Below are 144,179 nucleotides of genomic sequence, written 5' to 3' on the forward strand. Positions count from 1 at the left end.
CATGAAAAAGTGCTCTACATCACTAATCATCAGAGAGATGCAGATCAAAACAACCACGAGATACCACCTCACACCACAGAGACTAGCACACATCCAAAAGAACAAAAGCAACCGCTTTTGGAGAGGATGTGGGGAGAAAGGGACCCTTCTACACTGCTGGTGGGAATGCCGACTGGTTCAGCCCTTCTGGAAAACAATATGGACGATTCTCAAAAAATTAGATATTGAGCTCCCATTTGACCCAGCAATACCACTGCTGGGAATATATCCCAGAGAGGCAAAAAAGTATAATCAAAACGACATCTGCACATGTATGTTCATCGCAGCACTGTTTACAATAGCCAGAATCTGGAAAAAACCCGAATGCCCTAGAACGGATGACTGGTTGAGGAAACCTTGGTACATATACACAATGGAATACTATGCAGCTGTTAGAAAAAAGGAGGTCATGAATTTTGCATATAAGTGGATCGGCATGGAAAGTATCATGCTAAGTGAAATGAGTCAGAAAGAGAAAGACAGACATAGAAAGATTGCACTCATCTGTGGAATATAGAATAACAGAGTAGGAGATTAACACCCAAGAATAGAAGAATAGTAGAAATAAGTACCAGGAGGTTGACTTCATGGCTTGGAGGCTGGCCTCACATCCTGGGGAAAGGGCAACTCAGAGAAGGGATCACCAACTATAATGTAGTCGAAGGCCATGTGGGGGAAGGGAGTTTCGGGCTGAATGAGGGCTAGAGACTGAGCACAGTGGCCACTCAACACCTTTATTGCAAACCACAACAGCTAATTAGAGAGGGAGAGAACAGAAGGGAGTGCCCTGCCACAGTGGCAGGGTGGGGTGGGCGGAGATGGGATTGGGGAGGGTGGGAGGGATGCTGGGTTTACTGGTGGTGGAGAATGGGCACTGGTGAAGGGATGGGTTCCCGAACTTTGTATGAGGGAAGCATAAGCACAAAAGTGTATAAATCTGTAACTGTACCCTCATGGTGATTCACTAATTAAAAATAAATAAATTTAAAAAAAAGAAAGAAAGAAAAAGAAAATGTTACTTTCTTTATTGTTCTTAGTACTGCAATACCAAAGTACTCCACTGAGAACGGAAAGAGTCCATTTCCTGGGATTAACACTGCCTGAAATCTCTCCTCAAAATATCTTCCTCCTCCGCATAAAGAGAAAGAACTTCAGCACTCTCTTTTGGCTATGTTTCACTCAGCCATGAGCTAGGGAAAATTTTCTCTCACATAGCCTACAACAGAATCAACTGTTATCAATATGAGGAAACACAGGATTCCAACTTAACTTTAGGGATTGTATTTTCTGTTAGAGGAAGTGAAACATTATTGTATTAACTTGTTTATTTAGCACAAATTAACTCCTATTGTGCACATAGAAACTGGTCCACAAACAGACAGAAATGAGTCTCATCATAAATACTAGACTTCTATAGGTTAGGAAAGCTGTGTAGAGAAGACTCCTAACAGTTTTGCCATACTAGGAGCTCAGAAAATTCTGAAATTTTTCTGTAAAGAGAAGAAACTAGTTAGTGATGGCTCTGGGATAAAACAGGAAAGAGGGATTAATTTTATTCACCAAACTCTAAACCATCACAACCCCTAAACCAGATGAGTCCTCATCACTCATCTGCTTCAATAACTTCCTAACTCATTTCACAACGTCATTCAAGTGAGGATTTTTTATTTTAATTTTCAATGGAGATTTATTTGGAAAACAAATCCTCTGCTGAGATCAGAGATATAATTCAGTGGCAGTGCACATTTTCATTGCTAACTATTCACAATAGCTCGAATCTGGAAACAACCCAAGTGCCCAAGAACAGAGGACTAGATGAAGAAACCTTGGCGTCTACACACAATGGAATACTACATGACTAAGGAAAAATGAACTCATGCAATTTGCTGCTACATGAATGGATCTGAAGAATATCGTGCTGAGTGAAGCTAATCAGAAGGAAAGAGACAGACACAGAATGGCCACTCTCATATGCATGATATAAGGGAACAGTAGGGGAATAACAAAAGTCCAAAGGCAACAGAAACAGAACAGAAGCATCCATGGGGGATGGAGATGGGGAAGGGGTGGTGTACTAGGACAATGGTGGAGGGAAGTGGAGGACACTTTAGTGAGATGCTAGAATATGTTATACACAAAGCCCTACTATTAACAGTTTTGTAAACCACCGTGCCTAAAATAAAATTTAAAAAAATTGTAATTAAGTTGTTTTTATTTTAAAAGGTCTTTAAAATTTATTTTTAAGGATTTAATTGTTTAAAGTTTGTGAACCATTATTCTAAAAGTTGGTAAATCTTTATTGTAATATTAACTGTTGCAATTTTGTGTCAACTGAAGTTGTGAACCTTTATTCTAAAAGTGGGCAGTAATTGAGTGTCTGCCCAGCAGGGGGAGGCCTCTCACCTGTTTACAGAGACTACCGACCACATTGTGACTCCCGGACTGACAGAGGAAAATGTTAATAAGAGACTTTTTAAAAGTCTGGTATAAAATCGTACAAACAGCACAGCAGTTATGCTCCCGAGGATCTTTGTAAAATTATTTTCTGTCTGACTGCCCCATTGCAAAAGGAAATATGGCAAACACAGGACCAGACACCCCACCCTAAAAAGCTAGTGAGATACAGAGGGTTTCCACATTTAGAAATGGTGAAAATCAATTACATTATTTTGCTATAAAAGCACGTTGTGAATAAAATTTTGAATATCAATACCGTGATTTGGTCCCAGTTTTCTGAAGCTACCTAACCTACAAAACACTATAATAACCACTGGGAAAGGGGCCTGTGCAAATACATCTTTCCACCCTGATTATGTGACTACTTTGGCATTGCCTTCTAATCAGCATAAGATAAGTAGTACTATTTGCTTTTCTTATCCTTTTCTCTACAGAATTCGAGTTTTATTTCAATTTTCTATGTCTTTCCTTTCTGATGAGGACTAAAAATGAGCCCAAGGAAAAAAATACAACCAAATTAGAAGGAAGAATATTGCTCCCTAAAAATAGGACAGAGCTTATCTAAACCACTGCTTTATACAGACATGCTTGTGACATAATGGACTTCCTGTGCCAGCACTTGTTTTAAAAACGTGCTTGATGGGGCCTGAGCATCAGGCAGGTTGAGTACAGTGAGTAAGTTGCTTGCCTTGCATGCTACAGAGCGGGGTTCAACCCCAGGCACCCCATATGGTCCCTGAGCCTACCAGGAGTGGAGAGCCAAGAGTAAGCCCCAAGCAACACCAGGTGTGACCCCCTCCCCCTCTCCAAAACAGTGCTTGAGAACAAACCAATGGACTCTGAAATATAAAAACTATAAAAATTAAGTCGTAATACCAGCAAACACCTAGGTAATACTTTCTAGTCTCTGTTCTGAAAATGTCTCCCATAATGCTCATTTGCTTCTCGGCATCTCACTGGGACTTAGATTTTCATCCCTGTACTACAGTGGGGGAAATCAAGGCACAGAGTTCTTAGTCACTCTACAGCAACCAGTAGGGTCATGATTTGAACTCAAATATCTGATCTGATTATAAATCTCTAAGCCAGGTCACCTCTATAAACAATACAAAAATTTAAAAAGAGTTTTACTTGCTTTTAATGATATTTTTTAGTTGCTTTTAATAATGTTTTTTAAAATAACAGTCAGAATTACTACTAAGGCTAAGGCACTTGTTTTGCATGTGTCTTACTCCCGTTTGACCTTGGTACTACATATGGTACCCTGAGCACTACCAGAAGTAATCTCAAGTACAGAGCCAGGAGTAAGACTTAGCACCACTGGGTGCTTATTTTATGAAAATAAAATAAAATTTTTATTTTAACAAACAATGAAAAGTTTAGTATGCTAGGACTTGCAGAGGCCTTAAAGTGATTCTCATTCCAGACCTTCCAAATCCGAAAGCATCATTAGAGATCTTGAGAAGAAAGCAGCAGGGAAAGCCACAGAGGAGAACTCAGGACAGTCTGTGAGCCCCCTCCTAGCTTTGTGTTAAAATAACTTCCTGGCTCATTGTCCTAGATAGACTAAGAACTTTCTGCAAAGGTTCTCAGTGTTTCAGGGTTTGTAGATCCTCCCAGCTCTGTCGCAATGACTCAGCTCTGCCACTGTACTGCACACGAACAAATAAACTGTGTTCCAATAAAACCTTGTTTACGAGGCCGGAGACAGCACGGCTGGTAAGATGCTTGCCTTGCTCACAACCAATCAGGGTTTGATCCCAGCATATATATAAGATTCCGAGTCCAGCCAGTGTCTGATCCCTGAGCTCAGAGCTAGGAGAGAGCCCTGAGCATATTCAGGTATGACCCCAAAATAAAATAAAAAACTTTAGAAAGAAAGAAGAAAAAAAAAAACTTTGCCTAAGAACCCTTAAATTTGAATTTCATGTATCTTTCATGTGTTCCGAAAGGCATTCTTTCGATTTGTTTCAACCATTCAAAGTTACAGAAACTACTCCCAGATAACGGGCTATAGAAAAACAAATAATAGGATTTAGCCCTGCCCCAACTGGAGAGCTGGAAGAATGCCATTGGAGAAACCTGCGCGCCACCTAGAGGCCAGATAACACAGTGTCACTTCTATCACAGAAAACTTTGGTCAACTCGTGCTTCCAAATCTAGGAACACAACAGTATTATCTAGGGTACTTGTTACAAGTTTTCACCATCCATCTTCGAAATGCGTGATTTAGCTAAATATTGAGGCCAGGAATATATTGTTTTCAAAGCAATTTATTGTTCTTGACAAAAGATTTTCTGAAGGGATTGGCTTTCTTGGGGAGTACAAGTGAGATGTGCTTAAAAGTAACTGTTTTCCATTCTGTGGATAGTCTTTGGATTCTGGTCACTGTATCTCTTGCGGTGCAGAAGCTTTTTAGTTTAATGTAGTCCCATTTGTTTATCTCTGTTTTTACTAGATTGCTTAGTTCCGTGTCACCTTTGAAGATACCTTTATCTTCAATATCGTGGAGGGTTTCGCCGACCTTGTCTTCAATGTACCTTATGGTTTGTGGTCTAATGTTGAGGTCTTTAATCCATTTTGATCTGACTTTTGTGCATGGTGTCAGGTCAAGGTCTAAACCCATTTTTTTGCATGTGGTTGTCCAGTTGTGCCAGCACCATTTGTTAAAGAGGCTTTCCTTGCTCCACTTCACATCTCTTGCTCCCTTATCAAAGATTAGATGATCATACATTTGGGGTTGTGTGTAGGGATATTCCACCCTGTTCCATTGGTCTACGGCTCTGCCTTTGTTCCAGTACCATGCTGTTTTAATTGTTACTGCTTTGTAGTAAAGATTGAGGTTGGGGAGGGTGATGCCTCCCATCATCTTTTTCCCAAGAATTGTTTTAGCTATCCTTGGACGTTTGTTATTCCATATGAATTTTAGGATATTTACACAATACCCATCAGATAAGGGGTTGATATCAATGGTATATAAAGCACTGGTTGAACTCTACAAGAAGAAAACATCCAACCCCATCAAAAAATGGGGCGAAGAAATGAACAGAAACTTTACCAAGGAAGAAATACGAATGGCCAAAAGGCACATGAAAAAGTGCTCTGCATCACTAATCATCAGAGAGATGCAGATCAAAACAACCATGAGATACCACCTCACACCACAGAGACTGGCACACATCGAAAAGAACAAAAGCAACCGCTGTTGGAGAGGATGTGGGGAGAAAGGGACCCTTCTACACTGCTGGTGGGAATGCCGGCTAGTTCAGCCCTTTTGGAAAACAGTATGGACGATTCTAGAAATCGTCTGAATGATTTTAGAAAACTAGAGGTTGAGCTCCCATTTGACCCAGCAATACCACTGCTGGGAATATATCCCAGAGAGGCAAAAAATTACAATCGAAGCAACATCTGCACATGTATGTTCATCGCAGCACTGTTTACAATAGCCAGAATCTGGAAAAAACCCGAATGCCCCAAAACGGATGACTGGTTGAGGAAACTTTGGTACATCTATACAATGGAATACTATGCAGCTGTTAGAAAAAAGGAAGTCAAGAATTTTGTAGTTAAGTGGATGGGCATGAAAAGTTTCATGCTGAGTGAAATGAGTCAGAAAGAGAGAGACAGACATAGAAAGACTGCACTCATCTATGGTATATAGAATTTCAGAGTGGGAGACTAATACCCAAGAACCGTAGAAATAAGTACCAGGAGGTTGACCCCATGGCTTCGCGGCTGGCCTCACGTTCCGGGGAAAGGGCAACTCAGAGAAGCGATCACCAACTACATTGTAGTTGAAGGCCATGTGGGGGAAGGGAGTTGCGGGCTGAATGAGGGCTAGAGACTGAGCACAGCGGCCACTCAACACCTTTATTGCAAACCACAACAGCTAATTAGAGAGAGAGAACAGAAGGGAATGCCCTGCCACAGTGGCAGGGTGGAGTGGGGGGGAGATGGGAGTGGGGAGGGTGGGAGGGACGCCGGGTTTACGGGTGGTGGAGAATGGGCATTGGTGAAGGGATGGGTTCCCGAACTTTGTATGAGGGAAGTATAAGCACAAAAGTGTATAAATCTGTAACTGTACCCTCACGGTGATTCTCTAATTAAAAATAAATAAATTATAAAAAAAAATAAAATCATTAGAAAATAAAAAAAAAAAAGTAACTGTTTTCTGGGGCTGGAGCAATAGCACAGCAGGTAGAGCATTTGCCTTGCACACAGCCAACTCGGGGTCAGTTCCCAGCATCCCATATGGTCCCCCTAGCACCGCCAGGAGAAATTCCTGAGTGCAGAGCCAGGAGTAACCCCTGTGCATAGCCAGGTGTGACCCAAAAGCAAACAAACAAACAAAAAAGAGTAACTGTTTTCTCTATTATCTTAATGCATAGAATTTTTTTAATTAGCTTTATAAGGTAACTACCATGTGAAATGATGCTGACTCATCTTTCAGTCATTGTATCATATATCCTAGGGAGTACATGAAGTTTCCCTCGTCTGGAAAAATGTGGGAATTCAACAATATAGAAAAACTTTCAGAGGGAAACTCACTCCTTGGTATTCTGTGTATTAGTGAAATAGAGATGATTTGAAGAGAAAAAGATTAAGGATATTTATCCACCAGGTTTGAAAACTGATTATAAAATCATGTTAATGGTGTTGAAAAATTAGCTGCATGCAAAATAGTAAATTCATATCTCTATATCACACCACGCACAAAGTTCAATTCAAAATGGATTAAATACTTTAATATTAGAGGTGAATCCATAAATAGCATTGAGCAAAACATAAAAAGAATTCTTTACGATATTGGATCTAGAAGCATCTTGAATGACTAAATGCCACTGACCATATCAAGAAAAGCAAAGCTAAACAAATGGGAGTACATCAAATTAAGATGCTTCTACAGTACAAAAGAAGCAATGACTAGAATACAAAATCTATGCACTGGAAAAAATATTTGTTCATCTCACACCTGACATAGGATCAATATTCAAGATACATAGAGCACTTGAAAAATTTAATAACACAAAGACATTTGAAAATAGTGAGAAGAACTGAATAGACACTTTCTCAAAGAGACATACAGATAGCCAGTAGGTATATGGAAAAGTGCTCTTCATCACCTATCATCAGGGAAATGCAAATCAAAACAAGATATTACTTCACAGCAGTGAGGCTGGCACACATTAAAAAGAGTAGAAATTACCAATGCTGGGGGCAGTTGTGGGGCATAAGGAACCCTAATCCGCTGCTCTGAGAATGCCATCTGGTTCATCTTCTATAGAAAACAGTATGGAGACATTTCAAAACTTAAGAATTGAGTCCATATAACTCAACAATTACAATTCTTGACATCAACTTCAAGGTCCCAAAATATTCTTTCAGGAACCCATTTGTACTCTTATGCTTATTGCAGCACTATTTGCAATAGCCAAGATATGGAAACAACTCAAGTGCCCAAGAATAGATAAGTGGCTAAGGAAACTGTTCTATACAAAGGATTACTACTCAGTTGTAAGGAAAGATGAAAACATGCAATTTGCTACTATCTGGATGGAACTGAGGGATTTTATGCTGAGTGAAGCAAGCCAGAGGAGATGCACAAATACAGAAATGTTCTCTCACATATGTGGAATATAACAAAGCACAGTAAAGGAATAACAAATGGCCAATGACATCAAACTCTGAGAACTAGTCCCCAGAACTAAGTTTACCAAAGACGGGTGGTGGGTGGGAGAGGACCTTGACCTACTGATGAAGAAACATTGACATCCTTGTGGTGGGTGTGATGCAAGAACATTGTATGCCAGAAACTGTATTGTAAATCCTTAAAGTTTTAGAATTTGTTTAAGCTCATGGTAGTGGTATAGGCTAGATTAATAGATGAATGGAGTGAAATAAGAATATTATATATGCCTCCAAAGTTCCTTAGATGGCCCTGCAAAGTCGAGGGAGAAGGATGAACTAGTCAACAAAGAATCCTAAGACAACTGGTTATCCCTAAAGCAAAAAAGTGAAGTTAGATTCCTCACTCACATTAGCACTGTAGCACTGTCGTCCCATTGTTCATTGATTTGCTCGAGCAGGCTCAAGTAACTTCTCCATTGTGAGACTTGTTGTTACTATTTTTGGCATATCGAATATACCATGGGTAGCTTGCCAGACTCTGCCACCGTGCAGGCGGGATACTCTTGGTAGCTTGCCAGGCTCTCTGAGAGAGACGGAGGAATCAAACCCAGGTCAGCCACGTGCAAGGCAAATGCCATACTCACTGTGCTATTGCTCTAGTCCTCACTCACATTAGTAAGGAAAATCAATTCTAGGAAAATAATACCTGCAGAACAAAGTATTCTAACTTGAAGGAGAAAATAGAAATGAATAATCCATTTCAGTCTCGATGAAGAAAAGGCTTTCTTAAATAAGATACATGTATGAAGCGCAAACCATAAGGGAAAAAGTAAATAAATTTGATAAATCTGATTTTGCTAAAATAGAAACGTATGTTCAACAAGAGACACCATGAACAAAATTAAAATTTGAGTCACGCACTGGGAGGTTTATAAAGCATGTAGCCCACCAAGGGTCGCATCCAGAATTTGTATATCAGCAAGAGCAAAACAATCCTGTAGGGGGAAAATGAGAAAATAATAAAAATGGGAAATTCACAGAAAAGACATTCAACACCACTAGCAATCGGGAAAGTGCCATTTAAAATAACAAATTACCACTGCATATATGAGAGTGATAAATGCTATATAGCTAATATTATCATGTGTTGACAAGGATGAGAAGGTGAAAATTTTGCACAGATGCTGAGAGTATAAATGGTGTGATAATTTTAGAGAATTTTTTAGTAAAAGCTGTTAAAGTTCAAGATACAAAATCCTATTACAGTTAAATCAACTTCTAGGAAAAATTTCTCATACATGTCTCACAAGAAAACATGATTAATTTTTTGTAGAAACATTGTTGTGGTCAAAATAAGAAGAGTTGGGGTGGAAAACATAAGGGAATATGAACAGAATAGATAATAGAATTCTGATCTATTAGAACAGACTTTTACATAGTGTTAAAAGTGAAAATTAGAGTGGTATGTATATGTATAGAGAAATATCTAAAGTCTTTTAGTGAGAAAAGAAAAAGTATTGAAAGACACATTTTTGTTTTTTGTATGGCTATATGTTCAGGAATCACTCCTGGTAGTGCTGGGGATAGAACCCAGGTCAGCTACTTTCAAGGCAATTCCTGACTCACCGTACTGTTTAATATTCTGGCCCTATACAGTTCTCGGAGAACAATGACAGGTACTATCTATAGATTTGTTTGTTTATAACAGAGTTTAAATCATTGTATCACTATATCACTGTCGCCCATTTGTGTTTCCATTCATCCCTGTCACCTTCAGGGTCAGGGTAATGAGGCCCATTTTTGTTATTTTTTTTGGCATATCAAATGCGCCATAGGTAGCTTGCCAGGTTCTGCCTTGTGAGATTCTGCATTGCTCTCTTCCAGGAACTTTGTTTTTATAGTCTCTGGATCTTGGCCATTGATGAGATTACATGGCTCTGGGGGCAGTTTGTGGGTGTGACTGCTAAGCTACTGGAAAACTGGGGATCTGGGTGGAGGAGGCACAGTCCCTATCCAAGCAGGCTTGGAGATCTCAGCCAAGGGTCCCATATACCTGAGTTTCTCTGTCGGTTCCTTCATGGCTGAGGCTTGTATGAGCATGCGGAGAGTGACCTTGGCTGTAGCTAAGTTCTGGGAGTTTTTGGCTGCCGGGGCTCTGCTTGGGATGGGGAGGGAAACTCAACCCACACCCCTCTGAGGTGCCCTGGTGAAGACAGGTGCAGGGACAGGAGATTTTTGCCAAGAGTAAATAAGGTAAATAAAAAAAATAGTTTAAGAATGCTGATTTAGGATGATGATTGATTCTCTGGCAAGGGAAGGGACATGACAAATGAAGGGACCCCAAAGGGCTCTATCTGTATCTTTTAGAGATCTGATTTCGAGTTAGGTGTTATTTTTTTCTGTACTTCAATGTTCTTTTCTGTCTGAGGAAAATGTGCTATAATAAAAACACATTCAGGGGCTGGAGCGATAGCACAGCAGGTAGGGCATTTGCCTTGCACGCGGCTGACCTGGGTTCTATTCCCAGAATCCCATATGGTCCCCCAGGCACCACAGGGAGTAATTCCTGAGTGTAGATCCAGGAATAACCCCTGTGCATCACCAGGTGTGACCCAAAAAGCAAAAAAAAAAAATCGCATTCAGAGGAATAGAGTTAGAGGTGGGTCCACAAATCTTCAATCTAATATCAGCTTGGATTGTTGAGGAAAACGATTCAGACAGACTGTCAGATTAATTAACAGATTCAAAGGGAAAGGTCTGCCATGCAGACATGTAGGAAGTGAGTGGGAAATAAAAGAATCAGCATACACATGGGTTTGCCCCTTACCTGCTACCAGCATAATTATTATCAAGCACATTAATAATCACACTGCCGGGCCTGGGGCAATAGTACAGCAGGTAGCGTGTTTGCCTTGCTCAATGCTGATTCAGCTCAATTTCCAGCATCCCGTATGGTCCTCTGAGCACTGCCAAGAATGATTCCTGAGTGCAAAGCCAGGAGTAACCCCTGAGCATTGCCCAGTGTGACTGAAAAAGCAAAGCAAAAAAAAAAAAAAAAAAAAACCCAAACATTAAACTTCCCTCTTTCACTTTTGAAAGTGTTCCAGGTTAGGGCCAGAGAGAGTAGAAGGCTTGTCCTGGCAACCCATGTGCTCCTGGCATAGCCCGCCAGGCATGATCCCTGAGTGCAGAGCCAAGGACAAGCCCAGCGTATTATTAATAACACAGATGGATGTGACTCCCTGCCCCTTCCCCCCAAAAAAACTCCACAAAAGTGTCCCAGTTTGGAAGAGAGGACCGCACTAATAGTACAGTGCTTCAGCTGCCCCATCTCAGGCACCAGAGAGTGGGGCTGCTAAGGGCAGAAAGGCCCACTGGAGAAGGTGAGATAGAGGTGAAAAAATTCAAATGACCAGGAATAGTTCAATTCCAACAAATCTTTTGCCTGGAAACTGAAGATGCCAGTATATATCTGCCTTTCTTTGAAAATCATGTCCATTCCAAACGTACGTCTACAAGCTTTGAGTCCAACAAAACTCATTGGTATGTGCAAAAACCACACATCAAGAGTTTGCCAAACTGGAGAGGTCTGTATTCCAACACAAGATGATTTTTTGATAAAGGATTTTATATTGTAAATTTTAAACTTTTATTTCATTTATTTTATTTTTTTAACTTTTTTACTGAATCACTGTGAGATAGACCATTACAAAGCTGCTCGAGATTGGATTTCAGTCATACAGTATAACACCCATCCCTCCATAAGTGTACATTTCCCAGTACCAGTGTCCCCAGGTTCCCGTCCATCACCCCCCACCCTCCACCCCCTGCCTGCCTCTATGGCAGGAACATTTCTTCTTTCTCTCTCAGTCTCTGTCTCTCACTCTCTCTCTCCTTTTGGTCATTGTGGTTTGTAATATGGATACTGAGAGATTATCAAGAATATCCTTTACCTACTTTAACCCTCAGATCTTGTCCAGCGTGATCATTCCCAGCTATTATTATCATAGCGGTATCTTCTCTATTTCTCTATCTTACCTACCTTCAGCCCTACACACATTTGAGGTTAGTTCCAACCATTGACCAGTCCTCCTAAGCCCTGTTTTCCCTGGCCATGGATATTATTCTTCTACTATAGATATTTCTATATAGCACAAATGGAGTTCAAGGTCACAAAGTTCTGCTTTATTTACTTGGTTCTGTGGGGCTTCACTCATGTGTGAGGTTCGGCCTAAGTGTGACCTTGAACTCCAAGATCAATGAGACTCGGAAACAGAGATTCTCTGTCTGCCTACCCCAATCTCTGACCCCAGGGATCATATCCATATGACCCACCCTCCTGGAACCAGATAAATACCTCATTGGCCTAGCTCCACTACCTCCACTATCCACCCTCCACCACGCTCCAGGCTGCTTTTCCAACACTCGGTGTCCTTGTCAACACGAACTTGGCCATGAGCACTGATTCATTCAAATGCCTAACAACCCCAATCAATTATGCTTGAATAGATGTGGCTCACTGCTGGCAGTTTCTATCTTCATCATCTATGCACAAACATCCAATTATGATGAAGAAGAAATTGAGTAGTTCTACATGGAGCTAGAGAAGTTCTATAAAGAAGACCACAACTTTTACAATATCATTGTAGGTGATTTTAATGCCAAGATAAAACCAAGAAGGTCGCCTGAAGAACTCCACATCAGGACCAATGGCCTAGAATGGAACGAACAGGATGAGAGACTGAGTTCATCATGTCAACCAAGACCATCCATGGTAACTCACAGTTCCAGAAAGCCAAATCTAAACGTTGGACATGGGAGTCTCCCGGTGGACAGTTCTACAACAAAATTGATGACATCCTATTCAACTGAAGGTTTTGCCTGACCGATGCCGCTGTTGTCCCAAAATTCCAAACAGGACTGGACTACCATCTACTTCATGCAAAATTCTACTTCACAGAGCAGGGAAAAAGGACTGCAAAGTTTAAGTTTAAGAAGAGAACTCCCTGGGGCTGGAGCAATAGCACAGCAGGTAGGGTGTTTGCCTTGCACATGGCCAACCAGAGTTTGATTCCCAGCATCCCATATGGTCCCCTGAGCACTGCAAGGAGTGATTCCTGAGTGCAGAGCCAGGAGTAACCCCTGTGCATTGCTAAGTGTGACACAAAAAGCAAAAAAAAAAAAAAGAAAAGAAAAGAACTCCCAGAATGACCACCAACTGGGAGCCTGGGAGCTCTTTGGCACTATTGCAGCAATGTGGGAAAATGCCGACGTTGATGACATCGATGAGGAATATGATAGACTGGTTCAGCACCTCCATGACTATGTGAGGAATGCTGAGAGTGGGAAAGCCACAAACAGACGCCTGTCTTCGGAAACTCTCGAGCTCCTTTGCCAACATGGTTGAGCACGAGCCTCAGGCAATCACAAGCTAATGTCTGAGCTCACAAAGCTGTGCAGAGAAGTGATAAAGGAAGACCTCAAAAAGGGAAGTGCAGCAGTGTTGGCCAATGCGGCAAAAACCAGGAAAAGTATTCAAAATCTCACCTGTCCTTCACCAACTACAAGACCAAGATGACTGACCTCCAATGTCCTGATGGATCTATCACATCTTCCATAAGGGCAATGGAGAGGATTATTCATGACTTCTACTTGGATCTCTTCGATAACCATGTCCACCTGTCCACATACCAAATTCCACAGGGTGGATATGTCATTTCCAATGTTCTCCCTTCTGAAATCCAACATGCCATTTTGTCGGTAAAGACGCATACAGCACCTGGTCCAGACAAGGTCAGACCCTAACGTCTGAAGAATCTGCAGCCAGTTCTCGTCAATACACTGGCTCAGCTCTTCACACTCTACCTGTCCGAATGCAAGGTTCCATCACAGTGGAAAACCAGCAAGACCGTTCTGTTGTACATGAAGGGAGACATCCACGACATTGGCAACTATTGCCCAATCTTCCTGTTTTCCGTAATCTACAAGTTGTTCACTCGAGTCATCCTGAATAGAATAGGCAGAACACTAGATGAAGGACAACCACTCGAGCAAGCCGAAAATGATTCAGCACGATTGGCCATATCCACATTGTAACCAAGCTCATTGAAGTTTTGCAAGAGTTCAATATGCCTCTCTGTCTAACGCTCATTAATTTAAAGAAGGCCTTTGATTCTGTTGAGACTGAAGTGGTCATTGAAGCCCTACCGAAACAGAGATTTCAAACTCAACACATCAGGATCCTCCACGAGCTGTATTAGAGATTCACCACCAAGATCTCACCATTCTACAAGGAAGTAATCATCAGTGTAAAAGATGGGTTCAGCAGGGTGATACCATTTCACAGAAACTCTTCAGTGCCACCCTCGAGAAAGTCATGTGATGACTGGAATGGGAAGGAATGGGAGTGAAGATAGATGGTCGGCAACTACACCACCTCCACTTCGCTGATGACATCATTCTAATAACACCAAACATTAGCCATGTGGCACAAATACTGGCTGACTTCAATCGTGAGTGTAGAAAGGTCAGACTGAAGCTGAATCTCACCAAGACAATGCTCATGACAACGAAGTAGTCCCTGACATTCCATTTGCTCTCAACAGAATGAACATCTCCAAATGCATCAGCTATGTGTATGCCTGGGGTGAGAACTCAACATGACACATGATTTGGTGCCAGAACTGCGCAAGAGGAAGAGAGCAGTGTGGAACGCCTTCAAGAGCATTGAAGGAGTGGTTTAGAGGACTAAGAACCTCTGGCTCCGGACACATCTTTTCAACTCCACCATTCTTCCTGCACTAACATATGCCTCAGAGACTTGGGCCCTATGAAAACAGGACGAGAACGCTATTCTGGTATCCCACAGAGGAATTGAAAGAGCTATGCTTGGAACATCACATTTCTCTCAAGTGAGAGAAGGGATCCAGAGTTCTGACCTCTGTCAACGACCAAGAATCAGGGATGCTGTCTCGTTTGCCAAGGCAAAAATCAGATGGGCCAGACATGTAATGCGATTTAGAGACAACGACTGGACTAGAGCTTTTACCGAGTGAATTCCACGAGACATCAAAAGATTGCATGGCCGCCCACCTACGAGATGGTCAGACTTCTTAGTTGTAGGATAACATTGGGTTTGTCCTTTCAGCCTTGCCGCAGGGAACTTAGCTTACCTTAAAGCAATGTCCTTTCTGTATGGACACAGGAAGACAGTTAATATTATGCTTTGTAACTTGGGAGCTGATTGACTCCAATATATTTACTCCTGGACATCTGCTTTCTTGACTCAGTTGCCCTTAGTTTCTAGCATGCCAAAATCAGAGTCCCGACGAGGGAAGGAATGGACCCAGGGCAAGCTGTGAGCTATCCTGGCATTGAAATGGGCCAGGCCAAAGCACCACAATACTCAACTGTAAGTTGAGAGCATAGTCATAGACAAATGCTGTCATGATCCAAAAGTAACAAAAAGACTAGGACCCTGCTGGGGTTAGGAAGACTAACCTAACCTGTCATCTAGAAAATATAGCAAGATGTCCTCAGAAAGAACCAAACTTTAAGTTTGTATCTCTTTCTGTGCTCATACAGAATGACATTGCTAGAAATATTTCAAGTAGATTTACTACAACTATTTAAGCGGATTACTAGCTGAGGAAAGAAGAAAGTGACACACCCTTGTTTGGATCCCACCCTTGAGTGGATCTCCTAGTAATCTGGAGAAATAGCATGAAGGGACTTTCCCTCAACCTTCCAGGGGACTGTCAGGGGTAAAGGTAGAGGATTTGAGCTAGAATCAGTTGGCCCTTAGGCCTCTCCACTAAAGGGGGTGTGGTCACGTGCTTATCTTCAGAGTCTACTGTGGTGAGTGATTATTGAAGGGGGCAGTTTGGTCACTGCCTCAGGCCTTCCTGTGGAGATTGGAGCAGAAGTCACCCACCAGCCTTACTTACCTTTAATTTTTGCTAAGTGTTTCACAACTCAGTGCTCTGTCAAGAAAGTCACTTATTCTCTGACTCCTAAGGCCTGATCTCATCCATCTGCGGTCATCTTTCAGGCCTCCCTCCTCAGGAGCCCCAGAGAGGTTTCTCTAGTGTGGTCTGAGGACCACCCAACAGGGGAAAGGCCTGGGTGTGTGTGGGGGGTGGCGGGGAGGGCTGCAGGCTGCTTCACTGGGAATGTCCTAGTTTATCAACTCTCCCCAGGCTCAAAGGCACATTCCAGTTTCAAAATCACTGCGGGAATGTCCGACTCCTTATTTGGTTGTTTCTTACTTCCTCTGTGACCTCTCGTCACTCACTTACCAAAACCCTTGAGAATGAAAGATGTACCAGGAAAAGGAGATTTGTCTGTTTGATTTACGAATGTAGCCCCAAATTCCTGCTCGGCCTGTGCAGCTGCTTCATGGCTCTCAGTCCACTGGAGACTTGCTTTGCTATAGACACGGGGCTGAGAGCTGGGGAATAAACAGCATAGCAAACCTGGGGGTAGGGGCTTCTCTCTCAATTCAGAGGGAAGGAATGAAGGGAAATATTAGCATTGACTGGCACTGGCTAAGCAAGCCATAAAAACCAAGTATGAAGAGCGTTAGGAGACTGCGGTGAGTATAAGCCAGAGTTGGATATAATCTAAATCTGGTTGAGGATAAGGCAGAGTTGGATATAATCTAATTCTGAAGAGGGGGGCGGGGAGGCCTGCCTTAACCATTTAGCGCTGATTTCCACCCACCCCACTCTAGGGCACACAGTGGGGGGGGGTCATAGAGTTTATCTGACCCGGGGAGACTCAGAGTACAGGGCCAGGGAGAACAGATGGGGAACCACCCAGAGGAGTGAAATAGGCTTAGAGAGCAGTGGAAGTATTCTGCGCCCTCTTTGGAATGTGGCAGGGAGAAAAGCCCTAGGGTACATTTACATTTCAAAGTGAGAGAGTGAGAGGGAGATGGCAAACTCTCCCAGTATTTGTGGCATCTGAGGCCTCAACCAGATTCACAAACAGGAAAGGCCAGAAAGCAAGAAAGGAGGTGGGTCAGCCAGCAGAGAGGGGCTGAGTGTGAGAAGTTTACATTCCCACGGTACAGCCAGCAGCTGGGCTGGTGGAAGGAACCCAGACAGAGGGTGAAAGTTTTATGGGCAGAAATGTATGTGTATGCATGCGTGCGTGTGTGCGTGTGTGCGTGTGTGTCTGTGCAATCAGCTTTAGATGGGGTCCGGTCACCTCATGCTCAGTTTTCCCCTTTGTCTTCAAACTAAGTATCCAGACCTCCCCTTCCAACTTGGTACTCTTTCCCTGCTGGTGAATTCAGTTCTCTATATTTTGAATTAAAAAAAAAAAACTGAGGATCTTAAGAGGGAGCCTAGGGGTTCAGACCTGGTTTGAGCCCTGGCTATACATGGTCCTCCACGCATAGCCAGGTGCAACCCTGAGCACTGCTGGATGACCCAGATAACCCCCAGCACTGCAGGGCCAAAACAATGCAGCATCTTGGAGCCCTCACACTGGACCCTCAGCCTGATTGGTGGAGAGTCACTGGGAGGAGTTTGAAGCAATAGTCCTGAGTATTGCTCAGAATACTCACCTTCCCCACCAAATAAAGGAGGAAGGAAGGATAAGGGAAGCAGAGAGGAGAATGAAGGGAAAACTGAAATTTAAGGCTATTGTTTTCTTTTCTCTGATTGCCAGCTATTAAATTTATCTTCCCCCCTCCTTTTAGTTACAGAAAATTCAATGCTAGAGTTAATGCTCAAAAAACAATAAATTTTCCTGGCTGTTTAGTAAATTTGTTTCCTGTTTAATTTTTAAATTCTGTTTTAACAGCAATCTGCTATTGTTTTATTCTTCAATGCTATCTTGCGTTTTAAAGGTTTATGCAGATATGAATTATCAATAAATAAAATGTGTCCATTTTCTGCCTCCTGCCTTCCCACCCAACTCTGGCCCTGTATGCAGTCACATTCCTGGAAATCACTTCTTCCAAAGACTCCCCCCCACCATCTGCATAATAATCTTTCTACTGCAGGAACCAACAGGCTGCTGGGGAAATTGGCAATTCCTTTCAGTTTCTCCTTGATTTCCACTTGCTGACCTTGCTTCTGGCTTCCACCTCTGCCCTCACCCCTAAATTTCCCATCCATCTTGATTCCCTGGCTCGGATTCTCACTCCTGTCTCCCAGATCTTGGCTGTTCTCATTGAGTGGGCTCAGCAGATCACCGTTCTTTCTGGAATAGTTGTACTCAGAGAAATCTAACATTGCGTTAGAATGTTGGGATTTAGGCAATTCTTACATTCTGGCTCCAAACTCCAAGCAATGAAGTAAACTTAACCAAGGACTTCCTTTGTGTATTCCTGTCCTACCACTTGATAAATGTGTGCTCACTCATTCATAACTAAGGCTTTCAAGCCCAGCATTGCTCATCCTGTTGTTTGACAGTTGTGTCTTCCAAACCCTTTGAATCTCAAATTAGTGTCACTATGTTATTATGATTCATTGCTCTAACTCTCTTTTGAGATTATCATTGTTTCTCCCAAGCAGTTCTTCCATTAAGGAGGAAAGGTTAGCACTGCATGTGTGCAAGCATGCACATACACACAATTCTTCACACACACACACACACACACACACACACACATACACGAGCACACATGTGCGTGCATTGGACCCAATCTCCCGTTCTGTGGGTGTCTCAGCATTGTGTTCCAATTACATCCTCTAAAAAAAGGAAGAAAGGGAACCTAAGCTTTCCCGCTATTTTATTGTAACTGAGTAAGTACCTTATACTTGTGGGTTTTGGGGATCCTTTCCTTTCATGAAAAGACAGTTAAAAAAAAAAACTTTTTCAATTGTCTATATACTGCACTATCTGAATTTTCCAATCTCAAAAAAGAACTTCATGTTAGCCCAGTTTGACTAATACTTAACATGAAGAACACTCACAATTTCAACAAAATTTTGTTGAGGTCTGAGGAATTGGCCCAGAACAGACCTTAGGAATAAGTTTAGCTTTCTCAAGATTCTTTTTACAGGAGCCCACATTGCAGAATAACTTGTTTTTCTGCCCTTGAGCAAGGAACTCAGATACAGGCGCCCCAGGTTGCAAGTCAGGCCAGATAACCAGATGCCTCTTAGATGCCTCCTACAAACCCCTGCCACTAGACCCATGATTGCCCTAAAACCCAGGACATTCCTGAACATTGATGCAAATGCTGGTCTCTAAAACTATAGGCTATGGAGTGATGTTCTTCTAAATGGATTGGTTAGGAAAGTATGTACCATTACAAATCTACTGGCTATGAAATGCGCGGGCTCTGATGTAATGGCCAGTGAAGGCCTATAGAAGATCTCCTTTGAAGAAGCTCAGGGCCTTGCCTTGTACATGGGACCTGCGTGTCGCTGTGTGCGTGTGCATGACCCTGGCTAGCCAGCTTAATAAACTACCCACTTTCTAATTGCATTCCTGTGTGGTCCTTGTCAGCAGATGGATATCCAGAATTGTGCCCTAAAAGAGGAAGCTGTATTTTACAAGCTGAGAATATAAAGCAGTGAATTGCTATAAGGTCTCATATTTCAGTGAAATGAACACAGACAAAACATATGATTTTTGCATTTCATTAAATGATATAAAGAAAATTAAGAAGATAATTTTAGATAGAAAGACCAAGGATGAGCTCCTGTGGGTGTGTCATTTGAACAGAGATCTGAAAGAAACTCTCCCATGACCAAGGCAGATATCAAAATGAATCAAAGCCAATGATGCTTTTTCATGGAACCTTACTCTTATTATCTTAGCATTTCAGATGACCATTGCCTTTTGGATGGTGTTATCATACATGATGAACCTATTTCCCATCCTTTTTCAGAAGCATTCCTCTCTAAAGCAAGGAGTAGTATATAAAATAGAGAATAAATCTAGAGACCAGCTTCTACCCATCACTGTTAAGAACCTAATGATGTAGGATCAATTGTCTCCATACCTCTCATCATAAATACAAGATGAGTCCATCCCTTTGTGACATTGACCTTGTATGTTTGAGTTTATAATCCAATTCTGGAGTATTTTATGACCTTTTCACTGCAATGAGGTTCTGTAGCTATCGAGACTGATTAAATAGAACCACCAACATTGAATTGTGGATATTGTTAAGCTAGAGGCATATTTGAAGCATATTGTAAATAGCATGTTTTCCTGACAAAAAATCCATTTTCATAAATGAAAACAGTCTATACATATGACAGCGATTTTATTTTTATTCATTTATTATTGAGTACCTGCTGGGAAGAGACACAGAGTGTTAAACGTGGAAAAGGTACATAATGTCTTACTCAAGTCCTACACAAATGCCAACAGAGGATAAAGTACTAGGTATACACAATGATATGTATTCAGCTATAAGAAAATATAAAATTCTGGAGAAAATTCAAATCTTAATCCGTTTAAAATCATTTTAAGACCCATTACCCTACAAATCACTATTTCAGAGATAGTCAATGACTTAAGTTGCCAAACCAGTGACAATTTTCATTCCATTTGATTCCTAATTAACCCTGAGGGCCATTTTGATATGCTTTTGTTTGCTGGCTTGATTTTTACTGTTATTATGGTACGACTAATATCAATGTTTTCAGAATATAATGTTCCTGCACCACATACTAGCAGAGAATCAACATCCCTTCCACCACTGTCTCTTGATCCTCTTCTCACCCCATCCAAACCCACAAACTCAGTTCTACAAGGTCTGTGATATTGGTTATTGTTTATTCCCTTACTTTACATTACACATTTGGGAGATATAATCCAGGATTTGTACTTCTCTATTTGACTCACTTTGCTCAGCATGACACCTTACAGTTCTATCCAAATTATAGAGGACTGCAGTCTTTATCTTTATCTTTTCTCATAGCTGAGTAGATATCATTGTGTATATATACCATAATTTCTTGATTTACTCTTCTGTACTTATGCTGTTTCTGGACCTTGGCTGTTATGAATAGTACTGCAATGAACAAAAAAGTATACAAATATTTTCTAATTAATTTTTTTGTGCATCTTGGGGAGTATATCCCAACTAGTGGACTCTTAGACCTATTCTTAATTTTTTGAGGAAACTTCATATTGTTTTTCTATAGCGATCAAACCAGATGACATTCTCTCCAATGTAAATGAGGGTCTTTTTAAAATTTTTTATTTATTTATTTGTATTTATTTACTTTTTTACCACATTGCTTTTACTTGTTTATTCCAGTCTTTTTGATGTGTGCCATTCTCACACATCAAATGACATCAAATCACACATCAAATGAGGTGGTATTTCATTGTCATTTTGATTTGCATCTTCCTGATGATTAAGTGATCAAGATCAATCTTATATCTATTGGCCACCTACATGTCTTCTATGAAGAGGTGTCTGCTCAACTTCTCTCTTCATGTTTTGAATTTTTAATTGTTAATTTGTGAGTGCTTAATAAAAATGGAATAGTAGCCCTCTCTCAGATATATGAGCAAATATTTTCCTCCTGCTCAGCAGTATGTCTTTTAATGCTAGTTCATCATTTCTTTCACAATGGAAAAGCTTTTTGCCATTGACTAAAATGTTAGTTATGAGTTTGAATTTCTTTTCCCTTCTCCTCTCCTTCCTTCTCTTCGGTGTCTTTGTTCTCCCTTTCTATCATTTCCATCCCTTATCTGTTTACATTGTTTTCTGTCAAATCAAGTTCTTTCTGCTATTATATGTTAATATGATACCTTCCATATCTTTACTGGTTTGGTAACCTGAGAGAAATAAAAAACTTCTCTGTTCCAATAATCCCATCAGAATTCCTATAATTACACCTCATTGGGCTAATATGGGACATTCACCATCGTGTAACCAATCACATGACTGAAATGTGGGCATAGACTGATCATTGATTTAAGTGCTTAAAGCTCTGGATTAAGTTCAATAACATAAAGGCTACAGAAAAAAAATTAAAAGTATAAAGCATGCTGAATAGATAAAGGCAATAGTTTCAAATACAGCCCTAATCCTCCTTCCCCAAAATTAGTTTGCCCTACTGACTCACTTGTTTCTGTTAAATGAGAGAATGTATATAAAAACATTCTGTAGACTAAACAGTACTCTTTAAATGTTATTGCTATTTTAATGTCATATGTGTAAATAAATAAGCTCTTGGAGTTTTTTTTAAATTCATCTTCCTATTTCAAGTTCCTCATCAATATTTAAACTGCTGTATGATAACAATTCTTTTTTTTAACTTTTTATTAAATCACCATGTGGAAAGTTACAAAGTTCTCAGGTTTATATGTCAGTTATACAATATTCAAACACCCATCCCTTCACCAGTGCCCATATTCCACCACCAGAAACCCCAGTATACCCCCCGCCCCCACCCCTACCCCCTACTGTATAACTAATGAATTTCACTTCATTTTTTCTTTACCTTGATTACATTCCATAATTCAACACAAAACTCACTATAGTTGTTGGAGTTTCCAACCGAGAGAGACAGACCTACTACATTTGATAATTAGTTTTTCATTGCTGGAAATGAAGAGATATGTAGCCCCACTGCTACAAATACATAACTCTCTCTCTCTCTCTCTCTCTTCTTTTTTTTTCCTTTTTCCTTTTCCCTTTTTTTTTTTCTATTTTCCCCTCATCCCCCTTCCTGCACCTCATAGTATGGTGTATGCCACGCCGCGTCGGCCAGCGTGGGGCTTTTGCTTAGTTCACAGTCCAGAGAGGTGGCTGCTACATTAAAAACCTTCAATATTTCAACAAAAACTTACTGTTATTATTTGGAGTTTCCCCCCCAAGTCAGACCTGTTCAAATGGAACCGTTTCACATTGCTGACAATTATAAATGTTAAGTCGCGCGGACGCTGCCGCGTCCGCGCAGTTTTGGATTTTTGTATAAAGTCCAGGGAAAATTCTGCCAGAAATTACATAGCCCAGCTCACAGTCCCAGTGCATTGCTGTAAGAAGTCTCTGAATTCAAAGTCTTTAGGCGCAGAGGGTCCGATTCGCGCTCAGCGGCTCCGGATTTATCTGGGCCGGGCGTGCCGGTTACGCCCCCTTCCCATGAGTTCCTGGGAGCCCCAAAAGTAAAAACCAAATACCTGTGGGTTCGGAGTCACAGAAGATGGCGCCTGCCATGTGGGTGCCGCCAGGCCGCTGCTTTCCATGCAGGAAGACAGGGTGGGGAGGAAAAAAATCCACCCCCGGCAGCACAGAGTTGTAGCCCAGTTCGGTGTCCCAGTGCATTGCTATCGGATGCTGCGCTGGATGCCCGAATGATAACAATTCTTTAACCAAACCATTGTAAAAGTCTTAATCCTCTCTCACAAGACTCTACCATTCATAATACAGATTTACTTTTTTTTTTGAAGTACAAGATTGATCACATGACTTTCTAGTTCATAAACTTCTCTGTTGCTCAAGGACAGATGATCATTATTATTGATTTCTTTTATTATTATTGAATCCTCCAGAAGCTAAATCCAGATTACTATCAAGATCTACTCTCCACAACTTCTCTACATATATATTTAGCTTCCAAACAACTGGAACTGGCCTTTATTCTGCCTCTGAAACCTCCTCTGGCTGTTCTCAACTGCCAGGATGCATCACCCACTTCTTTCTCAGTGTCTTCATTGCTTTTCAGGTCAACTCTAGGACCTCTGTGGTGAGGAATAGCCTTTGGTGAACAGACCTGAAGCAGGGATGCTGCTAAGATTAAGAGAAGAGACAGAAATAAGAGAGAAAAAGCACGGGGGCCAAGGGGCAACAGCCTCAGAGACTGAGATCCCTGACTGTCCTCTGTGGACAATATTTATTGCTTAAAAGCTAGTAATCATCAGAAGAACAACAATGCTCTTTACTCAAATGCCTAATTATATTAATCTATCTGGGCTAGACTTTTACACTTTTGAGGGCCCTAGTATATTGGGACAAATATCTTCTTAATGCACTTTCTCAAGGGAAGATTCTTTGGAGAGAGGAAGAAGAAATAGAATAGTTTCAGAACCTACTCCTAGTGCCAGCAAGCTGGGATGAAAGGTCCAATAAAATATCCATTTTGTTTCCTATATCTATCTATTTCCCAATACCTCTGTGATAGTACAGAAAAAAACTGTTACACAGTCATTCAAAATGATTTTGAATACAGTCTGGATCAGATAGGCATTTTCTGCTAATCTCAGATAATAGATTTCTCATGAACAGCTTCCACTTACATACAAAAATAGCCTGTTTGCCCATAAAAGAGTAAGTACAAATAAGCAAGTAAGTGAGTAAACAGTAACGCTCCCCTCCATGTCTTGTTCATTGCTGCCATGTAATGCAACCAAAAAACTGGGGTCTGAGCATTATTGACCACTAGACCACACTGGTCAGACAGCCTTTCCTATGATAGAAGAGCTGTGTGATTTTCCACAACTGGCATAGCTGCTCTGCTTTAAGGAAAGATGGCTAGTGGATGTGACATTAGTTTGAAGTATTTATTTGACTTTCATTGGTATCATTGAATCTTCATCATCGCTAAGTCTGACATTTTCAGAGAAATGTAAATGTAAACAATCCCTTAACTATTTCTCCCAGCTGCCCATGTTTTCAGTATCTTCAAAGCTTTAGTGTGTTTTATCTTTCAGTCTTTGGTTTATATTTACAAAGCACTCACTATGTACAAAGCACCCATTCAACTCCTCTGGCAACCTGAGGTATAGGCGTTCTTCTCTTGGTGTCTTGAATGTAGCATATATTCAATAAATACTTGCTGGAATGATACCAGTGAAGAAGCCAGAATTCATGCTAAGAAATCTCAGGGTTTCAAGAAAATAGCATACTTTATAAATGATTCAATATTCAAATATGTGCACACTTTGATTCATTTGTTCATTTTCATCAAAGAAAGACAGTTTTCCCTTATTTGCAACTTAAGTAGCCTGGTAGAAAATAACTCAATAATAACAGAATTAGTGTTATTGCCTTGCACAGTAATAGCAATAACATCAAAGTGCCTGTGCATTTCAAAAGAGTTTTGGATGCTAAAACATTCAATCATTCATTCTATACACGTATAATGAGCCTACACTAAGTCTTGGCATTGTGCTAGGAATACTCAGTCTGACAAATTTATTGACCTCATAGAACTTAAAATTCAATGTAGGAGACAGATGAACAAAAAACTACTTGTCAAACACCCTTTAAGTACTGAGTACATAAGAGCAGTTGAACTCAATTAACAATTGACTGTCTCTCCATTTGTTCTGTTGAGGTTAATCAGTTAAGCTTTGTTTCATAGTTAACCAGAGAACAACATACTTACATTTTTTTCTCTTTTCAGTTGTACAAAGGGGAAGTGTTTAGCCTCATCTACTTCAAGGACGTTGTGTGCGGCATTGTCTACCTTTCTGTTGCTTGGAGAAGTCTTACCTCTGGTTCACATCTCCATGAAGAGAGTGGGCCCTACAGGCATTTTGGGGAAAGAGGGTCATTGTCTCCGCAAGAAAATTGTCTAAAAAATTTATAAAACCACTTGAATTTTTGGAGGATAAAATAGCGTTGCAAATCTAAATCTAAAGTAGCTTTGGTGCTTTAAACCTTTATTTGTCAGTAATTTTGGAGTGGAGAATTTAGTATAATATGAATCGATATTTCTGAGAAAGTCTCAGGATTCCATGCATTGACAACCCTCCTAAGGTCTTCAACACAAGCAGAAACATCCTTCAAATTTCTCTGATGACCTTCATTCTGCATTTAGCTTCAGTGATTTAAGGAGACACTTGCCAAACTTTGTTCTATGAGCCCTTTAGTTTAAGGATGGTAATTGGTGAACTGCAGAGTATTTGAGAACCACTGGTTAAAATATATTGTTCTGTTGAGTGAGTAAACTCTGAAATTAGGATAAATTTCAACTCTACAGGTCTGCATTAGTCACAAAAGACTTGTTTCCAAGGATACCGATGTGTGTAAATTACAGGAAACCTAATGAACAGATGGATTCTCCATCAAAGAGAGGAAAATTCACTAAGACTTTCGAGATAAGGTGGAGATAAATATTCTAATCGGAAGGGAAATTTCAGGATTTATATGAGTGACAAAAAAAAAAACCCAAAACACATGCCTTTAGTTTTAAGGGCTTTCTTCTTTCCTAAACTTCTGACATGGAGACATATTTAAACTTCAGCTAGATAATGGGCTAGCTAATGCATCTCCCAAGTCCCCTCTCTCCTTGACATTCAGCCACACTCCCCTTTGCAGTTCTTCAATTGAAACCAGCTGGATCTCTTTTTAGGGGCTTTCTCTGTAAGCACTCAGAAACCATCAATCTACAATCAACTCCTTATCCTACACTCTAAACTTCCTGGGGTAACAGAGTCACTTGCCTGCAGGGATTCTTTGCATATCGTGAAATTCCATGATGAGATCTATGATTCTTCTATAATCTAAGGGGGCATAGTTGATACATTTATTGGTTTTCTATTGCAACTGTAACAAATTACCGGCAATTTGTGACCTAAAACAACACAAACTTATCATCTGTGGTTATGGAGTCTGGCAGTTCAAAATTAGTAGTATGGTGTTGGATCCACCCTTGGCATTGCTTCCGAGACATCTGGACAGTGCCAGGGACCCAGTTGGTTAAATATTCAGGGAATTCTCCTTGAGGTGAGAGAGCTTCAGGGACACTGTTCTAGAGATGGCAAAGGGCAGTACCAAAGAGGGTGCTGTCTCCCTAGAATTTGTAAATTGTTAATCATTGCTCTTCTATTACGAGTAGTTCAGCTTGACTGTAGATCTATTTTTCTTCCTCGCTAGGAGATAACATTAACTGAGTTACCTGCCACCCTTTTGTGGCACATCAGCTCTGCAGGGACACTTGTCTATGCTTATGATAAACTTCTTTGTGCCACACTTCCCCTGCATTATTTCCCATTCTACCCCTGTCCGCCCACTCTCTAGGGGTTCCTCTTTCCCTATATTAACGCTGTTTAATGATCAATAAAAGTTGTTATTGTCTGGTGATCAGCCTGCAACCTGTTCTCCATCTAGCAGCAGGGAAATGATTATCAGCCTGAATGTACTAGGGGGTCCGGTCACGCTGAGAGGGTGACCAACAATATAGGACTAAATTCAAAGTTTGGGCAGGGCTGATTCCATCTGAGAAAAGGGAGATTTCTTTTGGCTTGTTCCTGCATTCAGAGGCTGCTCATGTTTGTAATTTCATACCATCACTGAAATGTCTTCTGTCATCACATATCGCATCTGACCCGAACTAGTACTCCCTCTAATAATGATCATTGTGATTAGATTGGGCCAAACAAGAGAACAGAGCATCTTTCATCCCACGGCCTTTAATATAACAACATTTGTAAAATCTCTTTTATATTGGAATATATTTATAGAGTCCAGGGATTTAGACATGGAAATGTTTGGAAAGTCATTATTCAGTTACCATGGTTAGGCAGGGAGGAGAGTTCTGAATTTATCTTATCCCCAGTTTATATTTCCAGAACATTACTCTACTATAGGCATCAAAATCATTTTTCCATAAGGGACAGATAGTAAAATCTAACAGGCTTTGTGGTCCAAGAGGCAAAGTCAAAGATATTATGTACATAACAATTTTTAAATAGGGCTATTTAAAAGTGTAAAAGCCATTCTTGGCTTGCAAGTAGCACATAAATATGTGGTAGGCTGAATTTGGCCCAGGGGTTACAGTTTAATAAATTCTTTTCTACAATCTCCTATAAAATCCTTATTTAGAGGCACATGCCATTTGGTTAAATCATCTCTATTCTATCTTGCTAGTCACTCATCAATATACTTTGAGAATGAATCATCCATTCAGAAGATCTATGAAGAAAGGAACAGTCTCTTGAGTCATGCATATGCAAAAGTCTAACTGCAGAGTGTCAGTAACATCATAAAGATAAAATATATTTATGTTCAAAAATCCCTTTTCGATCAAGTTTCCTGATTTGGAAATGCGTTATTCCCATCTAAGGAATTCACGTAAGAATGCTGAAATATTCATTTAATGGCAACATTTTTTTTCATTTCTAAGACATGACATAGCACGGTTTAAGTCATGAGATACTCTCCATGAAAAGACCAAAATCAATGGCTGAAATTATCATTTTTCAGGACTACAAGAGGAAAAAATTTTAATCACCTTATCTTTTTGACACTATTTAGCTGGTTGCACAATTATGAGTCTGAATGATTTTCAATTCTGAGTCCTGGCTGCAGTCCCAGGAAAACACTCTTCATATGCCTCAGAAACATCTTGTATTCTTCAAAGGGAAGCTGGATGTACAGATATTCTAAACTTTATTGTTGTCACCATTAGACCAATAGACCAGGTCTATGTCCACAGTTGAAAGAAAGGAAACAAAAGGTGTTAGGAAAGATGAAGTCATGAAATTTGCTTATAAGTGGATGGACATGGAGAGTATCATGCTAAGTGAAATGAGTTAAAAGGAGAGGGACAGACATAGAATGACTGCACTCATTTGTGGAATATAAAATAACATAATATGAGACTGACAACCAAGGACAGTAGACACAGGGCCAGGAATAGTTGGAAGCCTGCCTCCTGAGCTGAGGGAGAAGACATCAGGAATAGAGAAGGGATCACTAAGTCAATGATAGTTGGATGGATCGCTTGGGCTGGGAGATAATGCTGAAAGCAGAAAAAGGACCAAACGTGATAGCCAGTCAGTATCTATATTGCAAATCATAATGCCCCAAAGTAGAGAGATTATGGGGGAAACTGTCTTTCATAGAGGCAGAGGGAGTGTTGGAATGGAGGGTGGGGTGGGGATACTGGGGACATTGGTGGTGGAAAATGTGCACTGGTAGAGGGATTTTGATCACTGTATGACTAAAATTAAAACATGAAAGTTTTGTAACTGTATCTCACAGTGATTCAATAAAAATTTTTTTTTTAAAAATAAAGCTAGGTTAGGGAAAGATTTTCATATAAAAGTTCCCTCTCTCAGTGACTAAATGATGGTTTTTCCCAGTAGAAATGATACTGTTAAGTGCATTCGAGGGTGAAATATTGAGTCAAGAAAGACAAAAATGATCTTGAAACCTGGAATAATCGAAAGATAAGCCCCATGGCTACTTTGAGGGCACAAGGCATACTCTTCCAGTGGTTAAGCTTTAGAAGTTTCTCTTTATTTATTCAAGCTGGAGGGACTGGAAAATTGATCTTCAATGAGGTTCAGAAGAACCATTATGATTTCAAGGAGGAACTCCTGTGTTTTGTGAGCCTGTAAGAGTTTGGTTAGACTCTCGATACTGAATTGAACTTGGAAAACACACTGAGAGTCTAACACCTGAGTTAATATATTTTTTAAAAAATGAGAAATACTCTAAAACTTCTACAGACATGGAAACGATTACTGGTAGAGATAAAAATTAAGAAAGGCAGGGTCAGAGAAATAGATGAATGGGCTGTGTGCGTGCTTTGCATGCAGAGGCCTAGGTTCAATTCCCAGCACCACAGGCTTCCCTGGGTACCACAGGGAGCCACTAGCAACACAGAGATGGGAATAGTCTCTGAGAACTGTTAGGAATGGCCCAGGAGCTAGAATAATTAGTAAAGACATAAAACATACCTCTATCAACTCAATAAAACCATCTTTGTCATACAAAATTAAGATTTTAGAACTCTGAAATAGACCAAGCTCTAGTTTACATTCTCTGAGGCTTTATGCAGATGTGTATGCATGTGTGTGAAAATGCATCAGCACCCAACAGTCTTTATAGATCAGGATGGATGCAAGAAAAATGGTTAGCTTAAAATTTGAAATATTTGCTAATTGATTATAGAGAGCCTGAAAGTAGTCTCAAATATCTGACATTGGGAATACATAGCTTGTTTTGTCATGAATTGACAGAGAAATATCTATAAGAAAATGTATTATATAATGTTGTGGTGGTTGAGAATGATATCCAATGGTGTATTATGTATAAAATCACCTCACAATTAGTGGTATAGTAGGACAAGAGAGATAGCATAGCTGATAAGGTGCTTGCCTTGCACAAGTCTGACCCAGGTTTGATTCCCAGAACCACATATGGTCTTTTGAGCCCACAAGGAGTGAATCTTGAGCACAGCTTGGTGTAGCCCCCAAACCTGAAAACAAGCAGAAATAAATAAAAACAGACAAAACCCTCTGGTAGTATAAAAGAACCACCAATTTGTTAAGCACACAGATTCTATGTGTCCAAAGTTGATAGAACATGTATCAGAAATGATTACTTATGTCTATTCTAGTGTTTGCAGTTTTGGTTCATAAGTGTCATATAGCTGGAACAATTTCTTACATGCTTAAGGTTTGATGAGAATGACTGGTAGACTGAGTTTAGCATTGTAGAATGTTTGCCCTCCATCTACCAGATACCAATAGTATTTCCCCCAACCACTTTGACAATTTAAATGTCTTCCTGACACTGCCAATATTTCCTGTGGTTGAGGACAACTGTTTCCTGTGGTTGAATTCAAGTGGTCAATAGTTGTTGAAACTTAGCCAGGTCTGGAGAGAGACATTGCAAATCAACAGCATTAAGGAGCTCATTAAAATCTTTGTAATATATGAAATAAAAAATACCTCTGGATATGCAGAGTGAGATTAGTGGGACGTGGTTAGAAGATAGATTTGTAATGAAGAATATCAATATCCCACTTCGCCGCGCCCGCCACTCCAGTATGACCGAGGAGGACAAGGGAGCTGCTTTGGACACCAGCAGCCCACTGAACAACCTGCAGCAGCGTGGTGAATACTAAACAGGCGTGAACTTGGTGGCGCGGGACGAGGGGGAAAAAAATAGAAAAGTTATGTAACAAACAGCGGGACTTAATATCTTTACATTCTCAGCAATGGAGAACTATCAAATGATTCCTTGACAATAGGACTGTCTTTTTCTTTTTTGGGGGAAACCCCAGCAACAATAGCGAGTTATGTGTTGAAACATAGAATGTAACCAAGATAAAGCGTAAACAAAGTGAAACTTATCACAAGGGCGGGGACGGGGGGGGGCGGGAGGGGGCGGGAGGTATACTGGGGTGGTTGGTGATGGAATAGGGGCACTGGTGAAGGGAAGGGTGTTTGAGTATTGTATAATTGACATAATCCTGAGAACTATGTAACCCTCCACATGGTGATTCAATAAAATTAAAAAAAAAAGAATATCAATATCAACCAACAAAAATTAGTATAGTATAAATCCAAGACACAGGCCCCACCTGCTGCCAAGATGTGATCCAGGGGGCCTCTCCGCAGCTGCACGAGCGTGACTCCAGAAGCCAGCTAAATTTTCAGTATGGGCAGCTCCTCGCAGAATGTCTCCAGACTGAGAACTAAGCCGCGGCCCCATGCCCACCCAGGAGGGGAAAGGTATTTCTCTCTCTCACCTCTTCCTTGCCACGGGTGAAGGGCGTGGTGACCGCCATATTATGACGACCACAGATGGGGTTTACAAGCTTGCAATGATCCAATATCTGGAAGAAATCTCCCTGGACTTAGTTGCTAAAGTACAGAAATCCAAAACCATGAGGCCACGCGACCTCATATCTCTTCACAACAGGTCTGTCTCTAGTGGGGTACTCCTAACAATAATAGTGAGGTTTGTGTTGAAATATTGAATGTAACCAAAGTGAACAGTAAGTAAAGTGAAATTTATCAGTTACAAGGGGGGGAGGGGTGCTGGGGGGCAGGATGGGAGGTGTACTGTGTTTTTGGTTTTTTTTTGTGGTGGGAGATGGGCACTGGTGAAGGGATGGTTGTTTCAGCATTGTATAACTGAGACTTAAGCCTGAAAGCATTGTAATTTTCCACATGGTGATTCAATAAAATAAAATTCTTAAAAAAAATAAATAAATCCAAGACAATTGATGTGTAGGCTATTATATATGTGCCCAACCCCTTAACTCCACCCTCTTCTGATCCAGACCCTCCCCATTCACAGACTTGCCACAATGACTGCTAGTGAATGGGCACACTCTACAAATCAAACTAAGCAATCCTGCTCTGTGATGCTATGTTTTGAATCTCTGATGCTCTGTTTTGAATCTTTACAGTAAATTGTTTCTTTTCTCTTCTGTTTTCAACTGAATTACATAAATCTAGAAGTCTTAAGTGACTAATGGCCCACTCCCTGCCAATAATGAAGGTTAAGTTGCTATGAGTTAGATATTTTGTGACTTGATAATGATCACCTGCACCTTTCAGCACAGGAAAAGTTTCTTAAAGAAATTTGGTGGCAGCTATACTTCTAACATCTCTGATGGTTACCTGCCAGTGAGTGCTTCTTTGTGGACCCATAAAAGACTGGCCAGACTGAACATAAAGCATTCCTTCTGTGCTATCTTCTGAACTAGATAAGCCAGGAAACACACACACACACACACACAAACACACACGCTGGAGGTGGGGTTTTTGGATCAATAGAAAGCAGTCTAACACACTACATTGGTACACTTGCATTATAGTTGCAGCTGCTATAGAAAAAAATTGAGATGAACAACTGAAAGAAGCAGAGGATAACTGAAAAACCCAACGTTTTCGAAGGTCTCTGGACCTTGTCATCCCTGAAGCAGAATCCAACCTTTCCCTGGTTCTGTGAAACATTAAATATTCCATGAACTGGATAAATTTTATTTGTAAATGAAACTGTCCTAATACAGAAACCAGAACCAGGAGTGACTGACCCAAATGCGAAAAAGTTGAGTCAAAATAGGAAGCTATTGGAGGAAATTCCTCTATTTTCAACTAAAACATGAGCAGAGCAATTGGCTAAACTGTTATTTAGCATATTTGATTCTGTAGGTAAAACTATTATCACTCTAAACATGAAAAATGTAGGAAAGTGGAAGAAAGGTATCAGGATAATGGAGTGACAACTAGTAAATCAGTGCCCTGCTCTCCCCAAGCCCCTCTACCGTGGCAACTACTATAGTCTCTACCCAGTGAAGATCCTAGACCTCACAATAGCCAATGCAGGGTATGTCACAGGGGTGAAGGCAGATCCTCATGGCTAGTTTTCTAAGGGACAGACATCAAAATAGATAATGTTGGTCTAGATTCCAAAGGAATAGAAAATTCCTGCAACTGTTGCCAAGAGATGGAAACCATAAGGGTAAGAACCCAGATTTGGAGACCTCGATTGAACAAGATTTTAGTTATTAGCAAATGAGACCACCCACAATGTTTTACGAAGGCCAGTCACCACGGGCCCCTTATGAGCTAGATCTCCCCTTTGACCAAGAGACCTGTGATTGTTCTTAAGATATCTGCCAAGTCATAGAGTGACCAAAGCAGTATAGAACTCAGCAAAGGAAGTTTCTCAGGCTCTAGAACCTCCAAATAAGGAACCCACCAAATGGAAGAGAAGGAATGGACAGTTAAGAGTTCACACTGCTCCTTGCCCCTCACTTTGGAAGATGTTGCTTCCTTCTCTGTATCCTATTTCTAAATGTCTTGCTCCTCTTCTTGCTCCACTAATTTCTTCTCTCTTTATGGGGCATCATTTTACCCTAGCCTTAGGTGAGTCTCTATTACTTTATTTGCTTCACAGTAACTATCCCTCCACTATCACATACAGCCCACAGGGACCATTTCTCTATTCTCCTTTCCCAGTTTCTCCCAGTTCTCAGTTATTTGAAAGATCTGGCAAAAGAGTAAACCTGCCTGAAGGGTTGTCATATAAGTCAGCGTTTCTCAACCTTTTCACACCTGTCTGCACACTGGCCATGGGTCCACAGTTATATCCTAGGAAACTGAGGTGGTAGACCAGTGTTTTGCAATATTTCTATACCCATGGGCCTATGCCAGTCTACGAACTGGTGCTAAAAGACCACAGACTTAAGGTGTGTATAAACCGAGAAACAGATAGGAAACATAAATGAGCTTATGCCAACTTTATTTGTTTTTTAAAATTCCGCCCTAATTTGGGCTTTATTCTCTATCTCCCAGGACCCGTGTTTTCTTGGGAATCCAAATGTTTGTTTTATAACATAAAACATGTTTGCAGTTATGTTCACCCAGAGTCACAACAAAACCTTCTTCTCCCCCACAGAGAAGACACCCCACAGCTTTTGTTCTTGTGCATTCATGTTAATATATCTTTATAAACTATTTCAAATAAAACCCTTCATCCTTTGAGGTTATCAATGTTTTCTAGTTCACCGACACGTTTTCTACAATACAATAATTCATTTTCATAAATGAGGTGGAAACTACACTAAAAGACAGGATTTTAATCCCTGAGGTGCCAGTTAAAAAGGACCCAGTTGTCCACTGCAACACAAGCTTTGAAAAATCTGCTTTAAATAAGATTAGTCTGGGTCAAGCTATCTGGATTGGAAATCAGCTCCATTATTTTGGAGTCATTTAGGAAACTGACTTTACTGGGTGAAATTCACCCAGCTATTCTTAGCCCTGGGGCCGTGTAATCTTTTCCTTTTGTAAAGGAGTAACATAGCAACGACGTTTGCAGAAACTTCTGAGATCCTCAGAAATCGAGAGAATCCGCAGTCCCGTTTCTCTCTAGTCTCCATCCACGTTGTTGGAGAGGGGTTTTCAGCACCTGCTTTCCAAGACCTGGAAAGGTTGACGATCCACCTTGGTTCTTCTACTCCCCCCGGAATGTCATCCAAAAGGAGAAATGAGTCCTTGGAGCTAGAATGAGCAAGCCCTGCGTTACCTCTGTCGCGATGATAATCCCAGATTATAATCCCAGAACCGGGTTTACCTCTGGTGCCTCCCTTGCCCTAGTAGTAGCGGTTTAAACTCCTGGTCCCCGGCACCTCGGGCTGCCCGTTCATCCAGATCTCCCTGATGATGCGCTCCCGCTCCTCCAAGCGCTGCGCGCGCTCCAGCTCCTCGGCCGACGTGAAGACGTTCTTGTTCAGAGTCCGCTCGAAGCGGCGGTGTCTGCGCACCGAGATGTCCGACGCCGTGTCCGAGCTGCCGTCCTCGCTGTCGCTGCTGTCGCTGCTGCTCTCGCCGTCCTGCAGGAACTTCTTCCTGCGGCGCCGCCGGCAGTCCGTTTGGCAAGAGATTTTCATCACCAAGGCCGCTAGGGTGAGGACCAGCCCGATGCACACGCCGGACACGAAGTACAGGGCCACTCGCTCGGGGTTTTCTGGAGAAGGAGAAAGAAGGGAACATTCTGAGGGCTCGTCGCACGCGTGGTCTCGGGGCAAACAGGATGTCAGCCCTGGTCACATATAGCGCCTTCCCTTCCAGGTGGCAAATGGCATAGGGTCATCAAAACATAATTGTCAACTAACGGCAGATATGGGTAAAGGCCTGGGGGCACTCTTACTGCACCTGCAACTTTATATTTCAAAAAATGTTAGGGGCTGGAGAGATTATTATGTTTGCATAGCAGGTAAAGCGCTAGCCCTGCCTGCAGCCAACCTGGGTTGATCCCCAGCACCCTATTTGGCCCCCCAGTGCCCACTGGAGTGATCCTTGTACACAGAGGCGGGTGCAAACCCCCAAGGGCAACTGAGTGTAACCCAGAAACAAAATAAAAGTAATGTGAAATGAAAAGTGAAAGTAAAGATTATTATTATTTAGTACATACTATAAGTAAACGGGCCCCTGAAGAGATGTATTTGTCTAAAGCTTGGCACCTCTGACAAGCATTAACTTTGCTTCTGAACTTGGTCTTGGCAATTCCTTGAACTACTTTTTTTTTTCTTGTTGGGTCACACCCGGTGATGCACAGGGTTTACTCCTGGCTCATGCACTCAAGAATCACTCCTGGTGGTGCTCAGGAGACCATATGGGATGCTGGGAATCAAACCCAGGTCAGCTGTGTGCAAGGCAAATGCCCTACTGTGGTGAGCGGGCCTTCAGCATATAGCCTGCAGTCAAACATTTGCATAAACTGGTTGAGAAAGCCATTTTACAAGAACCAGAGGACTGGGATATTTTACAAGATCAGGATGGTTTGCCAACAGAAACAGAGAGATCAGCCTTCTGGATATCTACAGTTATCTCCCCTCCTTGCCCCGGGTATCATTAGTTACTTCTAGTTTTACCATAAGGCCATGACACAAGTAGATTGAAGACTAAGCATACATAAGCGCTGTGGAGTTACAATAAAGTATTTTTTGCTTTTGCTCACCTCTCTCTGTATGTGTGTGTGTGTGTGTGTGTGTGTGTGTGTGTGTTTGTCTCCCCTCTCCCTATCACTCTCGCACCCTCTCCTCATGAACCCCATTATCCAGTTCCGCAGGGTGGGACACCCTACCCGCTGTGCTGTCACTCCAGCCCCTTGAACTACTTTTTAATCACAGGCAATGGTGACTTCTAATATGATCCCTTTCTAATAAGTTATCAGGTAGGGGTCTGATATGACCTACACCTAATCACTTCATTCTAATAAAGGAATGTGGCCACAATGAGGATGATTTTAAGATTTCTTTACATAAAGCTGTCTTGTTTGTTTTGGGAGGTTAGGAAACAACTTTTTTTTTTGGCTTTTTTTTTGGGGGGGTCACATCCGGCAATGCACAGGGGTTACTCCTGGCTCTGCACTCAGGAATTACTCCTGGCAGTGCTCAGGGGACCATATGGGATGCTGGGAATCGAACCCGGGTCAGCCGCATGCAAGGCAAACGCCCTACCTGCTGTGCTATTGCTCCAGCCCCAGGAAACAACTTTAGAAAACTCTGATGGTGTTGATGTACCTATGATTAGCATTTGATGCACCTCCCCATTGTTAATGTACAAGGCCCCTATCACGGTCTTGATGTGGTTTCTACCCACCTCCCCCATTCACCCTCCACCCCTATCCCACAGCTCAGTATCTCAGTTCTACAATCAAAAGCCAAGGCTTTGTCATCATTGTAGGACTGAGTTTCCATGGACTCATGTTCTCTTTGGCTTTTCTTGTCCTCTCACTGATAAAGCCTCTAGTCCTGTTGTGAGTTGTGATAACAGCGAGACCAGAGGAACTAAGGGGAATCTAGCCAACAGTTTTTGGAGAAACAGGATTTGCCAGCCATCATGTGAGTGGGTTTGAATTGACTCATCCGCTGGGAAGTCTGGAGGTGACCACAGCCTTGATCTTGTGGCAAACATTGTGGGAGACCTTAAACTAAACCCAGAGAAATCAAACCCAGATCCAGACCCACAGAAACAAAAGATAATATATGTGGTTTTAAGTCATAAGTTCTGAGATAATTTATTATGCACTGATACTTCACTGACGTATTGACATGTTAAAAGCCAGTGCTGGCATTCTAGAATGGTCTCATTAGGTTAATCTATGAGACAGAAGCTGCAGCTTTTTCTTGGTGAGAGAAAACAATTATCCTGATAATGAGCAATACACATAGTGGCAGAGCAGTGCTCACTGTTTGAGGTGTATAACAGAATAAGAGCCTTTGGGCAAATAGTTTACTCTTTTGGGACATGTCTGGAAACAGAGAGACAAGCTGATGGGATTCAAGGTTGATTAAATCAGTCATTCAGAATCTATATTCACTTTTGTAGTATAATAAAAATGATTTAATGTTTTTACAGGATCATATATGATACTTATGTGCTTCTTGAAACTTAATATTTATTGCAGGTATTTCCACATGTGTGTATTTAAATTGCTTTTACTGCTGCATTGTATTGTGTAGAGTAAGCCTATTAAAATTTATTTAAGTTTTTTCTACTGATATCATGTAACTTGTTTCCACTTTTTCACAATTACAGTCAAAGTTAGACTCAACATCCTTGAATTCTTGTACACATCTCCTGAGACAGAACTAAATTTCTACAGATAAGTTACTAGGAATAGAAAAACAGCACAAAGATAGTAGACACGTTGTAGTTCTGTGCATTATAAAATATATCAATAAGAGACACTATCAGTCTAAACAAAACACAATGAATATGTTCACAATCCTTCTTCTCTTTGAAATCCCATCAAAACAGTGATGCCAATTACAGGTACAAAGAACAGAGAACAGAAAATAAAAGGGGGAAATGCAAATTGTTAATTGAGTAGTCAACAAATGCTGTTAAAATGCAGATATTCATTTGGATGAAGGAGAGTGAAAGTCAGATCCCAGTGACACACCACTCCTACTTTCTGCTCCTGCTTTTAAATGATTGATTGGACATCCTCCCACGAACAAACATGCCTCTGAGGGAGTTGTGGACTCAAACAACCTATGCCAAGAGACTGTTGGGAAAAGTCACCACCACACATTCATCTGATTAGTGTAATCAATGTACACTAACCTCTTCAGAGGATACAGAACCAGGAGCTAACCCTATCTCTTCTGCAGAGCTGGGGAACCCTGGAGAAGGCTGACTTAGACAAAAGGTCAGAGAAGATGGGACATCTGTAGAAGTCCAGCCCCTCAGAGGGGTCCAACCAGTGCACCATTTGACCAAAATATGAAATCAAAAACATAACAAAGTTTGGACACAGAGAGGGTAGAGGAACTTTCCCAGTGCTGAGCCTTCCAGACAGGATCTGGGAATGAATTTTCTACCTGTGCTTGAACTTCAGCACAAAATCCTTCCATGAGATTTGTGGGGGAACCTCAGCTTAAGATCTCTCCACTGGCCCACAGGTATTCCTAATGCATGGGTGCTAGGTGGCACTTCCCTCCACTCTGAAGCTAACTCTAGAGTTATGTGGAAATGTCTCTCTTGAGATAGCCCAAGTTCATAGCAACATTGCTCTGTTCATAGCAACATTCTTCACAATAACCAAGATGCAGGAATAAGCCAGCAGATGAATGCATAAAGAAAAATGGTTCAAATATTTTTTTCACTATTTGTAGACCACATAATGCCTGGAATATTGTTCAGACATAAGAAGGAAATCCTGCCATTTACAATAACATGAATAGGTCTTGAGGGCAATATTCTAACTGAAATGAGTCCCAGGAAAAAAATTTAAAAACTGCATGATCTCACTTATATACGAAATATAAAAACCTCAAATGCATAAAAAACAGATGCATAGACCAGTCATTGCCAGGACCTTGGGATTGAGAGAATAACATGTTGGTCAAAGGGTATTTTCAGTCATTAGGTGATTAAGTTCCATAGCTGTAATGAAACATGATGATTTCAACACTTGAAAGTTGATGCGAGAGCAGAGGTTTAATGTCTTGCCAAAATAATAAAAACAACAATAAAATAATAATTATGAGATAAAGAATATCTTAATAAATCTGATTGTAGAAGCATCTTATATTATATGTGGGCATCAAACCATCATATTAACTACTTTAAACGTATACATTGTTAAGGATCAATTATATTCCAATAAAGTTAGATAGAAGCACATCTATCAAATAATAACTAATATGTCTATCAAATAATAAAATGTGGCATATCCACAAATGACTATGAGGCCACAAGAAAAAAAATAATCCTGTCATTTTCAGCAACATAATGAACTTTGAGAGCATTCTTCTAATTGAGATGTCACAAAAGACAAACACTCTGATATCATTATGTATATGTAGCATCTGTAAATGTCCAACTAGTGAAAAAAGAGTGCAGTAGTCATCACTGGGGTAATGGGTAAGAGAAATTAGTTGAATTAGTCAAAATATTGATGTTAGCACTAAAGAAATGAATGCCTTCAGTGATGGGGCAATGGATCCTTTCCAAGTCAATTTCCAATTCTTAATTTTTTTGTTTTTTTTTTCTGGACTACACCTGGCAGTGTTGAGGGCTTACTCCATGCTCTGCACTCAGGATCATTCCTGGTAGGACACAGGAGACCTCCTATGGGGGGGCCAGGGACTAATCTGGGTTGGTTGCACACAAGGCAAGTACTATTTCTCCAGTCCTATCTAATTCATAATTTTTAACAAAACTTAGATGGAAAAATTAAACTATCAGCTGCCCATTCAAAATAATTCATTAAAAATAATTTTAGGGAGTGGGGCGATAGTTCTGGACTTATAACTGAAATCCTAGTTTGTTTTGGGCACAGAATATGGTCCCTCAAGCACTGACAGGAGTGATTCCTCAGCACAAAGTGAGAAGTAAGCCCTGAGCACTGTTGGATGTGATACCATAAACAAAAAAAAGTAATACCAATAAAAATAAAAAAATACTTTTGATAAAATTTAAATTTTGGCATAGAATGCAAATTTTACAATAATGAGACATAATTGAGTCAAATAACTTTATTATAATAAAGTTCCTAATGATAGTCATCTAAATGTATCTGTGAGTGAAATTTCCCAATACTTCTATCTATAAAAATAAAACCCAGGGGCCGGAGCGATAGCACAGTAGGTAGGGTGTTTGCCTTGCATCGGCTGACTCAGGTTTGATCCTCGGCATCCCATATGGTCCCCCAAGCACTGCTGGGAGTGACTCCTGAGTGCAGAGCCAGAAGTAACCCCTGAACATTGCCAGTGTGCCCTCAAAAGCAAAAGTAAATAAATAAAACCCAGGAAACTTAACTGAACTATGCCTAATTCTTGTAATAACTCTTATTTTATCTATAAAATCATAAACCAATGGAAGGGAAAGATTTACTTTGGAAAATAGAAGCATTTCCTATACATTTTAATTTTTTTTTTGTTTAAAAACTGTCCTTTTTATCTTAACCTCATAGAAACATCGCACACAAAATCCGTTTACCTCAAATGAGCAAATTCTTGGTCTTAGCCTTTTCCTCTATGTCTGCCTCGTTCCCTCTCTCTTTCAATCAACTTCTTTCTGCCTCAGTCCCCACACCCTACAGTCACCTATTCCCCAAACCTAGAATTAGCTTTGACTCACTCTTTTGCTCCCTCCCATGAATTAATTACTCAGTCAAGCCTCATATCTCTTGCATCTCCTCATTCTCATTTCATTTTCCCACACCTGAATAATCACTACAACTCCTTAGCTTGACAATCAGATTCCACTTCTGCAGTCTTTCAAATGCAGGTTTATTTGATGCCAAATCTCTGCTCTTATCAGGATAGAAAACCATCAGTCAGGCCTGATTTGAAGTCACTCCTCAATCTTATCTTTCACTACTTACCACCCTGTTTAACTGTGATAAAGGTCAAAGATATTACAAATGACTCACATAAAGAGATTTTCACAGATCCTGGCATCGAATAAATGACAACTTACTCTTGCTAATTTTATTTGTTATTTTCTTGGGAGTAGGGCTGGAGCAATAGCACAGCGGTTGGGCTTTCGCCTTTCACGTGTTCGACCCATGTTCGACTCCTCCGCCCCTCTCGGAGAGCCCGGCAAGCTACTGAGAGCATGGAGCCCGCACGGCAGAGCCTGGCAAGCTACCTGTGCGTATTGGATATGCCAAAAACAGTAACAATAAGTCTCTCAATGAGAGACGTTATTGGTGTCCGCTTGAACAAATCGATGAGCAATGGGATGACAGTGACAGATTTTCTTGGGAGGGTCACTCCCAGTGGTGCTCAGGGCATACTCCTGGCTCTATTCAGGGATCACTCCTGGCAATACTTGGGGGCCATATGTGGGTGCTGAAAATTGAACCAAGGCGATCCATGTCAATCACTTTAACCTCTACATTATCTCTCTGCCTCTCTATTTTTTTAAAAAAACTTGCTCTTTGCTTCTCTCTTCCTTTTTTCTCCCTTTCTTACTTCTGTCCATGTATCTGTTTGCCTCTCTCTATTCCTACTATCTTCCCTTCTGTTGAAGGCAGATAGGTAAGGAGATTCTGGTAATGTCCTTTTTGGGAAATACTAAAACTCAAGTGAGATTTCCTAGCTCTGAAGCAGCCTATAGCCATGAAGACCACCGCTCTCTCACATACAAGTTCTGAGCTCTTTGGAGGGGGCAAACCGAGGCACGGCCCAGATGCAGACATAAGGACCCACCTAGAGAAGGGCAGGACCCCTCAGAAAAGGAGAAGCTACAGAAGAATCCCAGAGATTATGAGAAGGCCATGGACAGAGCTAGGCTTTCTTTTGACAAGGTCCCAATTAACATTTATGCATACAAAACCGAAAAACCCATTTGGAAGAACTGGATAAAAGCGCCCTCTGAAAATTACTCAGGGATTCTGCTTCAAGGCCCGGCTTTCCCTTGAACCTGCATCTCGCTTGCTTGTTTTTCTTTGCTGCTTTATTCCACTCTGGAGAAGCGTGTGTTCTCTCCTGAGCACATATTCCTCTGTCTCTCACAGCCCCCACGTCTTTCTAAGTGAGCTCCATTCAATAAATCCTCCCTTGCTTCACTATTTCGCCTCCTTTGAGAACTCTTTTTGTGAGGCAAAGGCGGTAGACCCAAAACGCTTGCACTGAAGTTCGATCAGGCATTTCCCAGAGAGCTGGTGGCCAAGGTGGGTTGAGCAAAGAGATGGAAGCACTTTTTGTTTCGAGTCTACATCTTGCTCCCCACTTTCCTGAGCACCCGCAACATTTCCATTTCTCTTCCTGCCTCCCTTCCATGGGAGTTTGTCTTTCTAACTCCAGCCCCATCCCACCTATTTTATATCTGAACCTTAAAGATGGCTTCTGAATGAAATCTTAATAACTGCTGTTCTCCCTCTAACTTCAGTCAAGCCTGTCTCCTATCAAAATCAGAAAACAACCTTCTCTGCCTTAAGCCATCTCAGATATGGAGTCCCAGAATCCCAGTAAATGGAAGCAGAGAGAGGAAGGGAGTTTACTAAGTGTCACTGGATTTGAGCAGTGACTCAGGCTGATTTTCACACTGATATAATTTGGATAGTTTCTCTTCATCATGCATGGGCAAAAATCCAAACTGCAACTCCACTCTGTGTGTGTGTGTGTGTGTGTGTGTGTGTGTGTGTGTGTGTGTGTGTGTGTGTGTTCTCTGATCCAGGTCACTTCCTCTTGGCCAGTACTATCCACCCTGGTCTCGACAAGATCCAGACAGCTGTAAACTGCCCAGGAAGCAGAGTGGGGAGGGCTATTGTGGGCTGTTTTCCCTTAATAAATAAAAATAAATGTAATGCTGTATCTTGCTTCCTGCAGGGTCATTGTTCTCCTGGGCAGGAAGAGGCCCTCTCTGTAGGTTGTGAAGCTAATTTCATTCGCACCTTCAGAGGTCAGACTCTGTACAAGAAAACTGAAGCCTGGTCTTCCAAGAGTGACCTTGTTCTGCCTGACCTTCGGACCCCAGAGCCCATACTTCTTTGCCAGGAAAGAACATGATTTCAACATAAACTTGAAAGACCTTGTATAAAATCGAGGAGTATTTAGAACACTGTCTGCAAAAAAAATTTTTAAGTATAGCAGATTTTATTTGAATGTTTTGAGGAAGGAGAGACAGACAGACAGACAGACAGACAGACAGAGATTAGATATGATGAGGGCGACACATGTGCTCTGGAACTACATGTGCTGGGCAGCAACACGTGGGCACAGGTAGCGCGTGGGCATAGGTAGTCTCTGTGTGTCCACTCTGCACTCTTAAGACATCTTTAGGATACCTCTTTATGGATCCTGCCCCCAATCCCTTTCAGAAAAGTGGGACTGCCACTTCCGATGCCCTCAGAAATGTGGAAGAAGTCTTCCTCTCTTCTTACTAGGACACATTGTTTCTCGGGAGACAACGGTATTGTTCCTGTGCTCACCTGAACCCCCTATCGCACTCCCCTCTCACTTCCTGACAGGAGCACTGCAGAAGGAGGCTTCCTTGGCTCCCTGGGTACTTATTCTGCTCACTCTTCCACCCCTGCGCAAGAAAAGACCTGAAGTCCCAGAGCCCAGACTCCAGAGAGAGGAGGTAGAAGGCACATCCTCAAATCTGCTTTAATCATTGTTGACGTTGGTGCTATATTTAGGTGTTTTTCTGGCTCCCTGATTCTCAAAGGGAGGAAGTGTGTGATTCGTGCATCCAATGCAGGCAGTGAGTTATGTAGCTGGATTGTAATTAGTTAAGTAACTATTATGGGCCCCACGTGACAGTGGGAACTCTGACGGCAGAGTCCATAGGATTTACTTTGGATTGCCAGTCACCCAACAACACAATACCTTGGTGTTTATCTTATAGAGGCTTATTGAATTAAATCACACAGATACAATATCTCAAACATCAGTTAATTTATTCATATGGATAAACAGGCACATGACTGTGTACAGCATATATTCCTTCTCCTCTGGATATACTTTTTAAATTCAAGCGTACTAATTACATTACATTCTAGGATCACATCCTCTCTTCACTCCCTTTCAAATGGTTCCTCTTTGCCTTTTCCTCAACCCCCTTTTCCCCTTTTGCTCTGGTAATCACCATTCTTTTCAGAGGATCTGGGAGTTATTGTTACTACTTTTTGCCAGTTCATTTTCTTTGTTTATTTATATTACACATGAATGAAACCATCTAGAAATTACCTTTCATAGAAATATCCTGGCTTATTTCATGCAGTATTATCCTCTCAAGTTCCAGGTTTTCTCAAAAGAAATGCTGTCATCTTGGACTGGAGAGACTGTGCAATGGGTGAGGCACTTGCATGCAGCCAATTCGCTTGATCTTTGGCACTGCATAAATTCCCTAAACACTGCCAGGAGTGACCCCTGAAACTAGAGCCAGTAGTAAACCCTGAGCACTGTAGGGCAAGAACCCCGCCCCCCAAGGGCCTCCCCATTAAAAAAAAACTCTCATCTTTTAAAAATAACTAAAAATAACTAAGAGTATTCTGTTGCATCCAAGTTTGTCTTGAGTAGGGAGCACTTCCTGCCTTCCTCCCATTCTTGGCTTTAAATGCCACTCTCAAGTCACTCTGAGTCTGTCTTCACATCCTTTATGAGTTTCTTTGTATGAAGAATTTAGACGGGTTCTGCTTTATTTACCAATCCAGCCACCCTGTGTCTTGATTGGTGGATTTGAGTAATTTGTATTCAGGCTAATCATTGCTATATAAAAGTTACCTATTGTCATTCATTTTCTGTCAGTTTATAACTTGGGGGTGTTTCATTTTCCACAAATTTCCACCTGCTTTTTCCTGCAGTTTGTGTGAAGAGTCTCTCCATGTCTTGAATTTCCCTTATAGTTGCCTCTGCTCCTATTTCTCATCTGTGGTTACTAAGAGGTCAATCCATCTGTATCTATAGCTTTTCATGTGTGTGCTAATATCAACTCATCCCCTTTAGACTAAACAGATTTTGTCCTAGTCTTTCTCCCTTGTGATATTTTGTTGTCTCATTTTATTCATGTTTATGTTTCTCCTTCTCTGTTACCATTTATTATCATACTCAAGACTTTATACATATATATATATATATACATTTTTTTTCTTTCTCTATGTCTGTAAAAGATACCCTTTTCAATGTTTTTTACTGTGCAAGTCTGGTAATGTTAATTCTGTTAGTGTTTGTTTATCTGGGAAAGCTTTTATATCTCCATTACATCTGAATGATAATTTTGAAAGACAGAGTATACTTGGCTGGAGGTTTTTATCTTTTTAAGATTATGAATTTGTAATTCTACTCTTTCCTTGCTTGTAAAATTTCTGTTGTGAAAACTGATGATAGTCTGATTGGGGTGCCTTTGTATGTTACTGATTTTTTTCTAGTAATGTTTAATAATTTTTCCTTAGCATCAATGTTTGATGGTTTAACAATGATGTCTCTTGGTGTATGTTTTGCATTTAAAATATTGGTGTTTAATCAGCTTCCAAGATTTCTATGTTTAATTCTTTCCTTACATTTGAGAATTTCTCTGTTATTATTTCCGTGAATAAGCACTTTGTTCCTTCCCCCTCTTCACCTTCTGGTATATACATTATTCTTATGTTTCCTTTCGTAATAGAGTTTGATAGATCCCAAATGGCTTTTCCGTTTTTCCTAAATCTTATTTCTCTCTCCTCTTCTATTTGAATTATTGCTTGAATTTTATCTTCGTTTTTTTCCTTTCCAAGATTGGATCTATTTATTATGTTTTCCATAGAGGTTTCCATTTCATTTATTGTGTTTTTCATATACAGAATCTGTTAGGAATATTTTATAATAGCCTCCATCTTTGTTGATCTCTGCTCCTACATTTTATTTTGTATTTCAGTAATATTTTTCTCTGTGTTAATATGTGTGTGATATATCCTGTTGACTTTCTTCCAAGAAAGAAAAGGGCATTGGGGTTCTGGGGAGGGAGGTGAGTACAATGGTGACAGGTGTGAGCTGACATTATGGACATGGGGAACCATCGATGACAATATCGTCATTGATATCGACATTGATATCCTCATTGATATTTAAAACAAAGAATTGTAACCAATAACAAAAGTTTTTTAATTAATTATTTTAATAGCTATTCCTCATCTGTCAAACTCATGAACAAATGTCATTAAGATTGTTTTCTGGGACCAGCAATACTACGTTGGGTAGGGCGTTGCCTTGCACACAGCTGACCAGGGTTCCAGCCCTGGCATCCCATATGGTCCCTCTAGTACCCCCAGGAGCAATTTCTAAGCACAGAGCCAGAAGTAGCCCTGAGCATTGCTGGGTGTGACCCCCTAAGCAAAACTAAATAAACAAATTAAAAAATAAAATGTCACACTTTAAATATATATATATATATATATATCTATTTCCCCCCTAAGAATTTTCTTATTCACCCTAGCCCCAAATTTAACCCTTTGTTGTCCCCAGTAGAAGACACAGTGGGTAAAAGGTGTGTTTTACTTTGAAACATTGGTCATGAGTGAGCGGGAACCCTCATGTCTGGAGTTTTCTTCAGTTACTGACCCACGTGGCATGACCGGGCTGGATATAAAATCACTCAGCATCCCTTGTCCTCTCGTGACCTGTCTGTCTAAGATCCTGCCTCGAGAACAGGCTATAGGCATTGGCTGCAGTGTAGTGGGTTATTCCGGGAGAGACTGGCCTGAATTCTCAGCTGCAAGGGGAGGAGAGCCCTCAGGTATAAACCAGTTCATCAAGGTCTGAGCTCCAGGGCCCGTTTCTGCAGCCTGGGGCCTCGGTCGGGCAGCACGGAGGCTTATCAATGAGGCCTGATACAGGGGCAAAGACAGCTGACAGAAGAGGGGCTTCCCCCTTCATGCAATGTCTAGGAGAAATGCTAGGACCCTTGCCTATTCATGGTCCCTCGATTTGCACAGCTCTCCCCAAAGTCCAGGCTTGCCTGATAACTCACACGGCAGAGACACCCCCACTTCACCCCACCCCACCCTCCCACCCTCCTGGGGCCTACACAAAAGATGGGATTTTATAGCCCAAAGCTCTGGGGGCTGTGTGAGCACTGTTAGAGAGAGCTTGGTGAACCTTTCTCCCCTCAGTGTCCCCATGAATTTTGGGAGAATTGGGTGTACCTGAAGTCCATCGCCCTCTCCCTGCTTGGTCTGTGACTTGCCACGAACACGCTCACCTCCTCTGTCTAGCAGCAACAAGAGCTCCAACCCCCCTCTCTCTCCTAACTGCTGCCAACATCACAGCTTGACAGCCACCCACCTTCAAACATGCAGGTGCTTGCATGACCAGGAGCCTTCCAGGGATTCAACTCCAGTGAACTGTATGAGATTTACAGTTGGAGGCTGGAGAGACAGCACAGTGGATAGGGCGCCTGCCTTGTATGCAGCCAAACTAGGTTCAATCCCTGGTACCCCATATAGTCCCCCAAGCAGCTCTAGGAGTAATTCTTGAGTGCAGGGCAAGGAGTTACCCTTGAGCATTGTTGGATGTAGTCCAAAAAGAAAAATAAAATTTATAGTTGGGTTCAGAGAGCTATAAGTCTCCTTTCCTTTTCTTTTTTCTCCTTCCTTCCTTCCTTCCTTCCTTCCTTCCTTCCTTCCTTCCTTCCTTCCTTCCTTCCTTCCTTCCTTCCTTCCTTCCTTCCTTCCTTCCTTCCTCCCTCCCTCCCTCCCTCCCTCCTACCCTCCTTCCCTATGAATTGTATGAAAGTAGCATCTTCACCAAACGCTATTGGGTGGAGTGTGTGGGGCAATTCAACTGATAATCAGTTTTAATTGATCAGTACATGCTTATTTATTCCATTAATTTATTATGAATCTATAGTGATTTAAGGGCTGAGACATAAAGCTTCTCTCCCTCCCTGCACCACACCAGATTCCCTTATAAAGCAGAATAAAATAATAGTCAGAATCATAATAATTAGAACAACAGTATTTTTTCAGTCCTCAAATTTGTCATTATCAACTGAGTTATGGGGAGCTCGGATCCCTGACAACTGAGACTATGGCCTTTATGTCAGAGTCATAGGAAAAACAACTCAAATGCTGGTTCAGTACTGCACTGAGCACTGAGTACAGCACTATCGCTGCAAACATTCAGAGTACTGATTATATAAAAAATTAATGATTCGTCTAAACTTCTGCATTAAAAATTACTGTGAACAAAGTTAAAAGACAAATGTCAATTTTGGAAAAATATTTGTAATAAGTAACAGAGACAAAAATCTAATATTCAAAGAGGATCCAGAAAGAGCATTTTTTAAAAAAAGACCACGAGGAGCCAGAGAATAGTACAGTGGGTAGGGCAGCTGCTTTGCACACAACCAACCTGGGTTTGATCCCCGACACCCCATATGGTCCCCGATCCTTGCCAGGAGTGATTCAGCACAGAGCCAGGAGTAAGCCCTGAACACTGCTGGGTGCGGCCCCAAACAAAACAAAAACAGACCAGGAGACCCACCACTAACAGTGTTGTCAATCACTATGATAAAAATATTAAAATGAGAGGCTGGAGCAATAGCACAGTGGGTAAAGCGCTAGCCTTGCATGCAGCCAACCCGGGTTCGATTCCCAGCATCCCATATGGTCCCCTGAGCACCGCCAGGAGTAATTCCTGAGTGCAGAGCCAGGAGTAACCCCTATGCATTGCCGGCTGTGACACCCCCCCCAAATGAAAATAAAGACCAATAGCCACTACAGAAAGTTGATGGAAGATGAACAGCTCAAGGATGAATAAATGTGATGGCTCCATCACATGAAGAGATGATCAGCTAAAGCAGAGATGAACACAGTACGGCTCACAAGTCCAACAGGCTGCCTGCCACTTGCTTTGTGACAAGAACAGAGGCGAGCACATACACTTACATCTGTCTGTGTCTACTTTCATGTGATATCAGAGTCATCAGATAGATTACCCAACAGACTAGAGACAAAATTGAAAATATTTACTTCCTGACCTTTTCCCACAGAAGTTTGTTGAGCCATGATGTAAAGAAACAAAAAGTAAAGGATAGATTTTTCATCTGTCAAAAATCCAAATTTGAAAATTTTGTTGTAGAACCTTCTCACTCATAAAGAGGACATTGTTCAATCTCTGTAGATGGCAAGTTAATAATAATTTACATACATTTTCATCCAGCAATTCCATTTTTGGAGATTTTCCTTCTGCAAGGACATTTGAATACATATATATGCCAGTTAATCACAAGGCAACTCTACTGGGGTGGAGTGATAATATATTGGGTATAGTGTTTGACTCGCATGCAGCCAACCCAGGTTTGATTCCCACCACCCAATATAGTCCCCCAAGCCTGCCATGAGTGATCCCTGAGTGCAGATCCAGGAGTAAGCCCTGAGCAGTGCCAGGTGTGGCCCCAAACCAAAACCAAACCAAAAGAAAAAAAAGAAGAAGAAATGTAGTTAATCTATAAAACAGAGAAGTATGCAGAGAGGTATGCTTTTCACTACAAGAATGAGGAAAGGGGCCAGGGAGACAGGTCAGTGGGCTGGAGGGCATGGTTCGCACGCAGGAGCCCTGGCTTTGATCATTGGTACCAAATGGCCCCTACGTACCACCAGGCGTGACCCCCTAGCCCTGAGCCAGGCGTAGCCTCAGAGCACTGCAAGGGTGTGGCCCCAAACCAAAAGCAAAGCAAAACAAAAATGAGGAAGCTCTCTATATACTACACAACTGGGACGACGACGCAAAGGGCTGAAACACATGCACAGCACACAGGGGCCCCTGGTTGATCTACCCAGAATGGGGTGCAACCCACAAGCATCACAGGGTGTGGTTCAAAAACTTTTAAAAAACCAGAAGGGCAAGTACGAAGCAGAAATATGATATGCAGCCTGATGTGTCTGTATTTCCTCCTATCTCTGGGAGGCTTCAGGGAAGCCGAGTAATGAGTCACACATGGGGAGCAGGTGACATGGGCTTATTTGATCACTGAGCCATGTTTGCTCATTTACTAGTTTATTATCTACTTGATGTTAGGCTTTTTCTAGATGTTATGGATAAAAGAAACAAAAGTTCTGTTTCCCTGTACTCTAGTAGAGGAGCAAGTATTTAAGTAAATAGAATAGGCTACCAGATGACAAGGCATTAAGGAGGAGAATAATGGGGAAAATAGGAAAATGCAGGGGCTGGAGCAATAGCACATTGGGTAGGGCGTTTGCCTTGCACGCAGCCGACCCGGGTTCAATTCCCAGCATCCCATATGGTCCCCTGAGCACCACCAGGAGTGATTCCTGAGTGCCAAGCCAGTAGTAACCCCTGAGCATCGCCAGGTGTGACCCCCCAAAAAAAAGAAGATGCAAAGCATTGAGGATGTGTTGTAGAAGGAGGTAGATGGGTGAGCCAAGTAAATCTCACAGAAAAAGTAGTCTTTTTGTGACTATTATTGTTGTTTTAGAGTACTAGAGATCGAACCCAGGGCCTCACATATGCAAGGCATGTGCTCAGATGCAAGCCTGAGTTTTCGGCCACATAAGCAGTGCTCAGGGCTTTCTCCTGGCTCTGTGCTTAGGGCTCACTCCTAGTGGTGCTCAGAGGACCATATGAGGTGCCAGGATCAAACTGGGGTTTGCTGCCTGCACGGTGAGCACCTTACCCGCTGTACTATCCCTCCAACCCCACAGGAAGAAGAATCTTCCTAAGCCACAATCCAAAGGAAACAGAGTGCGAGACTGGAAATGATACTATCAATTTAACACATTCAATTAAAGAGAGCAGTTAGACTTGCTAATAATATTGTTAGTGTTTATTAATGAGGTTATAACTTATTATTGATGGGATTATTTTCCTCATGAGAAATAATATTGTGAGTCCAAGGAATTGCCTGCAAGCAACTAAAACAAGAATTGTTTATCTGCCCAACCCAAGTGCTGATAAAAAAGGAAATAAACATGTGGGAGAAAGTGTTTGGGTAGACAGGCACGACATGGAGCGTTCTGAAGACAGGTTAGGAGTAAGTCAGAACTGCAGGGAAGAATTCTTGGATAAGGGACAATTTTTCCATGAGATATAGTCACAAGCTTTCATGTTTGAGTTACAATCACACAATGATCAAATACCCATCCCTCCACCAGTGTACATTCCCCACCACCAATATCCAAGGTATACCCCCCCCTTTCCTACCATCCCACTGCCTCCATGGCAGACAATTTCTCCCCTACTCTCTCTCTACTTTTGGGCATTATGATTTGAAATACAGATATTGAGAGGCCATCATGTTTGGTCCTTTATCTACTTTCAGCACACATCTCCCATCCCGACCAATCCCTCTAACTATCATTGACTTAGTGATTCCTTCTCTATCCCAGCTGCCTCCTCTCCTCCACTCATGAGGCAGGCTTCCAACTATGGGGCAATCTTCCGGGCCCTTGTATCTACTTCCCTTGGTTATCAGTCTCATGTGATGTTATTTTATACTCCACAAATGAGTGCAGTCCTTCTACGTCTGTAAGAGACAATTTTTCAAAAAGAAAAAGGTGAGAAAAGACTTGGCCAGTGGTTTGGAACAGCTGGTGGGAAGGCTTGAGCAGGAAGGGCTCTAAATATGAGCTCTGAGAACTCAAGGCTGGCACTAAGGACTTTGGGGAAGGCACCCGAGGAATTGCAGATGAAGGTACCTTGAACCATGGGCGAGTCCCTTCCCCTGCTCCTTACTCGCCCCTGCTCCGGAGCCTGTTGTATCAATCCGAGCCCTAGTGACATCTTGGGTCAGTTAATTCTTTCTTCTGGGGAACTGTTTAGTGTGTGCCAGGATGCTTCTCCATCCCACTAGGCTCTAGTAGCAATCCTCCCCCTGACTTTGGTTGTGGTCACCAAACATTGTTTGAGATCCTTCTGTAAGAAAGTATCACCTCTGGTTATGAACTATTTATCTTGAGGCTTTAAAAGCCAAATTTTTCTCTCTTACTTCAGAGAGAGGTGGTCATGTGACACAGTCGTGGCCAACAAAATGAGAGATGTGCTAGACAGAACCTTCTTCTGTATCCTCCTTTTTGGGGATCTTGAATGAGGCCTAGAGCCAAGAGCAGCCACTTGGCAGCCATGAGATGACAAGTATAAGCAAGCAAAAATGACGGGGCTGGAGAGGCGAGTATAGCGAGTAGGATGCTTGCCTTGTGCACAGACAACCCTCTTCTGATCCCAGCATCCTGTACAGCTCCCTGAGACCAACAGGAGTGAATTTTGACTGCAGATGGGTGTAAGAAACCTCTGAGCACCGCTGAGTATGGCCAAGAAACAAAACAAAAGAAAAATACCCATTCAGTGGTAACAGACCCGAGGTTGGCCTACAAAGCTGAGTGTGCCCAGGAGGGGCATGGATACGGATTTTGAGACACTGGTGAAAGGACAGTCTGGTGGAGGGTGTGGTGTGGCTACACCGTATGCCTGAAACTCCATTATCACAGTGGCAAAATAAAAACTGAAAGTAATTGTAACTAGGAGGAGGAGGAGAAGAACATAAGAATCACTGGGTAATTGGACAACACATCTCTGAGACAATGGAGCAACGCTAGCTTCCATTTATTTCTAGGCTTCTGTGGATAACTTAGTACTTATGTGTTTAAGTGACCGAGTTGAGTTTTTCTTTTCTTCGCAATTGAAACAATCTCAACAGTTAAATCACATAAAAAGTGTTTGGGTTTTGTTCCAGAAATAATAAAAATCTTCTGATTCCAAGGAGTTTGTTTTTAATTGTACTGCCATGCCTATATTTTAAAATACCACTTTACTTCTTATAAAACATAGCCTGTGAAGCAGGACTAGATGCAAGTAGACTTGGAAACTGCCATTATAGTGGAGACAAAGGAAAAAAATAGGATTAAGCCAACTTAGGGATCATAGGAATAAACTGTAGTGGATAATTTTAGGTACACTAAGAGGTAAACTGTATTCTCAGTAATCAGAGGTTAGAGGACAGACCCTAAGCAAGCAGGTATAATCACAAAGAAGCATCAAAGGTTAAAAATCATATTTCTGGTGTAGGTCACATTTTAAATTGGTCGGAAAAAAAAGAAGCATATATAAAAACTAATAATATTTAGTTTCAGGCTAGGAGGAATTTGAAATGCTTAACATCTAAGACCTAATATTGAGGGCATTTAGATATGCAGTTTTGGAGGTCATAAAAAAGTAGGAGAGTATTAATTTTTTAAATATATATATAAAATCCAACTTTTTAAGTTTTATGAAGTTAACATTGCTTATTTCAAAAATATATATAAATAAGTTAACATTAATAAAGTATAGGATACTTTAAAATATAGCTAATTTAAATAAAATTAAAAATACACAGAAAGGGCTGGGGAAATACTTCAAAAAGCTGGAGCTAATGTATGACAAGCACAAGGCTCTTGAGTTCAATCCCTGGCACCACAAACTGCTGAGACCAACCCAAATACTTTTAGGGTTATTTGAGTGAGTCTATGTAATTTGTTTAAAGCCTGGGAAGAGGACTTCTGAGCACTGTTGGGAGTACTCACCTCAATCTTTAAAATAATTACATAGACACATTCAAATAGCCCTAAAATCTAGTTATAATAGTAGTAAAATGTAGTTATATATACGTATACATAGATTATGCTGTATAAGAGGGTAATGTGCTTTATTCACTTAATAGTAAATTTTAAATATCATTCTACTTCAATTAATATTTATCATCTTTCTAATTCCTTTGTTTTCTAAAGAGTTCTGAGATAAATCATTCTCACAGTAAAGAATAAAGTTGACCATATCCATAACAATATCCTAGGATAAAGTTCTACATGAAATTGCTAAGAGCTACAGGGTATGTCTTTTACAGACTTTTGATAAGTGTTTCCAAATCATTCTCGAGAGCATTTATAGTGATTTCTAATCCTACCAGCACTGTATTCATATACACATCTCTCCACAGTTTTTTCAAAACTAAACTTATAAACTTAAAACTCAAAGTTTGGAGACTTTTATAAAATTAAATTAACCTTATTATTGTTTTAATTTTGCATTCTTTAAATTGCCAGACATTGAGTTGCATATATTATAGGTAATCTTGTGAGAAAATTACTGACTTGACCTTTGCCAACTTTGGGCTAGGAGCCTTTACTGATGTATAAAGAGCTCTTAATATGTTTTACACCTTAACCCTTCATTAGTGCTACAATGTTTCTTTAGCTTGAATTTTCCATTTAATTTTAGGGTATATTTTGATAAGCATAGTTTAAATTATTAGAATAGTCAGAGAATAGAATTTGTCAGTGGAATTTGGGCCCTTAGAATGGCCACTGAAGTGGCTATTGTGAAGAATGAGAACACGATGTACTCAAAAGCAAACTAAGAGATTGAAGCACTATTTGAAAGCATCAGCTGATGTTGGAGAGCAGGAATTTCTAATAGATTCAATCTGCAAAGATGTTACAGCATTGGATTACTTGAGTGCAGGAGGAGAAAATAGGGTTAGTACAGAGTTAGGGTTTTGCCTGTTGATTACTGGGGGGGGCAAAGGAATAAGGGCGTTGTGTATATTATCAAGGGTGTTGCTGAACACTTGGACAAGAAAAGACAGCAAAGAATGTCCTGGGAGAAAATAGGACCCTGGAACCCCTATGGAGTTGAAGATGGATTTTCCAGCAGGGAGAAAGCGTAAGGTAGCTACAAGATTAGGGAACTGAATACAAATTTCTTCTACCATTTTTGCTTCTGATACACTTATTCTTTTAAAACAATGATGATTTATATCTATCATATTTACCTCCAATTTTTAATTTTCTTTATTCATTTCCTATATAGTAGGGCAGCTCACACTCAGTCAAGTTTCTCTCATTAATTTACTGACTCAAACACATTTTTTCTTTCTTTTCTTCTTTCTTTCTTTCTTTTTTTGTTTTTTTGTTTTGTTTTGTTTTTTGGGTCCCACCTGAAAATGCTCAGGGGTTACTCCTGGCTCTGCACTCAGAAATTACTCCTGGTGGTCCTCAGAGAACCACATGGGAATTATGGGAATCGAACCCAGGTTGGTCCTGTGCAAGGCAAACACCCTACCCCAAGCACTGTACTATTGCCCCAGCCCGTGACTCAAACACATTTTGTTTTAATCAATGTGCTTTGCATTTCTCTGTCTCTTTCTCTGTCTCTGTCTCTGTCTCTCTCGTTTTCTCTTTCTCTCTCTACCACCTACTAACATAACAAACAGAAGCATTGTTTTCCTTGTCTTCTTGTATTCAAGCAATATATAATTCCCAGAAAATAGTGTGAGAAGGAGCAAGGCTGGCAAGGAAAAGAAGAAACGGATGTGCACCTTGGGCCTTAAAAGAATCACAAGACCAGTGGGTAAACATCGGAGCATTCAATGAGTTACCATGGTCAGTGGTCACAACTCAGGGTCATGCTGGCCCAAATGGCCAATTGCCAAGTACCTCCTGTCCTGAACAGAACTCCAAAGTCCAGCACTCTGCTTTCTCTCACCAGAGATAGTTCTTAGAACAGTTAATTTGCAAGTGTCTGAAGTCTTGAGGACACCAGAAACTCCCTGCCATTCCCTACTCCAGATTGGGGTTCTCTCCACTTGAACAGAGTCAAGGGGCTCCTTCTTCAGTAAATTGAAAGCATGCTAGGAGAGTTTCAAACAGCTTCTTTCCAAACCCAGTGTCTCTCCTCCCCAGAACAGCCCTGAGAAGCAGCCGAGCTGAGATTCCTCTGAAGTGCAGTTTTCTGGGAGAAAAGGGTCCAAGCAAAAGACTCAGAAAGGTGGGGAGGGCAGGGCCAGGTCTTTGCTGATTTGAGACCAACGCAGACCACATGCTGCATCTTTCCAAACACACAGGAATCAGCCAGCTTAGGCGGCAGAGCCCTCTTCTCCAGAAGCCTGCTCACTGTTTTCCCAGATCCACTCACAAAGAGATATCCTGAGCTTCCTTTCTCTTCACTCTCCGCTCAGATTGGCAGCGGTAATTGAAAATGTCAGACTTTGCCTGTGAAATCCTCTCTACCTTCTCCAACCCTGCCTAGACATCTAAATAGATAAAACAATCTGGCCTGCAGTGCCGCATTCAGCCATACGAGGAAAAACAAAGCAGAACCAAAGCTGACTCTCAACCCAGTTAACAACTCATGTAAGCCACAGAACTTGAGTCTAGTCACTGGAAATAGAGTCCACTTCGTGTATTTTTAAAGGGCTTATCTTACATGAATGCATTCTGTTCTCAAGAAATGACCTGGAGAGCAGGTCAGCCATCTCCCTGAATGGGTACAACTTGAACCAAGGAAGGGGGAAAATACATACTCTCACAGCTTCTGTGTTCATGTCTTTCAGAAGGTTATCAAATATCTCACAGTGCACACCTCAAACACAAGCACACACAGACACACACAGACACACAGACACACAGACACACACACACACACACACACACACACACACACACACACACACACACAGAGTCTGGGTGGCATTGAAAACCACTACTCAGAAATAACCAGGCTGACGCTCCTCCAGGCCTGCCTCACATCAAAGTTAAACACATAATAACAGAAGCCAACAGTAGCCCCGGGCCACTTCATTCCCTCACTCTTGCCAAAACACGTAACTAAACATTTTCAGCTATTCGAATCCCTCTGAACCCCTCATGTGCCAAATTAGCAAATGTCAAGCTTAACTCTCCCCCCAGAAGACCTTTCATCTCCAACCCTGCAGGCCAGAGCGCCCCTCTGCTAGCACACAGTGTTTTGCTCCAGAGGGTCCTGGCCCGGCACTGGTTAAACAACTACCTGAGACAAACGAATAGGCAGCGAGGATGTTGCTGAGCAAAGCCATGTCCTCACACTCCCGGGTCCCCGCGGCGGCTCTGGGCAGCAGCTGGCGGGCAGCCTGGACGCGGCGCCCGGGGGAGGCCTCCTGGAGATGCTTCCACAGGACCCTCTTCTGTTTGGGGACACAAAACGAGTCATGAGTACATATTCTGCGTTCCTGGGGCCCTGGACTCAAGAATAGGGGCGGTGTCCTGACTGCCAGCCGTCCAGCCAGCAGCGCTGGGGCCGAGCTGGAATCCTGCGCTCTACAGCAAGTCACCTGGCTTTCCAGGCGACAGCAAGTTCTTATATTGCCCTTTTCTTAACCTCCCGCCTGTCTCGTTCCCCCTCTCCCAGCTTCCTCACCTTCCCTCAGACTTTGCACAGCGTTCTCCCGTCTGGCCGCAAAGACACAGCCAGGCATCTCTGTGGTCACCACTTCGGAGACCCCACGCCACAGCTGCTCTTCGCCGGCTCTGCTTTCCCTTGCACTGGCAGCGCCCTTGTACTCTGATCGCTTGGTTTCGTATCACACAGGTCACAAAATCCATGCCCTTGGCCATGGGTCAGACGGGACTCTTCCAGAACTGCCAGCAGAGTCCAAAGACCCACCAGCCCGTGAGAGCAGAGGCTGGTTCGATGTCTCTAGTGTGCACGCAGCTGACCCAGTTCAATCCCTGGCCCCACCTGTTGCCCTGAGCATCACCAGGTATGGCCCAGCAGTCCTGAATGCAATTCTGGGGTGGTCCATGCAATCCTGGACACTGAAGGACCAAAGCAATATTATATCCTTGGGTCTCTCATGAACTGCTAACCCGATTGGCTAAGAATAGCTATTAGGGGACATGAGCCTCCTGAGCACTGTGTAGGATATTCACACCCTCCAAAATTAAACTAAAATGAAAAAGAAGAGCTGGACCCTTCTTTATAGTAATGCATCAAAGACTAAGACCTAGATAAAACTATGAGGTTCTTAGAAGACAGCTAGGAGGAATACTTCATGACATTGCATTTGGTAATAATTTCTTGGTTATGGCACCAAAAGCATATGCATCAAAAATAAAACTAGGTAAAGTGGATCATAATGAAATGTGAAATTTCTGTGCATCAAAAGAAACAAACAAAATAGTGAAAAGGTCAACTGTGGAATGGAATAAAATAGTTGCAAATCATATCTCTAATAAGGAGCTAATAAACAGAATATGTAAAGAACCATAAGCCAAGCAGCAAACAATCTGATATAGAAGTTGGACAAAAGACTTGAAGATGCTCTTTTTGCTGCACCTACTGCAAGAATGAAGATCATCCTCAGCAACGAGACCCTTACCATTCCGAGAGCGTCGACATCTCCCTAAGGGCCGCATGGTCACAGTGAAGGGCCCCCGCGGCACCCTGTGGAGGGACCTTGCCACACGAACGTGGAGCTCAGCCTCCTCGGAAAGAAGAGGAGGCTCTGGGTTGGCGAATGGTGGGGAATCGAAAGGAACCGGCTACAGTCCGCACCATCAGCAGTCATGTGCAGAACATGATCGAGGGATCACACTGGGCTTTCACTACAAGAAGAGATCATGTATGCCCATTTCCCTATCAGTGTGGTTATTCAGGAGAATGGGTCACTTTTTGAAGATGTGAGAAACTGCACATCATGACTTACTTTGGGGAACTCTAAATCAAAACAACAATGGGTTATCACCGTATTCCAGTAAGTGTAAATTATTTATATCAAACAAGAAAACAGAAACTACCAGTCAGTACTGGGCAAGGCAAGAAACCCTGATTCATCATAGGTAAGAACATAAACATGGTTCAGTCTCTATGGAAAACAGAATAGAAACTTCTTAAAGATTTAAAATTAGAACTACCATATTACCCAGCAATTCCAATTCAAGGCATCTATCCAAAGGAAACAAAAATATTAACTTGAAAAACTATATGCACATCTATCTTTATACATATGCAGTTTGCTATAGCCAAATTCTGGAGGCAACCTAATGGCTCATGACAGATTAGTAGATTAAAGAGCAATGGCATTCCACCCTTTCTGGAAAACAATATGGACAGTCCTTCAAAAACTAGAAATTGAGCTTCCATATGACCCCGCAATACCACTTCTGGGAATATATCCCGAGGATGCAAAAGAGCACAGTAGAAATGACATCTGTACCTATATATTCATTGCAGCACTGTTCACAATAGCCAAAATATGAAAACAACCCGAGTGCCCTAAAACAGATGACTGGTTAAAGAAACTTTGGTACCTCTACACAATGGAATACATGCAACTGTTAGGAGAGATGAAGTCATGCAATTTGCTTATAAATGGATAAACATGGAGAGTATCATGCTAAGTGAAATGAGTCAGAAAGAGAGGGACAGACATAGAGGGACTGCACTCATTTGTGGAGTATAAAATAGCATCACATGAGGCTGACACCCAACGACCATAGATACAAGGGCTAGGGGGACTGCCCCATAGCTGGAAGACTGCTTCATGAGTGTAGGGGAGAAGGCAGATGGAATAGAGAAGGGATCACTAAGAAAATGATGGCTAGAGGAACCAGCTGGGATGGGAGATGCATACCGAAAGTAGATAATGGACCAAACATGATGACCTCTCAGTGTCTGTGTTACAAGCCATAATGCCCAAATGTAGAGAGAGAGTATGGGGAATATTTTTTTCCATGGAGGCAGGGGGAGAGTGGGAAAGGGGGGTTATACCCAGGATATTGGTGGTGGGGAATGTGCACTGGTGGAGGGATGGGTGTTTGATCATTGTGAGACTGTAACCCAAACATGAAAGCTTGTAACTATCTCATGGTAATTCAATAAAATTAAAAGAAAAAAAAGCAATGGCATACATGCACAATGGAATATTACTCAACTATAAGAAAAATAAAATCTTGCCCTTTTTCTAAAACAACAACATGGGTAGAATGGAAGATTATCACGCTAAGCAAAATAAGCCATAAGGAGAAATAAGAGCTGATCAAATACCAGCTGATCTTGCTGAATATGTGGTATATAAAGAAACTAAAGCAATAAAGAAATTAAGAACTTACAATATCCAATAAAAGCTAGTCCTTAGATTGTGAGAACAGAACCAAGTCTGTCAAAGGTGGGATAGAGCTCTGAAACAATACTGTGATACATTTATCAGCATCTTCATGGTAGACAGGTATAGGGAGTAATACTATACCCCTAAAACATATATTTAAATTCTTATAAACAAATGTTACTTCAGTAATAGTAACAGGAAGGAGGAAATTCTGACAAAAGCTACGACATGAAACTTGGGGACATTATACTAAATAAAATAAGACAATCATTTAAAACAGATATGGTATGATATCAATTACATACCCAGAGTAGACAAATCAATAGAGACTAGAAGTGCAATGATGGTTGTCAGAAGTTGAGACAGGGTAAGGGTTGGAATTATTGTTTATTAGGTACAGAGTAAAATGTTTCCATTTTACAAAATGAAAGTGTTGTAGAGATTGTTGGCAATGATTGTTGTACAATAATCCACAATGTTAATACACTTAATCACTGAACCAGTGACAGTCCGCCCCACAGTCACTTCTTCAAGCAGTACCAGGGCACCCCAGTCATACCATTATGACAAAAGCCTGAATCTAGTGAGAAGAGTCTATTCAGGACAGTCCCAGTGAGACAAGATCTTCAGAAGATCTCAATATAAATTCACAATATAAATCCATGTCAAATTCTACTTTCAAGCCCTTCTCCCTCAGCCATCCTTTGAAGACATGGTCAAGCTCCCAAGAGCCTGGACACTTTTTTCTGGTGGTTTGTCTGAGAGTAAACATGTTTTTGCATTTCCTACTGTGGTCAAATTGACCAGCCAGAGTCAATTTACATTACTGTAAATTAAACATTATTGCTGGTATATTTCTGAGGGTGTTTTAGGACAAGATTAGCATTTGAACTGATGAGTTCAAGAAAGTAGACTGCCTTCTCTTTCCTGCTATGCCTGGCTATCATCCAATAGACTCAGTTACTTGACTGACCAGAACACAGGATGAGGATGTAGGAATTTAACTCTGTTTTGAAGAGTTAAATGAGTTTAACTCATTTTGAAGTTTGGGTATCTCTCCTTAAGTGCTTTCAGACCAGAATTTAAAAATTGGCTGGCCTGGCTCCTAGCCTTGAGACGTGAGCTCAGCTACATCACCAGCTTTCCTGCTTCTCCATCGCAGATGGCAAATCTTGGGACTTCTCAGTCTCTATAATTATGTGAGATAATATCTCATAATAATTGCACATATGTATGTGTGTGTGGACTGGAATGATAGCACAGCAGGTAGGGCGTTTACCTTGCATGCAGCGGAACCGGGTTTGATTCCTCCATTCCTCTCGGAGAGCCCAGCATGCTACTGAGAGTATCCTGCCTGCAAGGCAGAGCCTGGCAAGCTATCCATGGCATATTCGATATGCCAAAAACAGTAACAACAAATCTCTCAGTGGAGACATTACTGGGGCCTACTCGAGCAAATCGATGAACAATGGGACGACAGTGCTACAGTGCTATGTATGTGTGTGTAAATAATAGTATGAGTATAAAACACACATTCAACCTCAAGTACAATTTTGTGTTCTGTTCCTCAAGAAATCCTGTCACTGGATAGACAGCTCCTAGAATAGTGATTGTTAATTTTTGACAGTTTCTCACCAGGGAACATTTAGCACAATATAGAGATAGCTTTGATTGTCATTCCTGCAGTAAGAGCTGATACTGAAATCAAGTAGGCAGCCCCTCAAATACATGCCAATCATCCTACCATACACAAGATATCCCTATACATACAATAAAGAGTTCTAACACTATATACATATATATATGTATATATATATATATATATATATATATATATTTGCTTTTGGGGTCACACCCAGCGATGCTCAGGGGTTACTCCTGGCTTTGTACTCAGGAGTTACTCCTGGAAGTGCTTGGGGGACTATATAGGATGCCAAGAATTGAACCCGGGTCGGCCGCATGCAAGGCAAACACCCTACCCACTGTACTATTGCTCAAGCCCCTAACACAACATATTGATGGAACGTGGTTGAGAAACCCCATTCTAAGGCATTCGGCATCACTTTGTTGACTAGCTAAAACTGTTGTCAGTACTGGTACCTCAGTTGCATCACCAGCACAGTCAGAAAGGTAACAGAAGGGCTTCCGGGAAGCTCCCAGTAGCCTTATTTGAGGTATCGTATGTCCAAGCCTGGCTCAAGGGCACAATGATTCTAGTAACCATAAATGAGATCCTGGAGAACAGCTGACATCAACTGGGAACACAACATCAACAATACCAATCTTTTCAGTCGTAACTAGAGAGCCAACTGGCATACGATTTATATCTGGTCCATTTTCTTCATGTAGTCCCCATCAAGAAAATCCCTGAGGCTAACTTGTCAAGAAGATCTGACACAAAATTACAGCAAGTGGATGCATATTTTCAAAGTCAGGACTTTCTCCCACTGCATTAACCCTATACCATTTGGGTGGGGATGGGGTGGAATGGGGGCTGGAAATCAAAACCTGTGAATCCAAATCACTTTACATTCTCTATAGCACCGTCACTGTCACCGCCATCCCATTGTTCATCTATCTGCTTGAGCGGGCACCAGTAACATCTCCATTGTGAGACTTGTTACTGTTTTTGGCATATCAAATACACCATGGGTATCTTGCCAGGCTATGTCATGTGGGTGGGATACTCTCAGTAGTTTGCCAGGCTCTCCAAGAGGGACAGAAGAATCGAACCTGGGTCAGCCACGTGCAAGGAAAACGCCCTACCCACTGTGCTATCGATAAAGGCTTCAAAGGAGCAGGGTTGTATAGAGTGCCTGTCTTGCATCTGTAAGGCTTTGGGTTGGATCCCTAGCAGCACAGGGCAGGGGTGAGGAGACAGTGTTATGATTTCAGCCATGAATAAAACCCAACTGGTGGAGCATATTCTTCAGAGACAAGACTCTGGGTTCAATCCAGGGCTCCCCACAAAAATAAAATGGATGGAAGTACAGTTATAATTTTTTTGAACACATGTAATTATGGGCATATGTGAATATACATATATGCATAAAATAGGTTAGGAAGAGCATACACCAAACCATTACCAGCATTTGGGAATCTTGTTATCTCAACAAGAAATGGCAAGATCCTCTCCTGGCAAGAATAAGGCTTAGAACTAGGAATCTAAGGTTTTATACCAATACCATGGCAGTCCCTACTAACAAAGGTAACAAACAGTGTTACAGCAAGACTTTAATAATGCTTAAGTCCTGGAGTCAAAGATAGGTTTATATTTATCCTGATTCTGCATAGGCACAGGTGAAATAGAGATCATATGTCATACCTCAGTAAGTTACTGAGAAGTCTGTGTACACAGATGAATCTACAGCACTGGTAGTGGCACCAAGTTACAGATGCTCAATCACCAGTAGCACATTGTAATATTTTTTTCCTTTTTTTTTTTTTGTTTTTTGGGTCACACACAGAGATGCACAGGGGTTACTCCTGGCTCTGCACTCAGGAATCACCCCTGGTGATGATTGGGGGACTATATGGGATGCTGGGAATTGAGCCCTGATCACTCTACCCACTGTGCTATTGCTCCATCCCCCACATTGTATTATTTTTTCTGTTACCTCAATAGTTGACATTCTGCCATTTCCATCGTCTTCAAATCAGATGGGCCAGACACATAATGCAATTTGGAGATGACTGCTGGACTAGAGCGGTTACTGACTGGATTCTACATAAAAATAACGCCTGGCTACCTACCAATGAGATGGTCAGACTTCTTCGTCAAAACCCTGAACAAATGGTCTGAGGCTCTTTGTGTTCCTGGAGCAAACAGATGCCATTGGGCTACACTAGCATACAACAGGAACAAATGGAGACGTTCACAACAGGGACGAATGGAGCAAACTGATGAGCAACAGGATGACAAGTAATATAAGTGATACTCTCGGGTTAGTTGTATATATTGACTGCTATAAATCTTATTTTTCAACCAGTTTCATTCTTTTGTTTTGGTTTTTGAGTTTTCTATTTTGTTTTGGGGCCACACCTGCTAAGGGATTACTCCTGGCTCTATACTCAGGAATCACTCCAGGCGGTGGTCTGGAACCATATGGGGTGTGAGGGATCAAACCCAGGTCAGCTGTTTGCAAGGCAGGAGTCCTACCCGCTGAACTAGCTCTCCACCTTCATTCTTTTGTTTTTTAGCTTTTTTGCTTTTTGGGTCACACCTGGCGATGCTCAGAGGTTACTACTGGTTCTTCACTCAGGAATTACTCCTGGAGGTACTCGGGGGACCATATGGGATTCTGGGAATCGAACCCAGGTCAGCTGCGTGCAAGGCAAATGCCCAACCTGCTGTGCTATCACTCTAGCCCCTCCACTTTCATTCTTGACCTGAAACTCCTAGACTTGGTTATGAAGAAATGGCAACCCAACTGGAAACAGACAGCTTGTTCACATCATTTTTATCTCAGAACTTTGCATCCCAAACATACACTGGTCTCCTCAGAAATATGAGAACCTATCTTTCAGATTGAATGGCTCATCACCTGCCTTGTATGCTATTTCACAGATGTCCATTTTAGAAGAAATTTCATTCCCAGTACAGTCAATCCAGAGTCTCTGTCACCTCGACTCTACCCATTAATACTGAGTGTTGTCATTGGATGTATAAAATGAAACGAGCCTAGTGATGGCACCTTTTATCTTTTATTTCAGCAATAGCAGCAGTGAGCAATTCAGGTAGCAAACCCCCTTACAGGTAAGTAACGATAGATAGTGTTCTGAGAGTGGTAAAAATACAAACTTCTCATTATTCCTCTAGTTAGTTACCTGGGGAGAAGCGAACTGTCAGGAGCAAAGGAGGTGAGAACAGTTCATCCCTGATGGTGTTGGTGTCAGGTAGCAGTGGTTCTGAAAGGCGTTTGACCCCAGTTGCTTCTCAGGCTCTGAAAGAAATAAAAAGTAGCACAAAATCCATCAAAAAACCATAACATACATGCTCAGGAACTGGTGCCAGGTATTAGACCTGCTGTCATCATAAAGGGCTAGCAGAGAAGCCATGGGGGTTTGGGCCAGTAAAAAGATTAAGTGTCCTCTTAGAGGACAAAGGCCGCGCCTGCAGTTTAATCTGAAATTTGAACCAGGCAGACAGAGAAACGAACCTTCCCAGGTCATAGCAGAAAGAGAAGCAAAGGGTAAAGGATCAAAGACTCATGCTTCCTCTTCCCTTTTGTGAGCCAAAACCCACAGAACCATGCAAGCGGGATGTGCCCACATAGCTCTCTAGAGTCAAGTTTGCACGCCTGGCCTCTTTGGAACAGGAAGGGAGGGAAGTTGGTTCCAGACAGCAACGCCCAGATGCACCATGAATGAAATTCCCTACGGCTCTAATCTCTAATCTGGAAATGCTGTTATGCTATTCCCACGGTCTGTGCCTTCTATCTAGAAATCATCAGTCCTATGTGCAAACTCAATAGAGAAGGCCCTAGAAGGCTCCCAAAAGGCCTTATCCTCATGGGGATCCATTAGGTTACAGCTTCATTTACAAGAGTGCAGGAAGAAGGAAGATGGAGCCACCAAGTTTAGGGTGCATCCAGCTGTTGTGCACATGTCACACGTTTATCTTAAGTCTTTGCTTCCTGCTAAGTCCTCCAGCACCCACTGAAGTCTTTGTACCTGTTTCCGTTTTCTCTGCTTCACAGATTGGTAGCTTCTTCCCACCTTCATTCACTAGTGAAGAGAGTAAGGGCAAGAGAGAAGCAAACTGGAGGGCAAGTTATTTCCTTGTGAGGAAAAGATCTTTGGGGACTCACCAGGTGAGAAGCAAGTCTGCGAGACATGTTTGCCTCTTCTCCACACTTCCCAAAACCACTCTCCAAGGGCTGACCCCAGTGTGGCCACATTTGCAAGACAAATCCTTGAATGGAAAAGCCGGTTCCATATCACAGAAGGGGCAGAGGATACACATGGCCCTGGGAGAAATGACTCAGCAGAGAGAAAGCCCAGGGCCTTCTGCAGCATTGAGAAACGAGTGGATAAGGCACGCGAGCCTGCCAGTTGCTTGGCTCCCCAGAGCCTTCCCCTCAAATCTATCGGCAAACTGCTTCCAGGATATATCCTGGTCCTGTCACCACCTGGAAAGTAAGGTGCTACCTCTAAAATCGGGGCTGTGAACTCCTGAAGGGCATCTGCCGTGTCTTCATTCCTCTCTGTTCCCAGAACCTCTCACTGTGAGAGCCCAGATGGGCTCATCACTTGTTTCTGGATATCCCACTTCAACCCTAACCTTCTATTTATTCCACTTCTATCACTCTTTGAAACACAGAAAAGATGTTCTCCATGGCCTCTGAGATAGGAGGCCTCTTGCACTGTCCAGCTCACCTTATTTATCTCTCTCATCCTATACTCTCCATAGGGTCTGATTATTCTAACTACACAGCACTGGTCTCTTACTAGAACTTTCTGTTGCCCTCCTAGCACTCCTAAGGTTTAACCCTAATACCACACCAAACCTCACCCACCTGCTTTCCTGAATACAGACTAAGTACGTTTAAAACAAAATAATTCCTTTTAGCATCACAGCAAACATTTGTTTTGCCCTCTAGGAGGGGTGCTTAGGGTTAGGAAATTTTATGTGGCCCTGGCATACATCTTGCTTTTTCATTTCTAAAAACTATGTACCATGTCTCTATTCCTTCTCCAGCTTTACCTCTCTTATGTGTCCATTTTTCCCAGGAAAATCATGGCCAACTAATGCAAAAATGTAACTCTCATCCATCTTTCCTTACCTTCCTTTCTCATCACTTGGTGAGTTTTTAATCTGTGGTTTTGATCATACCACTTCTTCCTACAGACTTCCTTCCACCAATGAGCTACCCCCTTCTTTCACCTTTCCTTTTGCGACTAGCATCCAGAATATACCAGTGAATAAATAGATAATCCATTTAGAATATAAACAAAGACCTGAAAAGATATTGTGCCAAATAATATATATTGATGACAAATAAGCACATGAAAAGATATTTAGAGTCATTAATCACTAATGAGGCACACACTAAGGTTGGTACAGGAGTTAAGGCACTTATTTGTAACCCACCACCACTGGTTTGAATCCCTAGAACCATATGTGGTCCCCGAAACATCAGATGGCAAGCTCTGGGAACTGCTGGACATGGCACCAAAAACAAATTTTAAAAAAAAGCAAGAAAACCCACACTGAGATGGGTCAGGGACATAGGAAAGGTGTAAAGGGCAATGCCTAGCATGTGACTCAGGTTCTATTTCCAATGTAGTATGGCCTGTAGAGAATATCTTGGTATAGCCCCAGAAACCTGTGGGCACCAGAGGGCCCAAAGAACACCACCTCCTCAGACTCTTGCATGAACCACCAGTCCTATTGGCCTAGGATCACCAGAATTGCCCTTCAGGTCCCCTGAGCACCACCTGGGAGTGCCTCCTCACGACCCAACCACAGCGAGATACTGCCACATCTATCAGAATAGGTATAATGAAAAATGATAACTGGACCAAAGGTCGACAGACATAGAGAATCTGGATCACCCACACATTGTGGTAAAAATGTAAAATGAAACAGCCATGGGGGGCTGGAGCGATAGCACAGTGGGTAGGGCGTTTGCCTTGCACGTGGCTGACCCGGGTTCGATTCCCAGCATCCCATATGGTCCCCTGAGCATCGCCAGGAGTGATTCCTGAGTGCAGAGCCAGGAGAAACCCCTGTGCAGAGCCAGGTATGACCCAAAAAGAAAAAAAAGCCATGGATGAAAAGAAATAAGCAGCTCAATTTTTAAAAAAAATCTAAGTATGCAACTACCTTACAGTCAAATAGTTGTACTACTGATAGGCAGTTATCCCAGAGTAATAAAAGTTTATGTTCATAAACAAGAAAAAATTATGTACAGAGAGTGCTGGAGAGAGAGCACAGAGATTATGATGCTGGTCTTGCACAGCGCTAGGCTGAATTTAGTCCCTGGCACCACATATGGCTCCTCAGCACCAACAGGAGTGATCTTTGAGCACAGAGCTAGATGTCAACCCTGAAAACTGCTGGGTCTGACCCCTAAAATATACATTTATCTTCACAGATACACAAAGCTACTTTATTGTTAATAGACCCAAACTGGAAACCACCCAAGTTTCTCTCAGTGAGTGAATGTTTAAACGAATGGTAGTTAATCTATACCGTGGAACACTGCTCAACAAGAAAAAGGGACAATGAACTCTGTTCATGCAACAAACTGGGAATCATCTGAAAATCATACTGAATGCTGATCCCAAAAGGTTGCCTATTTTATTTATTTATGCAACATTTTGTAAATGTCAACATTATAGAATGGGAAGCAAATGAGTGACCTTGAGGGGCTAGGGCTCAAGAAGGAGTGAGTGTAACTATAAAAGAACAACTGTGGGTCCTCACAATTACAGCAGCGTTCAATACCTTCGCTAAATCAAAGTTTATATCCTCATTGTGATTTTATATTACACATCTGCAGGTTGGCACCACTGGGAAAGCTGGTTAAATGGAACATGGGATTATTTGTTGCAACTGTATGTGAATCTAAAATTCTAACCCATCTTCTTCATTATAAGAAAATTTGTTGTTGACTCCTGGGATCATCTCAATTCACAATCTTTACATTAAAGTTGGAGAAGCAGTAAATCCTTCAGATGATCCAACTATGATATTCGGGGAAATTAAAAAATTCTTTCCTGAGAACATCCATTGAAGGGGCAGAGAACATTTAATGAGAGGAAATGCTGGAGAAGGTTACTATGAATTTTCCTTTTCCAGAATATAAAGGGGTTATACAGAAGGAAATGAACTTTGTGCAGGCTGGTCTAGAAGATTGGATACATGGCTCAGATTTGATCAGACCTGAGTTTGAAGCTCCACTAGTTTGTATATTAATACTGCTGGATGGGAGCAATAGTACAGAGGACAGGGTGCTTGCCTTGAAAGGAGTCAATCCAGGTTTGATTCCGAGCACCATCTATAGTCTCCTGAGCACTGCTGAGAATGATCTCTGAGAGTAGAGGCAAGAGAAAGCCCCGAGTACTGTTGGGTATGAACCTCCAAACAATAAAAACTGAAATAGTTATTTAACCTCTGTTCCCTCATCATTAAAAAAAAAAAGTCCAGCCCAGCAGGCTCAGTGGCTAAGGTGTGTGTTTTGGATGTGGGGGGACTGAGTTCAATAGTTACCATCACATAATCCTCTCAGTATTACCAGGAATGATGACCCTGGTGACCCTGAAAACTACCAATAATCTCTGAGCATCCATGATGGATTAAAACAAACCAAGAATAAAATTTGGTTTTTTAAAATAAAATTTTATTTGTATATGAATGCTATTCATATGTGAATAATAAACAAAATTTTTGGTTTATTACTCATATTCATATACAAACACTATTCGGGTCTCCCAAAGAGGAATCGAAAGAGCTATGCCTAGAGTATCACATTTCACTCAAGTGAGAGAAGGAATCTGGAGTTCCAACCTCCATCAACGGTCGAGGATCAGGGACGATGCCTTGTTTGCCAAGGCGTCGAAAATCAAATGGGCCAGACACATAATATGATTTGGAGATGACTGCTGGACTAGAGCCATTGCCAACTGGATTCCACAGGATGTCAAAAGAACACCTGGCCACTCACCTACGAGATGGTTGGACTTCTTCGTCAAGACCCTGAATGAACGGTTTGAGGCTCTTCGTGTTCCTGGAGCAAGCAGATGTCATTGGGCTACACTAGCACGCAACACGGTTGAATGGAAATGTTACTGGCACCCGCTCAAGCAAATCAATGAGCAACAGGATGACAAGTGATGACAAGTGATTTGTATACTAGTTAAACAATCAACAACTGAGCAGAAAAATAAATGACTTATTTAAGAATTTTCAGCAGAAGGAATTTAATGCAAAGGATTGATTGCAATATTAAAGTTACAAGTACAAGTTGTAGTTGATGGATAAGACAAAATTTTAAAGACTGCTTAATAGATAACAGAGTGAAAGGCTTGAAGATCTTCTCAAGTTGGTATGGCTTTACAATGATGAAACTGGGGCTGGAAAGACTGGAGTTAAGGCCCTTGCTTTGCACATAGCAAAGCCTGGGTTAGATCCCTGACACTTCCTATGGTCCCCCAAAAACAACCAGAAGTGACCCCTGAGCACAGCCAGGTGTGTCCCCAGAACCACAATAATGAAAACAAAAAGGATGAATTTGATTGGAGTGCCATACGGATGGGACTGAGGTTAGCCAGAGCAATAGTCAACTGAAGGGATGAAAAGAAGAAACCAATCTACTTAGGGGGCTGGGGTCACCTAAGAATCAACCATCACTAACGCTACCACTAACACTATCATCCCATTGATCCTCGATTTGCTTGAGTGGGCCCAATAACGTCTCCGTTTGTCCTAGCCCTGAGATTTTAGCAGCCTCTCTTTGCTCGTCCTTCCCAAAGGTGCCACATTAGAGGCTCTTTCAGGATAAGGAGAAAGAGACCCATCATTGTTACTGTATTTGGCATATGAATACACCAAGGGGAGCTTGCCAGGCTCTCCCATAGGGAAGAATCAACCATAAAGGACTCAAATATGAAAACCAGAACCCATGAAATATGGCTGTTACTGGAGCAGACACTTGATGAAGAGACAAGTGACATCTTCCTTTCTTCGTTACCCTTTCAGGACCTGGAAAAGAAGATTCTCCCTCTGACATCTGGGATGTGAGCCCCTGAATGCCATCAGCCATGCCTTCATTCCTCTATTCCCAGAACCTCTCAGTGAGAGCCCAATCTTTATCAATCAAGCCCCACAGGAAGCAAAGGCACCCTCAAGCCTGAGAAAAGCAGCCTATCACCTCCAGTTCTGCAGGTAAGAGCAGGGGCCATTCAGCAAACAAGCTCAGAAAGTATTTGTGAGGTTACAGAACACAGAAGATACTGGCACATAGTAGATAAATGGGAATTTTACCTCTTATGTGCCAATTTATATGGCTTGGACTTACGGCACCTTCTCATCACTTTATATCTGGGTATACAGAAATACAGGATGGGATATTCGCTTCCTACCACACCAATCTGCCCAAGAATGCTTTCCTGCCACTCTCAGCCCCAAGTGAACAACATTTTTGAGACTTGTGAAACATAGCTCTGTCCCAAAGTTTCATTGTAAAAAAACAAATGTTGGATTTCCACAGCTACTGGCTCTAGCCTACCCAGAGGAATGGCTGCAGTAAAACATTAATCTCCGAGAAAGCCACACTGGGGTGAGATTGCATAGTAATTCAAGCAGCATGTGCAGAATTTATTTAGTGTTGGCCAGGGATGTTTCTAATTATGCAAAAATCTTTAGAAGGAGAAGAAAGGGATTGACGATGTTGGACTAAATCAGTCCCAGAGTCTCTGGACATTACCTCTTCCCATTTTGAGTTGGTTTCTTCAGTCCCCAAATCATAAACACCCAGAAAGCTACCATGGAATGGGGAACTGCCACTACTAGAACCGAGAGGCAGCCACCCACAAAAGCAGCCAACGTGGAAAACATCAGGTCCAGGGCTTCGCAGACCTCCAGGGCTGAGGACCCGTCAGGGGCCCAGCGGAGTCCCACAGATGGGGGAGTAATCAGGGAGGGACAAAGGAAGCACGAAGAATCCAAAAGAATGTTGAAAGTCTAGGAAGAGGGATGCCAGATGCTCTCATTAAAGGTCAGTTTGGGATCTGAGAGCCAGTACAGTGGGCTGGGTCGGCTCTTGCCTTGCCTGCTGCTGACCTAGGTTCAATCTCCCGCACTGCGTTTGGTCCCCTGAGCCTGACCACAAGCCAGGCATGAGCCCTGGGCACTGCAGGGTAGAGCCCCCAAACAAAATTTTTTTATTTTTTCTTTTTGGGTCTCACCCAGCAATGCACAGGGGTTACTCCTGGCTTATGCACTCAGGAATTACTCCTGGCAGTGCTTGGGACAATCTGGGATGCTGGGAATCGAACCCAGGTCAGCCACATGCAAGGCAAATGCCGTACCCGCTGTGCTATCACTCCAGCCCCCTAAAACAAATTTTAAAAAGTCAGTTCAAGGTGGAGAGAATACTCTAGGCCTGCTAGACATCCGCCGTTCTCTGGGAGTCCCTGATGGGAAGACTTGTGGATACAAACTAGCACAGGAGAGGAGTAAGGGCCAGCGCCTGTTCCTGAGGTTGCAGACAGAACTGCTGAGTCAACCTCAGAAACAGCCTAGGAATGACTCAATGACCAGAAGCCGGAGCGTGGTGGAGCAGAGAGAAAGCGCAGGAAGTGATCCGTACGCCCAAGTTTCAGCCTGTTTCCTCCCTGGCTGCACCCGCTGGAGGATGCAGGTTGCTGTGTCAGGAGACCTTCCCTGAGTGCGAATATCAGAGAGGTGACAGGAGAGGGAGGATGGACCCGCCAAGGAAGGAGACCAGGTCCTGGGAGGCAGAGCCCGAGGGGAGTGTCAGGAAGCCAGGGTCTTGGGTGGGGGCTTCTGAGCTCCAAGGGACCCAGAGATCAGGAGGGCCCTGTTGTGTCATTTCTGCTCAAGTTTGATCGCCAGACATGTGAAGGCAGGACCTGTTCTAACTGGAAGGGTCAGGCAGGAAGTCGGACCATCCTGAGTTCATAGGGGGTGTCAGGACACAGAGGGTGGATTTGGAGGGGCTCACAGTATCCACCTGCATTTGCTAGCACTCTCTGCTTAGTGCATCTAACTATATTCTTCCCACCTAGGCACTTTCTCTTCCTAATTATGTTTTAAAATTCCGAGGCCCCTAATTCTCAGACTTAAACTTGGGGTACATCACCTGCGCTTCCTCTCCTTTGCCTTAAAATTTCTACTTGTGTCCCACTGTTTGTTTTTGGTTTGTTTGTTTGGGGGCCACACCCAGTGGTGCTCAGGTCTTTTGGCACTTTCTGCAGGGATCACTCCTGGTCACCTCAGGACCATACGGTGTCAGGGGATGTAACATATGCAAGGCAAGTGCCCAATCTGCTCTCCTACCTCCCTGGCTTTCCTCGTGACCCTTCTTACTTTCCATGCCCACTGCCACTTACCCAACTCCAGATTTCCTCCCTTTTCTTCTCTCCCTAACAAGCATTATACGCTAGGTGCCAAACTGAGCATTCAGAAACAGTGACCTCAAAATGCCACACCTCAGCTCTGAAATTGTCAATGAATTCACATCACTCACTGCAAACTCACTCAAACGCGAGTCTTTCAAGCCAGGTTCCTCGTGGGTTCCTCTCAGCCAGCCTTTCCAGTGTAGCCCAGTGTACCGGCCAATGCCCTCCCTCTCTCCTCCACACTGGACCCATTCTGACTTCTGTCCTACTGAATGCGCGTTTCCGAGTGGTTGCATTTCTGAGCTTCAGCCAGCCTTCAAGGTCCAGGCCTCATCAGCTCCAGCAAGAATCTTCTCTCGTTTCCAACACTCCAACTCTTACATAGGAAACTCTTCCCTCTTTTGGACTCCCATAGCCCTGAATGCCACTTTTAATTTTTTTTCCCCTTACATTCATTACTTGGAGACGTTATTGGTGCCCTCTCGAGCAAATTGATGAGCAACGGGATGACAGTGATACAGTGATATAGTGATACATTCGTTAAGAACTGGAGCGATACACACTGGGTAGGGCATTTGTCTTGCACGAGGCCGACCCGGGTTTGATTCCTCCATTCCTCTCGGAGAGCCTGGCAAGCTACCGAGAGTATCCCACCCACATGGCAGAACCTGGCAAGCTATCAGTGGCATATTCGATATGCCAAAAACAATAACAACAAGTCTCACAATGGAGATGTTACTGGTGCCCACTCAAGCAAATTGATGAACAGTGGGACAACAGTGGTACAGTGCAGTGCTACATTCGTTAAAGTATATGCTTTTTCCTGTTTGCATCAGGCTTTCAGCTCTTCGGGACAAGAGCCTTATACAGATTCTGCTTCCTGGAAGAAGCAGCAGGACATCCAAGAACATGGAGTTTGAGCAGCTTGTAAGAAAGGTAAAGGCATTTGAAGGAGTAAGTTCGGAAAAAAAGACTAGAGTTCTATTGTGACTCTGGAGTGAAAACCACAGGTGCCTTCGGACATCGGCTACAGTGTGAAAGTAGATGAGGAAACCCCGACTGAGAAGATCACAGGTGAAGAAAACAGTCAGTGGCTCAATCCTTGGGAGAACCAGCCAGGCTGCCGAGGCTCTGGCAGCAGACACTAACCTGCAACCTGGCCGGAAGCAGCCACACAGAATCATGACACACGTGTCGTGAGAGGAGGAGAAAGCCAGCATGGGGATCGGCCATGTCATCACGTGCTTGCTGATTCTCAGTGGCTCCCTGTGGCTTTCTCTTTAGAACTATGTGAGACATGTCAGATTCACGAACCCTTCATCCAGGTTTACAGAAGCAGTTGCCAACTTATTTGAACATTTCTTGGGTGAAGGCAGCAGCTCACCACTGTCAGGGGCTTCCAAGTGAGTGTGTCTGAGGCTTCTGATAGCAAGTGTTTGCGCAGAAGGAATCATGCAAACAGCAACCGGAAGCCTGCCTGGTCTTTTTAATCCGTTTCTACGGGAGCTTCCCAGTACCTAGCTGACTTTGAAGAGAATTACGTGGGATAAAAACCAGAACACGAGCACAGAGCCCTAAGAAATTGGAAAGAAGTGGCATTAAAAACCCAGGTTACAGGGAATCTGGCGGCCGAGGGCAAGCCCACTAGGTACTGGAAGAAAGGGACATGCTAGGGGTGACAGCCTGGCTTGGCAGAGATGGTGGCGCTCCCTGGGGCATCAGGCAGCTTCCCCTGAGACCCTCCCATTAACTCTCTTCCAGGAGGAGCAGGACCCACGTACCCTCAGGGCTGTTCTGTGTCAATTCAGTTCAGTTCAATGAGGACAAACATCTGAGAACCTGGGAGTGAAAAGCTCAGAGCTGACAAGACGTTTCTCTCAGGGATAGGGACAGCTGGAGCTTCTGTGAAGCCACAAGAGTTTCACGCCTCACTCCCAGACAAAAGGCGGTCCAGGGTTCGACAAAAGATCAGTTCCAATTAAATGTGTTAAACCCCCTTTTAACACTAAACATGCAAATGTGGGCTATGCCAAGTGTAAACAAAGGTTCTTTGACCCAACCTGGAATCTGTTTGAACACATGTAGATAGGTCACTAATTAGGAGCTGGATGGTTGCAAAAGTATCACTTAACAATCAGATCCCTGCAAGTCCTTTCATGCCGTGAAACTGTACAAGCGAGCAAGCATGCTAGCCCCTCCCTGGCTCGTGTGTGCCATCCTTAATTAAGTGCAGGCAAGACTAGGGAATAGCCAGTGCGTGCATGCTCTTATAAAGATAGGCGAGTAAACTAGACAAGAGTAAGTGGCCTTATACCACGGTACATTGTGGGTCAGTCTTATTGGTTGCTTCAGTGCTTGTTTGGATCTCTGAGTGTTTAGAGTAGAGGCTTTTAAAATTTCCAGCAAGACCAGTTGAGCAACACGCTGTGGCGCCTATAGCCAATGAGGGATCAGCAATAAAAATGACAACCAAAGCTTGGATTCTACATGCCAGGTGAAATCTCTTACTGTATGGAAGCCTTTAGGTGATGACTAATGAGAAACACACACTGAAGTTTCTGAAAATAATTTTAATTGTATAATTAATATAATGGCACTATGTAATTTGGGGAAATAGTTCTTGTCAAAGATAAATTGGGTGAATAAGCTGTTCATCTATTTCCTTCAATTAAATCCTCCTGATGAGTAAGTGAATCAACACTGAGACCAAATTTTCCTTTATTTCACTTTCAAATGTCTCAATTGTTTTCATCAGAATAACCTGAATTTGCAAGGTAGCCTGTTTAAAAGTGTTAGCATTTCCAATGTCTATCAATTGTAATTTTCTCAAGACTTTTACAAACTATAGACAATATAAAATCCAGAAATATATTAACATTAAAGTTTCAAACTTTCAAATTTGAAACCCTATGTTTCAAATTTTTATCCCCATCAAAGTTTTTGCTAGAATCTTCAAAATGGTCATTTATAACAAAATTGAGTTTCTTCTGTTTTACTCACTGATATTCCAATATTTTATTGGAAGATATGAAAAGTTAAAATTATTTGACATTATTTGTCATTTAACAGGAGAAACTCCATATATTATAGTGTAAATTTTTTATTTACTTATTTACTTATTCATTTTTGCTTTTTGGGTTCCACCCGGCAATGCTCCGGGGTTACTCCTGGCTCTGCACTCAGGAATTACTCCTGGCGGTGCTCGGGGGACCATATGGGCTGCTGGGAATCGAACCCAGGTCAGTCACTTGCAAGGCAAATGCCCTACCCGCTGTGCTATTGCTCCAGCCCCAAGAGTAAGTTTTTTAAAGAAACATCTTTCAGTTAGAAAAGAACAAAAGAACTAGACGAGTTGGAATGTTTCAAGCAGGACCCTAGGTAAGAGTGTGAAATTGAAACAAACACGTCTGTGGAGTCCATCAATAGTAGCGGAAACAGTACAACGCAGGAGCACTGAGAAGTGGGCGAGGGAGAAGCTTTGGACACAGGGACAGCTGAAGCCAGGGAGGAGGTTTTGTTTTTCCTCTTAAAACCGTATTCCACAGGCAACTCAGCACTCTGTGAGAAGCAGGGCAGAGCCAGGACACTGGGGCCACTGGGCAGCACAGCTGGGGAATTGGACCACGGAAAGAATTTCATGAGCAGTAAGGTCTGGACTGGTGGGGCAGGAAAAGTGGTGACCTGACATGTGACTTACAAGAAAGGAGCCAGGACCAAAGATGCAGCCTAGAGAACAGATGCAAAGCGCGAGGAGTCCCAAGGACGGGAGGGGAGGGAACTTGGCTCATCATTCGCTCATTTCATGCTTCATCATTTATTAATACGGGCATCATTCTGCGGTAGTAGCTGCTTCTTTTCCATGGTTCCAGTTGCCCCTGGCCATTTGTGATTTACAAATATGATTTATAATAAATAAGATGGTTTAAGAGAGAAAAGACCACATTCACTTAACTATGATTCAATACATCGATATGATTTTTCTAGTTTTGGGGTGGGGAGGCTCCCAAGCAGTGTTCAAGGGGCCTAGGGCCCTGCTGGGAGGATTCTTAGCAGCTGGGAGTGCAGCACAGTGCACAAGCCCGGATATCCCCAGGCCCCCAGGGTGCTCAGGACCCCCACAGCTGTCCCTGATGATGCTCAAGAGACAATGTGGTGCCAGGAATCAAACCCAGTTGGGCATGTGTGAGGCATGTGTGGGCCCTAACCACAGGACTATTGTTCCGCTGTTGCTCTATTTTATTATTATGGTTGATGACCTCCTATTATGACTAACTTATAAATTAAATTTTCTTCATACATGTGTATATATAGGGAAAACAGCGTATACAGGGTTCAGTATCATCCATAGTTCAGCTGAGCATCCACTAGTGGTCTTGGAAGGAATCCTCTATGGGCAAGGGAAGGTGGTGCACATACTGCAGTTAGAAGATCCATATGCCTTGCTTAGGGTCATCATTTTTCCCAACAGGGAACCCAAGAAGCAAAAAAGGGCCATGGTCAGTTTCCTCGGAGAGGGAGCCCAGGGAGGAAAAATGGGAGTTAATCAGCTGAGGTTGCAGTGGGAGAGCACAGTCCAGTGTGTGTAAGAAGCAAAAATTGGAGGGCTGGAAGCTGAGGGTATGGGTTAAGGTGCTTGCCTGGTACCCACCCACCCTGATTTAAAACCTTCCCTGGATCCTGAGCCCCGCAGGTTACTCCTGAACACAGAGGACTCAGCAGCCCCCAAGCAAGTGAGTGTGACCCCAAAACAAGAAAGAGAGAAAGAAGGAAAGAAAGAAAGAAAGAAAGAAAGAAAGAAAGAAAGAAAGAAAGAAAGAAAGAAAGAAAGAAAGAAAGAAAGAAAGAAAGAAAGAAAGAAAGAAAGAGAGAAAGAAAGAAAGAAAGAAAGAGAGAAAAGAAAGAGGAAGGAAGGAAGGAAGGAAGGAAGGAAGGAAGGAAGGAAGGAAGGAAGGAAGGAAGGAAGGAAGGAAGGAAGGAAGGAAGGAAGGAAGGAAGGAAGGAAGGGAGGAAAGGAGGGAGGGAGGGAGGGAGGGAGAAAGGGAGAAAGGGAGATGGGAAGGAGGGAGATGGAAGGGAGGGAGGAGTGAAGGGAGGGAGGGAGGGTGAGAGGGAGGGAGGGAGTAAATTATAGTTGGGATGGGAATCAACAAAGGGCTCAGATGAAATGGGTGCAGGCAGAGAGGCGTAGTGGAGGGGTGGTCTGGCGTATTCTGCTCTACATAGACCCTGATGCTCACCTACCAGCACTGGCAGCCAAGGCGGACGGCAACCTGCACAACGCAGAAACACCTGCACACACACTGCCCTCGCCCAGGTTCCACACCATTTGCTTGCACGGCCTCCCATACAAACTCCCTGGGAGCCGGAACTGTGTTTTCCCCTTGGCTTCATCTCTATCTTCTGAGCAAGCACAGCGCCTTAATACCACAGGATGTCAGAAAAACTGATAAATGAGTGGGGAGAGTGCACAAAGAGGAGAGAAGGGGTCAAGGTCCCCACAGTGAGTACGGCTGCAGAGACCAGCAGTGAGAGCAAAAGTGAAGAGTCAGGACAGGAAACCATAGAATAAAATGACAGTAAACAGAGACAGAACCTCCATGTCCCGGGCAGCACACAGAGGGACTGAACAGAAAAAGGGCCACAAATCAAATGACTTTGAACTAGGATCTGAGGAAGCAGTCTGGAATTCATCTTGGGAAAAAGCTGTGCTATTGTGTCTCGCCAAAGAGATACAGCGTCTGAAGCCTAGTTGGTCAGAAGATGATGTTGTGAGAATAGGGTCTGTGGATTTAACCAAGTTAAGGTGAGCTCACTTAGGGTGGGTCCAGCACAGTAAGTATGATTAATATCCTTACACAAAGTACCAGTGGGCACACAGGTACACAGGGAATACAAAGTGAAGAGCAGCAGGGAACAGATAAAAAACCCCTAAGTCTCCAGAAATCAGGGGAGAAACCTAGAATAGATGCTTCCCTAGTACCTTCAGGGTGCAAAGGATGCTGGCAATACATTTTCTGGCTCCTGTGAAATGAAATAGCTCTGTGGTTCTAACATCTGGACTTCAGTACTTTGCTGTGTCAACTCCAGGGAATTCATACAGGGAATCAACATTGGCTGTGTCCTCTCAGTATCTGTACTGCAAACCATAATGCCCAAAAGTAAAGAGAGTAAGAGGTAAACTCTCTGCCATAGAGGCAAGGGGAGGGCTGGGATCGAGGTGGGGGAACTGGGGGGGTTACTGGGGACATTGGTGGTGGAAAATATACACTACTGGAGGGATGTTCGATCATTGTATGACTGAAACTCAAACAAACATGAAGGCTTTGTAACTGTAGCTCATGGTGATTCAGTAAAAAAATAAATAAAATCCCAAAAAACAAAAAAGCAAAATTGTCCATGACTATGAGAAACCTTGACCTTGATCTCCAGACATGCATCATTTCCCTTTCGTTCTTGTTGGAAGATTTCTCCTCTTATTTGTATCCTCAGGACTCCGAGCTAGGCTGTATTCACTCGAGGCGCCCCAGAAGGGGGCAGGTGAGAACCCTCCCTACCCCAAGGGACCCAGCCCCTGCAGCCTACCTCCACTACCCAACTGCCACCACACTCTAGGCTGCTTTCCGGAAGCTCTGGCCAAGCCTCACACATGAATGAAGTTCCACAGAACCCAGGTAATGAGGAACTTTGTGACCTTGGACTCTGGACTCAACGGACCCGGAAGCAGAGATCCTCTGCCTGCTATCTCCCAATCTCCAGTGACCCAGGGATCACATCCACAAGCCACACCCTGCCACACCCTCTGGCACCAAATAATCTCCTCATCTGCCATCCTCCAGATCTCAACAGCTGTCCTCCCAGATGAGAGTATAAAATGAGGCCCCCATAGCCATGCCACCAGATTACCACAACATATTTGATGGAGTTCAGATGGTAGGCAACAAATCATAGAGAGTTATCTATCTATCTATCTATCTATCTATCTATCTATCTATCTATCTATCTATCTATCTATCTATCTATATGCCTCTCGGAGAGCCCAGCAAGCTACCGAGAGTATCCCGCCCATACGGGCAGAGCCTAGCAAGCTACCCATGGCATATTTGATATGCCAAAAACCATAACAATAGGTCTCATTCCCTTGACCCTGAAAGAACTTCCAGTTGTTGGGGAAGACGAGCAAGGAGAGGCTGCTAAAATCTCAGGGCTGGGAGAAATAGAGAAGTTACTGGTGCCCACTCAAGTAAACTGATGAACAACAGGATGACAGTGATACAGTGATATTTGTGTTCTCACCCTTCCTGGTTCAACATGAGAGTCATGTAATTAGTTTCTGTCAATCAGGTCTTTTTGCCATTTCAGATATTATACGACCCAACCCTATTCAATTGATCTCGTGCAAAAGGCCATAACAACATGACATAACAACGTTGCTCTTGGATATTTCTGTCTATAAAGACTGAATGAAATATTCAGTCCAGGGACAGTCTCTAGCTAAACGTGGACAAACACAAAGTGATTCATGGGTTACTAGTCAACTGAATAGAGGATGACAAAATTATTTTTTTGACACTTGTCAGGCTAGTCCTTGGGGATGCTGCCTTGATCTCCAGGGTTCAAAACCTCTGAATTTTACCTTCTCAGACTCTACTATGTCTATTTGACAAACTTTCCTATTTCAGGCAGTGAATAAAACAATGTTCTACTCTAGGCACTTGAATTCAGAGATCCCCTGCTCTGTAAGCTCATTGCACATTCTCTTCTTCATATTGTAACATGCCCAATATGTCAGAACTCTAAGTCCGGACTTGCGTTTTGCTGCATGTTCCTTGTCAAACGCAGAAGTATAATATCTCACTTGAGAGATTTTGCAGTTAAAACACAGGCCTGATTCTTGCTTTGCCAAAGGCTGATTGAGAACAATCATCAGAAACACAGAGGAGAGAGGAGAGAGGGCTGCACAGGCTTCTGAAGCGGGGCCTCAAGCCTGCATGCATGGAAGGACTCTACGTCTCACCTGTAGCACCATCCGCTCCAGGCCCAGGTTCAAGTTCAGCTCAGCTGTGTGACTTTGGGCAAACAACTTGACATTTCTAAACTTCAGTTTGGAAAATAAACTTTATGTTCTGAGGATACCTAAGAATTATTCTTGTGCTAAAATAATATTATCAGAGTTAAGGTACTTGTCCTACATGCGTTCAACCCCAGTTTGAGCCCTAGAACCCCATGTGGTCCCCCAAGTGCCACCAGGAGTGATCTCTAAGCACAGAGCCAGGAATAATTTCTGAGCACTGCTGGTATGGCCCCAATGCCCCCACCCACCCAAAGGAATGTTTTTAACAATCCATTAATCTGTGAAATGCACTCAGCACAGTGTCTTGTGACAAACGCGGTTTGAGTCACATTGTTTTCTGACTGGAAGAATCAGTTTACTGAACACTGAAGATTCAGCTGAGGGAGGAGGGGCAGAGAGACAGTACAGGAGTTAAGACAACGGCTGTGCCTGCAGCTGAGCCTGGTTCAATTCCCCACACCATATATGGTCCCCTGGGCACCTCCAGGAGTGATTCTTGAGCACTGAGTCTGCAGTTAGCCCTGAGCATTGCAGAATTAGCAAACAGATTTAGCTAGGGGCTAAGAGAGAGTTCAAACACAGCTGCACATGCCTTGCACTACAGATGCCCTGAGTTCAATCCCCAGCACTTCCAGGTTTGAGCACTAAATCTTGAGGCCCACATTAGTTTTGTAACCCTGGACAAAGTACCACACAAATCCCTGAGCACTGATGAGGAGCTCTGTCCCCAAGAAAACTCATGCTACACATGCACCCATCAAATTGGTCTTCCAGTCTGTCATTTTTATATGGGGGCATGTGACAAATTATTTCCTTCCCTCATGCCTCCTGGTTCCCTCATTATAGCAAAGGCTCCTGATTGGCTTCCCTACATCCATTCTCTCCAACCTAACCTTTACTGTGTTACCAGAATCGTCATTCTAGATCAGAGGTTGGTAAGCTACACGTAGATCACAGGTATTTCCATTCGACTGCTTAGTTTTATCTGTAATGTTTTCATAGAACATAGTTAAGCTTATTCACTTATATATGGCCTGTGGCTGCTTTGGTCTACACTGGTAGAATGCAGAGGCTGGGCAGTGATTGTCTGGCTTATGAAACTTAAAATATTTGCTTTCTGGGGCTAGAGACTAGATCAAGTGGTAGAACACATAATTTGCATATTCAAGACCCTAATTTTAATCACTGGTACCACATGAACCCCCAAGTATCTTGGGTAGACCCCCACAATGCAATAATAATGATAATGATAATAACAATAACAATAGTAATAACTGTCTTTCCCATATAGAAAATGTCTGCCAAGCAGCCCAGGGATGTATCTCAGTGTAGCAACACTTGCTTTGCATATGTGTCACCCTAGATTTGATCCCTGGCCTGGGGGGGGAGAGAGAGAAAGAAAGAAACAGAGAAATGGAGGCTGGAGAGATACACAGCGGGTAGGGCATTTGCCTTGCACGCGGCCAACCCAGGTTCGATTCCCAGCATCCCATATGGTCCCCTGAGCACTGCCAGGAGTAATTTCTGAGTACAGAGCCAGGAGTAACCCTTCTGCATGGCTAGTGTGACCTAAGAGTAAAAAAAAAAAACAAAAAACAAAAATCTGGGGGCAGGAGAGCCAGTAGAGCAGATGAGGAAGTTCCCTTGTATGTTATTGACCCCAGTTCAATTCCCAGCACCACAGAAGGTCCCTGAGCATGGCCAATGGTCACTCCTGAACACAGAGCCAGAAATAACCCCTGAGTACCACTAGGTGTGGCTCCAATCCTCCCAACCCCACCAAAATAAAAAAAAAGTACAAAAAAATTGGCCAACTTGTTCTGGAGCACTCCCCTTGATAGCTCCTGACTTCCTCCAGAAACTTGCCCCTAAGCTGTGGGTAAAGTGTGTTGGCTGGCACCTGCTGGTCTTTGTTGACTCACCTCTCCACCCATGCTTCCCAAACTGTGGCTTAAACGCCATCTCTGAATGGGCCAAGACAACACATTCCCTTCCCCTGGGACGACACTCATTAATTTGCATGTGGAAAACATCAATTCTTTGAGATTCTTAAACATCCCTTGGGGAATTTTCTTGGCGGGAGGGTGCCTTGTTTCAGGGATCCAGGACCCCTCCCAGAGATTCTCAGTCTACCACGTTGGTGATTCAGTGCCAGATCCTGAGGATGTGGGGCCCTAAGGTGCTGGAGTGCACCCAGGTCACACCCAGTGGTGCTTCGGGGTTCTCCGGGATCACAGCCAACAATGCTCAGGGTCACATCCACAACACCCAGGGCATCGTGTTATACTGAGTTGAACAAAGTCCCCATACTACTTCTCTAGCCCCAAATATCCTTTTCTTTATGCGACCTTCCAAGATTGACCCTCATCTTTATGCCAATGGCCAGCCCTTGGGGTTGGAGAGAATACAGGGGTTAAGGGACTTGCCTTGCATATGACACAATCCTTTACCTTTTCAAGTCTTGTACAGTCACCCTCCAGCACAAAGGGAACCTTGAAAGATGTACCATTGACTTTTCCTGGTAACCCAAAGCTCCAGAACAACAACAGCTGTTGCTGCAAGTTGGGGGAGGGGAAGGAAACACCCCCAGGCCTTCCTGCATGGTCTTTCTGATTCTGGGCACCTATCCCTTTGGAAGTGAGTGCCCCATTCATAAAGGCCCTCTGTGGAGGTGTCCGAATTGTTCTGAGACATTTCCAAGAAGAGTAGAAGTTGCCGCTCCAACCAAGGTGAATCCACAGAGTTGGCAGGCAAACCCCGATTCTGAGCCTCAGAGACATCAGTGCCATGAACCAAAGCGAGGTTGAATTTCTTATTTCAGTCATGCTTTAACCTATGCACTAACTACCTTTGTTCTGAACAACAAATGAATCCCATGTGTTAAGACAGAGATTGTCACTGACTGTGGATAAATACATTTTGGAGCCTGTTAGACTATTAATCTATAAGCCTGTAATGAAGCATTCGTAATGAAATGCCAGACTTTCCTCTTAGGAAGAACTGAAATGCCTGTAGCCGAAGCATCAAGTGAAAGTTTGTCGCCCAGCAAACTTTATACTGAACCTTCTGGCTCCTATAAGAGCTCAGAACTTCTGCTCCATCTTCTCCTACAGATTTACTTTCATTTCAACCACCTCTCCTCTGCTTTGAGTACCAGGTGTCACACACAGTTTAAAGCCAGTGCTCGCCCCCTTCCCTCTATGTCCTGAGTCCCTTTTCTTTCAGTCAGGGCTTCCACTGCCCATTGTCCCACCACACTGGTGTTGATAAAGCAGACCCAGGACCTTTCTTCCAGATGTGACATAGAGCCCGAGCACCAGATGCTTTCTCAAACACTGTCTCAAACACAGAATTATCGGATAATGGTTTGTGCATGGATTTGCAAGTCTGTACCGAACAACTCACAATGATACCACTTCCACCCCCACCCCCACCCCCGCTGGGCATTGGGAAAGAAATCTTCTCTATTTCTCCTAATAAAAACTCCGCATCTAAACACCTATCAGAGATTTCTTTGACAATGTCCAGCCACCACATGGAAACTGTCCAGAACACGGAAGGAGTATTTCACGTCTGTTTGGAAAAGGAAAGTGAATGTTGAGATACTTATCTTGACGTTCTTTCTCTCTCTGTCTGTCTGTCTCTGTCTGTCTCTGGCTCTGTCTCTCTCTCTTCCCCTCCTACCTCCCTCCAGCCTCACTTCCCATCCCCCACAGCCAAGTTTCTGCAAAGAACTGCCCATCTGGTATCTCACCTTGCTAACCTGCCAGCTCTTTCTCAATCCACCTCGTCTTTTAAATTCCTCTCTCCACGTCAACAGGAGCTTCCTAGCTCTCAAAGAAAGATCCTTCATTCCCTTTCTTGGGGATCTCCATATCATTTGATGCTGTCGAATCCTCCCTCCTAGAAACTCATTTTCTACATCCCCATTTCTTCCCACCTGTCTGTCTGGCCAGCCCTCTCCCCGCTGCCTGTAGGACCATCTTGGCACAGGTACTAAAACTCAGTCCCCGATTCCCAGCATTCTGGTCTCTTCCTTAAAAGTGTCAGCTCTTAGGCAAGTTATCACCTCTTTGTCTCAGTTTATTCATCCATAAAATCATAGTAACGTTCCCTGGCAGTGGAATTTAATAAAGGGATGAATACCATACCAGAACCCATTTCGAACCACAGTACATACTCAGTGAGCATGAGCCGTTGCAATTCCTCTTCCCACACTCCCTCGACTCCTTGAGCACCTGTAGGATACCATGACTTCATTCCCTCTCGTTACACATTTGTACGCTAGTCTGGAAGATCTTCCTCCTGAACTGTCAACATTTCAAAGCCGTTTTCCCACTGGCCATCTCCTAGAGGCTTCACACTCTGTCTGAGACAGAATCACCATCCTCCTGGAAACACGGCTCCCTCCTCCTCCTCCATCACCTCCTAATGAATAGCCCCACTATTTTTCTTTTCAGTTGCCCAAGCCAAGATCCCAGAGTCATCCTGATTTCTGCCCCTCCCTCCCTCCCCCACTTAATTGGTCACTAAATTGCGTAGATTTTATAGCCAAAGTATTTCTTGAGTCTATGCCAATTCTCTAACCCTATTACTAGAGGCTTACACAGGACCTCATTATTCTCACCTGGATGATAGTAACAATAATGTTAATAAGAGCCCTCATCACGATTATCACGTCAATGATGGAACAACCTCCATCACATATTTTATCACATATAATCCTGACCACTGTCCTTGGCACTCACGAAGGGATTCCCCCATATTAGGATGAGAAGAGAGAGGCTCAGGGACACTTAAGAAAAGAGAATTATAGAATACATCGTGGACTGGGAGTGCAGACTAAAGAGATGAGGTTTCAACCACAAGCCTTTCCCAGTTCCTAAATCAGCGCTTCTCAACCGGTGGCTGTATGGCCTCTGCCAGCCCCCAGAAAAGTCCAAGCAGCCATAGGTGAAAACCTCATAAACTGGGAACCACAGCTTGGGACAAGGAGGCCAACCAGAGGGGCTGCAGGAAGGACATGAGGTGAGTGGTGGGGTCACAGAGAGAGACGCTTGAGAAACACTCTAGAAGCCACAATGGTGTCTGGTGCATTCTTCCCACCACCTGCCTTATTCTTCTCCAGAACTAACTTGATTGCCAAAGAGGTTGACTTTTCCAGTGAAATGTTAACAGATTCTCTCCTCTGTGTGAGAGCCCGAAGGAGTTCCTCCATGCCTCAGAAGAAAAATCCAAATTCTTTAGCCAGGCCCTACTTGATATCAAGTGAGCACATCACTTCACCTATTCCAACCCAAGCACACCTCATCTGCTCCCCTGGCTGTGCCAAGCCTTTTCTCTAGGGTAACGCGTTCCCCTGGGCACCTGGGTGCCTGCACCTTCTTCCAGACACATGCCCTCTGGGTGGTCCTTCCTGCCCACGCTTAATGTAGACCACGTGCCCACGATGATCTCCAGCACTGCGTCTTACATGGTGCGGCGGTCACTGTTCACAGTCTGGCTGCTAGTGACTTAGAAATTAAAAAGAGATGTGGCTGCTTCCAAAGATACTTTTCTGAGCAAGCTGGTGGCAGAAGGCTGTGTGACCTGGTTTCCCATGTCCGTGCTGCATCTCTGCAGCTCTCAGGCAGGAAGAGTATCTTGGTCATCTGTGTGTCCCTAGGGTGCCTGGCACACTGTGGTGTCAGACTCATGAGACAGCTTGAGCCAAACATACACCAAAGACCCCTGAGCTCCCCCTGTGAGAACGTGTGCTGGCCCCCTGGAACGTTCTTCACATTCATGCCTCTCTCTTCTTTGTGTCTTGGTTTGGGAGCCACACCTGGTGGTGCAAAAAGCTTCCTCCTGGCTGTGTGCTCAGTGTCACTCCTGGTGGGGCTTCATGGGATGCTATGGAGTTCTAGGGATAGAGCCCAGGGAGGTCACCTGCAAGACAAGTGTCCCGCCCACTGTACTGACACTCCAGCCCCCACATGGGTCTTTTGCAAATTCTACATGCTCAAGAGATTATTTTCTTGTTTTTCTTTTCTCTTCTTTCCTTTTCTTTTCTTTTTGTTTTTCTTCTCTGTCTTTTTGTTTTGTTTTCATTGTTGGGACACACCTGGCAATGCTCAAAGGTTACTCCTGACTCTGTCTGCACTTAGAAGATATTCCTAGCAGTGCTCAGTGGTCCATATGGAATGCCAGGCGAGCTGCATGCAAGGTAAGTGCCTTACCCGTTGTACTATCACTGCAGCCCCACACAATTTTCTGTATTTCTACCAGGTTCTTGCAGCAGATTCTGCTTTGACAAGCACCAGGGTCTAACCCAGGCAAATCTGTGGGTCAGTCACCTTTGTCCCATGTAACTCATCCCATGGGAGATCAAGGGACCTAAGTGTCATAGTTTAGTGGCAGTGCCTGTCTTGTCCTGACAAGATGAAGGGCTAAAAGGACCAGGTGGCCAGGTGTGTGTGAGGAAGGCAGCTGTAGACAGCACTTTTGATGGGGGGATGGTGGGGGGACTCTCAGAAACCAGATCCTAGTCTGCTCCCCACAGTGACCGATCAACTGTCTGAAAGATACAGGGAAAAAAGTGGGCACCAAGCACAGAAGGAGAGGTTCTCACTAAAGCAGGTGGTTAGTGAAATGTGTTTTCCCCAGCAAGTTTACGGTTATTTCTCTGCTACACTGCATTTCCGCTTTGCCTCACCTTGGAGGCCAAAGTGCAAACTGCCTGGGTGATCAAAGCGGGGTGAGGGGAGGAAGGGAGAGATGCCGAACCCCAGAGCTGAGTTTCTAAACTGCCCAAGGCAAGGTCTCTGACTTCAGACAGGGGAAGAAGGGAAAAAACTGAGAAATGATTGTCCTCTCCCCCAAACCACAGCAGTGTCCACACCCACCCATACACACAGCTGTCCTCTTCATTTTAAACCCCAGAATTTTTTAAAATTGTATTTTGTTCTGGGGGCCACACTGGGCAACGCTCAGAGTTACTTATGGCTCCACACTCAGTAATTACCCCTGATGGTGCCTGGGGAATCATATGGGATGCCTGGAAATCAAACCTGGGTTAGCTACATGCAAGGCAAGTGCCCTACTCACTAAAATATCGCTCAGTCTATTGAACCCCAGATTTTCTAAAAGCATCTTTAACAAGTATGTGGCCATCCTGACACTGGACAGCAAGGAGGCTGGAGCCTGCAGCCTGGGTGGGCTAATGCTTCTACTTCTAAAGGGTGGCTGTGACGATCAATGCAATCAAGATGTGGAAGGCCCTTTACACTGGACCTGGCACTAACCCTCAGCACCGCTATTTTAAGTGGCATGCAGTGCCGCTATATATATACATATATTTATTTTAATCTTGCTTTTGGGGTCATACTCAGCGATGCTCAGGGCTTACTGCTGGCTCTGCACTTGGGAATCACTACTGGTGGTGCTCGGGGGACCACAAGAGATGATGATCAAACCCAGGTCAACCGCATGCAAGGCAGACACCTTCCCCTCTGCCCTACCACTCCAGTCCCAAATGTTGTTATTTTAAGGGACCCCTTCCCTTGAGGGTTGGCTGTGGAGAGAATCATTTTCCTCTGACTCCTGACTGGAGTGGGTCTTACTCCATGCTAATATCTTCTTTGTCACAGCACTAGTCTGCTGTGTTGTGTTTGTTTGTTCATTCCCATCATTTGTTCATTCATTCTGCAGTCCTGGGTTCTCACAATGCAAGGAAAGTGCTCTAGCACAGAGTCACAGGCTGTATTTTGATCTCTCCATTCAGGTGGTGAGCATTTTGGGGGTGAGGGTGCAAACCTCACACTTGGACATTCACTCATCTATCATTTCCTAAGTGCCTCCTAGGAGCCGGGGTGTCGCCAGCAGTGAATAAATGACATAAAGAAGCATCTCTATCAGCTATCCAATAAACAAGCTTATTTTTACATTATTGGTGATAAGCCCCTTGCAAAAGGCTTTGGATTCAGAGAGAACAACTTCAAGCATGAACGTGAGTCCCAGAAAATGGGTCAGTGCTGGAAGCGCTATCCCACATAGAATCTTGTGATCCTCTAACCCACATGGATTCCATGTGAAATAGTTTCTTTTTTCATGTTGTCTCTTGCTTCCCCTCCAACACTCTTCAGTAGGTCCAGAAAAACTTGAACAATTACACGTTCCCCCCACTTTTCTAATCTTGACTTTACTTCTTAGAAAAGACCCGCATGAGGATCTGTTTTCATGAACCCAAAGAAATCCCCAAGAGATTTTTATCTACCACCACAAATGAAAGCCCCTAACAATTCACTTGGGTATTTTAAAGAAACAGTACATAGCCCAAGCAGTGAGCATGGCTTTGCCAGCATCCTCCCCAAGAGCTACACCTTCACCAGGCCTCCATAGGTCTGACCTGTATCTGTGCTTGATGTTGGTATCGTTTGTGCAACTGTTGGCAGGATATGTTCTGCAGCATCAGGAAAGTCTAGGAGAGCCGTAGGACCTGATTCTTAGAGTGGATCTGGATGTGGTTAAGCTCATCCCTCTTCACGAGTGGAACATAAAGAACTGGCTTGAGACTTCTGCCTTGATTGACAGGAATGTATGCCTATCATTTGGAAAGGGCAGGTAGGGCTGGAGAGATAGTACAGCAGATAGGTAAACTTCTTTGCATGCAAGTGACCTGGGTTCGATCCAGTTCAATTAGTGGTCCTCCAGGCCCTCTAAGTGCTTTAATACAGTGCCTTATGCCCAGCCATAGGCTGTATTTTGATCTCTCTACTCAAGTGGTATATCTTAAGCGTCAGGATGTGAATCTCATACTTGATGTTCAGTCCTTTATCATTTACTAAGTGCCTCCTAGAAGTCAGGGTGTCACTCATAGTGAATAAATGATTAAATGTAGCACTGTCATCCCATTGTTCATCGATTTGCTCAAGCGGGCACCAGTAATACCTCTATGTGAGACTCGTTATTACTGTTTTTGGCATATCGAATACACCACAGGTAGCTTGCCAGGCTGTGCCGTGTGGGCAGGATACTCTCAGTAGCTTGCCAGGCTCTCTGAGAGGGACGAAGGAATGGAAGTGCATGCAAGTCAAATGCCCTACCCACTCTACTATAGCTCCAGTCCAAATGATTAAATTACATAACTTGAATAAGCACCTCTATCATATTCTCTGTGATCCTTGAGCACAGTCAGGTGTGCGCCCCCTAAGAAATCCTGGAAAAGGCATGTCAGTTGAGGTCAGTTTTGCAGGATGTTTCGAGTGCCTCCAAAGAATTGCATGATAGAATCAAGCCACGTGATGCTCAGAGGTCAAGCGTACTGCTGCATTTCATAACTTCCAAACAGTCACAGTAGCCACAGCAGACGCCCGCCAACATGAGGCCTGGCACACAGAACAATGTGGAGAAGAAAGTTCAGTACCACCTATCCAAATGGGCCCGATCTACGATGCTACTAGCAGAAGGTAAGCTCTTCTTCTCTCCTGCACCCCCATTTCCTGCACCTTCCACCCCTCATGTTCCAACCTCTCAGCCCACCACACCGCCATCACTGCAGCTTCCTGCCCTGGCAAGTGGAACTACACAGACATTTTAAACTTTCACTGTCTTTCAGGCTGTGCCTATCACGTAGCTCCTGCTTTTACTATGTGTGCATGCTATTTTAGGTTTTATGTGTCATTTGGTATGATTTGGGAGGAGACGTTTTGGCTCTGGGCACACCCCAAAAAATTAGCCTATAAATTCATGATCGTGGCGCCTTGGCTTTACCTCATGCCAGCTTATAAAAAGTTTTAGGGGGGATCATTCTGCTTCTAGATAGCTGTACTGGACGATTCGTACAGACGCTGGCCTAAAGGTGAGGTTCATAAGCCCAGACTCAGGAGGGGCCTTCCACAAGGTTCATCAGCCAGGACTTTTGAGAAACAAAACAACCGCCCACAACCACGAGCTCAGCTTTGTTTTTGACTGTGGTTTCTTTGCTTACTGGAGACAGGGTCCCTCCCCTGTCCCTGGGCTCTGCTCCCACTACCCTGGGAGGAAGCCAGTCAGCAGAGACAGGAGACAGAGATGTGATTCTAGGAGGTCAGCACTTCACAGAGGAACAGACTGATGAATGATTGAAAAGTCTAATCACCTCCCCAGAACCCCGCGCCCCTCCCCCCGCTCCCCACCACCTATGCATTTACCAGCCCCTTCTTGCTTTATACCATGAATGAGCAGTTTCCAGCTGGTGACACCCGTGGTTAACAGTCCCTATCCTGTTCCTTCCTTACCAAGCTCCTACTTCTCCATTAAGGCCAAATTCAAACCCCTCACTCCTCTGAAGATTGTCCATGCTTCTCTAGCAGAAACTTCTCTAGAAGAATCCAAGGCTGGATTTCTTCAAACTTCTAGTTCTCAGTTCAGGGCTCTTAGTTCACAGAAATACACACTGATGCCCTCAAGATCCCAGAACTACTTTAATCTGGTCTAATCCAGTCCAAATGACCCTTACAAGAGTCCACAGGGTCAAACCACCACAGTCTACTTCACGGAATAGTCTGAGACCTAAAAGGGGAAATGGGTCTCTAGAACCTGAAACTTCAGCTGGGCTCTGGCTGTAGTTGATCATTTAAAAGCTGCAACCCAAGATGGCAAAAACCAGGTTTCATATGGAGGCCAGAAAACCTGGCGCCAGGCCTGACCTGCTCCCAGTCCATGGGCAAGTTTATCTTTTGGACCAGACTATAAAAGCCTCCATTCAAAAAAGAAAATGCCCGCAAAGCTGCCCCAGTCTCTGGAGGATCTGACTTTCAATCCATCCACCACCGGGGTACTCTGTTTCTCAGATAAATAGCTGGTGATCCAGGAGGGGTGCAGGAAGCAGATGAGTTTGGCTGCTACCGGGGAAGGCGCTGCCATGGAGATCTGAAGGATCTTGGATATGGTGGAGAGGGAAGTTATCTCTCTGCTGCTTCTTTAAACCAGTCTTTCTTGAGCAGTTCTGAAATGTAACCACAAGGCTTTGGACACACCAGGTAACCCCCCCCTCACTAAAACTTTAGGGGGGAAGGAGGGAAATGAGCAAATTCTGGGGAACACAACTATGGGGGTAGCTTATTGAAGAAGCCAGAGAACACAAATGAAAGTGTTGTACAGGAAAAAAGTCTGAGTAGGCAGAGATGGGGCAGAGAACAAGGAGCTTGCCTTGCAGGGGCCGACCCTGGTGAAAGTCCCAGCATGGCATATAATCCCCTGAGCACCACCATTCATGAATGATCTCTGTGCACAGAGCCAGGTGCAAGCCCTGAGCACAGTTGTGTGTGCTCCCTGCCAAAAAAGAAAAAAAAGTCAAAAGTCAAAAGAAAATGTAAAAGAAAGTAGTGTGACCTGCTCCCAGCCCATCAGGCCTGCAGAGTGTGTAAGTGGCTACAGAATAAGCAAGGATAGGGTACAGATTCTGCAGCCAGGCTGCACTCAGAAATATGAGTGTCCATGGTGATGTGGTTAGTTAAATCCTAATATCTAGCGTCACATTCACAATTCACATAAGGTCATCCAATAACTAGTTCCAGACCTGGTTATTCAAAACCTGGTACAGATTATTCCATTCTCTTAATAAATTTACCCTTTACCCAAGAATAATAGAGATTAGGGCCAGGAAGATCACTCCACGGCTAGGAAGCTGGCCTCACATTCTGAGGGGAAGAGGAATTGGGATAGAGAAGGATCCCTAAGTAAATGATGGTTGGAGGGCTCACTCGGGATGGGAAATGCGTGCTGAAAGTAAACTATGGACCAAACATGATGGCCTCTTACTACCTGTATTGCAAACCTTAACACCCAAAAGGAGAGAGAGAGTAAAAGGGAATGTGCCTGCCCAGAAGTGGGGGGTGGGGAGACAGTGGGAACATTGGTGGTGGTGAATAGGCACTGTGGAGCGATGGGTGTTCAATCATTGTATGACTGAAATGTAATCACAAAAGTTTGTAAGTCTGTAACTGTATCTCATGGTGATTCATTAAAAAATATTTTTTAAAAAAAGAAAAACAGTTTTCCCCTTTAATGTGCAACTATTCCTCACAGGATACTCTGCCCCTCAAGGATCAGTGCAGGAGTACCCGCTGATGGAGTTCACACATCCACCATTCATCTACACACAAACATCCATGTGCTGTGTGTACACCGCCAAGGGCAGGTGATTGATAAAGGTGAGGTTAGAATCACTCTGAGCCGGAGTCTGCACCTCTCTTCCCAGACTCTCATTATCCAAGAGTTGGTGCCCTTACAGCACCATTGCCATGAAGATCCTTGGTCCTGGCCTGGTACCATGATAGGAGGCTTATCCAAATGGTCATTCCCTATGTGCCTGGTGGCAGAGGAAGACAGAAAGGAATGGAACTTGGAACAACAATGGCCCAGTCTTAGATCACAGATGTGTCAGTGGAAAATCCAGAGGAGTCCGGCTGTCATGAACATCCAGTCAGCCTGAGCTGGCTCGGACTAGCACTTTCTACAGGCACAGGAGTCCGGGGAGTCCTGGCTCTGCCATTCAGTATGACATTGGGCAAACGGTTTAGCCTCTCTGATTCTTTGTCTGGAAACCAGGGAAATAACAGAACCAACTTCAAAGGGCCGTTACGAGGCTTCACCCTGAAACGCTCAACCTGAAGTTCAAGTCTGTTGGCACAGAGTTGGCTCTCAGTATTAAGATGAGCAATTACCATCCCATTAGTTAGTCACACTAATCTGCAGAGAAGCAGGCATTCTTCCTGTTTTAACAATATAGTTTTAAGAAATGGAGTTAGCTCGTTCAAGGTCACAAAGTTATTAAGCGCCTGGTACAAGCACTGTGGAACTGCAGGGCAGCAAACTTAGCTACCAGGCTGGGCGCAGTCTGTGGGAGGTTTTGGGCACACAGAGATGGGTGGGGGAGTGAATACGGGTGATCCATCCTGGGTAAATAAATGCTGCAAAAGACAGACTGAGAGGAAAAGAAGGGGGAGGAGCTGGGGGCCCTTAGATCTCTCTGCAGAAACAAAAGACTGCTTACCCCCGGAAGAACCTTGTGCATTAATCTCAAAGAATGACAAAGAATTTGCCAGGCCAGCCAAGGCAAAGGGGTATTCCCCGAAGTCAAGATGTGGAGTATCAACGCAATAGTGAATGCGGTGGTCAGGGCAGGCCACTGGAGGGAGAGACACAGAATGAGGCCGGAAGATAAATGGAGACCAGTCATGTCTATTCCGCAAGATCGTGATTGCAAACTCGCACATGCAAAGGACCATGTGCAACCTTCAGGGCTCGTAAAGCATGTAGCTTCCCATTCCTCATGAGAGCTTGCGGGGAACCAATCGGAAACTGACACTACAGCAGCACTGCCCAAGGAGACTGAATACATGGGCCTGGTGCGTTCCACCGATGGCTCAAACTTGAACGTGGCTCCAACACAAGCTGTGGCACCCTTGTCAGAGTGTAATTAAATAAGAGTCCTGGCACTGGAGTGAGGGGAGGATAGGGGACAGGGGCTGAGACAATCAAACCAACTGGAGCTGATAAGAGGATGAGCGCTGGGAATAATAGCATGCTTCATGAGCTGATACATTCTACCGTGGGCTGGTAACCTCAGCTCTATTTAAGATTTGGGCTACTTCCTTGTCAAAGGCTGAGCTGTGCACCTTGGGAAAGCTGAGCAGTCTCTCTGGCCACTGAGTAGCAGATGATTAGCTTCCTGTCTACTCCCCAACCCCAACCAAAAATGTTTCTAGACAGTGCTGTCACTTAGGGGGCAAGTGGAAATTCAGGCAGTGGAGAACCACTGCCACGTTACAGAGGACCAAATTTGTAAAGGAAGTCCCAGAAAGGTCTCAGCTGAGATTCACCTGCTGGTGGGTCTTGTACACAGGACCTCAGCTCTGAGCCACTGTGCTCTAGTGCTTTCTGAAGTGAGAACTTCTTCCTCCAAAAACAAGCAAGTCAGGAAAGATGGTACAACAGGTAGGGCGCTTGCCTTGCACCTTGCAGACCTGTCCAATCCCCTGCATCCCATATGGTCTCCTGGGCACTGCCAGGAGTAATTTCTGAGTGTAGAGCCAAGAGTATGCCCCGAGCCTCCTCAGGTGTGGCCCCCAAACAAATAAAAACAAAAAAGTGAGTCTTTGGGGGCGAAGGTTAAGGCAGCCTATGGGAGCTGAATTATAGACGCAGCCAGGCAAAGACGGAAAACAAGGAAAAATGAAGTGAAACAGCCTCACTTTTGGCCCTGGACTCTGAGGCGAATAGGTACTAAGTACAGAAAAGTTTGAAGAAATAAAAAAGTATAAGGTAAAAGGTAAGAAAGCTTGCTCCTCCCAGCCGCACCCACCCACCCCGAATGCGCGCGTGCGCATACCCTGGACAGAAGCACGCCCCCGCAGATGTGAAAGCGGAGTGTGTGCTCCAAACCCGACGGCACGGACACCAAGGCCGCCCCCTGTCAGTGCTGTGGTCCCGGACTTCACCTCTTAGCATCTCCTTTGGCCCATTTGTTCAACGTCAATCAATGAATTAATTAACGGGTGGCGACTGCTGGAGTCTGAAGCGGAAATTCTGCCCCCGTCACCCTGGCCACGCGCGCGGACCGCTTTCTCCCGGGGCAGCCCCGGGCGCTGAGCGCGAGACCCCCGGGGCCCCAGCCCCTCTCGGCTGACAGAGCGTCCCCGGCGAGTCTTTAGAGGGCGCCAACACCCTTCCCCTCCGCGACAAGCCACTCTGATCACAGTTTCTGGGGTCCCTCGAGCGCGCGGCGAGCAGGGACGCGAGAGCGGGGACGAGGGCTTTCGGGGACCCCCGCGCCCGTCCCCGCGGCCCGCACAGCCTCCTCCAAGCGGAGAGAAGCGCCGAAATTTGCCAAGGAACAAACCTCGGAAGTCGGACTGCGGCGGCAAGGCGCGGAGCGTTGCCGTCCTGGGGGGCTGGGGGTGGGAGAAAGAAGTTGGGGAGCAGGGAAGCAACAGGAACTTTAGAGAAAGATGAGGCCAGCGGGGGATCGCGGAGTAGCTGCGCTTCTCGGGGCACCCCCCACCCCCCAGCACCTGGGCAGCGATCAGGAACAAAGCGGCGCTGCCAGGTCGGGGGGTCCCGGGCCTGGCGAGGAGCGCGCGCTCCGGGGAGCTGGGTGAGCCCCGCTGGAGCACCGGGCGCCGCTTACCTGGGCGGGGGCGCGCACTTCCGGAGGGACCCCGAGGCCGGACCGGGCGCCACCAGGGGAAGAAGCGCTGCGGGGCAGCCGCCCGGAGCGCGGGGTCCAGCGTCGGAGTCACGGGCGGCCGCGCCGGGCCCCGCAGACGCCGGAGGAGCCCGAGCGAGCGGGAGGAAAAGGTTGTCTCATTTCCTTCGGCCCCCACCCCCTCCACCCCGCGCCTCCGGACCTGCCCTCCCCGCGCCCGCCCCTTCCCCAGCCTGACGCGCCACGGGAACGGCCGCGCCACCCGCGCCCGCCTCTGAGCCCGGCTCGTTCCCGCTCCCCGCCCGGGCCGGGCGCCCCGCGCTTCCCACGGGCTCCCCGGCGGCCCGCCCCGGACCGCCCCACCGCTCCAGCCTCTCCCCTACCCGGACGCGCGCAGGTTTGCAGGCGCACCTCCCGAGGACGGCGAGCATCCCTCCTGACTAGGGAGCCCCTGTGCAAGACAGGAAATCAGGACTTGGTTCAATTTGATCAACTTTTTTTTTTCCCGCCCCCAGTGGGGCGTTTAAAGCCTGATGCATAATCTCGAAGGAATGCTCCTTTGGATCGGAAGGAGCAAGGCTGACTTCTTTGTTAGGGTTGGGGTTTTGTTGGTTAAATTCTACTACTGTTTATTGAGAGCCTGATAGACGCTGAGCCGGACTCTGGAAACTTCCAAAGGAAACCAGAAGGGTCTATTCCAATACCCTGTCCCCACGGATAGAGAGTGATGTAGGGTCCCCTACTCCCCAGTCCCTGTTAGCTGGCACAGGTCCAGACTCCAGATCCCAGTGTCTGTCCGTGGGGAAAGGGTACTGGAACGGGACGAGGTCCGAGGATCTGTGGCAAAGGACTGGAATAGCCTGTCTGTGCACTAGAGGGTATCTGAACACCAAGAAGGAAGGAGAAAGCACCATCAGGAGGGAATCTAGCAGAAAACTCAGACAACCTGGGGAGCAATTGTTGAGTCTGTCCAAGAGAGAATGTGTTGGGTGAGATGTGGCAAAGAAGGATCTCTCACCTACTGCTAGGCATACTGTGGTCTGGCCCAACCCCTGTGAAAAGTATTATGAAGGGTTCTCAGTAAACTCAGAATTGAGCTGCCAAGCAATTACACTTTGGGGTATCTATTCCCAGAACAGAAAAAAACATTCATTCGAAATGACGTGTGTACACCCTCATTCATTGCATCACTCAGTACAATAGCTAAGATTTGGAAGCAACCTAGATGTCCAATGACAAATGAGCGGATCATGAGGATGTGGTATATATACACAATGGAATACTAGGCAGCTGTAATGAATGATGGAATCATGCAATTTACAGCAACATAAATGGAACCGGAAGACATGTCAAATGAAGTAAGCCAGAAGAAGAAGGATAAACACAGGATGATAGCATTTATATGTGGTATTTAGAATAACTGGGTGAGAGAATGCAGTGGTTTCCTGGGTGGATGCCTAGATCACCCTTGCCCCAGAGTATAGGGAGAAGGAAAGAAATAGAGTGAAGGGGAGGGGGAAAAGAGACAGATGAGAAGGAATAGGGCAGGGAGGGGTCAAGGGAATTCAGGTACAGTCATGGCACTAAGGAATGATAGAGATAAGTATCCAAGCCAAGGAGTCCACAACAAAAAATCATGGGGCCCAAACTTTAACCCAACTTAAAAAGGTGCCTGTCAAGAGAGCAAGCTGGGAGGGGGAGGGGCTGTAATGGGAGGGAACCTGGGAGCATTAGTGGAGGGAAGTTGACAGTGGTGTGGGATTGGTGCTGGAACGTTATATGTTCCAAAACCCAACTTTGAATAACTGTGTAAACCATGGTGCTTTAATAAAATAAAATAGTACAGAGAAGAGAGAGAGGGAGCGGGGAGGAGAGAGGAAAGAGGAGAGAATGGGGGCCATAGGGGACTGTGGGACGATGGGGTTGAATAGCTTTAAAGACTTGGAGAGTGGAAATGAGCGGATTCCTGGGAGACATGATGATTCTGGGCTCCGGTTCAAGTCACCCGTGACCAGTGGCACTCTTGGAATCTCAGAGCTCCTTCTGGAGCTACTGCTCCATGTGTGTGCCCAGAATTGCAAGTATCAAAGTCAGCCGGGAGTTGGTTGGAAGTGGAAACCGCCAGTCCCAGTTGATCTCTGAAATCAGAGTCTGTCTTTCAACACGATTTCCAGATAAGTTAAATGTGCCTTCGAAGACTGGACCGCATTGCTCTCTACTTTCTGTGTAACCCCAAATGTAAATGAGAAACACCTAAAAAGCCTAGAAGGCCGATGTGAGGCTCGTGTTTTACCCCACATAAATGCTTATTTAATTTGCTTGGGGTGGGACGACAACATCAGTATTTTGGAAATGCTTTCCAGATGACCTAAGATAGTCAGAGTGCAGAGAATGACTGAACTAGACTCACCCAAAAGTTACTGCATTCACCTTTCAAATGCAACTTTTCCAAAAAGAAGAGAACACCTCTGTATGGATGAAGGCACAGAGACCCTGTTTCACTCCTACAGAAGCTGGCAGTCTGCTGGAAAGAGGCTTTGTCAGGGAAAGCAGTAATCAGGGAAGCAGATTCCAGCCTCAGGTGGCCAATGCATTACTCTCTGTCCTTGACCACTGACCCCCTTTTGCATCGCAGTTCTCCTACCTATAAAGTGGACATCTGACTGACTCCAGATTCCAAACCCCGGTGTTCAAGATGCTGCCATTAGAGCAATCCCTAAATCTCTGACTTGATGGGCCGGCCCCTTGAGAGAGGGTATTATCGTGTGGATTTCCCTAGCATGATACCACTCTGCCTAGCCATTCAGAAAATGTCAGAGATCAAAGGATTGTATGCCAAGCACAGGGTACATAACTGGTGCTTTGATGTGTACTAAGTGAATGATAAAAAAGTAGGACGCAGATGCCAGTGGGTAGCATGGCCTTTCCCTGTACTGACCCTAATCCAGGGCCAATTCACTTGCCCTCTAAGCTGCAGAAAGGGCATTTAAAAACCCAGTGATGGAGAAACATAATTTGGATTTAAAACTGTTACAGGACTAACATTTGTTGAATGATCTGTACAAACCAGGAATGAGACTCAAAAAGTGCCACTTAGAATCAATCACTTTATTTTCTTATAATGAGGCTACGGGGAACCTTGCACTGCAGCTGTTTCAGGAATCACAGATATGAAGGCACAGGCACTGCTTCTAGAGAAGCTTCTGCCACTGGTTGTGCGGCTGGTCCTGGGTAGCCAAGAACTGTCTCAGGGATGCTTCCGAGCCATTCTCCAGTGCATGCATCCTTGCAAGGATCAACTGTGAAGGAGGGCTTTGGAGTAACTGCTCTATGTTTCTAAAGGAACAATTGAATTGCCTCAGAAAGCCAGTTTAGGGGATCCTATTTAGCTAAGGATAAATCTTGGAACAGAAATCCTCAAAACTACTGGCTTGATGGGTTTGTATATATATTTGTGGTGTGTGGGGGGAGGGGGGTTGTACATGTATGTGGGTGTACTTGAGCACACAGTACCTTTTTGGACGGAGAGGAAAATTGGTCCACACCCAGCAGTGCTGGGTCCTGAGGGTGGGGACAGGCTACTCCTGACTCTGGTATGGTGGGAGGAATCACCCCTGAGGTGCTGAGGGGCTGTGTTGGTGGCAGGGATTGAACTCAAAGCTCTCTGAAGCAAAACCCTTTGAGCTCTCTCTCCAGCTCAGACACATGCTACTTTTTTTGTTGTTTTGCTTTTGGGATCACACTCGGCAGTGCTCATGAGGGCTTACTCCTGGCTCTGCACTCAGGGATCACTTCTGGTAGGCTCAGGGGACCCCATGGGACTCCAGGGATTGAACCCAGGTCTGCAGCATGCCGGGCAAGCACTTCACCCGCTGTACTCCTGCTCAGCCCCCACTGCTGCCTTTCAACTAGAGCTTCTCAGGTGCCAGAACCCACACCCGTCCTTTCCATGGGTTTCTTCTCATCCTCACAGCATCTGGTGGAGTGAATATTTCTGTTTTCCTGTTTTATGAATGAGAAAACAGAATGCTGCAAAGTGAGCACCTGTTTGTCTTTGAGCCCGTTCCTTTTTTGAAAAAAAAATTTTTTTAACTAAAATAGTTTTATTTGGGGAATATAAAAAAGAGAGAGTAGTAGGGAATGCAGGCTTCTGCATGGAGAAGAGAGCCCCTTTAGCCCAACTCTCCAGCAGTCCACTTCATAGCCACCGTTGTGTGTCCACCCACCCCTGCCATAGCAAGGACAGCCCTCATCCCTAGCCCCATTCAGTTGTTGCAGTTATACCTCATCAAAACCAGGGCCAGAGGCAAATGCTCTGCGTGCACAGGATGTGAAGCACTGAGTGGCTGGAGACCCTCAAGCATCACTGGGTGTGACCCTAGTGGTCCCTAAGCACCACCAGGCTGGTAGCCCCTGGCACCGCTGGGCCTGGGCAGTGCTGCACCCTGGCCTGGACATTGAACACTCTGACTAGATTAGACGGCACTCTAGGAGTGTCCCCGGACCCTGACAACTGCTTTAGGTCCCCCCTCCCTCCCAACAAATGAAAACTGTCTCACTTCCCCCCGTAAAATCATTTGTTCTTAATTGACCTTTTTTCTATGGTACTGTGTCACTTATCACTCCAGAGTCTACAAGGGAATGAGAGGAGATACCCCAGAAACTGCAAAGAGAAAGTGCGGTGATTTACTCTCATGGTAAGAGAGTCCACTTCACCATCAGCAGACTCACCATCAAGGGAAAAATGAGATATTTTTGCCCCTAGAATAAATATCTTCAGCAAAGAAGAGCATCACACCACAATTCAGGCTTGAGGTCAGCCATGAGGAGAGACAGTAAACCGTGAGCTGGACCACAGCAGATGGCCAGTCACTGAATCGTGACACTGCCCACTCATACCGCACCCCCACCCCACTTCCAACTCTCTAAGGTCTACCAGACTGGCTCTAAGAATGGGGGTGGATGAGGGCACAGGCCAGAGACGAGGCCCACAAGCATAGTCCGGTAGAGACGGAGGGAGTCTGCAGACACCGGCTCAGACTGCTGCTCCATCACTCCAGGTGTGTGGGTATGAAGAGAAGGGGTACAGCCCAGAAAATCTGGGGTCTGGAGGAAGTACTGAAGGCCTGGATCCCTACTCGGGATTGCAGGAGCTGTCCGTGCGAGCAGCCTTCCCGGTAGGGATACCAGTGGAGCTTGGGTAGAGCTTGCAGGACCCCACCCCCCATCCCAGGCACTGCAGGTTAGAGTAGATTTCCACACCACTCACTGGCCAACAGCATGTCAAACTCGTGAAAGAGGTTCCTTCAGCACAAAGGAAACCTCTTCGCCTTAGCATAAAGGCAGGGAAGGGAGTTTAGACCCTTGGTGGAGAGAAACTGCACAATCTTTCAGAAACTCAAGCATTGAGATGCCAGGAATTGTCAGGACAATCTCAACATCCACATCCTCCCTGAGCAAGCACCAATGATGCCTCTCTTTCCAGACCCCTGTGCATGTAGGCATGACAACTGTGTGAAGATGCAGAGCTCCTTGTGGCAGAGTTTTACTGGTATTGCCTTTTCACCTCACAGGAAAATACCACCTTAATGAAATATCACCAATAATGAAGCTGGGGTACAGCACCCAAAATGCGGCAGCAAAGCCGAGCCTATCAGCCGAGCCGATGGAAAACCTACCAGCCCCTGTGTTTTTTCCTTAACAAGATGAGTTGCCAAAGGCACTGCAAGATCTGTCCAAATATATCCTCAATCCAGGTCACCTGGCCCTGGGTTGTCTGTACTACTCTATCAGTGCAGTTCAAATTAACTGATATTTCCTGGAGACTGTCTGCTCTTTGCAGAATATTGTCCTAGACAGCTCATAGGCAAATTCCTTACAGTCAACCCTCACCTTTGGGGCGCTTTGATATAAGCTGGACGCCTGATCGGCCAGAGTCTCTAGAGGTGGGACTCTTCCCCCTCCCCCAGCCCAGCTTTATAGGTAATTAAAATGTGCAGTCAGAACTGAGAAGCACACTCATAATAAATGCAGAAACAAAAATCTCAGACCTAATAGATGAGAAGTTTATAAAGCCATCTGGAGTTCAGACTAATAGTGGGTGAGCTCTGAAAGTCCCCAAGAAAAAGGAGAACAGCAAAGTGACTCCTTCCGTAGAAGCAGGCAAGGTGAGACTGACAGAAATTCACACACTTCCATCACAGCCCAAAAAGAGAGAGGTCATCCCCACCCCAACGAGTGTAAGAATTCTGGTTCTGTCCCAAGAAAGTACAAATGATTGAATCCAGAGTCCTTGCCCATTCTCCTATGGCACTGCTATTTACAAAAAGCCTTCAAACATCCCGCACTCATGAATTCCAGAAGTAGTAAATGATCTCCAGAAGCTCCAGGGCAAGGCAGTCATGTAAACCAAACCATGAAAGACAAAGGAAATTGCCTCATGGCCTGGATGAGAAGCTAATGGGTACACAGACAGACACCAATGTGTCACCATTAATGATGTCACTTTAGGAAAATCCAGAGACCAATCATTTTTTTAAAAACGCTTTTGGCCTATGGTCATTTCATGTTCTTTTTTCCCAGGAAATGTAAGCTTGAAAAGAAAATGTGCTTGCTTAAAATAGTTGTTTTGGGAAACAAAACATCCTCTTTCATTTTTCTTCTTTCTCTCTCTCCATCTCTTTTATTTGTTTGGGGGCTAACTCAGCTATGCTCAGGGGCTATCCTTGGTTCTGTGCTCACAAGTAGTGCTGGGGTGATGGAACCAGGTTCTCAGCATGAAAAATGTGTGCTACATTCTGTTGAACTATCTATCTAGTCTTCGGCCCATCCTTTTTTCCCTTTCGTGTTCGTCCCTCATTCCTGCCTTACTCCTTGCTTCTGTATTTCCCTTCTCTCTTCTCCACTTCCTTTCTTTCCCTGTTCCCAGTTTTGCACCTCTCAAGGGGCCGTATGGGATAGAACCTGGGCTTCCTGCACAAAATTTGAGCTGACTCTTCTTCAATCTCTCTCTCTCTCTCCCTCTCTCTCTCTCCCTCTCTCTCTCTCTCTCTCTCTCTCTCTCTCACACACACACACACACACACACACACACATTTGTTATTATAGCACCTAGGAATGTTATAGGATTTCTGTTAAGACCCATGGATTGTTCCTAACTAGGTGGTATTAAAATCATTCATTCCACATTGACCTGCTGAAAAGAACTAGTCATTCAGTAGTTTGAGCTATTGACGCCTCTCAGACACCAAACATCGACAAAGCCAGTACCACACATTTGCAGTCCTACCTTTCACCAACTTTCACAATGTCTAATGGATGCCTTTAATCACCAGATAAATCAGTGTCAACAGTTATGCCGGCTCTGCCGGTCTCCTTTCCAGATGCAAGCAATCAAAAATCCTGTGTTCCTCAGGCGTTCTTTTCCTTCTAAAGAAGTGTAGCTCTACTTATTTGCAGATGCATGGGGGCTGACACCATCAGCTGGTTCCCCCAGAAATGTTGGTAGAACTAAAATCCTCACGGAATATCTGCTCTGCTTACAGAGCTCTGCCCGCTCCGCCCTGCCCCCGTTTTCTGATCACCTCTCCCCCATTTTCTGAAAGAAATGCTATTTGCCCAAAAGGGATGAGATAATGAGGAACAAGCACTAATTAAGCACTGCTTTTATTCTGTTGTGAAGAGGTACCTTGTGTCACATTCAATTATTTCCTCGTGGGCCCATCAAAAAAGTGGGGTTCTAAATATTCTTGGCTAACCACTTTATCTTGCTCAAGGTAATAGAGCAGAAATCAAAATATTTCTCTAGTTAGTTGCTGCTGCTCAATACAACTTTACCTCTGATTAATGATAGGTTTTTAAATCAAAACATCTTTGCCAGTTACACCATAAACAGAGCGGAGTGTACATTTTGCTTCTATTCCCCTGTCCTGGGATAGAGACTGCCCAGGATCAGGCCAACACACCTTTACTTTCTCCATCTTAGCCAGTAAGGCTGAGTAAGCATGAGCAAAACTTGAATAAATTATCCATACAAACTACCCTAACCAATACTTCACAGGAAGCCACTGTAAAAAAGAAGGGGTTATTATCATTATTCAGAATAAGACTACAGAACTATGACACATGCCTAAAATTTCAAGCTAATATTTTTCTTTAAGAAAATTAAAGTCCCACCCACAGCATCTATGACCATTATTAATTGCCTGTAAAATAATTATTTTTTGTTTTCACAGTGAAATGTCATTAACTCATTATAAAATTGATATAGTGCACTACAAATAATTTTTATCCCATGACCTATTAAAATATTACTTCATAAGCAGGAAACATTGAAAGTCAAAGTTATAGAGAAAAATACCACCAGAGTTCAGTGGAAGTATAAAATTTGAATGAACATATCTCAACCTAATTGCATTCCTGCTCTCTGCTCTTTTACAGGGCTACCAGTAACTCCCAGATCCCCCTTACTTCTTCATCTATTTGTCTCTGTGAAAAGCAGAGCTTGAGAAATTAAATAGAGCGATTTGGTCTGCAAGACAAATGGTGACACATTAGACAAAACACAAATCATGCCAAATGATTAATTTCCTTGAAGAGTATACACTAACCGGAATACACGTGGTAATTTCAAACTTTTGAAACTCCCACAGTTAACTTTGTTTCATCACTTCATAAATTTTGTGGGAGCAAGTTCTGAAATTTTGTGTCTTTAAACACCAATGTGTGAAATCTAACCAAGAAATGGCAATGTGTTCATTATCCCAGTGTCTGAATTGAGATAGTGTCCATCCCATTCCAAATGGTTACCTACAATGTGATCCAATCAGCCCCCTGAGTCTGGAGGCAGCTGATAGAGTTTGGTATCACTTTGTGGTTTTTTTGTTGGTTTTTTTTGTATTTTGTTCCTCCATGTTTTATTTATTTATTTATTTATTTATTTTAAAAATTTTATTGAATCACCATGAGATAGTTACAAGCTTTCATGTCTGGGTTACAATCTCACAATGATCAAACACCCATCCCTCCACCAGTGCACATTCCCCACCACCAATATCCTGGGTATAACCCCCCTTTCCCACTCTCCCCCTGCCTCCATGGAAGAAAATATTCCCCATACTCTCTCTCTACATTTGGGCATTATGGCTTGTAACACAGACACTGAGAGGTCATCATGTTTGGTCCATTATCTACTTTCGGTATGCATCTCCCATCCCAGCTGGTTCCTCTAAGCCATCATTTTCTTAGTGATCCCTTCTCTATTCCATCTGCCTTCTTCCCTACACTCATGAAGCAGTCTTCCAGCTATGGGGCAGTCCCCCTAGCCCTTGTATCTATGGTCCTTGGTTGTCAGCCTCATGTGATGCTATTTTATACTCCACAAATGAGTGCAGTCCCTCTATGTCTGTCCCTCTCTTTCTGACTCATTTCACTTAGCATGATACTCTCCATGTTTATCCATTTATAAGCAAATTGCATGACTTCATCTCTCCTAACAGCTGCATAGTATTCCATTGTGTAGAGGTACCAAAGTTTCTTTAACCAGTCATCTGTTTTAAGGCACTCGGGTTGTTTTCATATTTTGGCTATTGTGAACAGTGCTGCAATGAATATATAGGTACAGATGTCATTTCTACTGTGCTCTTTTGCATCCTCGGGATATACTCCCAGAAGTGGTATTGCGGGGTCGTATGGAAGCTCAATTTCTAGTTTTTGAAGGACTGTCCATATTGTTTTCCAGAAAGGCTGGACCAGTCGGCATTCCCACCAACAGTGAAGGAGCGTCCCTTTCCCCCCACATCCATGCCAGCACTGGTTGCTTTTGCTCTTTTGAATGTGTGCCAGTCTCTGTGGTGTGAGATGATATCGCATTATAAGGTTCATAGAAGAAAATGTAGGCAGAACTCTCCATGACATTGAAGCTAAAAGCATCGTTAAGGACGAAACAGCACTGACCATGCTAGTGGAATCAAACATAAACAAATGGGACTATATCAAACTAAAAAGCTTCTGCACTTCAAAAGAAACAGTGACCAAAATACAGAAAGAGCCCACAGAATGGGAAAGAATATTTACCCAATACCTATCTGATAAGGGATTAATATCCAGGATATACAAAATACTTGAAGGATTTTATAAGAAAAAAAACTCCAACCCCATCAAAAAATGGGGAGAAGAAATGAGCAGAAGTTTTCTCAAGAAAGAAATACAAATGGCCAAAAGGCACATGAAAAAATGCTCCACATCACTAGTCATCAGTGAGATGCAAATCAAAACAACAAAGAGTTTGGTATCACTTTGGATGTGAACTAGGAGTTCGAGGTTATATGATCTTAACAGAAGAGATCATCGATAACAGGCTGATTCATTTGTTTTGTTGGAGTCTACTCTAGGAATCCTTTAAATTAGCAAGTCTGATGAATGCATTTACAATATAAGCCACTGAATGACTGAATAACTGTTATACTTGGTAGGAGCTTAGGGTTTCATTTTCTTGTTTTGTTTTGTTTATAGGCCATACCTGGTGGTATTCAGGGCTGACTCTTGGCTCTGCACTCAGGGATCACTCCTGGTACTTTAGGGGACCATATAGGGTGCTAGAGATTGAAGCCAGGCTGGCTGCATGCAAAGCAAGGGTCCTTCCCACTGTGCTATATAACTCTGGCCCCAAAAGCATTAAGGTAGTGATAGAACAGTGGGTAGGGCATTTGTCTTGCATATGGATTCCTTCGTCCCTCTCGGAGAGCCCGGCAAGCTACCGAGAGGGAGCTTACCGTGTAAGCTACCCGCCTACACAGCAGAGCCTGGCAAGCTAGCCATGGCATATTCGATATGCCTAAAACAGTAACAATAATTCTCGTAATGGAGATGTTACTGGTGCCCACACAAGCAAATTGATGAACAATGTGATGACAGTGGTACAGTGCAGTGCAGTGCAATGATCTATTCAGGGCAGCAGGTCTTCCATACCATATGAACTTCAAATCTCCTGGGCATGAGTCCTTTGGTAAGGTTGGAGGCTTCTCTGTGCTTCAGGGTGATTTCACCCCTCCACCTCCACTCCACACTCCACTTTCCAGACCATTCAGCAGCTCGCCTTCCTTTTCCCTTGCTTCTGTCTTTCCAATGCTCTTTCCCCTCAGCTGGAACCTGTCTGAACCTGTCCCCAACATTTAAAACACATTTGTAAATTATTATTGAACAAAACTTCCATATTCTAGATCCATTTGTAGATATTTTCCATTTTTGTATTTCTTCTCATAGCCAAGCTTCTCAGGCACATGACTGCATATGTTACGATCACTTTCTTAATCTTCCTTCACTCCTCAACTCACTGACTCATTTCTGTTCCCAACATTTCACTGAAATTGGTTCCTGCAAGTCCACAATAGCTTCCAGTTCCAAAATCCAATGGCTGCCTCTGCAGGGTTGTGTTGACGACTTGGCTGCCGCTTTGTTGATCCCATTCGCCCTTTCCTTCTTCACTCCCTTCCCTTCCTTGGAAAGGGCTTCCCTCTCTCCTAGATGCTCTTCCACCTTTGTGAGGATTTTGCTTCTGCATCCTTCCTTAACTGGCATCACTTCTTAAAACATCTATTTATAAGTCATTACAGTGCTTCAGGGACCTCAAGCTTTTGCAGATTTTTACATGCCATGCAGAGCCTTTTCTGCCTGCTTCTCTCAGCCATCCAATATCAAACAACCTGCCTCTTGATTCATCCCTGTCAACCTTCTCATAGTGTCCCAAACACATACATGTTTCTGTACGATGTTCTTGACACCACCCCACCAACCATTTCTCAAAGGAGTTCCAGATGATCTCTTAAGACTCAGAGTAAAGGTGAGAAATTCTGGGGAGTTAGCCAAATACAACAGCATTCCTCCCAGGTTCCTTGCATCCATAACACATCTTCCAGGCGAGTTCTGCTCTCTAGATCCATGAGCGTGAGATCCCCTGGATCTCCCCTGGATCAGCCCTTTGAGGGCAAGGAGCACTTCATTCTCTTTTTCAGTGTTTTGCTACAGCAGTGTAGGATGACCACTTGGTATGTGTATAAGAAACATCATACATCTTTTCTTTCTCTAAATTGAATAAAATTTCCTCAGCAGTTCTACTCCTTCTCATCTCAATCCTTATTGGGGAGTGTCACCTCACCAAAGTGGCAGGCAGGAGTAGGGGTGGTGGGCAGGTGTAGGATAACATTGGTTTATCCTTTCTGCCTTGTCACAGGAATTTTAGGTTTATTGGGTTACTTCCATCACAGTGCTCCCATTCCTCTGTGTTTATTTGTAACCTCTTCTTTGTGTTCTGCTTCCCCAAACAGTCAATCACCTTTATCTCCTAATCAGACTGTTAACTCGAAAATATTGATTTTCTCTTCATATGTTCTTTGCATAGTTGATTCAGAGCAATGTCCTTTTTGTATAGACACAGGAAGACAATTAATGCTATGCTTTTGTAACTTGGGAGTTAATTGACTCCAAGTAATACTGACTCTGGGGCATCTGTTCTCTCGATTTAAGCCTCAGCTGCCCTTACTTCCTAGCACCCCAAAAGCAGGGTCCTGATGAGGGACTGAATGTACCCAGGGCAAGCTGTGAGCTACCCTGGCATCCAAATGGGCCAGGCCAAAGCACCATAATACTTAACTATAAGTTAAGAGCATGGTCAAGGACAAATCCTGTTATAATCAAAAGTAACTACTAGATAAAGACCCTGCTAGGGTTAGGAAAGACTAATCTGGCCTGAGCACTGTAGTCTGAGATTGATAGTGAGATGTCCCCAGGAGCCACCCTACAAGCTTAATGTATCTCTTAATGTGTCTATACAAAATAACTAATATTAAGAAGTAGAATTAAGATGTTAAATTAAGATGTTAATTAAATGATTGTTGAACTAAGGAAAGGAAACCACCCCCCTCCCCAAGTGGCATTTAGCCCTTGAGCCTGATCCCCTGGCTGCAAGTGATCAGCAAGGGCTTTCATGTGCTGATTGTGCTACCTGGGTGAGGTTTCTACCACCAGGATTTGGAGGGTGGAAGAGACAAGAGAGAACACTGAGAGATGGAGCATGGAAAGATAAGCCAGGAAGACAGGAGGAGATGGGAATGGGGAGCGTAGTGGGACTGGAACAGATGCGCGAGGAGAATGGAGTAAACGCAACTGATCACCAACCAGCCTGGCCCTCGTTTCCTCCTTCATCCGCCCATGACATCTGCTGTCCCGGGTGGGAAAGCGGCACAAGTCCACAGAATGCAGATGGCGAGAAAGAGCTGTGGGATTCCTAGCCATTTATGTGATTACACAGGCAGGTTCTTGGGAACTGGTACCATTGCAGTACTTGCAAAATGAGTCCTCCGGATTGCTGACACTTGTTCCCCCATTCACACTCATTGTCCAAATCTGCATGGGATCCGGAAACAGGATCTTCTGAGACTTAGGCCTTGAGAACTTGAGAGCTTGAGAACTACAAGGTTCTCATGGTCAAACCCCTTCATGTTGCGTCATTTCTCCTCTACTCCTACCTCTCCTGCCACCCCACCCCCGCCGTCACTGTGGGTGCCATGGAAAATGCATAGAACAGGCATTTACCCTTCGTGAAATTCTCCAGTGATTCTACTCACAGGTTTTCCTGTTGGGCTGTGATACGAGCCTCTGGGGAAGTCACACAGCTGCAGAAACCCACAGCACCTCAGCATACAACAGCACAACTCCTCTGACTGAGCAAAGGCACTGTAGCACTGTAGCACTGTCATCGGTTGTTCATCGATTTGCTCCAGCGGGCACCAATAACGTTTCCATTGTGAGACTTCTTGTTACTGTTTTTGGCATATCCAATACACCATTGGCAGCTTGCCAGGCTCTGCCGTGCGGGTGGGATACTCTCTGGTAGCTTGCTGAGCTCTCTGATAGGGATGGAGGAATTGAACCCAGGTTAGCCGCATGCAAGGCAAACCCCCTACCTGCTGTGCTATTGGTCCACCCACTGAACAAAGGCAGTTCAAACAAATACAGGACTTCTACTGAAAAGTCTGTTTTCATCCCTTCACAGGGTGGGGACGGGGTGGGATGAGCAGTGGGACAAAACCCCACAGGTCAAGACACACCACGGTCTTCTTATCTTCTTGAGATAGAGAATAGAGTACTTACAGCAGTGGCAACAGGACCCAAGAGAAAACCTCAATAAATTATTCTGCCTCATGGCTCCCACTGAATTTATTCAATTACTTCATTAAGAGCAGATGTTCATGAAAAACATGAAAGAAGTTGCTCTCCCAGAGAGAGAGAGACACCTCCACCTATCAGCTCACCTCTCTTTCTCGGCCTAAGCCTTCCCCATTTTTTCCTCTGGGAGGCAGCCCTGAAATCTCTAGGATCTCCCTGCCTTTGGCCCAGGAATGCCACTCACATGGCCGAGTTCATTTGAGCTGCTCCCTTGGATTGCTGACGTCGTCGGTATTCTCAGCTGCTGCCTTAACCCACTTTCTCTCATGGATGATTTTAATCTCTTTCATTTTTGCCCAGCCTGTGAGAAAACTGAAAGCATGGTCGGGAGGGAGGCGGGAGATGGAAGTGGCAGGTCAGGAGCTGAGTGGTGGATAAATCCTATGGGAGGAAGCGAATGCATGTGTAATCCTTTCAGGAAAACGAGTCTTACTGGAGAGGCCATAGCTGCCAATATAACTTTGTTTCAAGAATAAATAGCACAGTTTCCCTCAGTGTTTGCTTTTCTCTTTGATCCCCTTGAAGCCCTCTGGAAACTGCCTGGCCTGAAATTTCTCTCCCCTCTGAGGGGAGGGAGAAGAAGCCACAAGTACTCTCTTGAGATTCTTTAACTGAGGTGTAAGGAGAGGGTCCCAGACATAAGAGAGCCACAAAGCCCAGGGAAGTGGGGGCTTCAGACGTTTCAATGAAGTATAATCACCACAGATATGCCATGGTGTTTCCAAACATGTCCTCACAGTGGCCAGAAACGGTTGAAAAGGGAATTACAATAAAGAGGTTCTATGGCCACAACCCCTGGGGGTCATGGCAGTTTGGAAACGGAAAGCAAAAAAGCAGAGCACTGTTGAGTTAATGTTTAGCTTCAGTCCCAGGTGGTGGTGAAAGGCTGCACGCAGCGGGGCTGACTGGAGACCGCGTCCGCGCCATGGGGAGTTTATGGTTCAAATGTTCCAGAAACCACCAGCACAGTCCTCTCTCTTTCCCCAGCTTGCTTCATTTTAAGAAAGTCATAAGCAAGATAACACCACAAAATTAAAGAGAAGGGTCTTGTCATCAAACAGACTGGATTTAATTCTGGTTCTTCCACTTACAGGTGGTGAAGTCAGGTGAGTGAATTCTTCCAATTTCCTCACCTGTCAGGCAGGAATGATAATATCTTATAGGGTGGTCATGAAAAGTATATGAAATAATGAATGTTGACTTAGCATTTTGCTTGACTCCATGTGTTGGGTAGTAATTGCCAATTTCCCTCCACCACTGCCTCCCTAAGTATATCAAGTCAGAAAATTCTTCCAAAGTACTAATTTATCATAAGACCTGATGCAACAGAAAAACCAAGATGTGTAAAACCCAGTCACGGGAAAGTAAGCACACAAAAATAAATACCCAGGACTGGAAAGTGTCAAATAACAGGTACACGTGGTATTATAACACAGGAAGAACTGACAAAGGACCAGAATTCAGGGAACTCAGAGAGAGAAAGAGAGAGAGAGAGAAAGAGAGAGAGAGAGAGAAAGGAGAGAGAGAGAGAATCTGATAGCAAGTCTCATTGAAAGAAGAAACTGACTTGCTCTGAAAAGATACAAGGAAAAACCAGAAATATTTTTAGGAAATCTAACATATTTACCTTACTATTTAGGATTCTCTTAGCATTTGGGGGAGATCATTTGAAAAGAAATTTGAGAATATGGTAAACTAAATATGAGGGTCAATTCTTTGTGGCACTCTCGTGTGGGTTTAACAGATGTTAAACAACATATAACTGAAATAGGAAGGGATTCTGTGGAGACCTTGAGTATCAGATATCAACTCTTTATCATCATTATAATAATTAATATTCATGTGCCTGGGTAAATTCCATAGCTAACTAACAAATAAACACATAGCAGAAATAATCTGTACCAGTTTGGGACTTCTTCACTTCCCTGCTTCTTAGAACCTTCCCTCTTGAGAGCTGCCTCTTATAACACAGCTATCATGCTGCGAGAAACAAGAGCCATGTGGATAAGCCATGTGGATGCTCTTTCATCAAAACACAGACTCATTCCCAGCCAACAGACTGTATTAAGACCAGCCATGTAAGCAAGTCATCTTGCATATTCCAATACAACCCAGCTCCCAGATGACTGCAATTAATAACATCCGGAGCAGAAAGGCCATCAATTGACCCTAGGCAAGGCACAGATTTGTGAGTTAATAAAACCAGCCAGGGCCAGAGAGATATTACAGCAGGTAAGATGTTTGACTTGTATGCAGCTGACCCTGGTTAGATCCCCAGTACCACATAGCATCTCCAGGAAAGATATCTGAGCACAGAGTCAGAACTAAGCACTCCTAGGTGTGGCTTCAAAATCGACTAATAATAATGATAATGATAGGAATAAAATAAACTAATAAATCAAAGGATATCACTATTAGAACTTTGGAGAGTGGTCTGTTAGACAACATATAACTTAAATAGGATTCTGTGGAGATCTTCACTACCAGATTAGCTCTTAATCATTATCATCATAATCAATAGAATCTTTAATGATTGATCACTTTTTCCAGGCAGCCTGTTTTAAGTTTTCAATATACTGCTTAATTTTTAACCTATTATAAACCTGTGTGGTAGAACCTACTTATTCATATTTATTAAGTAATTTACTTATAAATTTAATTTATTTTAAGTTGTTCACAATAATTTATTACATTCAATATTCCAACAACAATCCCAACATCATCACAATCCCACCACCATTATTTCAAATTTTCCCACCACCATCCAAACCTGTCCCCAAAGCACGTACAGAATAAATTATTTTGTACTGCTTGTTATGAATAATCTGATAAATAATCCAAAAGAGTTTCCTTAGAGGAAAGTGTGTGAAGAGTGTTGTACCTCACCCTGGAGCCATTAAGCCCTTGTGTAAGAGATTACTAACATGTGTGCTAACATATATATATAGAGAGAGAGAGAGAGATAGAGAGAGAGGAGGGAGAGAGGGAGAGAAGGAGAGGTCGAAATAGGTTGCCTTCTACATTATACCTCATCAAATGTGGTGCACTAATCTTGGACTTGAGCGATAGCACAGTGTGTAGGACATTTGCCTTGCACGCAGCCGGCCCGGGTTCAATTCTTCCATCCCTCTCGGAGAGCTCTGCAAGCTACTGAGAGTATCTTGCCCACAGGGCAGAGCCTGGCAAGCTCCCTGAGGCTTGTTTGATATGTCAAAAATAGTAACAACAAGTTGCACAATGGAGACATTACTGGTGCCCACTTGAACAAATCGATGAACAATACGACGACAGTGCTACAGTACTAATCTTGGTACCTTGATACATCAGTGGGGCAGAAGATTTACATGTTGCTCTAGAAATTCTAAAAATTTGAATAGGGTGATACTGCTAAATTTTTAACTGGATGGTGACTTTTGGCAACTCTGCAGTGTGTTACTCTCTTTCTCTTCTGGAATTGATTTGTGACTCTCTAGATCATGGCCTTTAATAAGCTTATTTGAGGCCAGAGGTAGTTTGTGGGCATGACTGCCAGGATCCAGGAAGAACAGGGCGATGGGGGAGGTTTCCCTTTCCTGACTCTGTGAGACCCTGGAGGTTTTGGTCACAAAACCCACATAGCTGAGTTTTTCAACAGATTCATTCTCATGGATGAGGCTTATCATGAGCCTGTGAAGATTCGCCGGGAGCATGGAAGCGATTGGGTTCTGGAGGTTTTCAGTTGCCTGGGCTTTGTTGGGGCAGGGAGAGAGACTCATCCGCCCTCCTACAGGGTCCCCCATATGAGACAGCCTGGCACAGGCTCTTGAGGCATCTCTGCAGTATGCTGCTCTCTTTCTCTTCTGAGATTTATTTGTGAGTCTCTGGGTGATGGCCCCTAATGAGTTTATATGGCCCGAGAGGCAGTTTGTGAATGTAACTGCCAGGCTCTCAGGAGTACAAGGAGATAGGGGGAGGTCACCCATTTCTGACTCCATGAAAGCCCAGAGATTTCGGTCACAAAACCTGCATACCAGAGTTTTTTCAGCATGTTCATTCTCATGGATGTGGCTTGTCATGAGCCTGTGGAGACTGGCTGTGAGCATGGCAGAGATTAGGTTCTGGAGGTTTTCAGCTGCTGGAGCTCTATTGGGGTAAGGGAGGGACTCACCTTCAGGGTTCACTGAATTAGACAGCCTGGCACAGGGCCCAGAGGCGTCTCTGCAGCATCTTATTCATATTTAAAGGCTAAAGTGGGCAGGGCACTTGCCTTGCAGGATGCCAAATCAAATAATAGCCTTAGTATTATTTTATTTGATCCTCATCACCCAAGATGGTTCCCTGAGCCCACCAGGAATGATTCCTGAGTTAAGAGCCAGGAATAACTTCTTAGCACCACCAGGTGTTGTCCAAAAACCAAAACCAAAACCAAAATCATACTTAGATGCCATGAAAACGAAAACTTACAAACATTTGAAAGTTTGCTAAAGATTATATACCTGTAAAATTATAGATATGGTATTCAACCACATATTCTGACCACTCTCAAACAATTCATCAACTTTCTGCAATAAGTATAAGCAATGCATACGGTGATAATTTTGGGAAATACAAACAGTTCTAACTGGAAGAAGGTAACCAGCCTGAAAAACACACGCTGCCGGGGATTGTCAAATAATTCTATGCAAGGAAATGACAACAGGTTTAACCCATAGTTAACTGCATAGGTACACAAGGCAGGGAAGAATAAGACTGATACATGCTTTATTAAGGATTTGGTCTGGGAGATCCAAGCCACCTATATTGGTGATCTATTTCTTTATTACAAAGTTAGATTATTATAATAACAATACTCATTTATTATCTATTGTGAGTTTTGAGTCAGAATTTGGAAGTAGCTCAACTGGAAAATTCAGAGCCCTCAGAAAGTCAATTGTACTTAAGTCATTTGAAGGCTTGCTTGGAACTGGAGAAGGTTCACTCAAGGCAATGGACTCTTACTACTGACAAGTTGGTAGTTGGTAAGAATCCCTGGGCCCTCATTGGTGAGGATTAGGATTTACGTATGGGTTAAGTGTCAAATTTAGTTATTGCTGAAAGGTAAAATTGAAAATTAAATATTGGGATATGGTTAAATTTGACTAAAATGTATGTTAAGGTCTAGGCTTGGATCAAGGTTAGTATAAGGTTAAGGTTGGCATTAAGGTTAGGGTAGTGTTTGCATAGGCATTAAATATTAAATTTAGCTGTGTTCAAAGTTATAAATGCAAGTTAAGAATAAGGCAATTGTTACATTTTGGCTAGTTTACGTTTTTTGTCTTCTGCTATGGTCAGAGTTAGGTTAGGATTAGGATCAGGACTAGGTCTAAGGTTAAGATTAGAATTTCTGTAGGATTTACATGTTAAATTTAGCTATGTTCAAAGGTAAAAATGAATGTTATGTATTGGATGATTGTTAAATTTTGCTAATTGGTAGGATAAAACCTAGGCTTGGATCAGTATTAATATAAGGTTATGGCTATCATTGAGATTCAGATTAGAATTTAGGCTTGTGTAGGTATTAAGTTTTAAAAATAGCTGTGTTTAAGGTTAAGAGTGGAAATTAAGTGAATGGTGAAAGTTAAATTTTGGCTAATTTGTCATTTTGGGCATCAGTTAAGGTCAGGCTTAATATAGGTTAAGGTTAGGACCAGGATTAAAGCTATTTTTAGGATTAGGGACTTGTGTAGGCCTTAAGTGTTAGATTTAGCTGTGTTTAAATTTCTAAGTGCAAGTTAAGTCTTGGACAGTCGTTAAATTTTGACTAATTGGTAGGTTAAGGCTTAGGTTTGTATCAGGAGTAGTGTAAGGTTAGAGTTTAAAGTTATAAAGTTATAGTTTACAGATACACATAAATGTTTTAAATGTGCTATTAATGACAGGTGAGCCATGATTATTATCATAAAGAGGTCCTACTATAAAATAAAATTTAATGTAATACTTTAGATTCCAGTGTTGAAAATGTGTATATGCAAATGAGAATAGGCATTTTATTATATTCTGTTAAATGGTTTGAAGTTTTTTATTTATGCAGGTTAAAATCATATAGTAATATGAATTGGCTCTTACTGATTTATTTTCTGATCATTATCTTTAGCAGTTTTTAAAGTTTTATTAGAATAAGCAATATAAAGTAAATCTGCTATGTGCCTAAGGGGTCAGGTTGGGATTGGGAAGGAAACTGGAGATACTGGTGGAGGGAACATCACACTGGTGGTGTTGAAACACAAAACGCTTGAAACAACGCACGATGAACAACTTTGCAAGTTGTAAATTTGGCCACCTACAAACCCGGAAGCTGGCTCTCACCAAGAACCACATTTGTGGTCAGGGAGGTATGTGATGCCAGGAATTGAATTTGGACCTCCCCCATGCAAAATTGTGCTCAAATGTGGGGTGAACCATAAGAATACCTGTAATGATGATTAGAGGCCACCCTAAAAGCCTCCATCCCTCTTGGGAGAGCCCGGCAAGCTACTGAGAGTATCCCGCCTGCACGGAAGAGCCTGGCAAGCTACCTGTGGCGTATTCAATATGTCAAAAACAGTAAAAACAATGAGCCTCATTCCCCTGACCCTGAAAGAGCTTCCAATATGGCAGCATTAAGAACAAACAAGGACAGGATGATAAAAATCTCAGGGCCAAAGTAGGCTGCCAAAACAAAGAAGGACTAAAGTGACTATTTGCACTTTTAACACATGTACACTGGCATCAGAAGCACCCATTGAGGACCTGATGGTGCAAGTACAGAGGATCAAGTAGATGTCATTGGATTGACTGAGATGAGAAGGCATTGAACACATCACGCCATTTTCAACACTGGAGAAAAACTTTTCCTCAGAACATGTGACAACAGGGGCGTCGATGGTGTTGGTGTCCTTGTCAACATGAACTTGGCCATAATCACTGATTCGTTTAAATGTCTAACAACCTGAATTGGACACTTATGTCTGAATAGATGTGGCTCATTGCCGGCAGCTTCTATCTTTGTCATCTACACACCAATGTCCAACTACGACAAAGAAGAAACTGAGAAGTTCTACATGGAGCTGGAGAAGTTCTATAAAGAAGACCACACCTTCTACAAGATCATTGTTGGTGATTTTAATGCCAAGATAGGACCTAGAAGGTCACCCAAAGAACTCAACATTGGATTCCATGGCCTAGAATGGAATGAACAGAGTGAGAGACTGTTTGACTTCATCATGTTGACCAAGACCATCCATGATAACTCACAGTTCCAGAAGGTCGAATCTAAACGCTGGACATGGGAGTCTCCTGGTGGACAGTTCCACAACTAAATTGACCACATTACATTCAATCAACTGTTTTGCCTGACTGATGTTGCTGTTGACCAAAAATTCCAAACAGGATCAGACTACCATCTCCTTCATGTGAAATTCTACTTCACAGAGCAAGGAGAAAGGGCTGCAAAGTTTAAGAAGAGAACTCCCATAATGATCACCAACGGGGAGCTCTTTGGCACTATTGCAGCAATATGGGAAGATGCCATCTTTGACAACATCAACCAGGAATATGATCGACTAATTCAGCACCTCCATGATTGTGCAAGGAATGCAGAGAGAGAAAGCCACAAAAAGTCACCTGTCTTTGGAAACTTGAGCTCATTTGCCAACATGGTCTGGCTCGAGCCTCAGGCAATCACAAACTAACGTCCAAGCTCGCAAAGCTGTGCAGACAAGTGATAAAGGAAGACCTCAAAGAGAAAAGAGCAGCAGTGTTGGCCGATGTGGCAGAAGCTGGGAAAAGTGTTTGCAAACACCCGCCTGTCCTTAGCCATCTATAAGACCAAGATGACTGCCCAACATCACTCATCCAATGTCCTAAAGGATCTATCACATCTTCCAGAAGGACAATGGAAAAGGTTATCCACAACTTCTACTAGGATCTCTTTGTTAGCCACATGCACCTTCCCACATACCAAATTCCGCAGGATGGATGAATATGTTGTTCCCAACATTCTTCCTTCCAAAATCTGATGTGCCATTTCATCAGTAAAGAAGCATACAGCACCTGGTTTAGACAAGATCAGACCCGAATACCTGAAAAATCTTCTGCCAGTACTGGTCAATACACTGGCTTAGCTCTTCACGCACTACCTGTCTGAATGCATGATTCCGTTCCCAAGGAAAACCAGCAGGACCGTCCTGTTGTACAAGAAGGGAGACATCATGACATTGGCAACTACTGCCCAGTCTGTCTGTTGTCCATTGTCTACAAGTTATTCAGTTGAGTCAACCAGAATAGAATTGGCAAAACACTAGATGAAGGACAACCATGCGAGCAAGTCAGGTTCTGAAAAGGATTCAGCACCATCGACCATATCCACATGGTGACCAAGCTCATTGAGGTTTTTCGAGAGTTCAAAATGCCGCTCTGTCTAACATTCATTGATTTAAAGAAGGCCTTTGATTCTGTTGAGACTAAAGTGGTCATCAAAGCCCTAGCCAAAAAGATCATTCAAACTCAGTACATCTGGATCCTCTGTGAACTGTATTACGGATTCACCACCAGGATCTTACCATTCTACAAGGAAGTGATCATCGATATAGAGAGGTTTGGCAGGGCGACACCATTTCACCAAAACTCTTCAGTGCCACCCTTGAGAACGTCATGCGATGAATCGAAAGGAATTTGCATGAAGATAGATGGTCAGCAACTACACCACCTCTGCTTCACTGATGACATCGTTCTAATAACACCAAATATCAGCCAAGTGGCACAAACGCTGGCCAACTTCGACCACAAGTGTGGAAAGGTCAAACTGCAGCTGAATGTCACAAAGACAATGTTCATGAGAAACGGACTAGTTCCTGATGTTCCATTTGCCCTCAACAGAACGAACAATCTCCAAATGCAGCAGTTACATGTACCTTGGTCGAGAACTCAACATGACAAATGACCTGGCACCTGAACTGAGCAGGAGAAAGAGAGCAGCGTGGAATGCCTTCAAGAGTGTTGAAGAAGTGATTAAGAGAATGAAGAACCTCTGGCTCTGGGCACATCTTTTTGACTCCACTGTTCTTCCTGCACTAACATACTCCTCAGAGACCTGAGCCCTAAGAAAACAGGATAAGCATGCCATTTGGGTATCCTAATAGGAGGAGACAAATCGAAAGAGCTATGCTTGGAATATTATTACATTTCATTCAAGGGAGAGAATAAATCCAGAGTTCCGACCTCCGTCGATGATCAAGAATCAAGGACGCTGTCTCATTTGCCAAGGTGTTGAAAATCAGATGGGCCAGACACGTAATGCTATTTAGAGATGACCCCTGAACTAGAGCTGTTATGGACTGGATCCACAGGACATCAAAAGAACGCGTGGCTCCCTACCTACGAGATGGTCAGACTTTTTTGTCAAGACCCTGAATGAACAGTTTGAGGCTCTTTGTGTTCCTGGAGTGAGCAGACACTATTGGGTTACACTAGCATGAAATAGGGACAAATGGAGATATTACTGGCACCTGCCTGAGCAAATCAATGAACTAAGGGATGACAAGTGATACAAGTAACCCTATTTAGAAGTGTATAAGAAGGATAAGAAGAACGGTGTATAAGAAGGACCTCGTTTCCTTCTTACACACCCCATCCTCATCCTTCTCATTAGGTCTCTAATCTTGTACTATGGCCACCATTTTTGTGAATATCCCATAGAACATCCTGAGACCCCCCAAGGAGTCATATAGCTCCCAGTTGAGAAATGCTTGTAAAAACCATAGACTCTGTGGTATTTTTATACAGCAGACCAATATAACAAAGACAATGCCTGGAGGAGTGCAAATCCTAAAGAACAGTGAGATTCAGAAGCACTTTGTGACCGTGAAGAAAATAGAGCTAAAAACATTAAAACCAGAGAACGTATCTCTTTTCCATATGATTTTCATCAATTTCTAGCATGAAAAAAGTCTTATTGTATTGTCTCTTTAGTAATATCCACAACATTTTGGGGGATCACATTGAAGTGGTAATCAAGGGCTATTCCCATCACAGTGCTCATAGGTCACAAGCAGAGGTCACTCCCAGCAGTGTTTAGGGGTCCATGAGGTGGACCTAAATACAATATTGTATGCATTGTATGCATATGAAAGATGCACAGTAACCCTTAGAGCTATAGCCTAACTTCTTTTTTTTAGTTTAATCTTTTTATGCCTATCCAAATTATTATAATATTATTTCATTATATGTACCAGTGGATTTTACTATCTTCACTATCTTTTTACCATGTCTTCCTTTTGAATTTATATGTCTTCTTGCCTACTTGAATACTTAATTCTTCAATTCAGTACTGAATTCAATCAATCACAATCACAATATCCCATTAATCACCGATTTCTCAGGCGGGCTCAGTAACATCTCATTTTGTCCTTTCCCTGAGATCTTAGGAGTCTATTTCGACTTGGCCCTCCTAACTATGTGGCACTGGGGGCTCTTCAGGGTCAGGGGAATGAGATCCAGCTTGTTACTGGATTTTGCATATGAATACATCATGGGGAGCTTGCAAGGCTGTCCCATGGGGGCAGGAAACTCTCAGAAGATTGCCAGTTTCTCCTAGAGGGAGAAATAGGCTAAAGATATTGCTTCTGAGAGCTTGCTTTTAAGTCTCCGGGTGCTGACCGTTGATGGGATTACACACACCTGGGTTCCTCTGCCGGTACCTTCATGCATGAGGCCTGTCCGAACGTGTAGAGAGGAGCCTCCAGCATGGCTGCAGCTAGGTTCCGGTGGTCTTCGGCTGCCGGGAGCTCTGCTCGGGGTGGGGAGGGAAGCTGGAGCCCATCCCCTTGAAGGGGCCCCAGGGAAGACAGCCAGGCGTGCGGGCAAGAGACTCTCTGTGCTGAATTCAGACTCTGAAGTACTGAATTAGGAAAGTAAATGCTTATATTTTTTATTTTCAAAAGAAAAATTTATTTCTACCTCTTAGATAAAGAGTTCTACACTGACAGTAATATTCCTTCATAATCTTGAAGATATTGAATCTACTAACTTTAAAATTTTCTCCTTTTCCTTCATGTTTAAGAATCCCCACTAATAAGCCTAGTTGTGGATTTATTTCATCCTACTTGACTCTGTGTATGTTTTTATCATCTTAGAAGCTTGTTTTTCTTTAGTCTTGATGTCCTATTGATACTGTTTCTGATATTAATTTCCTGTCAAATGTTGTTTCCATTATTTTCTAGTTCTCAGTTTCCTATTTAATTCGCATATAGGAATTTTTTTTGCTTACCTTCCTAGTCATATTGTTCATATCCTGTATATTTATTCAACATATTATTCCACCTTCATCTCTTTGTTGTTATTGTGATGATCACAGACTAGCCACCATTCACTTCCTTGCATATATTTACATACATTCAGTTGGGGTGTACCTGAGATTGCACACTTATTATACCACAAAACAACACAAGTCATTGTTTTAATGGGGGTGGCAAATAGCAGTGCTGCTGGGGTTGCAGAGAGCAGGTAGAGAGATATCAGGGACTGAACTCATGATTTGACACATTTACACATAGAAGGCAGGCACAGTACTCCTGGATTATATACCCGGGAATATCCACTCTCTTTAAGTCTCTTCAACTTTGTGATTTCTAGCATAGTCCCAATTCATCGGCTATGTGTAAAAAGCTTCCATTATGGAACTTGTACTATGTAGTATTTGCATTTAGAATCTTAGGGTATGTATTATTTCCAAGATTCTTATTTCTATATATTTTTCCCATGTACAAATTCACATAGTTTTTATTTTACAATTCTTGTTCTTTTTTGTCTTTTTGTTTGTTTGCTCTTTGGGTCACACCAAGAGATGCTCAGGGGTTATTCTTGGCTCTGCACTCAGGAATTACTCCTGGCAGTGCTCAGGGGACCATATGGGATGCTGGGAATAGAACTCAGGTTGGTCACGTGCAGAGCAAATGTCCTACTTGCTGTGCTATCGCTCCAGCCCCATAATTTCTGTTCTTTATCAAAGTTAGCCTATCTAGGGGCTGGAGTGATAGCACAGCTGGTAGGGCATTTGCCTTGCACTCGGCCAATCCGGGTTCGATTCCCAGCATCCCATATGGTCCTCTGAGCACCTCCAGGAGTAATTCCTGAGTGCAGAGCCAGGAATAACCCCTGTGCATTGCCAAGTGTGACCCAAAAAGCAAAAAAAAAAAAAAGTTATCCCATCTATCAATTGCTTATATAACATGTTTCTTTGTTCAACAACCTATTATATTGCACTTGCCATGTACTAAATATATTCATTTCTTATAGCAGTTCTATAATGGTGTTCTTGTCATTCATTTAATGTATAAAACAGATTAGGATATAAATAAGTGTAGTTAAGTAAAAGAAATGGAAACTCTCAGGAGCACTTTTTATTAAACTAAGTTATATATTCTATAAAATTCCTATAAAATTCTCAATAAGCATCTTTATTGAAATGAACAATTGACTCTAAACTACTTATAGAAGAACATAAAGCCATGATACATATGGTAAAGATAATATTTACAAGGAAGAACTAAAACATAGAAGTGACTCAATAAGTTATATGGATTTATCATGAAGTAAGATAGAAGTAAAATACTAAGGTAAAAGCAGTTCAGAAAAGTATAAATTGGAGAATGAATTGAACAGTGGAGAAAAATAAAGAGCCAATAAGTAGAACCAGTATAAATAAATCCTTGATTTAAAGTAGATGAAACATTATATCACTGGCATAAAAACAGAATTAAAAAAAAAGTATTTTTGGGTTTCGGAGACTAATTCTGCATCTTTGCTCAGGGATTACTCCTGGAGATCTTCTGGGGACCATATGCCACACTAAGGAGAAAACCAGTGGAAATCAGATGCAAAACAAGTAACTTCTGTATTAATTTTTCCACTAATAGTTAGTTTTTCTGGTTATTACAGAATAACTTGATTTCCTTATAGAAATTTCCATAGTTGGAAAAATGCCATTGGCCTCTACTTCGAAAACTTAAGAGAATTAGTTTCTTGAAAGTGTGTTTTTAAAACACAGTTTATGTCACTGGAAAGGGAAGGAATAGACAACAACAACAAAAAAACAACAGAAGCAAAGCATATGACTAATATACATAACTGAATACTACTCTGCCATAAGAAGAGTTGGAGGTCATACAATTTGCTGCTATGTGGGTGGATCTGGAGAGTGTCATGCTGCGTAAAGTTAATGAGAGGGAGAGGGACAGACACAGAATGATCTCTCTCATATGTGGGCTTTCAAGGAACATAGTAAGGGAATAGCATATGCCCAAAGGCAACAGAAACAAAGAGCATGCTAACTGTTTCTAATAGGACGCAATAGGCACTGTGGTGGGTGTGGGTGGGAGTCTGGGAAGGGGACAGTAAGGTATTGGTGGAGGGAAATGGTTACTTGGAGGAGAATTGAGTGCTGAAGGAAGTGTAAAGTGTCTGCCATAAATGTGCTGTGGGGGTGGGGGTGGGGGCGATGGGAGGAGGGAAACTGGGAACACTGGTAAAGGGAAGTGTACACTGGTGTTGGAATATTGTATGTCTGAAACTAGATCATGAATAACTGTAACTGAAGTCACAGTGATCAAATTAAAAAACAAACTTTAGCACAACAAAAATCACTGATGTATCCTCTCTTATATTCACAGAAGAACATCGATGAATTGTTCACTGTATCACTGTTATCCCCTTGCTCATCGATTTGCTCAAGCGGGTACCAGTAACATCTCCATTGTGAGACTTGTTGTTACTGTTTTTGGCATATCGAATACGCCATGGGTAGCTTGCCAGGCTCTGCCGTGTGGGCAAGATACTCTCCGTAGCTTGCCGGAATTATTGACATGAGAAAATACTAGTCATAGGGAAATGAAACATAAAAAAAAACGCAGAGTTTCCATTTTCCATTTCTCAATAGGACAAAAGCTAAAAGTAGCCCAGATAAAGGAAAACAGGAATTGTCCAACACTGTAGATTCAAGTGTGATTTGGTCCAATCACTTGGGAGACCTAGTTCATAACTGGAACCTGGAAGTTAACAACCCGTAAATGCTGACTCTAGGTTAATGCCTCGGATAAAGTCCTGCATCTGTTCTTAGAAAGGTTCTCTATAATAATAAAATACTGAGCCCAAAGAAATGCATAAAAGGAAAATAGATATTGTATTACACACGCCTATGAAAATGATCATTCTGCAGTTAAAATAGCAAATGGTTTGATTCCCAGCAACACATATGGTCCCCTGAACACCACCAGGAGTGATCCTTGAGCACAGAGCCAGGAGTAAGCCCTGAATACTTAGTATAGCCTAAGACCCTCCCTCGCCCCCCAAAGAAAATAAAATATGCTAAGATGTTGGCATTTATGTATTGTTGGAGTTGGTGCCTATTCTCTGTAGTTATTTTATGTATTTCACTTCCATAGAGTATGCAGTCCCTGGCAGAATCACTTCAGGGCCAGGATAGTAAGAAGGTATTTTATTTATTTAATATACAAATGCTCAGCCCCAAGAAATTCCATTACTTAATCTGGATAGATCCCAAGCTCTTTCTATACTAAATTCTAGCCCTAGTTGTGCTGGCAGCAGTAAACTGGTACCAATTAAGGAAAATTGTTTCTCAAGGCTCAAATCTGTTGAAGGAACACAAAGAACATGATCTAGGAAGCAGTAATTTGCAAGAAATCGGAGTAGAGACTGATAAAAAAAAAAACTATCCGGATTTCCCAAGGGGAAAAAAAGTGAATCCAAAAGATAGAGTTTAGAACATGTTAATGACTATTAAAATATGAATAAGACACAGTTTTCACATGAGTTTCAGAACCAGGCAGGCCTTGAAGGCCAACTCCACCCTGTAAGAGAAACTTGACCTTATGAATTAACTTCTCCGTTCCTTTTTTTTTCTTTTTCTGTCAAACAGGCATATTAACTTACACATACTGAAGAGAAATTTTTGTGAACATTCAAAGTGGTTGGTCATAAAGGTAAAGTACTTAGTATTAAAACAACATATAACAATTGCTCAGTAAAATGTAATGAGGATAATGACTTATGACACTGTGAGAGAATTTAATGATGATTGGGGACTGGAAAACTTTTGATTAATGTCTGTTCCAAATGAATTTCATTCATCATTTAATTGGGGTCTTCAATCTTCCTCAATCTGATAAATCAAGGAAATATAGTCAACACTAATCTATCTTCATATTATTAAAGCATGAAGCTGAGTCTTTCATGCATCAGATGTTTATATTCCAAATGATATCATGGTACTCATGAGAAGGAATCTTTATTAGTCACGGTATCAAGCTGTTAACTGTCTATCTTGAGAGGAGACCCCAAAATTGCTATGACAGATATTTTATTGTTCGTTAATGGCTTGGATCAATTCATAGTAAAGATTTGTACATTCAAGCCTCCACAGAATTAAAATTATCTTGTCAGACTGGAACAGTCTGCATTTTGTTGAAGATAATAGCTGTATAACTTTTATTAAAACATCCCCTAAGGAGAACATTTTAGTTTGATTTCCTCTCTCCCTGAGATAAATACTGAAAAATAAGATTTAGTTTAGTTAGATTAAACTTTGGAGAATCATCAACCATTGTCATGTAGAGATTATTTTTTCCCAGTGTCAGCTATTCCCACCGAGATTGCATGGATTAAAAAAAGGATAAGTAGTTCATGCTCTTAATTTATTTGCATAGGAAATATTCAAACTCATTACATCATAAGCACATCCTTGTGTTAATACCAACTTTTAATTTGCTATTAGCATTTCATAAAAATATATATTTAATATGGGTTGACAAAGAAATATAACTGTTAAAAGAGGTATTATGTTCATGGACTAAGTCCAAAAGCCAAGTGCTTTTTGGATGAAAGAAGTGGAAATTCTAATGTACTTCGGATTACTATGAGATTTCTTGAGTGCTGATACAGTTCTAGACAGCAAAATCACTGATGCTGAGATTCTGACAAGCTGCAAGCAATCATAGTTGTGAAGCTTTGCCAAATATCGCACAAGATGCTGGATCATAGAAGAAAACTCAAGGGACTCAGAACAAATAGACTACAGAAAAAGGAACAAATAAAGAATATAACAATTATATTCAAATATTTATCAAGTTACTTGTTTTTTGAGGTGCCATGGGACCAAACCCTTGTTTCATGCATCCATGAAATGTATTGTACCCATTGATCCTCAATGTCTCTTTTCAAATATTTAAGGGAGAAAAATCATAACTCCAAGTAAAATCCTACTGACGTCAATGCTGCCACATGGGGCAGGGTAAAGATAGTGTTGGTGATGGAAAGTGCTGTACAACACAGCCTCCTTTCTTCACCAACTACCATCCCCACTCATGTTGCTGAAAATAGGATGTCCTAATCTCCATTCTAAAAGAAATCACTGTATCACTGTCATCCCGTTGCTCATTGATTTCCTCGAGTGGGCACCAGTAACATCTCCATTGTGAGACTTAATGTTACTGTTTTTGGCATACCGAATTCGCCACAGTTAGCTTGCCAGGCTCTGCCGTATGGGTGAGACACTCTTGGTAGTTTGTCGGGCTCTCCAAGAGGCACAGAGGAATCAACCTAAGTCGGTCACATGCAAGGCAACGCCCTACCCACTGTGCTATCTATTGTTCCAGCCCCTAAAAGAAAAAGGGAGAAAAAGAAATTTTTAATAAAAATCTAGAAAACAATCTATGTGTTAGTCAATGGATGTACTTCAACTTTGTAGTTTTGCCAGATGTACAATAGTTCTGCAAAGCATTTATTACTGTGTCCCTATTTTTCAACTTTCAATATTTGAACTTTATAGTGATAATATTTTTTCTGGAGTTTTCAGCTTAGTTTTAGGCAGCAAATTACTAACCTAGTGAAAATGATTTTTAAAAATCATATGTGCAAAAGTGATCCTTATATCATCATGTATTCTCCTGAAAACATGTTAACTAAATGTTCAGCAATAAAAATTGTTGAATTATGGTATATCACTGAAGATCTTAAAGATGTTACAAATGTTTATAAAATTCGTATTCACATGAAGCAAGGTTAAATTTATTTGTTAGTCTTATCTCTTTTCACCAGTATCCAGGTCTCACACATCACTTAAAAAATGAAAGTATAGAAAACTGAAGTGTTGCTTTACTTGCTCTGCAGTTTAAACAAATAGGAAAAAGATTAAGAAAAAAAAGATACTGAAAATTAATATACATTCTTTCTGGATATGGTATTCTTTTTCTTATTCTCCATTTTTCTAATTTTCTCTGATAGGTTAATATTACTTTTCTGATTAAAAAAGTCTATCAAAGTTTTAGGCTTGTTCTATTATGTAAACAGTTTAAAGGTCAGTCTCTTTCCCATCTCCTCAGGCTTTGCCAGACTATAGAATATTCAAGAACTCAGAATGAAAGTCTGAAGACTGCACAGCATAAAATAACTCACAAGATTTTTTTTTTAAAATAACATGAACAAGGCTTAATCCATTAGAGCTGAGGGGGGAAGCTGTCTATGTGTTTCTAATCAGTCACAAATGGCTTAGAGGCAAAGGGGCGAGCAAGATAGAAGAGTGTGCCAAAGATATCTCAACTGAAGATGAGTGTCCCTTACATACAGATGGAAAATAAAGCCGAAGGGGGCAGGGGGTGGGAGTCTCAAAGACTCTGGACAAAAGAAAAGAAAACAAAACAAAATTATATCTTAGAGCAGGCAAATGTTCATAAAATAAGTATGGCAATACTCCAAGCTAAAAAAGCATATACTTAGAAATGGCACTGATCCAGAAGAAAGATTTAAGTCTCATTACCAAAAATGCTTCATGCAATCATCAAATACAGAACGGAGCAAATCCAAGTTAGGGAGCTGAAATGCCACAGGCAAAACTGGGAATATGAGGTATGCGGGGATCACAACTTGTCACTTATCACAGAAAGTCTCTGCTTGAGTGAGCCAATGATCTCCCCCCAAGTGGAAGGCTCCTTACAGAAAGCTGATGAGACAGAAAGCTCACACACACAGAGAATCACCCCATTTATAAGGGGGAATGTTGCCTGGCCAAATGATAACAGCCTTTATGCTCATCTTGAAAATCCATCTGTGAGTATTTAGGAATCCTGAAACAGTTGAAGAATTACAGCCATGTGTCAAAACCCTCCAAAGACATCTCATCCTGCAGAACATTTCCTTTCTCTAGTTATGGGGCATGTGTGTGTGTGCACTGTTTGTATGGTTTTGCTTTGTTTTTTTGCTCTGAAGGCAACGCCCAGCAGTGCTTGGGAAACCATACTCAGTGATCTAAAACGGGTTGGCCATGTGTAAGACAATCCTGAATCCCCAGCTCCTATTACTTAAATTTTTTTAAATTGAGGTTTGCAAGAGTCTAATGATTCATTGTACATGGCAAATACTTTACATTGGTTTGCAGGAGAGTAAATTTTACTGCACAATGCCCACCCTCAAAGAGCCAATATCCTTCCACCTTAGTATATAGGCCTCTTTCAGTCCCCTCCTGCCATCCCCTAACTATCTCAGTCTGTCCTCAAAGGACTACCTTTAACTGGACATCGTCTATTCTTATGCTTTATTTGTGTAAGCAGCACAGCTGAGATCATCCAATACTTGTCTTGTCCTTCTGACTTATCTTACTTACTCTGTCTCAATCGGTTCCATCCATGTTGTTGAGAAATCAAGCTTCCATCTTTTCTTACAGTTGAGTTGTATTCCATTGTGCACATAAGCCTCATCTTTACCTGTACATCTGTTACAAGTCATATGGGTTACTTCCAGATCTTGGCTATTGTAAAACAGCACTACAGTGAAAATACACATGAAGATATCTTTTATCATTTGTGTTTTTATGTTCTTTGTCTAGGAACGGAAGAGTGGAATTGTTGGATCATAAGTAGTTCTGGTTTTAATTTCTTTAAGAACTCTTACACTGCTTTACATAGATTTTGAACTGGTTAAGATTTCCACCAATAATGAATGACGATTTCTTTTTTAACCACATCCCTGTCAGCACTTGTTTCTAGCTTTTTTGATATGTAGGTGTGAGGTGAGCTCTCATTGTCATTTTGATATGGATTTTCCTGGTGATGAATGATGGACACGTTGTTTTTTTTTTTGGTCACACCCAGAGATGCACAGGGGTTACTCCTGGGCTCTGCACTCAGGCATTACTCCTGGTGGTGCTTGGGAGACCCTATGGGGTGCTGGGAATCAAACCCAGGTAGGCCAGATGTAAGGCAAATGCCCTACCCACTGTGCTGTCATTCCAGCCTCACTGATGGACACTTTTTCCTATGCCAGTTGACCATCTCTGTGTGAATGTTGTGATGAAAATTCCTACTGCCTTTGTGATTCTGTGGACGTCTCTCTTCAGATCTGTTAGCCGTTGCTTCATATTTGATTATATTTGGCTTGATTTTTCTTGAAGGGAGGCCACACCCAGTGGTGTTCAGGGCTTTTTTGTGGCTCTGTACTCAGGGATTACTCTTGGAGGTGTCTGGGGGACCAAATGGGGTGTCAGGGATAGAACCCACATCAGCAATGTACAAGGCACTGCACCCACTGTGCTATCTATCCAGGCCCATATCATTGCTTTATAAATTTTAATATCTCTTCTTTTGATGTGTATATGTTAATGAATATTGTATTATTTGTGTATTGGTCCCTTAATCATTGTATGTTCATTGCTGCTTTCCTTAGTTTGGGATTGTTTTTGTTTGATATGGGAATGATTGCTACTTTTTTAAAGAGTACCATTTGCTTTTATGATTATTCTATACCTTTGACTTCAAATGTTGGGGCTGGAGCGATAGCACAGTGGGGAGGGCGTTTGCCTTGCACTCGGCCGACCCGGGTTTGATTCCCAGCATCCCATATGGTCCCCTGAGCACCGCCAGGAGTAATTCCTGAGTGCAGAACCAGGAGTAACCCCTGTGCATCTCCAGGTGTGACCCAAAAAGCAAAAACAAAAACAAAAACAAATGTATGGGTTGTTCTTATTTTTAGGTCTTTGTTCGTTTGTGTTGGTTTTATTTTTTCTTTCTTGGTTTTTAGGTCACACTGTCATGCTTAGAAGTTACTCCTGGTTCTGCACTCAGGAATGACTCCTAGTTCAAAGGACCATATGCCATGTCAAGGATCAAACATAGGTCAGCTGCATGCATGGCAAGTGCCCTACACACTGTACTGTCTCTCCAGTCCTACTTTGAGTCTATGTTTACTATTGACGTTGAAGCAGGTGTCCTATAAATAACAGGTTAGATTTTGTTTCCTGATTAGCTGATAGCTCTTTGTCTTCTGATTGGTGGGTTAAGGTCATCGACATTTGTGAAATTATTGATCTAAATGATTTATTGTCACTTTTCCATATGGATTATGAGCATTCTTACATTATATCTTTGTTTTCTTTTAACATCTCTTATTTTATTTCCTTGTTCTTTGATATCTAATTTTTGTATAGAGATCAAGTTCTATTGACCTCCTATCTATTCAAGCTCTTTTCATTTTTTCTGAAGATTACCTTGAAGTTTATTTTCACTTTTAAATTTAAAGAAAGTCTTGAGTTCATGCTAAGTTTATTATTATTCTCCTTTCCTACAGTTTATGTTTTTAGGTATCATACAACTTAGAAGACCATTTAACATTTCTTCTAGAGTAAGTTTAGTGGCTATTTATACCTGTTGTTTGGGGCTCCAAACAATGTTGCTTGAAAATGAAATTATCACTTCTTCAAAATAAAGTGATAATTTAGATGGATTGAGTGCTTTTGGTTAAAGTTCTTTATATATATTAAGCCAGTCTCTTCTGGTCTATAGAATTTCAATCAATAATTGGCTGAGTCTCATGTGAGTTCCCTTAAAATAGTGAGTCTTTGTTATTCTTTTAGAGTTGCTTTTAGGATTCTATCTCTATCTTTGGGCCTTGCCAGTTTAATTACAATGTGTTTTGGCATTCATCTCATTCAGTTTATTTTGTTTGGATCTCTTTAGCTTCCTGGATCTGAGTATCTGTCTGCTTCTTCATTCTGGGGGAGTTTTCAGTTATTTTTTCTTCAACTAAGAATTCTGCCCTTTCTCTCTTTCTTCTCCTCCTGGAGCCCCTATAATGAAAATGCTCTTTCTCTTGAGGTTTCCCATAAATCTCTTACATTATCTTCATATTTTTGTTCCTTTTTTGCTTCCTTCTTGTGAATTTCTTTATTTTTATTCTCATGCTCACTAATTCAAGTTGACCTCACTGTTCTATAGCTTTTCTCATTCTGATGTTTAAGCCCTATTTTATTTTTTTAATTATTTTTCAGCTGCTATGTTCTTCAGTTTAGTTCTATTGTTCGGACTTTTCTCTTGCTTCCTCTTGTCAAATTTCTTTGTCTCCCATGGGTTTTCTCACTTCAGCAAGCATTGTTGGAACTGCTGCTTTGAAGTCTTCATTAGAGAGCTTAGAGAACTGATGTGCACAGGGTTCTTTCCAGGCTTTTGCCTTCATCAGACCAGGTCGATTCCTCCATTTTATTCGTTGTGTCTGGTGCTACTCAGGGTGGGGAGGGAGGGACCCGTGCTTGAGCAAGCCTGGGTGGGGTTTGGAGGTTTAGACAGTGACTGTATCTGCGTTTTGAATGATCTGTATGGCCCCTGGGAGTTTATAGTCAGAGTGCCCTGTAGTCACTCGGCTGTACAAATGCCCAGGGGCACCTGTGCATCTAATTCCAAGGGGCTGGGCAGCAGAGAACCAGAGTTCAGGCTTGTAAGGTGTTTAGTGGTGGCAGTGACAACTATGTAACAGGATTGTAGGAACTCAAGTAATGATCTGGCTTCACTTCAAGAGAGTGATTCCCTAAGACACCTGTGTACCATTAACAACAAAGTCTGAGTGGCAAACCAGGGTTCCATGTCAGTACTTGGCATCCCTTAAGCTGTACTGCTGTGGTTATGGAAGTTTGCAAATGGCTAGAAATCCCAGATGGGGCTGTGAGTGGGGGGAGGGGCACTTAAGAAGAGTTGGAGGCTAAAGAGATGGTATAGGGCTAAATCCATGCATTGCCTGTGTCCCACTCCCAGTCAGTTCCTGGCACCACATGCTCCCCCAAGCATCACTACGTACAGCCCTGGATGCCCCCAAGCACTCCTGAGTGGCCCAGATAATCTTTGGCACCGTGAAGGTAGAACCCATGCAGATCCACATCTTCGGGCCCTTGCATTGAACAGGAGGTGTGCTTGTCTGAGAATCAATAGTAGGGACCTCTAGACTTCCAGAGCACTGCCTGGGTATACAGAGCAGGAAGTAGGGGTCCCCTTGCTGCTGGCTAAGCTTTGGCAGGTATTTTTCTAACAGTAGGTACTCAGCCTACTTAATAGCAATAGGTTGGATGTGGACTAGGAGGAGCCAGGGTTGTTTGACTGGCTTAAGCAAGTGTCATATAGCTTGGGGTAGTTAGAGCTCGCCTGAGGAATTTATGCTAAGACAAATGATCTGATAGGCCCATATCTGATAGACCCACGCTTGATAGGTCCACATCTGATTGGCTCACAGCTGATAGGTTCACTGCTGTTAGGCGCACAACTGATAGGTTCACATCAGATAGGCTCACTTCTGATAGGCCCAAGCAAGGTTGTAAGAGGTCAGAATCGCTGTCAGCCAATGATGTTTTGTAGTATCTCACCTCCCATATCAGTGTTATTAATATAGTATAGTAGGATTGGGATTTCTGGTTCTTGGTACAATATCCCTTGTTTCCTAGGTCAGAATCAAGTGCCTTGGAAGTGATGTCCAGACTACCTCCCAGCTCAGTACTCCCCATTCTTCTGACACCTGGGAGTGCTCCTCTAACTATTCTTCAGGGTTTCAGGTAGGATCTGTGGTTAATTCAAGGGGTGCTATAGATTTGGTAATTACCCCAGGAGAATACAGACATGGGTTCTCTTTGTTTGATGATAGTGATCACCTCTCAGATTGGTGGTATTCAGTTGAAAATGAATAACTCTGCATTTTCTTTCCCCAAACCACATTTCGTGTAAGCACTTCATTGAATAGCTATTTGTTAGCCAGAAATTTGAGCTTGTTAGGTGTAATAATACCAAGGCAAATAAAAAACTTTAAAGTAACTGTTTTTTATGAAACACTAATAGGCCAATTACTGGTCTCATTTCAATCCTGTTCTTATTAGTTATGGAACTGCTACCTACAGGCTGAGTTATCATATCTATAATACATATTCACAGTTGATGTCTTACAGCCCAGTCTCTAAAACTTTATGATTATGACTTCTTTGTGGTACAGTACAACTTAAACCATCACACTGTTAGAGCCAATATTCAACAATAATATGTATCTCTAATTCTTAATTCCAAGAGCAGTGACAGAAACTTAAAGAATATTCACATGCATAAAACATGTGGAAATCTTTTGTAATACTATAAATTCATTTCCATCAAATATTTACAATTTGTCCAAACCTGATACCTATGGAACTCTAAGTAGTTCATAAACAGAAATTTATCCAGCTAAATCTGGATATTGTCACTTCCTTCAATAAATTAAAGGTTCTTGACCTTTTTGCACTGAAATTTCAAATGTCTTGCCATTTCCCTAAGAATGTAAAATTCTATAGGCTATGGCTGATTATTGCATCTTTTAGCATATATATTCATGTCCTGTGTTAAACTGGAATAATTCTCAGGAATCCTCCTCTGATTGCATTATTAGAACAAACTTATTCCTTGCCTTAACTCATTCACGTATCCCCAAGGTGTAGTCCAAATAAAAGTTTAGCCCTGTTTATTTTCTCTTTTTCATCATATAACAAAATAGATATTATGCATTCTCAGGACAAAATTTCCTAATGGAAGATTAATAAGTTGAGCACCTTCTCTGCTGACATAAATAGCGTTGCCAGTTCTACTTTTAAGTGGATCACCATATGAATGTGAAATATGAATGAAATTTTCCTAAGTATTATGTATTAGTAAAAAGAGGCAGAACGAGTATTCCCGCTCCATCAAATAACACATTGACAGAAACTCACTGAGCTAGAGAGAAACACTTCAATTCATTTTCAACTTATAGATGTGAGGAGGTAACAGTGAGACCCTTGGCATGAAGAGAAAAGAAGGGACATAATAGGGGCAGCTTGCCAAGACCCTTAGTTCAGGAGAATTTGTTGGTGTCCACCTGGAGCAAGGCGCGGTCAAGGAGAAGTTGTAAGAGCACATATTTGTCATAAGTGTGAGCAACTTACAAAAATACTGAGTCACAAGCCACTAACCAAGGCTCTCTGAGTGATTTACAGCCTCTTTGTTTCCATTTCACACAGCCAAGTTTATTGGAGAAACACTTTTGCTCCCAAAGGACTTATTAGTGAGTGAGAGCTGGAGATGTGTTGCAACTTGAAAACGGACTAGGATCTGAATATGTAAATTATATTCAAACGCAATTGACACATGCGGCTTATAAACCAAGATAGGGCCTTTGGGGGAAATTCCGATAGTCATTACTGTCAGCAATAAATTTGAAGATTTTTTTTAATTCTGTCTGGGTTTCTTCCCTTTATTTGTCCTCTTTAGCTTATGTAAATAATCACTCTAACACAACTATGATTAGATGAGAATATTTACACTTTAATGAGGCAAACCCTCAATGGTCCTCTGTTCTCTATTGCTCAAGAAAAGTGATAAAGATTTCTGAAATATCAGACTGAAGAGAGGAATATAAATCAGGGATGATGACTTTTGATCTGGATCAAGATGGCTGATAGATTTCACATGGCAACCTCCCCTTCACCCCAAATTCTTGGAAAGAATAAACCATACTAGAAAACCAGATGTACCCTCAGTGAGCCAGAAATAGGCAAGGGGGGTGTGGAACTTCTAAAACATGGAATATAGACAAGATTAGATCAAAAAAGAAAGTCGCAATCAAAACTCCTGGAGGAGAAGAGAACTGCAAAAAGGAGAAGCCCTCCAACAGAAAACAGTGGCCTTGGGCAGGAGATGTCCTAGAATCCCTAAGAGGGACATTATCCAAAGTGGCACAGCCAGAGTCACCAGGGATGTGCAATCCTTCCTCTCCTTTCACCTTCACCCACTGCTCTTTCTTGGAGGGATCCACTTAGATATGACAGAATTCCAAGACCTACCTGTGCTTGGTGATGAGAAATGAGCATTTGGACTTACCCAGTGAGGCAGGCCTCTGCCTTGGGCAACTGATACTCCCCTGCAGGTACGAGGATTTCACCTGCCCCAAAGCTTTTAATCAAAATAGCACAATTGGCAGAATTTGCTGCTCCCTAGTTTTACCACATACATTCTTGTCCTTGGTGGTGGTGGTGGGGGGGACACATCTGGCAGTGCTAGGAGTTGCACCTGGCTCTGCACTTAGGAATTACTCCTGGCGGTGATTGTGGGACCATATGGGATGTTGGGGATTAAACTCGGGTCCGCCGCTTTCAGGCAAATGCCCTATCCTCGGTTACCATCACTTTGGCCCTTTACTTTATGACAGACATTCTATACTACAAACAGCAGTATACTAGGTCTCTCTCTCTCCTACCTCACCCTTCATCCTGTTTCAGGCTTGTAAGCAGGTAATGCATACATAGCAGTTAACAGAGAAAAACAAATGCAAATATCACTCACAATCACAAATCATTAAACATAGGAGGAAAGCTAACACCATTAAAAAGAACATCAAACTCAAGGAATAAAAGAACTTGACTAATGAAAAACAGGGGTAATGAGGCAAGCAGGTAAAACAAGCTCAAAGTTAAAAGAGCCATACTCAGAGAAAGCAATAAATAAGACAGATAGAGGAAGATTATACAAAATATATAAAGAACTCCAGTAGATCAGTAGAAAAAAGGATAAGTAATCCAATAGAGAAATAAGATCAAACTAAGAAAGTAATTTACAACAATTAAAAGATTTAAAATTTTAATCTCACTAACTAGAAAAATGAAAAATGTTCAACTTTCAATTAAAAGTTTAATATGAAAATAATGAAAAATAAGGGGAAATGGTTCCTTTTGTAATGACCCAGCCACTTTAGTGAATGATTGAGATATATCTATTAAAATGAAAGTTGAAGATACTTTGACAAAACCATTACAATTTCCCAGTATCAACTCTAGAGAACCATTCACATGTTGTGCACAACGTACATATATAAAGATGTTTGTTATCACATATATATACACATGTACATATATATACACACACATATACATATGTATACATATACATGTGTATCGGGTTTGTGACCATATATGTATATACAAATGTGTATGTATATATATATATGGTCACAAACCCAATACATATGTATATATGTGTATCATATATACATATATATGTATATATGTATGTATTGATTTGGGGGCCATACTTGACACTCCTCCTGGCTTACTCCTGGCTTTGTGCTCATGGATCACTCCAAGTCTTCCTCACTATATTATTGCTCCAACCCCATGTGACCATATTTCTTAATGACAAGATCTTGAAGATGACCTTACTGTATTTAGATAGGGAAATCAATAAATATACTATGGCACATCTATAGGATAGATAAATAAGATTTCCCTATGTTTATATGTAAAACTTTGTAAGATATGTTGCATAAAACAAATTGCCAATAGTATAGACAATAAATTCTATATAGAAAAAATCAAAATGCACTATATACTATAGACTTGCTAAACTAGATAATTTTACAGATTCTCTCTACAAATATAAAAATACATAAAACCTTCTAGAGCATTGCCACTCACATTGCAAATGAAAAGGAAAGGATTATGAAAGACTGCATGTGTTACAAATGTGCTAGTCCAGACATGTTACTTGTGTTTATTGTGCCACATTCTACACAATAATTTAGGACCAAAAAATACAATCTTATTGTATTCAGGGGAGAGAGCATCATAAGTATTTTGCAAGCAACAGTTATGAATAATAGATTACTTATTTATATTTGAACACATTAGCCTGGTCTGGGGGTCATCAGAAGTATTCATACCTAGGATCTTGAGTATCCAGGGCAAGCATTTTAAGAACTTGGAGAACCCTCCCTGGCTTTATTAGGGAGTAGGAATGACTAGTCTTGGCCAGAAATCTTAACACAAGTAAATAATAAATTCTGATTAATTTCTTGTTTAATATAGCATGTACAACTGGTGCTAGAACAATCCCCCCAGTTGCTCACAAATTAATGCTCCCAAAACATTGGTGGATTATTAAAACCACCTGAAAATTTTTACAATTTGAAAAGATTGTCACTATAATCTGGGTCACTACTAAGACTTTATGTTAATACATGTCTGGGTTGAGCTTTGAAAATCTATCTACTCAGCCACTCTAGATTCTAGGGATTCCCAGGATGATAGTATTTTGTGACTTTTACCAAAGATTCATTAATCTGCATGGTACCGACCTCTCCAACTTCACAGACCACAGAGACGGTGATGGAGCACCAGTGTAGTCAGGACTAACGAGTATGACACCAACGACTGCTCCTTTGTTATAATTCTCCTTTGCCACATAGCAAACTGTCCCAAAACGTAGAGATTTAAGACAATGATAGGAATTTTTTTTTCTTATTGGGTCACACCCGGCAATGCTCAGGAGTTACTCCTGGCTTTGCACTCAGGAATTACTCCTGGCAGTGCTCGGGAGACCATATGGGATGCTGGGAATCGAACCCAGGTCAGCCGCGTGCAAGACAAACGCCCTACCCGCTGTACTACCACTCCAGCCCCATGAAAAAACAATGGTAGTAATTTTAACTTGGTGATAAACCAGCATTTTGGTCAGAGCTGTGGAGAGAGTGCCTGTTAAGTCTTAATCCATGTGTTTCCAGCAAGGGGCCTTCCAAGTTGGGTGCAAAATGTTCCTATTAGAAATGGTTGTCCAGAGACCTCAGCTCCCTTCCACCTGTGTCTCAGTTTGCAGGGCTTCCTCAGAGGTGTCATCAGCTTTCCAAGAGTCTGTGTTCACACCACAGGAAGTTGCACTGTCCATCTTTTAGGGCCGGAGTATAGCACTGTAGCACTGTTGTCCTGTTGTTTATTGATTTGCTCGAGCAGGCACCAGTAACGTCTCCTTTGTGAGACTTGTTACTGCTTTTGGCATATCTAATACATCACGGGTAGCTTGCTAGCTCTGCCATGCAGACTTGCTAGCTCTGCCGTGCAGGCCAGATGCTCTCCGTAACTTGCCGGGCTTTCTGAGAGGCATGGAGGAATCGAACCTGGGTCAGCTGCATGCAAGGCAAATGCCCTACCCGCTGTGCTATCGCTCCAGTCCTGGGCCAGAGTACAGAACTGGAAAATTATTATTTAAGCTCCTTTCTCTCAGCTAAGTAGATATACCACATCCTATACAGGTCAGGGGCCAGGATGTCTTTCTCACTTCCCAAGGGGAGAAATGTCAAAGAATTTGCAACAATCTTTAATCTGCCCTTTGGGCCTCAGGCTTTCCACCTGTGAAACCAGAGTCAAATTGGATTATCTTTGAGGGCCCTGACAACCCCCACAGGCTATGAGTCAGTCTCTGATTCATAATTTGCTGGCTGACAAAGAAGCCCAGTTTGCGAGTCATGACTTTTGTAAGCCTGCTCCCAGTGACAGCTGAACTCAGCCGGCAAGACATGCAGAGCTCGGGGCACCCGGGCCCTGGGCGAGCAAACTCCTCTGCAGCTCCTGCCAACAATGTTTTTCTCCTCAAAGCCAACCTTGCATCCTAATTCTTAAAACCTGACAGCAGTGCCCTTAGGGCTATCTAATCTTCACCTCATTCTTGCCCCATCTCTTGAGCAACAATTCCTAAACTAAGTGGACAAGAAATTTCAACAAGAGATTGGCAAAGCTCTAGCTCACAATAAAGACCTCCAGTGAGTAAACGCTGGTGCCAGTCTGGGTTCAAACACTTGCAAATACCTCATTCAAGCCGAGAGACCTTGAGTAAAGTGACTTCATCATTTTTCATTTCATATTTCTGTTTTAAGGAGTTATATAAATAGAACCTACCTCATAGAGTTTTTGCAAGAGTCACTTGAGCTAATGTACATAAAGCATGAGCACAGAGCCCCATCCACCCTGGACACTTGATAACTATTAGGCTGGTTTTTAACTACATCATAATGGAATAGAATACCCTGGCCTTGTTTGCTGAGAATTGCTCAGAAACAGAGAAGACAGATCCTGTTGGAGCAAGCATGAGGACTGCCCATCTGGGGTCAGTTTGATCACAAACCATCGGCCTCTTGACACAGGAAGAGAAATGATAATCACTGTACAAATCTCATTCCTGCTAACCCAGCTCAGGTGAGAGTCTGCATTAGCTGGGCATCATTGGTCAGTCATTTGTTGATCCCAGTGTGGACAGACGTCTCACAGTCAGGCCATCATCGGGAACGTGGAGGCATTTGTTGAGTGCCAACCATGAACCTTCTGGAGCTGTAGCAGTGATCAAACTGGTTAAGGACCCTTCCCGCCTGAAAAGCACATTATGTTCTCTCCTATTTAAAGGCACACCTGGGGGGCTGGAGCAATAGCACAGCGGGTAGGGCGTTTGCCTTGCACGCGGCCGACCCGGGTTCGATTCCCAGCATCCCATATGGTCCCCTGAGCACCGCCAGGAGTGATTCCTGAGTGCATGAGCCAGGAGTAACCCCTGTGCATCGCCGGGTGTGACCCAAAAAAAAAAAAAAAAAAAAAAAAAAAAATAAAGGCACACCTGGAGCTAGAGTGATTGGACACCATGTGGGGAGTTTGTCTTGTATGTAGCAGACCTAAGATCAATTCCAGGTACAATCCATGGTCCCCTGCGCCCACCAGAAATGACCTCTGAGTGCTGAGTCAGGAGAAAAGCCGGGTGTGGTCCTAAAAGCAAAAAACAACAACAAAGAAACAAACAAACAAAAAAACAAACCAAAAGGCACACCTGACAGATCCCTTTCATTGAGTTGTTCTGATCTGTCCGGACCTTCATTTTCAGTCTAGAGTCTAGAACTTTCTCTGATAAGAAAGCTGACCTCACAGTACCTCTTAGGCATGGGGGATACGCACAGAGAGGAAAGACTCCATAAATTCTAGGTAGCACGTTTAGGGCCATATGGGAATACTTGGGTGAAGTAGTAAAACATCATTCCGTAGGTTTTGCAAGACTGCCAGCTCATTTCTGAAGAAATGCAACATACAAACAAGCTGGCCTTGTTCGCTTATCAATGCTGTACTGTAGTGCGGGCGCAGGGCGGCGGCTGCTCCCACCAGGTCTTGTAATGTCCTCGCTGACTCCTCCAGGAGCTGCCTACGGGGCTCCACTGCTTCTGGAGTCAAGAAGAAATCAGTGAGAAGCAGCAGGAGAGATTTAAACCTGAAAGAGTTCAGGCAATGAGAAACACAGTCAGGAATGGCAATGGCAACCGTTAACTCTCAGGAAAGATTGGACACAGGTCCGCTCAGGCCCTGCCATGCTCCCACAGTACCTCCCCCCCCCCCCACACACACACACAGAGCCACTTCCTTCCCAGTCACCCTCTACCTTTGCGGTTCCTTAACTGTGACTCTCCCCAATGCTCTTTTCTCACACGCTCACTTGCTGTGATCATTCTTTCAGTGGCAGCTCACATCACTCGCCTGGGCTCGGGCTATGTTTCTCTCCAGAAAGTCCCGGACTTCTCCCTTCCCGTTAGGGGTTCAACTGTGTTTCCCTCCAAGACATGTGCTGACCCTCTCTACCTGTACATGTGCTGAGATTTGGAAATCAGGTCTCTGCAGATGGCATTGTGTCAACACAGGGTCATAGGAGCAGGCAATAGCCCAGTAGGACTGCTGTTGTTACAAAAGGAACATGACCTAGGAAGACAGAGACACAGGGGGACAAGGTCGTGTGACCACCAGGGCTGAGTCGGACAGCTGCAAGCTAATCAGTACCCAGAGGCTAAAACAGCTCAAAGAAAGACCAATCTCCTCTACTTCCAACCTCTCCCCGAGCCCTCACACAGGCTGCCTCAGGAATACCGCCCTATGTGTACCCTGATTTAGGACATCTGGCCTCCAGGACTTCTAGTAAACAAATTCCTGTGGGTCTGTTTGTGAAATTTAGCAGACCTGAGAAATGAATTCACTCAACATAGCACAAACTGAGTGTCATTTTCTACCTTTCTAGTCTGCCTTCTCATCTATTATTTCTAGTTCTGGTAAATGGAACAAGGAACCAATCAGAAGTCTAGAGTCCAGTTGGATTCCCACCCCATTGCCTTGCTGACCCATCAAAATCCCAGTCAGGTCGACTTAACTTCATCCTTCCCCAGTTCTTCCCCCATTGAGCCTACCCTCTTCCTGGCTTAAGCCTGCCAAGACCTCCAAAGCAAGATTGCAGCCACCTCCTTTTGGCTGTCCCCTGGGCCAGTATCTCCCTTCCTTGTTTATTATCTCCTGTTCTCACCCTAGCCACCATCTCCATTCTTCCTGTATGTGTGATCAAAGCCCCCTCCTGCCTCACTTCTGCCTAAAACCCAACTCTGGGGCCAGAGGGATAGTACAGCAGGGAGGGCATTTGCCTTGTAAGTGGCTAACCAGGGTTCAATCCCCAGCATCCCATTTGGCCCCCCAAGCACCACCAGGAGTAATTCCTGAGTGCAGAACCTCTGAGCATCTCTGGATATGACCCTAAAAGCAAGAAAAAAAAAGCTAGTTTCCCATTGGACCCTTCCATATAAATTCTAAGCTCATGCACAACGACCTTCATGAATGATTTGATTCTGATATAACTACTTCCTTTTATCATTTCTCGTAGATTCCTTTCCCCAACCTTGAACTTTACGCTTAAGCAATACCAAATCTCTTGAAGTTTTCAGAACATATCCTTCTCTTTTCTGCCTCCATGCCCTTGCAGAGATGGGTCTTCATGCCAGCAACATCATTCCAGCCTCTTATTTTCTGGCAAATGTCTATTCATCCTTCAAATCTCTGATTGAATGTTTTCTCAGTTGTGAAAAGTTCTAAGTTCTCCCTGGCAATGTTGGGTAGCTTTGGGTCCATGTCCACTAACAATAATTATCTTCTTGGATGATAACTTTGGTGTTTACATTCTGTCTCTCCACTCTACAATTTTGAGGGCAATCTGTTTTATTCTTTGCCTCTCTGATGCTTAGTGCTCATTCATTCATTTTATTCTTTTAGTCGTTCATTCAGCAAGCAAACATTCACTATATTTTGCATCTAAAGTGAGCTGGTCAGGGCACTGGGAACTACTAATATTTACCGCCCAGAGAAGGATGAATCAGAATCAACAGGTGGTGTGGTGATACCTCTGGGGTCTGGGGAGCATGGTAGGTGGGTGGAACTTGCACAGTCTCAGAGCTTCCCAGGGCAGTGAAGACAAATGTGCAGCAGGATGGAGTATTGTCAGGTTAAGCTCCTGGTCCTGTAGAGCTGGGAAACAGAGGGATGAAGGCCGAATTATAGGGCAGGGGGGTGCTGTGGTGTATGCATATTTTGGCACCAGATCTCCAGAGCCTTTTAAATCATTAAAAAATGTATCCTTTTCAGTGATTCAATAAAATGGGGGCTGGAAGGGAAATGTCCTTTGTCCAGACAGTCCAGTGAGTCATAGACGTGTTTTGAACACGTTATCCTTTTTCCCCCTTTAATATTGCTTTGATCCAATTGATTTTATTTTAATTTTACTTATCTGCTTGTTTTGGCTTTGGGGCCAAACCCAGCAATAAGCCGGGGTTACTCCTGGCTCTGCACTGAGGAATTGTTTCTGATGGTGGTTGGGGGACCATATGGGGTGCAGGGGGTTTGAACCAGAGTTTTCAGCTGTGCATGATTTGGCCCTACCCACTGTACTACCTCTCTGGACCCTCCAACTCCTTTTAATTTACAGAGCAAAATCTTATTGTAATAAGCGAAACTGTCCAAGATACAGAAATAAGAACTTAAAAATCACTTCCTCTCCTTCTTATGCTCTGATGTGACTAATGCTGCTAAACCACGCATCTCTGGGCTGATTCAAATAAATGTGCACACCGACAAAGCACGTGAGACCAGTTTTATATGCTTATTTGAATAGTTTTTCCAAAAGAAAAAAAAATAGAGCAGGGCCAGTGTAGGGCACAAGTGTAGGGCAGGTGAGTTTGTGAATATTTATGATTTGGTAGGTTTTGTTTTAAGAGGGGACTCTGCAGTGTACTGGAGGCCCCAGGGCCACTCCTGATGATACCCCAGCCTGTACTGAGCACTGTGGGCCTCATTATGGCTCAGTGCTCTGGCCTCATGATGGGTGTTGCTTGAGCCCAGTTGTGCTCTGGGGCCACCCAGACTGCATCCAGTGTTGGGGGTGATGCTGTAGGGATGCATACTGTGCGAGGGCTCAAATGAGACCTCATGCCTTGTATGTGGGGGAGTTTGATCCCTCGAATCATAGGGCCCTCCCCCCATCACCGAGCATGACCCTCTGGCCCCAGATCACCACAGGACTGAGCAAATCTTCAGATCAGTAC

General features: G+C 43.0%; 1 protein-coding gene and 1 pseudogene across 1 annotated transcript; one reads left to right on the forward strand and one right to left on the reverse strand.

Moving 5' to 3' along the window:
• Nucleotides 1–34,034: 34,034 nt before the first annotated feature.
• On the reverse strand, nucleotides 34,035–96,625 carry EVA1A (eva-1 homolog A, regulator of programmed cell death). The gene is made up of 4 exons (XM_055123075.1): nucleotides 96,420–96,625; nucleotides 64,936–65,051; nucleotides 57,033–57,186; nucleotides 34,035–35,275 (listed from the first exon to the last, which is right to left on the reverse strand). Exons 3-4 carry the CDS (start codon nucleotides 57,076–57,078, stop codon nucleotides 34,902–34,904), a joined length of 420 nt encoding a protein of 139 aa, XP_054979050.1. The 5' UTR covers nucleotides 57,079–57,186; nucleotides 64,936–65,051; nucleotides 96,420–96,625; the 3' UTR covers nucleotides 34,035–34,901.
• Nucleotides 58,349–58,702, forward strand: LOC129399897 (60S ribosomal protein L9-like; annotated as a pseudogene).
• Nucleotides 96,626–144,179: the final 47,554 nt, after the last annotated feature.

This window comes from Sorex araneus, chromosome X, assembly GCF_027595985.1.
Source record: "Sorex araneus isolate mSorAra2 chromosome X, mSorAra2.pri, whole genome shotgun sequence".
Classification (NCBI taxonomy): Eukaryota; Metazoa; Chordata; class Mammalia; order Eulipotyphla; family Soricidae; genus Sorex; species Sorex araneus.

Excerpts from the sequence above, each read along its gene's own strand:
- EVA1A (XM_055123075.1), bottom strand. The coding sequence starts at position 57,078 with ATGGCTTTGCTCAGCAACATCCTCGCTGCCTATTCGTTTGTCTCAG. Across the intron at positions 35,276-57,032 it reads TGCCTATTCGTTTGTCTCAG|AAAACCCCGAGCGAGTGGCC; the intron begins GTAGTTGTTTAA and ends CTCCTTCTCCAG.